The sequence below is a fragment of the Prionailurus bengalensis genome, chromosome A1 (genome assembly GCF_016509475.1).
Source record: "Prionailurus bengalensis isolate Pbe53 chromosome A1, Fcat_Pben_1.1_paternal_pri, whole genome shotgun sequence".
Classification (NCBI taxonomy): Eukaryota; Metazoa; Chordata; class Mammalia; order Carnivora; family Felidae; genus Prionailurus; species Prionailurus bengalensis.
This window is the reverse complement of record NC_057343.1, coordinates 106,917,549-107,061,727: the sequence shown is the minus strand read 5'-3', so window position 1 is coordinate 107,061,727 and position 144,179 is coordinate 106,917,549. Positions and strand designations below refer to the sequence as shown.

The 144,179-nt window shown below is 38.9% G+C and overlaps 1 protein-coding gene, 1 long non-coding RNA gene and 1 other non-coding gene across 3 annotated transcripts; 1 reads left to right on the top strand and 2 right to left on the bottom strand.

Annotated features, from left to right (window-relative positions):
• Positions 1–33,808: 33,808 nt before the first annotated feature.
• On the bottom strand, positions 33,809–114,676 carry SLC27A6 (solute carrier family 27 member 6). The gene is made up of 10 exons (XM_043586901.1): positions 113,653–114,676; positions 94,876–95,079; positions 74,059–74,217; positions 72,611–72,735; positions 53,211–53,405; positions 44,818–44,908; positions 41,314–41,512; positions 39,660–39,757; positions 38,366–38,496; positions 33,809–34,393 (listed from the first exon to the last, which is right to left on the bottom strand). Exons 1-10 carry the CDS (start codon positions 114,131–114,133, stop codon positions 34,217–34,219), a joined length of 1,860 nt encoding a protein of 619 aa, XP_043442836.1. The 5' UTR covers positions 114,134–114,676; the 3' UTR covers positions 33,809–34,216.
• A 110-nt stretch (positions 114,677–114,786) lies between these two features.
• LOC122472504 lies at positions 114,787–115,855 on the top strand. The gene is made up of 2 exons (XR_006294459.1): positions 114,787–115,143; positions 115,530–115,855. It is a non-coding gene; the product is annotated as an uncharacterized LOC122472504 (long non-coding RNA).
• A 20,947-nt stretch (positions 115,856–136,802) lies between these two features.
• On the bottom strand, positions 136,803–136,937 carry LOC122496250. The gene has a single exon (XR_006300738.1). It is a non-coding gene; the product is annotated as a U4 spliceosomal RNA (small nuclear RNA).
• Positions 136,938–144,179: the final 7,242 nt, after the last annotated feature.

Below are 144,179 nucleotides of genomic sequence, written 5' to 3'. Positions count from 1 at the left end.
TCTGTGTTGGTGGAAATATTCTATATTTCGCTTGTATAATTAGGATCTGCATGCCCATTTTACCATATGTAAACTTTTACCTTATAATAATTTAAAATAAAAAGTACAACCCAATGTCTTATTTCTCTGATCCTAATTTCTGCCATTCACTCTCATTCCAGCCCCCTGACCCATTGTCATTCCACATCCTTTGTGCTTGCCATTCTTTCTGCCTGAGAACTCTTCTTCTCCCAGCTAGCCACATTCTATCTGGGTTTTAAATGAATCTCTATGCGTTCCTGCTGCCTCACTGAATTTAGGTCTATGTTTAAATATGTACCTCAAATCAAGGAGGTCCGCCCTTTCTTTCTGACATAAGATAGATCACTTACTGTGATTACAGTAAATAAGTAAGCACCCATTTCCTGCTTCACTTCTCTTATTCTTAGCACTTATCCCCAGTTGTATGTATTTTGAGAGCGGAAACTTGTTTCTATTGTTCCGTGCTGTATGGCAAGCCCTAGAACACCGCCTGTCACACAGTAGGCTCTCCAAGTATGATGAAGGGTTGTTACAATGCATGTATCTTTAAGCTCACTGTACTGAGAAATCAGAGGGGTGCTCAATCAAAGATATTAGTATTTGGGTGAATGCTTTGTCTACATTGTAAATTAATCCTGGAACAGCTATTAGTAGAGGATCACTGGATTTCTTAGAAGGCTCCAAACAAGATTATCTGACCCCACTGGTATTTTCTGAAAACCTTGTGATAAAGAAAGCAAAGAATGTCAAGGATCAGACAGCTTTTACACCCTTCTCCACGGAAGATTCTGACAATTTTCTGCAACGGAAAGGACAAGTGTCAAGATATCATTTCATATATAGAGGCAATGTGGTACAATCAAATGACGTGAAGAGCTACCAGGTAAATTTAAAAACCAGAGGAGAGTGGGGCGCCTGGGTGGCGCAGTCGGTTAAGCGTCCGACTTCAGCCAGGTCACGATCTCGCGGTCCGCGAGTTCGAGCCCCGCGTCGGGCTCTGGGCTGATGGCTCAGAGCCTGGAGCCTGTTTCTGATTCTGTGTCTCCCTCTCTCTCTGCCCCTCGCCCGTTCATGCTCTGTCTCTCTCTGTCCCAAAAATAAATAAACGTTGAAAAAAAAAAAAAAATTTAAAAAAAAAAAAAAATAAAAACCAGAGGAGAAACCTTAAGATCATCCACTAGAGATATCTAGCAGAAAATTATGGCCAGGATTTATTATTTCATTATAACATCATCAAAGATCTTAAGTTGATTGCTGGCACATCCAGCTATGACTATCTCTCATAATGTTATTCAAACTCATATTAATACAAAATTGAATTGCTTGCATTTTCCATCCAGTCAATCAATGAATATTATATACTTAGGATTCTGTAGTGAACAAGAAAGATAATATTCTACAGAGCTCCTTGCTGTTATGGAGCTGACAGTCTACTGGGGTAGGTAGACTATAAACACATAAACAAACAAATGAACGAAATAACCCTAGTTAGCAAAAACAAAGAAACTGCATTGAATGCAATAAAACCTGGTCCTTATCCCTTATATTCCCCTAGAACTGCCCTTGTCAAAATCACCAAGATACTTTCTGTCCCTTGGCAGTGGTAGGATGCAGGGTAATTGAAATAAATAGTCTGTGATCTGCTTTTTTAGAAGGCAACATTTAAGCTGTTTTCTGAGTGGTAGGAAAAAGTTTTCCAGAGGGAAGAACAAGTACAAGGGCTCTTAACGTGTGACAAGCCTGCTATGTTTGAGGAACGGTGTGGTTGGAACACAGTGAACCTTATGAGATAAGGTATATGATGAATGGCTATAACCACATAAGGAATATGGATGTTTAAAAAAATTTTTATGTCTATTTATTTATTTTGACAGACAGCAAACACGAGCTGGGGAGGGGCAGAGAGAGAGAAGCAGAGAGAGAATCTGAAGGAGGGTCCATGCACTGTCAGCGTGGAGCCCAACGTGGGGCTCGATTTCACAAATCACAAGATCATGACCTGAGCTGAAATCAAGAGTCTTCAGCTTACCTGACTGAGCCACTCAAGCACCCCAAGAATTTGGTTTCATTTGAGTAAAATGTTTTAATCAGGGAAATGACATGAAATGATTTATGATTTAAAACAAAAACAAAACAAAATACCTCATTTTAGTAGTATGTGGGAACTTGAATGTGAGTGTCAAAAGTAGAAGCAAGGAGCCCTGTTTGGTTGGCAACTACAGTCATCCAGGCAAGAGGTGAGGGCTGATTGTTCTAGACCAGGTATTCTCAGCCAGGGGCGCTTCTTCCCTGGGGGCATATTGGGCAATGTCTGGAGACATAAACAGATAGGATGGCCAACTTTGTCAAAGACTGCTGAGACATTAAACATGCTGAGAATGAGCAGAAAAAATAAGGGGACATAAAGTCTCTTGGTGATTTTGACAAAGGCAGTTCCAGTGGAACATAGGGGATAAGACCTGGTTTTACTGAGTTCAAAGAGAAAATTGGTAATGAGAAATGAGTGGACCAATTCATTAGATTGAGAGGTTCACGAGTTTAGAAGAATTTCTTCAAAGACAGGAAATGCCAGGAACATTAGATTAGCATTATACAGTGGTGAGAATTAATCAGGAGAAAGGGGGACATTAATAATACAGTAGAAGAGAGGATAACTGAAGGAGCACAATCCTTGAAAAGGAAAGAATCCAGAGCACAGAAAGGGGGGGGGGGCGGTGTTCATGCTTCTTATAGGAACAGAGGTCCTTGTTCTATTGAGAATGAAAGGCAGAGAAATTGGGTAAACATCCAGGTAGAGTAATAACTTTGGAATAAGAAAATAAGTGAGTCTATTTTCTTTTTCATTATATATAATTTTACTTACTATTTATTCATCAATATCTATTATCCTTATTTCTTGGTATAATTTAGATGTATATTATTACATTAAAGGCAGTCATAATTTTGGCCTGGTATTCCTAACTCTGTCTTTTCTTAGTCTCTTTTCAAAGAACATACTTTGGGAGTCACATATCTATTTTAAAACATTCATTGCCCCATGAACATCTTTGAAGGATAGAAAGGTGTTTATAATTCATTCTCTTTTGTATTTCAGAACTACCATGTATCTCATAAGGAAGCCTCTGTCTCATGTGGAATCTGGTTCATTTCTCAACAAAGGGACTCCTGGACTGGAAAGGAAAAAGCCAAATTGTAAACTTGTTCTGCTCAAACTGTTCTTGTCAAGATCATCAATGATCTCCTTCTTGCCAGTCTTGTGACTATGTCTATGGCTGAGGACCATGTCTGCATTCTGAACTTACTACACTTTTCAAGCATATGCCACACAGCTCTCATCACTCTGCTTTTTGAAATCTTTTTAGGTTCTAACTGCCATTACTTTACATTCTCCTGCTTTTCCTTTTTACTCACTGCTTTCAGCAGGCTTTTTTGTTTTTTTTTAACTTGTGGTTCTCTCGTTATCTGACTTCTAAATGTCAGCACACAGCAGACATCAGTCTTGAGTCCTTTTCTTCTCTCTGCACACTTTCCTTAATTGATATGATCTGGTCCCTAATTGCCATCTCTGTGTTACAACAAAGTTTTATCTACGGTGTTGACTCCTCCCTGAAGTTCACACTCCTATGTCACACTGCCTCCTTGACCCCTCCACCTCATGTCTCCAGCTCTTCTCACACTGTGATCAAAATGGAACTCTTCATTCCCATCCTCTATACATCTTTCTTCAAAGGCCTCCCTCATCTTAGAAAGTGCAGTCATGTCCCAGTGATCAAGCTAGAAACCTGTGAGTCCTTCTGGACTTATCCCCTCCAGCACCAACTTTTGCCAGCAAAGCCCATTGCTTCTACCAACCAATTTTGCACAAGCTGCCACCACCCTAGTGGAAGCACATCAGCTCTCTCCTGGATGGTTGCCAGGGGTTTCTCTGGTTAAGCTCTTGCCCCTTAGGCCATGCTTCACGCTGCAGAGTGAACTGTTAACAAAGTAAATGAGAACATCTCACTTCTCTGCTCACAACCCCTCATTAGCGTCCAACTAGATTCAAAATGAAAGGAAATCCATTTCCTTTGCCTGGTCTGCTAGGCCTTACAGAGTCCGATGTATCCCATACATCTACTTCTCTGCTCTCAGCTCCTGTCTTCCTTTCCTTAAACTCCATGGCTCCAGCCACATCAAACTTTCTAGAATTTTGTGGCTTCAAAGCCTTGCACTTATTCTGCCTGTAAGATTGTTTCGCAAGATTTTCCCATGCTGGGCTCCTTCTTCTCATCCTTCAAATCAGCCTACAGTAGATTACCTCAATCCTATCCCTTCACTCTTATCATGTTATTGTCTTTATTTTTTCCTCGGCACTTGCTATTCCATATTCTTTTACATAAGGTTATGTATTGAAGTGTAGACACTGTATGAAAGCACAAGCCCCACCCCTTTCTTTTTTTTTTTTTTTAATTTTTTTTTTTCAACGTTTATTTATTTTTGGTACAGAAAGAGACAGAGCATGAACGAGGGAGGGGCAGAGAGAGAGGGAGACACAGAATCGGAAACAGGCTCCAGGCTCTGAGCCATCAGCCCAGAGCCTGACGCGGGGCTCGAACTCACGGACCGTGAGATCGTGACCTGGCTGAAGTCGGACGCTTAACCGACTGCGCCACCCAGGCGCCCCAGCCCCACCCCTTTCTTACATCAAAGCATTCCTAGAGGCACCTGGGTGACTCAGTTAAGCGTCTGACTCTTGATTTTGGCTCAGTTGGTCATTTCATGGTTATGAGTTAGAGCCCCGCATTCGGCTCTCTGGACTGACAGCACTGAACTTGCTTGGGATTCTCTGTCTTCCCCGCTCTCTGCCCCTCCCCAGCTTGTTCTCTCTCTCTCTCAAAAATAAATAAGTAAACATTTAAAAAAAAGAAAAGTATTCCTAGGAGCACAGTGCCTGTTGAATAATACAAACTCAACGAATACATGAACAAATCAATGAATACATAAATGTAATTGATTTACCTTTTTCCTTATTCTTTTTATTCTCTGGTTGAGTAATTTGAAGTTATATCCTACCCTCTCCCTGAAGATGTTCCAGTGAATTTATGATTTACGTCTTTGTGTGCTCCAAGGTCCTTAAACCTAAATTATTGACAGCCTGCATTTATTTGTCAAGATTCTATCAATTACAAATACGGTTATTTTCTCTTATCTGTGGTTTCATTTTCTGCCGTTTCAGTTACCAGCAATCAAGCACCTTCCAGAAGCAAATGACTCTTCTTCTCATGTATCCTCAGAAGGTTAATAGCTAATTATTCACCTTACTTCAACTTAGCAGGTAGACACTTTATCATCTCACATCATAAGAAGAAGTCTGACTGCAGTACAATATGATATTTTGAGAGAGAGGGAGAGAGACCACATTTACATAACTTCTCTCATATTGTTACAATTGTTCTATTTGATTATTAGTTATTGCTAATCTCTGTGTCACACCTGTGCCTAATTTAGAAGTTAAACTTCCTCATAGGTATGTACGTATAGGAGTAAAACATAGTATATATTGGGTCGGTAATGCCCATGGTTTCAAGCACCAATGGGGGTCTTAGAATGCATTTGTCGCAGATAAAGAGGGACTACTGTCCTTTTATTTTCAAGAAACAGAATGTCTGACAAACTGTTACATGTCGAATGTAACTAGAAGTCCCAAAGAAGGTGGTGGCGGCAGCTCAGTGAGGTCATCATTTAAAGCAGATCTCTCTCTAATTCTCTTACTCTTCCTTTCATGGTCTCATGACTGGGGCTGCATACAGTTCCAAGCATCGCACAACTATATTCAGTGGCTCAAAGCAAGGGCACCACAAGGGCACTCTCCTTCCCTTGCAATTATTAAAGAAAAAAAATGTTTTCCAGAACCCCTGAGCAAACTTCTCCTGACATATCATTGGTCAGAAGCGGGTCACATGCCCACCCTTGGACTTGAAGTAGGTATTGTGCTCTTAAGGAAGAAGGAGGGAATGGCTTCTAGTGGATGAAAAGAACAAGGGGTGTGAACTATTATGAGATTAGCCAAATTCAGCCTTTCATCTCTGGCCTTGCTTCATGAAGGCAGCAGGTTGCAATTGGCTCAGTTTACACTTTATTACACAGCTCACAATCTTGGGATGCTTTTCAACACAAGCATTGCCGTGGAAGCAGACAAGGAGCTTCAGGCTTTTTCCACTTGGGTGATGCATGTCTGGCTTTTCTACATGGCCTCTGTGGCCACTTTATATTGTCGATTCTATCACCTCCATTAAAATTTAAAATCTGGCTGGGCGCCTGGGTGGCTTAGTCGGTTAAGCATCTGACTGTTGAATTTGGCTCAGGTCATGATCTCACGGGTTTGTGGGTTCGAGGCCGGCGTCAGGCTCCATGCTGACAGTGCAGGACCTGCTTAGGGTTCTCCCTCTCTCCCTCTGGGATTTCTGCTGTCAGGGCAGAGCCCCCGCTTTGGATCCTTTGTGCCCCCCCCACCCCCTTCACTCCCCCTCTCTCTTTACTGCTCACCTGCTCGCACCCTCTCTCTCTCTCTCTCAAAAATAAATAAATGTTAAAAATAATTTTAATCTGGCTATGATGAAGTTAAGTGATTTCTCATAACCTCTTTTCTGGAGCTAAAACTTGGCAAAAATAGGATTTCTATAATTATTATTTTGCTTTAATGTCAGAATCTACTTTCACTGGCAGGATTTTTCCCCACTTTAAGTTTATTGAAAAGTTGGACTATTCTCCTATTGCTTTTCTTTTCAGGAATAACCTCTCCAGTCCTAATAGGCTACCCCCAGACATTGTGCCACCAGACTTTCATGCTTTAGAGAGTAAGGCAAAGAATATTTGGGGCTAACCTGAAAAACATGGTGGGATCTTTGGCGTACAATTTTTTGTACTTTTTCTCAGACGCACCTAAATCAATTGTCTATGTAAACGTCCATTGTTCCTGAGTGAATCTGTGCCTTGGTCTTATCTTTTCCGGTTACCATTTATTGAATATGTACTGCTCACGAGGTCTAAGACTAAGCATTTTACATGTGGTTCTTTAATTTGCACAATAATCCAATGAGAAAATGCGTCTTCACTGTCCACCCTCCTCCCCGCTTCTCAGTTTACAAAGGAGACTAAGGGCCAGAGAGGTGGAGCTGCTGCTTGGGATCCGTAACTTGTAACTACAGAGTAGGGACCCAGTAGGAGGTCAGTTTATCGGACTCCAAAGGTTCTCAGTCACTTTAGTGGACCACCTGCTCTTGCATGAGTTTCTTATTCTTTGGGAGGCAAAGTTTTAGCTCTAGATACTGCTCAGGGCCACTGTTTTAAGGCCTTAACAACTGTGTCACATCCCCTTCGACGTGATTTTACTGCATGAACCATGAGTAAGACATTAACTTAAGTAAGCAGAAGGAGAAGGCTGTGGAATGTGGCCATTGCTTCCCTCTAAGGCTCTCAAGTCCTTCTCCCTTGTTGCTTCTGATTAAAATGTTTTCTGGTGGAAGGTGGGATGCCACATAGCAGGTTCTTTTTACTTGCCTCTTCAGAATAAGCTTCTGTCTGGAAATCCCTTCAGTAGTCAAGTAAACACAAACACACTCCTTGAAAATATATAGTTACTAGTCTTTGAGCTGTCTAATCCTCAGTACTTCAGCATGTGCAGTTCTGGCTATTTTCTTGGAATGCTAATAGCAAACGTTTTATAATGCTTAGCATGTTAGAAGCACAAGTCTCAGTATTTGTATTAGTTTCCTGTGGCTGCTGTAACAAATGACCACAAACGAGGTTACTTAAAACAACACGAGTTTAGGGGCGCCTGGGTGGCTCGCTTGGTTAATTGTCCAACTCTTGGTTTCGGCTCAGGTCATGATCTCACAGTTCATGAGTTTGTGCGCAGCCTGCTTGGGATTCTGTCTTTCTCTCTCTACCCCGCCCCTGCTCGCTCTCTCTGTCTCTCTCTCAAAAATAAACTCAAAAAAATAAAAAATAAAAACAAAAACACAATGTATTTTCTCACAATTCAAGAGGCCAGAAATCTGAGGTCAGTATCAGTATCACTGGGCTGAAATTAAGATGTCAACAGGACCATGCTGCCTCTGGAGACAATAGAGAAGAGTGTGTTCCTTGCTTCTTCCAGCTTTTGGTGGCTGTTGGCATTCCTTGGCTTATGGTCACATCACTTCAATCCCTGCCTGCATCAACTTAGCAACTTCTTGTGGTCAGATTTCCCTCTGCCTTCTTCTTATATGGACACATGTAATTTCATTTAGGGTACCTCTGGATAATCTCCCCATCTCTACATCTTCCTTGACTTAATGACATTTGCAAAGACCGCCTTTAGCATAGAAGGAAACACAGATGGGTTCCAGGAATTAGGACCAGATAACTTTGGGAGCCGTGATTCAGTCTACTACAAATTTTATACATGTAAGTCACCTAATCAGCATAGACATTGAGGGAAGTATTATGATTATCCCCATTTCCTGGTGAAAGTGAAGCACAGAGAGGTCATTCAGCTTACCCAAGATCAAACAGCCATTAAGGGGCAGTGTGTGGACTTGAACACAGGTTTGTGACCTGAAAAAACTAGCTGCCATCGTAATTCCATGAAAAGAATAATTCCTATAGAAGAACCCCCCTGGGCTGAGTGTGCCAAGATTGAAGTCAAATGTACAGAGGTTTCTCCTTTAAAGGCAGTACTCCTGGGTTATGGAATTTCCTCACTTTCTCCTCTTTGGCAGGACTCCTTGCTCCACTGTGTACCTTATCATCTTATACATACACAATCACTCTAAGTGCAGGGCTTTTAGAGTAATGTGAGAAAAGTGTGCTGTATAAACTGTAGGCAGGGGAGGTATCTACTAAATGAATGGACTTTTAACCGATCCATCAAAGGAACACCATGTTTGAGTTGGCAGTAAGCGATAAGCAAGCTTGATACTCCTCTTATTTTTTGAATTTTTAAGACAGATCCTTCTAGAACAGCTTGCTAGACTCCTATATCCCCTAAATCCCAGCTTAGTTAAAGATCTTCTATAACCCCTGTATTTCAGGAAAGGCTTTTCTAGACTGAAAATCCTTTGGCATCAAACTTATGTAATTCCAGCAGACAATTCTGTAACCTGTGGACTACAGAGCACTGAAGGCTCTGTCCTTGGAAATCTCAGACCTATCCATCTCTGCCTCTGGCTCAGGTCAGGCTGTTTTAATCAAGCAGCCCACTTCCGTATATGTTCTGGAGTCTCGTCCAGAAAGCTCTGTATTTACATCCTTTCCCAAGTCTCTATTCTTTGGAGTACCCTTTCAACCAGTTAACTTTTTATTTTTCTTTTCCATACAGAGTTTCACCAAAACACAATTTTTCATATCACTAGACTCTTAAGTTCAGGTCACTTGGCCTGAAGTTTAATTCCTTTCATGTGAATCTCATTCTCCTCTGACCAAACTAGCACAACAGCTCACATGCCCTTCAGTTTATGGCCTTAAGCTATCCTGTCAGTGCTGGGACACCACAGGTATGACTATTCTACAAAATACTGGAAAGATGTATTCAACGCCTAACACCATATCAAATAATAAAAATGTTTTTAAAAAATATTGTATGTTGGGAGGTGAAGTAAGATAGTCCCTTATACATTTCTGGTGAGCAGGTAAATTAACATAATCGTTTTAAAATGCAACTTGCCATCATCTATCAAGAACCTTGAAAATATTATCTTTGATCGATGAATTCTACTGTGTAAGTCGGTATAGGTTGAGGTGCTATATGTGAGAGATTCAAGCATGTAAACTGGTTTAAAGACAATAGACGCTTATTTTTCACTCACGTGATAGCTCCAGTTGAGTGACTTTCTTCAATACGGTGATTCGGAGATCAAGGTCCTTCCTTCCAAGGCATCGCCATACCCTAGTTCTTCATCATCTGCATCTGACAGACCGAAGAGAAGGGAGAACATGGTATTCACTTCAAGTTTTAATGCAGAAGTGACAGCTATCACTTCCCCTCACATCCCCTGGTGAAAACCCACAAGACAACCCACTGCAGGAGAGACAACAACACAGTCTAGACTGCATGCTCAGAAACAAAAGGAATTAATATTCTGTGGCTTAGCTAACAGTCTTGGCCACATCAAGCTTTCCTAAGAAGCAAGCCTGAGTATCATACCAGAAGCATAGTATAGTGGGAAGATTGCCCTAACACTGAGCATATACAAGCATCATGGACAGATAGGTGAGCTTAAGTTTGAATGCTGGCTCTGGCCTTCATAAACTGGGGCCCTCATGTAACTTAAAACTTGTTTATTTTACACTTTGGAGTATTCATTTTCATGGGGATTTGGTAAAGATTAAATGGGATACTGTATTCAAAGCACTTACAAAAGTACTTGTTACGCCGTAATCATTTAACAAATGGTGACTATTATTATAACTGCTATTTTAAAGTTATATATGAACATATCTGACAGAGATTCTTGTTGAATGAAAATAATCTAACTGTATCAGTAAGTTAATCAGGGCACATACATTGAAGCAGGAGATATGTGTAAGGAATATGAATTTAATTAGGTTAAACTACTCAGCTATATTAAAATCCAAAATGCAATAAAATTTTAACCCATGTTATCTATCATTTTTCATGTTTTGTTTTGACTTTTTATTTTTTTGAATTTTTAGTGACTTTTACTGTTTTTTTTCTTGCTTTTGCTGCTTCTTATGTTAAAACTTAAAGTAATAAAATACTATAGATGTATTTGAAATCCCTTTAAATTTCTCCTGATACCCCTCTCTCCCTCTAAGAGAAAATTTTTTCTTGAGTTGATGTATGTCCTTCTTGATCAAATTTAACTCTGACCATGCATATATGTTCACATAAAAATATATGATAATTTGGAATGTTTAATATTACATAAATGTAATATTAAATTTGATTTATAAATTTATAATATATAAACAATAAATAAATTAATTATATTTGATTTATTTTTTCATACAATATTATGTGTCCAATATATTTCCACATTTAGTCTATAGATCTAGTTCACTTAAAATTCTAGCCTTTCATTGGATGCGCATAATACAATCCATTCATTCATTCACGGTAGATAAAGATTTCCAATTTTGTGCTATTCCTAAAAATATTGCAATGAACATTCTTTTTTTTTTTTAATTTTTTTTTCAACATTTTTATTTATTTTTGGGACAGAGAGAGACAGAGCATGAACGGTGGAGGGGCAGAGAGAGAGGGAGACACAGAATCGGAAACAGGCTCCAGGCTCTGAGCCATCAGCCCAGAGCCTGATGCGGGGCTCGAACTCCCGGACCGCGAGATCGTGACCTGGCTGAAGTCGGACGCCTAACCGACTTTGCCACCCAGGCGCCCCGCAATGAACATTCTTATATATGCTTCCTGTGAATGTGTCACAGATTTCAACTTATAATTTAGTTTTTTGCTATTTGTGATAATCTTTTACTTATTCATTTGTATGGATCTCTCTCTATATATATATTTATATATACATATATATATATTCTCAAAACTACACACATTTTACTGTATAAGTACCCCAAATGCCATTGCCTAATTGTGTGTCTTGATATATTGCTTGACAAACTTAAAACTCAAACTAGGATTTGGTAACTCTGGTGAGAAGTTGTATTTATTTTCAAATTGTTTTTATTGTGAATAATATATGTGCTTCACTAAAGAGATTTCTGGGGACAAATGTATATTCCACACAGATCAAAGATAGACAAGCCGTTGAACCTCTTGCAGTTCACCTTCCCTGTAGCTAAAGACAACAGAATCTAAAAATGTTGCCAACTGTCAAGGATTTTCATACTGCTCATCCAGGCTGAGATATCTGCTAATTTAGATAATGGCTACAGCCCATCAGCTAATAGTATTTACAACAAAAACATATGGCCAGTACTTGGAAGGCCAGTTATTAGCTAATGTGAGTCATTTCCCGATGAATTAGAGATAATTTATATTGTCAGTATGAATTCTTTTTGAGTAGTATGGCATTTACCAGGGTTGACCATAAGAATAGACATTGGTGGCTACTTATGTGTTAACCCTTGAAGGACTCTGAAAAAGACTACCCGCCCATCACAGATTAGGGATACAGACTGAAAAAAAAAGCACTAAAGCTTGAAAAAAAAGCACTAAAGCTTGAGGGAGGAGGCAGCAGTGGGGGAGGGGAGGGGACGGGGTGGGGGGGCAGTGGAGACATAAGAAAAAGAAACAATCAGAAAAGAGTAGGAGGATAGAGACTGAGCAAGTCTGTGTTAGAATCAGTGCTATATCATGCTGCAGTAACAAATTGTTCCTAATAACAATGGCTTAACCCATTAAAATTTTTTTTCTGCTTACATACATACTCCTTAAGAAGTAGAAGTTTCTATGATCATCAGAATTTCCTCCACAACATTGATATACAGCAAAATTGATCTTCTGATCATACCTGTGTGTCTATAGCAGATCCCATGGCTACCTATAACTTCCACAGGAGCTCATATACCTTCCATGGTAGCCTGGAAGTAAATGAACTGGAAACATTTGGTAAACAGCATAGTGACTACCAAAGATCACCATTTTGGTTATCAACTGTTGGTTCAGTTGGTTCACTCTCTATTGCCAAAAAGAGAATACATCTACCCCTACTCCTAGAAAGACAACCCCGAATCCCACCCAACAGAGCATGATATTGCCAAACCCCAAGTTCAGCTGCTTGTCACTTGAAAGACCAATACTCAAGAGACAGTTTTGATTGGAAAGGAATTTGAGGTTTATTCAAGAAGCCAGCCACCTGAGGAGAAGGTAGACTCTCATCCAAGAGCCAACTCTGAGGTTTCTGTCTGGTCCAGGGGTTTTGAAAAGGGCTTAGGGTAGTTAATCAGGAAAGGGAGTGCAGTGGTCTGCAACATTTCTTGATTGCATGCCAACTCGATGGTGCCAGCTAACAACGTTATCTCAGTGCCCCCGGGGGTTGTACAAGCAGGTTCTGTTCTTGTTCCATCATGTGCAGGAATATTCTGTTCATTCTGCAAAGGAGGGCAAGGTTTATAGACACACAAAGGGAAGTTAGTAAAATCATCTCTGTGACCTGAAAAAAGAAAAACATTTTGTTAAAAAAAAATGCTAGGTTAATCAAAAAGCTGAGGTGGCTTCAAGCAGACTTGCTGGCCTCTGTGGCCTGGGAAAGTTTTGGTCCTACACTCCTCAAGGCAAGTGGCCTGCTTGCTGTGGATCAAGGGACTTGTGTCAGAAAGTAAAGAGTGTGTTAGCTTGAGGCAAGTTAACTCTTAGACTAGTTACAGTGCTATTACAATGGCATTATGCTCATTATTTTAGAATTTCGCATTATATTCTTTCATATCTACCTCAAGTTTGGATGCAGCTACTGTTGAAATGGAGAACTATCAACTAAAAAGACAAGTTAACACCTTCCAACACACACACACACACACACACACACACACACACACACACTCACACACCCCATACATTAGTGTAACAGAAACAGGTAATCACGCTAAGGCTGGAAGCATTACAAGTCCAGTACAAAAAGTAGAGAACTGCTGAATACCACTAGTTTAGTGTGGTTTCTGTGAATCTTACCAATGAGCAGGATCAGGAGGCTGTCTGGCATCTTTCATCCAAAGCAAGGTTTACGGCGGTACCTGGAAAAGACAGAGACAACGAGCTTCCACTAGTCAGTACTTTGCCAAATTAATGTAATGAAATAAAATTTTCTGTAGCATGTCCAAAGATGGGTAGGCACCAGGATAGGACACAGTTTACTTTTCTCCCAGGCTTGTTTGTCAGCTTCTAGATGCGCAAAATTAAACTCCCTGGTGGGCTGACTAAATTTAAACCCCAGGACTCCTCTGGCAAATGCATTTCGCTTTTATTTCCACCTCACTTTCTTCCCGCCTATGCAGTCTGCAGCCCTTGAGCTCATTTAGACTGGAGTCTAATATCCCTGCTTCTGGCATCTGGTTTGTTTGGTCCCAACTGAGTCTTTCCCTTCAGAAGATAGATCTATAAAAAGAAAACGGATATTTTTAATAAGTGTGGAAAACTTTCTGGTTACAAATGTTTTCATGATGAGACCACTGGCTGAAAAATAAAATTTGAAATGAGACAGCCTGGGGGTATTTTTTAATGTGTAGATAACACTTCAAGAAGGATAACACCCTGGGGTAATAACCTGGGAGGAAGTACAGAATGCTAAACAGCAAAGGGAATAAGCAATTGAAAAAAAAAAAAAAAGCCTGGGGAACTCTTAAACAGAAGTCAGGCAAGGAAGCTGACCCTTCCTGTCAAACAATGAACTGAATGCTAGAAGCATGGGTATCATCTGGGAGGTGGTGAAAAGGGCATAATCTTAGGTCCTGAACCTTACAGTGTCAGAGTCTGCATCTTCACTATATCATTTGTTGATTCAAATGCGCGCTAATGTTGGCACTCAGCAAGATTTTAATTGTTAAAAGTTGTTGTAAAATAGTAAGGTATCATTGCTCCTGTATTCTTGCATTCAGAAATCAGAACCTAACACAGTTACCAAACCTAGCACAACCTAACTAGCTGGTTATCAGTAACCGTTTATTATTAAAATTAAACCACCACTTTTGTACTGAAGCCATTTCTTTTGCTGTATAGACTATCACTGCTGAGATAAAGTTTATGGCAAAGCAATAAATGTAAAATTTGAAAAAACAGCTTGAAAGGGAGGAATGCCTTATCATTTATGTATTTACATATTCCTGTGCCTGCACACATGCAAAAGTCATGTATGGAAATGTATAAAATGTGATATGAATTAAAAATGTAGGGGCGCCTGGGTGGCGCAGTCGGTTGAGCGTCCGACTTTGGCTCAGGTCACGATCTCGCGGTCTGTGAGTTCGAGCCCCGCGTCGGGCTCTGGGCTGATGGCTCAGAGCCTGGAACCAGTTTCCGATTCTGTGTCTCCCTCTCTCTCTGCACCTCGCCCGTTCATGCTCTGTCTCTCTCTGTCCCAAATAAACAAACGTTGAAAAAAAAATTTTTTTTTTTTTAAATTTTTTTTTCAACGTTTATTTATTTTTGGGACAGAGGAAAAAAAAATTTTTTTAAAAAATGTAATGTTTGTCATGTGTCTTTATATAATAAAGGATACCTAGATACAGAGAACTTAAATGTATCCAGTGTCATGAAACTTTTTTTTAATCTTTTTTTAAATGTTTATTTATTTACTTTTAAGAGATAGAGCACACATGGGGGAAAGGACAGAGAGAGAGAGAGAGAGAGAGAGAGAGAGAGAGAGAGAGAGACAGAGAGAGAGAGAGAGAGAGACAGAATCTGAAGCAGGCTGCAGGCTCCAGGCTCTGAACTGTCAGCGCAGAGCCCATTGCAAGTCTCGAACTCACAAACTGCAAAATCATGACCTGAGTTGAAGGATGACGCTTAACTGACTAAGCCACACAGGTGTCCTCAATGTCATCCAACTTTAAAGTGGCAGAATATGGAATAGAATCTAGTTCTCCTGACCATAATATTACATTGTATCTAATAACTTTGATGCTTAAACAATTTATTAACTACAGTAGTATCTCAAATTATAGCTTGAATGTTATGGACATTATGTTCATGTTTTTCTGGAATTTTAAATAAATGAAATGCTCATCTTGGAGGTAAAAATACTTCTCATTATTTATAATCAGATTTTTAAAAAAATTTTTAAATCTTTTTATTTATTTTTGAGAGACAGTGTATTAGCAGGGGAGGGGCAGAGAGAGAGGGAGACACAGTATCCAAAGCAGGCTCTAGGCTCCGAGCTGTCAGCACAGAGACTGACGCGGGGCTCGAACCCACAAACCACGAGATCATGACCCTAGCCGAAGTCAGATGCTCAACTGACTGAGCCACCCAGGCTCCCCTATAATCAGATTTTTAATGTTTATGCTATTGTATTATTATGGACTTTTCTACTTTCTAAATAAGATAGGGTAAATTTAATTTAAACCTTAAGGTTTTAACTCAGAAATTTTATTTTCACTAAAGGGTATCACAAAATTTTAAATATGAAAGTGTTTCTAACACTTGATTCATTTTAATCTGTTCAATTTTTATAATGTAAACCATAAAATATATGAATAATAAAGACTATTGGGTATTTTCTGTGTGTCATGCACTTAGACCAATAAAACTTCTTTGTCTTCAAAATACTGATATATATTAGTTTCAATTTTTATTATATATAAACAATACCTTATTTATATCTATACTTTATTTTTTTTAATTTTTTTTAACCTTTATTTATTTTTGAGACAGAGAGAGACACAGCATGAACAGGGGAGGGTCAGAGAGAGGGAGACACAGAATCTGAAACAGGCTCCAGGCTCTGAGCTGTCAGCACAGAGCCCAACGCCGGGCTTGAACTCACGGACCGTGAGATGATGACCTGAGCCGAAATCGGATGCTTAACCGACTGAGCCACCCAGGCGCCCCTATATCTATACTTTAAAAATAAGGAATGTAGAAAATCAAAACACTTGTGTTACAATAAAACAATCCAAAATTGCATGCACACCATGATTGTAATATAAAAATATTCATACGTATAAAGAATGAAATGCAAAAGTAAGTTTATTTGCTAATACAGACTTATAGATTTGTGCTCCTCTAGACATTTACATAATATTATATATTATTTTCAATAAAAATTGAGTGCTCTGTGTGTGTTTTCAAATGAGAAAACAAGTGTTTCCTCCTACTGTGCTTAAATTTTTATCTTCTTAGTGATCAACTTAGGGAAACAGAACTTAATTTCAATTGAATTAGAGACATTAGTCTTATTCATATGTTTTGGTTCTGTTTAAATTTTTACAGATCACAAGTTCATATTCTCTTATCTTCTAAAAATGTCATAGTTTTCTTACTTTCACATTTAAATTTGCGATTAATTTGTAATTGATTTTTGTTTGCGGCAGGATGTTGAAACAAGTTTCATTACTTTTCCATGTGGATATCCAATTTTCACAACATGGTATTTTGAAATCAGTGTCATTACCCCACCGATCTCCAGTACTGTTTTTCCACAAGTCAAGTGTTCATATGCACAAGGGCATGTTTCAGGCTTCCCTGTTCTGTTCCTTTTTTAATTTTTCTACCTTTGTGATACCATGATAATACCTTAATTATTTTAGATATATAGTAAATCTGTCATTACACATTTTATTTACTTCATAGAAGAATATTCAGATTAACATCTTTTTTATCGTTGTAATATGTATTTGAGAGAGAGAGAGAGAGAGAGAGAGAGTGTGTGTGTGTGTGTGTGTGTGTGTGTGTGTCTGTGCACGAGTCAGGGTGAAGGACAGAGAGAGAGAAAATCCCAACCACAACCCTGAGATCATGACCTGAGTCGAAATTAAGAGTAGGTTGCTCGGGGTGCCTGGACAGCTCACTTAATCTTCTCACTTAGGCTCAGGTCATGATCTCGCGGTTTGGGAATTCAAGTCCTGCATCGTGCTCTGTGCTGACAGCTTAGAACCTGGAGCCTGCTTCAGATTCTGTCTCCCTTTCTCTCTGCCCCTCCCCTGCTCATTCTCTCTCTCTCTCTCTCTCTCTCTCTCTCTCTCTCTCTCTCTCTCAAAAATAAACATTAAAAAAAAAGAGTGGGTTGCTCAACTGACTGAGCCCATAGAAAGTCTAACATATATGTAACTAAAGTCTCAGGAGAGAAAAAGAGAGACAAAGAATGAGACAGAAGGAATATGTGAAGTGATAACAATTAAGAATTTCCTGAAACTGATTAAAGACTTCAATTCATAGATTCAAGAACACTAAATTCTGATCAAAATAAAATCTTACAGGCAAATAAGTGGGAAAATGGTTAAAGAGGACACAAAAATAGAAAAAGGAACAAGAAAGAAATCACATAAAAAGCATGTAGATACATTATAGGTTTTAGCTCAAACACTATGGATGTTAGCTACAAATCAAATACCCATTCTATTGCATGTAACTGTAGTAAGTGCTAGGATTGGGCTATTTCAGAACCTCTCAGATGCCTTAAAGCTATTGTGCAGTCTCTGCAGACTCTGCAGGAGTCGATCGATTCCCAGTGTATCCTAACTCCTACAATATAATCTTTTGAGCCATAATGTAAAGCATTGTAGGTTTAGAAGGGTCCCCACCATAGGTGGGTTCTGGAGTGCCTTTGTCCCAGATTCCCAAAATTCTTTCGTTAGTGTGGCTGAGCTTCCCCGACACCACTTACTGGTCAACCAAAGAACCCTGGGCCAAAGCATCCCCAAAGGGACTCAGCATTTCTCTGCTTTTCTTTCAAGACTCAGTTATTTGCATTTCTGTTTTCTCATCCAGTGACGTACTACTTTTTAGGATCCAAATCACTTTAAGGACATTTTTTTGCAACCTAGTTTCTGCAGGTTTTCTCGTTCTCATTGGGAAATTACCTAGTTTGGCATTACCAGTGAAGATAATTCCTCCCTTATTATTATTTTTTTTCCACAGGCATAGGGGCTACCATTTCACCTTTCTAATCTAGTTCAAATGGCCTCTTCATTTCTTAAATTTATGAAAAATAAGCATTTTAATATCAAATAGCATAGAATCTCATTAAAAGAGAATCTCTGAGTTCAGTCATTAATACTATATTTAATACTTATAAGTCAAGGATTTAACAGGTTTATTGTGTGCATTGCCCTAGTATTCAATTCCATCAAGATTCAAATGGGCTGAAGCTTTATGTACACACATTTAACATCAACTTTATTTAGCTTAGCTAATTCTAAAGAAAAACATAGTAATAATAGATATAATATTAGAGATATGGGGCAAATGGTCTCCAAATATTTATAATCTGGAAGACACTAAAGAGATGGGGAAACCAGGAACTAGAAGCAAGGATAGAAATAAAGATGAATATGTGCAGAAGACAAATTCCATTTTTTCTGTTTTTCTAGGCTCTATTACAGCTCTCTGGAGCTGCTCGTTCACCTAGTATGTAAATAATGTGGAATTGGGGGTTCGTGTGAGTATTTCTCCCATCTCATTTTCCTAGCTTTATGCTTGCTTATTCTCGATAATGAAAACAATGCCAGATGGTATGGCCAGTTAACAGGCTCTAAGAGACAGCTACCAGAACTTAAATGGGAGTTAGTCTCAAATAACTCAATTCAGTTGCTTTCCTTACTGTGAACTGGAAATGTGCAATCAGTTGGCCAGGGATAGACTGACTTACTTTATGTTAATACTTCAAGCTTTGTTTAATGCAGTTCTGTTCAGAAACTGCTTGTGGAGTAGAAAAGATTTCTTGGTAAAGACAAAGTCTGTGATGACTGTTGACTAGTGACTATGAATTACCAAGGTTGAAAAGGGTATGGGGGAAGGGTGGCTAACACGGGGATATATTTAAGAGATGTATTTTAAAATCTTATCATGGGAGAAGCAAAGGAGTAATTTCTGCCTCTAATCAGACAAAAGTTTCTGACCTGATGAATTGGGTGAAAGGATAATGGTGCAATTTACTGTGATTAGAAATACAATCGATTGAAATCGTAAGATGCATCAAATTTAAGAAATTGGATTACAAAGAGGTGCAAGGGGCTATGAGAGGAAATGGAAGAGAATCCAGAGAAAGTTATATCCTACAAGTCAGGAGATTTGAGAGTTTTGCAAAGAAATAAGCACCCAAAGATATCAAATGAAGCCCGGGAGTCTAAATAGAAAATAGTGAGAAGCCATTGGATTTAACAATATGTTGACTACTAAGGAATTTTAGAAAGCAATTTTGACATCATTATGGCATCAAAAATGAGATTTCAGTGAGTGAACATGCAAAGGAAGGTAAGGAAGTAGAAATAACAAGGCCTAGTAGACGTTCAAAAACCTAGGCCACAGTGACATGGAATGGTAGCTATAAAGGAATCAAGGTTGAGGGAAGGTGTCCCCCTGCCCCGGCCCCAGAAGGAGTAAACTGAGAGATCAGAAAGACCCAGGGGACTGGTAGGATAAATAGAGGGGAAAAAGTACACAACTGATAGAGAAAATACCAAATGAGAAAGAGTGGTTTTCGTTTTTTAATTTTTAGCTGTTCATTTATTTATTTTTGAGAGAAAGAAAGAGAGAACAAGCAGGGAGGGGCAGAGAGAGTGAGACAAAGAATCTGAGGCAGGTTCCAGGCTTTCAGCGCAGAGCCTGATGCAAGACTTAAACACGTGAACCCAAGCAACCGAAGCAAAAGTCAGAAGCTTAACCGACTGAGCTACTCAGGCACCCCTGACAAAGGAGGGTCTTGACGGAAAGTAATGGTAAGTGGTTGGTCATAAAACAGAAGGACATTTTTAGCTTAAACGATGAAAGATACATTGATTAAGCTTTACTCTGAAAACTTAGTTGAAGTTGGTGTTTAATACAAGGGATATAATTAAGAGAAATATGACAATTTGTAATAGTCATCCACATAATAGAGACTCTAAGTAAGATGAATGATACTGTGAACCAATCCAACAAGAATATTCTAATTAAAAAATCTTGCATTCAAGACTGAGCTTGAATGACAATTATGGGATGGAAGGGAGTTGCTGATGTCGTGTAACGGCTATGTTCTCATCAGGAAGGCTGCCCTTAGACTTCAAGGACGTCAATTCCATCAACCAAAGAAAAGGCCAGCAGTCATGATGGGGTAAATACCTGAGATGGCAGAAGTCAAAGAGGAGGACGTGCCTAAAAATATGTAGAAAATAAGAGCTGAGGAAAGAGTTTTTGAAGCATTCACCACAATTCACTGCACCTGGTAATCTTCTATTTATATTGGCCCCTGGGATTTCGATAGAGCTCATACATCCCTGTTTGTCTCGTTTACATCTGTTGTCACAGCATCCTTTCCTATTTAACATTTGTCATGTGGTGAGCCTAGATTTAGGCACACCTGGTTGAGCATTAGAACTAAGAAAGGTCATGCAGAAGTTAAGTGAATATGTCAAGTTAAGAGGGGTAAGAAAATTTTAAATTAGATCGCCATGTCCACTGGTGTTTGCCTGAAGCCACTCCCAGCCAAAGCATTTTGCTTTAAAGTAATTTGACCTTGATATGCTTGATTTTATAAGCTTTCCTGTTCAAACTGCAGGAGATTAGCTAAGGCTGAACTACTGACCTGATGATAAAGATCTAATCACAAGAAAAATGCCCCAGAGGCTCATAAACTGAATCCACTGAATCCAATGCTTTTAAAATTAAGAGCCAGCTACCTAAAAAGAAGTAATTTGTAGCCACAAGCAAAGGACTGTATTAGCATTTTTTTTTTGAGGAGACAAAAGGGGGAAAAATCAAATTAATATCTCCTTTTCCTATTAATTTGCTTTGCCTTTCTTCTTTTCCCTCCCCATTCTGGAAAAGCAGCTTATAATTTGAATATTGTTTCTTGAATACAAAATCAATACAAAAGCCTCTATAGACAGATAAGGGATTTTATACTTCAGTGCAGGATTTTCCAACGTTGGCATTAAAGATGCTTAGGAGGCTCGTTAAAACACAGGTTGCTGGGTCCTGCCCCCAGAGTTTGTTTCAGTAAGTCTGCCACTGAGCTGGAGAGTGGAGTAAAACTCAGGGATTTCTAATGATGCTGCTGATGCTGTCCCAACCCACACCTGAGAGTCCCTGCCTTACTACAGGTAGCAACTCAAAATACTCTCTTCCTTGTGTGGTACTCGAGAAACCCTGACTCATTCTTGCCCCATCACACTGCTGCCCAGACGCGGTGAAAATTCAGGCCTGCACTGAAATCCCACATCACTCATGATTAGTCACATGCTTCAGGAGACTCTGACCCTCAACGGCTCATGTGAGAATTAAGTGAGAACATATAAAGTTAAATGGCTACCAAAGTAAAAGGCCTGATGAGAAATCCAAAAGTCCACTGGTTACCGACACAAAGCCTACGGGAGCCAGAGGGATTACCTTAAATGAGCTCATTCCCCCATTTGTTAAGTGTGCTCAACATGGACGCCTGATCAGGGCAGAAATCATCCATCTGCAGTCACTAATCAGTTTCTTTCATATTTTGATATGATTGCAATGTTAGGGAAATTTTACAGATTTCTTTTCAGATTAGTTTTTTTTTAAGTAGGTTCTACACTTTTTTTTTTTAATACAGCAATTTTACAGATTACTTTTTTTTCATTGGAGCCCAACACAGGGCTTGAACTCATGAACCTTAACCAACTGAGCCACCCAGGTGCCCGTCATTTTACAGATTACTTCATAAAAGGAGACAAACAGTAAGCCGTTGTTCTAATGTAGTGCTTCTTAAAGTTTTTTAGGTCCTGAACTTTGAGAAACTGAGGAAAGCTGTGCACATTTTCCCCAAGTAAATACACACGGTTTGTTGGGGGAACAGTTCAAGACCTCCTGAGAGATCTGTATTCTCCAAATTCAGAACCTCTTGTTCTAAGCGCTTCAGGTTGATCCCCTGCTAGTAAATGAGCTTTCCACAAACCTAGGATCTGAAAGTCTCCCTTCTGGGAGGATTTCAGAATCAGGAAGGGCTAGGTTCCCCGCCTTAACCTGACAGAGTCTGTGTCTTTAACTTAATCTTCTTTTGTCCTAGAATTGTATTCATTTTAGCTGTTGTGAAAAATTACCACAAACTTTGCAGCTTTAGAACAAACTTATTACCTTAAAGCTCTGGAGGTCCGAAGTCCTAAAATCAGAGTGTCAGCGAGGCTCTAACAGAGAATCTGTTTTCTTGCTTTTGTTTTCTTGCCTTTGTGAGCTACAAGAGGCCTACTTGCATTTATTGGCTGGTGGTACCCGCCTCTGTCTTCAAAGCCAAGGGCCTAGCTTTCTTAAATCTCTTTTTCACCTTCGTATCTCTGGCCTTCATTCCAAGGTCTCTCTGGCTTTCCTCTTTCCCTTTGTGAGGCTTCTGTGATTACACTGGACCCACCTGAAAAATCTCGGATACTCTTCACATGTCAGTATCTTTAACTTAATGATTTCTGTAAAGGCCCTTTTGTATGTAAGGAAACACATTCCCAGGTTCTGGGAATGAGAACAAGGATCATGGGGTATGTGTGTGGGAGACATTATTCTGTCCACTAAAGCATTCATTTTATTATCATCCCTCTAACATACACTAGCTCTTGGTTGATTATCATTATTTACAATATCAGTCAAATACAATTAATAACTGCGGATTTCAGTTAAACATTTTAAACTTACTAGTAGTAAGGAAGGACACTGAGAGCTGCTCTGTGAAGTGTAAAAAACTTCTAAACTTAGATATTTATACACATAAATTAACGTTTTTAGTTCTCAAATCTAAAACTTGCACATTGTGGACACATGGTCAAAAGAGCCTATATTTTCAGAGCAACTGAAAAAAATAAATAGAAAAAAACCAAACTAGTTTATCTTAAAAGCACACGATGTAATCCATTGAAAATTCTTGCGCTCAAATATAGAAAAACACTACGAAATGCAGGAAGAAAGACATGATTTCACAGAAAGATTGTCAAAAATAAAATGTTATTTTTTTAATTGACTCCATGTTCAATACGATTTTTAAGATAACATGATTTTAAGCTGAATTATTAGTAGTATAATATTTAGAAAAGGAGATAACATTCATTCAAAAAAGATTATTTTCATTTTTAAAAAAATTTTTAATGTTTATTTTTAAGAGAGAGAGACAGACAGACAGACTGCAAGTGGGGGAGGGGCAGAGAGCATGGGAGACACAGAATCTGAAGCAGGTTCCAGGCTCAGAGCTGTCAACACAGAGCCGGACGTGGGGCTCAAACTCACAAACCATGTGATCATGACCTGAGCTGAAGTCAGACGCTTAGCCGACTGAGCCATCCAGGCACCCCTAAAAAGATTGTTTTTAAAGCATGTATCCACCAGACACTATGCTAGATAATGAGGATACTCTCTACTTTGTACTGTTACTATGTCCTCATTTTTAAAAATTTTAGATTCATAAAACCTGAGTAAAAAAAATCACAATTACAGGAAAAGGCCTAAGCTTTAAATTCAATAAAATCTTGGTACAATGAATTTTTTTTTCTGAATTATTGTATCTGACCATGCAGTTTTATTAGCAAAAATGCATTTAAAACTTTTTTTCTATTATTGGTTGCATCACGCAAGGTTTTAAACCATCTGCTTTTCAAAATGCTCAATTTAACATCACCATCTGCTGAAGGGGATTAAGAGCACAGCTACCTTGATGAGCCCTGAGTAACGTACAGAATTAGTGAATCACTATATCATACACCTGGAACTGACTTAACACTGTTTTAACTGTAGTGGACTTTTAAAAAATTTTTATTTTTATTTTTTTTTTTTTTTTTTTTTTTAAATTTTTTTTTTCAACGTTTATTTATCTTTGGGACAGAGAGAGACAGAGCATGAACGGGGGAGGGGCAGAGAGAGAGAGGGAGACACAGAATCGGAAACAGGCTCCAGGCTCTGAGCCATCAGCTCAGAGCCCGACGCGGGGCTCGAACTCACGGACCGCGAGATCGTGACCTGGCTGAAATCGGACGCTTAACCGACTGCGCCACCCAGGCGCCCCTAAAAAATTTTTAAAAGGAAGAAAATTCTGACACATGCCACAACACAGATGAACCTTGAAGACATTTTGCTAAGTGAAACAAACCCTCTGCAACATTTGAAAACTTTTTTTTTTTCATTTTGCCCATATGTCTCATGAACATCTCTCATTACACACTACCGTATAACCAATTACAGAATTTACCTGCAATCATTACTTTTAGCTAAACTTTTAATAGGTTGAGATTTTAAGCTGCAAGAGTAGTAAAGATGGCATTATAAAAATCTTTTAAACCAATAATTATTTACAGGATATTCCAAATTGTCTCAACCTTTTCCACAGACTCATCATTGGATTTGGGATGGACACATATTTTTAAAATCCTGAGTTGATGCATACATAGGCAGATGCATAAGAGTTGTATGACAAGAAGTAATTAATTCCTCTTCTTCAATGAAGAAAACATGGAAAAAAAATAGAAAAACATGAGCGGTGACTGGTAAGTTTATCAGGCTGCAGACTCAGGTGCACAGGAAGGGAACCCAGGCCTTGGTCGCTTTGATCACTTGACGCTGGCATGAGCTGACCTGTCCATCATCCCACTTCCCCCATCTGGTCTGCACATCAGGCCAGAGGCAGGCACATCAGTGGCAGCTGAGCTTCCTCCCCAGCTATGAAGCTTTTTGTTCCAACTCTTTCATTATGACAATGACCCTCTAAAAGCCTTGGAACAATACTTGGCTGGGGTCCTGAACCATGCTGGCACAATTAGAATTCTCTCAGACTATCTCAGACCGCTTTTGCTTAGACACGCCACAGACAGTTCCTACCACACCACGCCATATTGGATAAAGGGGTCCTTGACGTCTTGCTGCCTCCCAGGGCTTTACTTGAACTGGGGTTCAGACTTGCCCCCTCCAACCACTGCTCTAATTAGGGTTTCTACTGTTCTGTTCTTTCCTGGTATTTGGCCTCAAACATCAGCTGTTGTGATTCCCTGGGAATCACAACAATATTGAACCCTTTGGTATCTCCTACCGCTCCCCCCTCCCCAACTTCTAGTCTGGTAAACTGGAATATTATCTCCAGAGACGGGAAACAGTAGCCCTGACTGACTTTGCAGCTAGCCCTTGTGAAACTCAAAAGTTATGTATTGACTTCTTTGTTCTGTGTTCTGCTGTGTTCTTTGTTCTGTGTTCAGGCCAAATCTGAGGTAATGGCTGCCTATTGCCCTAGCTGGTGAGGAGAGAAGGGGAAGGGAGGAAAAGCTGGTTCCTGGGATAACTAGGAGGTGGATACATATTCAGAGTCTTAGTCTCAAACTTAAAAACACAAGAAAAAGGACATTCTTGAAATGACAGGAGTTGTGAATGAAAATAGCTCCATCTGAAAGGGCATAGGATTGAGGCTAGCATAGGAACTTACCTATTCAGGTGAGAGGGAGAAAAGTGTTGGTTAGTAAACCAGCTTTTCAAGGTTTGTATAGTTTGATTTGTTGTAATTTTTTCTGATAAAAGTTAAATTTTAGATTTTTAAAATGCTATGAGGAATGACAATGGGATGGGCAGAAAGGAATTCACTCCCATTTTTACAAGTTCTCTTCTGGTCACATGGTGGTAGCAAAATTTTTACCTCAGGAGGGGTGCCTGGCTGGGTCAGTCAGTGGAGCATGTGACTCTTGATCTTGGGGTTATAATTTCAGACCCGAGTTGGGTGTAGAGATTACAAAAAAAAAACCTGGGGCTCCTAGGTGGCTCAGTCAGCTAAGCGTCCGACTTTGACTGAGGTCATAATCTTGCAGTTTGTGGGTTCAAGCCCCACATCAGGCTCTGTGCCACAGCTCAGATCCTGGAGCCTGTTTCGGATTCTGTGTCTCCCTCTCTCTCTGCCCCTACCCCACTTGTGCTCTGTCTCTCAAAAATGAATAAATGTAAAAAAAATTTTTAAATAAAAAACTAATCTTAATTTTTTTTTATTTCTGAAAACAATGAAAAAAAAATAGGGAGAATTTGTCCTCATCATCTTCTCCCCTTCTTGTTGAAGACTTTCAATCCTAAACCTCAGACACTGCCAAATATTTGAGAAGTTGTCTTTCTGTTTTTCTTAAATTTATATATATTTCATTGTTACTGAAGTAATGCTTGTGTTTTGCTAGACAATTGTATTTTTCAATGCACAATATAAATTTTATTCTATACAATAACAAGGAAAGAATCCAAGCACCAGCCCCAAAGGGCCTTATAATCTCCTGTCTAAGAAAATAATCCACTTAGTTCCATGGAGAATAAGATGCCATGATTCCATAAGGGGAATGATATGAAATTGATAACCTGAGCATAGGTCCCCCAGGGACACAGAATGACCCCAACCTATCCTGGGCACTCAGGAAGTATGCTGTCAGCTACTGATACCAGGAGAGCAGCAACCCATACAGAGATATCCTTACTCATGCAATCTATTCTGGCATTTGAAGGCTTATTTAATCCATCTCTTAAAGAATTGTTTACAGAAGGTAATGCATGACAATGTTTATTCTTATAAATTATTTCTTCACGATAACAGCCACATCCAATTTCATTGTCCTTTTCCCCTTCCGGTTATGGCTTAGTACTACTGCTAATAACGTCAGACTTTGTGCTTGACTTAACATTTGAACCTGATTTAGCAGCTTTTCTCAAAGTCCCTGATGTGTTTCCTAGTAGATACTGAGCACATCAGGATACTTTCAATGACAGGTAATAGGAACCCGAGTCAAACTAAAGGGACTTCATTGCTTCCCATAACTAAAGGTCTAGATGAAGAACAAATTACTTAAGAGGTCCAATTTGGGATTTTGCTCCATTTCTCTGCAGTGCTCAACTCCACGCTTCTGTATGTGGTTTTTTTTTTTTCTTAGCTCAATCGCACATCCTTGTTTGTTTTTTTTTAATTTTATTTTTGAGAGAAAGAGAGAGATAGTGCAAGCACGGGTAGGGGCAGAGAGAGAGAGAGGGAGACACAGCCTGGGAACAGGGTCCACCCAGGCTCTGAGCTGTGAGCAAAGAGCCCGAGGCCCGGCTAGAACTCAGGAGCCATGAGGTCATGACGTAGCCAAAGTCCGACACTTAACCAAGTGAGCCACCCAGGCATCCTGTCAATTGCCACATTAATTGTAACACAGCTGCCTTCAACAGTTAGGGCCACTCGCTTCCTCATTCACCTCTGGCTAGAGAGTGTGGCTTTCCATTGTTCTCTGTTAAAAGTAAGGAAGGACTTTCACGGAAACCCTCAGGAAACTTACCATGGTGCCTCATTAATGAGAATGTGAAACTCATTTCTATTCTTAACAAGCCCACTTAACAAGGGAATATCAAGAGCAACTTGTTCTACCCCATAAACTGAGGTCAATTACACAAACCTTATAATTGATAGGAGAAAATCATCATCATCATCACTACTTCAGATAGGTTAAGGAAAGTAAACGTACTGGCCTTCATTTATGGACTTCTTTTTCCTATTAGAGACTCCCATCCCTGCATCTTGCCAGTAATACTTTGGTGATCTATTCCCTCAGCATTGAGCTTCACATAGTCTTTTTCAGAATTTGTATGCCTAACTCCTTCATTTCCACGCTCCTCCTGCAAGCCTTCTCAATCAAGCACACTACCTCTTCCTTGGTTCTGCTAAATAAAGGTGAATGAATATTCTGTATGGTGTTCATTCCTGTTTTAACTTGCTGATTGATTGACACTTAGATAGCTTTGTGATGAACAATATGAGGGAATATTATTTGTTACTTATGATCATTGTTGCCATGTCTGGATTATTAAGGTTTGGGAATCCACCTCTTCAGGAACGTAACCCTCTACTAAAATCTTGTTTCCATGGGAAAATGACTGCATTTTTATTATTTCTATTGCCATTAAATCCATTTATTATTTGAATTAGTAGATGGCTCTAAACTTAGATGCTGGTTTTTCCAAATTAATGTGTTCATTCATTTATTCAGTAAGAATGATATTGCATGATCTGAATCCTGTCCATACGAAATAGCCATCTATGTTTTTGCAAAACGAAAATTACGCACAGTTGTGTATATTCAGTAGGTAGACGCAACAAGCATTTTTTTTTATTACTGAGTGTACCCAGAACCTTCACATTTGTTGTCCATTTCATCTTCACAACATTTTTGTAAGATTTATACTTAGAGTTATGGATTTATAACTCCTATTTTACAGGTGAGGCAAATAAGGGTTAGAGAAGTGACTTCTCAAAGGTAACCCAACTAGGTAAGCACTGAGGCTGTGAGAGAAGAGAACACAGTAAACCTGACTATAATTACACTTTACTCCTGAGTTTGTTTTTTATTTTTTTAATGTTTATTTATTTATTTTGTTTGAGGGAGAGAGAGCTTGAGTAGGAGAGAGGCAGAGGGAGAAGGAGACAGAGAATCCCAAGCAGGCTCTGTGCTACCAGCCAGAGGCTTGAACCCACAAACCATGAGCAAAACCAAGAGTTGAACGTTTAACCAACTGAGCCACCAAGGCGCCCCCTACTACTGAGTTTAAATAGAAAGTCATAATGCTGGACACTGGACAGCACAATGTCAAGGTGGCAATGCATTTCCAAGAGTCACATATTAAAAGAATATTTTGGTATGCATTAAACTTCTACATCTGCAGTGTGGGCCAGTAGATATACACCACTGGGAAATTTTTTAAGAAATAAAAATCACTACAGATTAATAATAAGAAAGATCATCATTTGCTATTCCATAGAGTTTTTAGAACTTGTTAATCTGATATCTCTCTTATACAAAGACAATAATTTTCTTAAAATTGCCCAATATTTTACATTCCGAACCTAGACACAAGCCTATACATCTCTGGGTCTTTACTGACCTTAAAAGTTTTGAGGAGTGCTAGTCAGGTATTTTGCAAAGTGTTCTCATTTGGCATTTTTCGGATGCTTTTTCTCACGATAAGACTGGGGTTATCTGTGGGTTACTGCCCACAGTCTTTTTTTAGTCCAGTGTGAATGACTAAAGGCTAAGAAAAACATATGAGAAAACTGTATTATTGCTTTGTTCTTTTTATATATGAAACTTCTCCCATTTCCCAGAAAAAAATTAATTCCTTTTACTACAAAACCCCATTTGATCTAAATGGCTTTTCATGTTTTCATAGCAGATGCATTGTGATAGCTTCAGATAATGTTTTCTTCTTGGGTTTAAATAGAGTATGAAGGTAATTAAATAGCAAAATCAGATATTTTGATGCAGATCAAAAACAATTGGCTATTTATAGACTTCCTTTTTATTTTTATGTATTTTTATTTTTTACATTTTTTAAAAGCTTATTTATTTTGAGAGATGGAGACAGTGTGAGCAGGGGAGGGGCAGAGAGGGAGAGAGAGAATCCAAGCAGGCTCTGCACTGTCAGCACAGAGCTTGATGCAGGGGTCAAATCCATGAACTGTGAGATCATGATCCAAGCTGAAATCAAGAGTCGGACACTTAACTGAGCACCCAGGAGCCCCTAAATTTCCTTTTTTTTAAAAATTTTTTTTAACGTTTATTTATTTTTGAGACAGAGAGAGACAGAGCATGAACAGGGGAGGGGCAGAGAGAGAGGGAGACACAGAATCTGAAACAGGCTCCAGGCTCTGAGCTGTCAGCACAGAGCCTGATGTGGGGCTCGAACTCACGGACCGTGAGATCGTGACCTGGGCTGAAGTCGGACGCATAACCAACCAAGCCACCCAGGCGCCCCTAGATTTCCTTTTTAAACATAATAGTTTGTCTTGCTTGTCAATCACCAAAATATTTGACTACCATAGTTTGTGCAGATTTGACCATTCTCTTTGATATGAACCAATGAGGTCATATTTTTGCCTTCTTGGTTTTCTTGGCAACATTAAGAAAGAATTACCTTTTTGTTTGTTAAATTCAGTCTGACAGAAATTTATTCATTATGGTATTGCCTTTCTGGCATAAGCTTTCACATATTATCTTCAATATTTTTAGCTCATTTTCATGAGAATATAATATCTGGTCTCAATACTGCAATTCTTAGTATATGGAGAATTTGCTTTAATTTTCCTTTATGTCATTGACAATTTACAAAACATATGCCTGTAGAAAATGGCATTTTTTGGCTCAGATGTTCACTTATAAAAGATAGTACATTCAAGAAATAGAACAAAGAAGAGCCATAGTAAAAAAAAAAAACAATAAATAAATAAATAGCAACGACTTACCTAATTCCATTCCCAAATCTGGCATCACGATGTCAGCATAAATCTGTCATTGGCCCACCCATTACTGGTATGGGTCTCTTCTTCCCATCCATCAGGCACATGGAAGCCAAAGTAATCCCTTGGCTGCTCTTTCTATTCCAGCCCTAATTCATAAACAGGTAGAAAGAGGCAAAATATCTGCCAATTCTAAGAGAAGTTCCTCATGAATCATACTAGAAGACCCTCAGAAGCACAATTAATGGACAATTCTCTGAGTATTTATCTGGAGAGTTCCTTTATTGCAATTCTCTTCCATATCAAGAATTAAAAGTTAAGATACTTAATATCAGTTTGAACCAGAATTAATCTAATTTACATTTTGGAAAGCAAGATGGCAGCACTTAATTTCAGGTAACTTTGGCTTCTCTTCCACCTATCATTTCCCTCACCTTTGGGTCTATGTCCTGAAAAGTATGCTGTGGACACTTGGAGAAGAGGGGGTGTATTGGGTTACATGCCATACAGTGGTCTCTGAAAAAACCATTGTTTTATTTGGCTCCCAAAGATCCATGCTGTTAGTCACTAAGATGCCCCTTATTTTCAGCCCCCAACCCTCTAGAAGCCCAATGTCCTTCTCACGAATCTCCTGCTAAAATGGAAGTCATGGGAACCATTCTATTTCTGAAATAGCCTCATCTCTGTGTCTCTAACATCAGAGGCTTTCCACTCCAGGAGGAAGTCTCTTTTCTATATTCTCTTAAGGACTTTTTTTTTTTTTAATTATAATCAGAAACCTCCTTTCCCCCTGCTTCTATCCTAGCAAAGTTGGATCTTGGTAGGAGTTCCATTTCTCATATATATATATATATATATATATATATATATATATATATATATTGCAATTGTTCTTAACAATACATGTGGCCAACTTCCTTCCCCAAGTTTCTAGATGTTTTGTCTTACTTCCCAACTCTTTAAAAACGTAAATCCTTAGTGTCTTTTGTTTGAAAGGCATTTTGGATCTCATGCAGTCTTATCTTCTTTCTTTTATGTCATGAATTATTTTATGCGCTGATGGAAATTTTTTATAATCAAGAGAAAAGCAGAGAAACTCACTATCTCAATTTGCTACAATTACACAGAGGGCCCATCTTGGTCTTTATATGTATTTTCAATGTGGCTGGAGTTTCTTTTGCCTTTGAAGCAGTTTTCAACTGCTTAATTGTGAGGCTTTGTTTCCCCCATCCTGCTGTTGTTTCTTTGATAATCTGATCCCAGGTATTTTCCATTTTCCAGTAATTTCTGACAACATTTTATCTACAGAAGACAGACTCTCTTGTCCGCCCCCCCCCATCTTTTAGTGGATTATTGTCTTCATAATATTCTGTCTTTTACTGTAATGGATTTGACACGAAAGGTGTGGGTAAGGGAGTGAGATGTGTATGCTAAATTCACCATCATGATCTAATCTCCAAAGATTTTAAAGAGGAATTAGTAGAAAAGTGTTCAGATTTATTGCAGTAAAGAGCACCCATAAATTAAAAATATGTACATAAAGGCAAAGCAGTTTTTTAATGGGAAAGGTAAAGAACACCAATCACCAGCATAAAAATTAAATGCTAATTTATTCATTCACTTAATACTTTTTTAACAAACAACATTTATCCATTCTCAGATAGTGGGAGAATACACTTATTTAATTCATTCTACTTATCATTTAAAAACTTTTTTTCTCTGGGCGCCTGGGTGGCACAGTGGGTTAAGCGTCGGACTTCAGCCAGGTCACCATCTCGCGGTCCGTGAGTTCGAGCCCCGCGTCGGGCTCTGGGCTGATGGCTCAGAGCCTGGAGCCTGTTTCCAATTCTGTGTCTCCCTCTCTCTCTGCCCTTCCCCCGTTCATGCTCTGTCTCTCTCTGTCCCAAAAATAAATAAACGTTGAAAAAAAAAATTTTAAAAACTTTTTTTCTTTTAAAATTTTTTATTTTTGCAAAATTGATTATATTTTCTTTTTTGTTTTCCTTATCCTAAAGTTTGGCCTCTTATTTCTATGTTACTTATGGTTAACCTTTACATTAAAACATATTTCAACCTTATAACCTTTGTTTTTCCAACAATGACAAAAAGGAACTACAAGATCTGCAAATTCTCTTCCAACCAAAATAAGCGTTTTAGCATGGGAGGCAACCTGAGGCAAAGCCAACTTTCCTTCTGGTTGCACAGGGAGCCGGGTTTACGGGCAAAGGAGCTTCCTGCCGAGCTCCGCTCCACTTCTCAGTCCAGCTCCACACTCCCCCCTGTGGGAGAAAGCTCACTTTGCCGAGAGCTGTTCATGTGGTTCTAGCTTGAAGCAAACCTTGGAGCTTGGCACTTCCAGACTGAAAGAAGTGCAAGGGTGCTTATTACCCTGTCCTTGCGATAGTGTTCTCAGTTAACAACTCACAAGTCTGCTCACACTCAAAGCCTTTTCCTGCCTCCGATCTTGGGAATACCTGCATTCTTGTTCTAGTCCATTCTTTCTCTGTATCATTAGTGGTTTCTAGAGCTCTGCTGGATTTTATAATGAATTTGATCCCATTTATGCATCTTTCAAAAGTTCCTAAATGTTTCGAGCTTACCAGTTTTTCTTGTTTTGCTCTCTCACATGTCTATGTTTCTTCTATCATCTGAATGTGAATTCAAGAGAAGGGGGATAGAAGTGCATATATTTTGGCCAGTCAGCTTCCTCTACTGGAAGTTTTTAATTAAAAACATCAGAAAAGGGGCGCCTGGGGAGCGCAGTCGGTTAAGCGTCCGACTTCAGCCAGGTCACGATCTCGCGGTCCGTGGGTTCGAGCCCCACGTCGGGCTCTGGGCTGATGGCTCAGAGCCTGGATCCTGTTTCCGATTCTGTGTCTCCCTCTCTCTCTGCCCCTACCCCGTTCATGCTCTGTCTCTCTCTGTCTCAAAAATAAATAAATGTTAAAAAAAAAAAAACATCAGAAAAAAAAACCACCTCAAAACACATATTAATGAAGGTGATTTTATTGAGTTTTAGGACAGGGCAGATAAAAATCAAATATTGGAGTAAAAATAAACCCATTTTTCAAAACTAGAAACTAAATATTTAAAAGTACATTTTTACTAAGTGTCTAAATTGTTACCCACTTATGTATCATTTAGAATCTTTACAACTAAAGCAAATATTAGTTATACACTAAACCCCAAAATAGGTAAAACAAATAATCAACTAGAGTTTGTTTTGAATTAAAACAAATTAAAGTTCTTACTAAAAGAAAAGCTGTTGCATATTAAAGAAAATACAGCATATGTTGATTAATGTCCATTCCCTTCCTCCTTTAATGTTAAAGAATCACACTCTCCTCTCCTCTCACCTGTCCTAAGAAAACATATGAAAATCCAATACGTAAAAAATCTTAAAGTTTGACCTCCCCTAACATGATCTGATCATAAAGTTCTTTGGTCAAGGGAACATAAGACTTTTTCAAGTTATCCATGAAATAAAGTGGGTCAGAAATTTTCAGTGGACTAAACCCTTCTTCCACCAAGTGAAACTTCTGTAGTTTGAATGTCCCTGTTGTTTCCATCTTCTCCTGTAAAATAATTGCCAGAATTAGTGGAATCATTTAATATTGTCTAAAATATATAAACAAAATATTCAATAATGAGACTATAACATTTAATTATAACACTTTCATAACCATTGACCATCTCTCTATTTACTACTAATAACTCAACATTAGAAATTTTAAAATGCCCTCTAAAACACTGAAATCTTTAGCTCAATTTACTGCTGAGCTTTATTCAACCTGTAAGAATTACGAAAATTGTCGGGTCACCTGGGTGGATCAGTCGGTTGAGTGTCCGAATTTGGCTCAGGTCATGATTCGTGGCTCGTGAGTTCAAGCCCCACAGTGGCTCACTGCTGTCAGTCTGTCAGCAAAGCCCACTTCAGATCCTCTGTCCCCCTTTCTCTGCCCCCCTCACTTGCAGTCTCCCCAAAATAAATAAATATAAAAAAAAGAATTATGAAAATTGTCAAAAACTAATTACGCTTGATTATAAACCCTCTAAAACACACAGGCTTATCACTTTAATTCACTGTCAGTACATTATGTACAGAGAAAGCTATTAGACACCAAGAAGATAGAAGTTATAAAAGAGAACATTCTATTTCATAAGGCAGAATTCGATAAAAACCAGAAGGGGTAAAGGATGATCTAATACTTGGGTTGCCAAACTCTGCACTAAGGTGCTTTGCAGTATCCCTGGTGACCTTCCAGAGTGTCCAAGGGATATTTTAAATTTTCTAGGTAAACCCTGTGACATCTCAGTCACCACTTGCAAACTACTAGCTCAAGGTAGTTCACAGTTCCTATAGTAGTTTTTGATATATTCTTTCCAATGGTGTCATGTCTTTATGAAACAGGGTTTTCAGTGGTTGGCATGATAAAAGGGAAGTACAGCCGAAAATCAATGTCGGACAAAGAATTAGGCTGGTTCTGTTCAGTCTGATCTAATCCCAGGGTTTGAGGAGTTGTATAATGCCCAATTTACATCTCTTTGGTACATCTGGTTATTAAAAAAACAAAGCATTTTTTCTTTCATGTTGTATGCATTACTTTTTCAAACAGCAACTAATGTGTTAGATTTATGAATTTGTTTTGACCCAAATACTGAATAAATCAAAGTTTAGGTATTTGCTTGACTGCAGAATACCAGGAAATATTTACTGAGACACTATAGATGCCATGAATCTACAAAATTTCAGAAGCTCTGCTTTAAGGGATTTAAAGGAGATAAAATGGGGGCAGCTGGGCCGCTCAGTCAGTTAAGTATCTGACTTTGGCTTAGGTCACAATCTCACAGTTCGTGAGTTTGGGTCCTGAGTCGGGCTCTGTGCTGACAGCTCAGAGCCTGAAGCCTGCTTCAGATTCTGTGTCTCCCTCTCTGTCTGCCCCTCCCCCAATCCAGCTCTGTCTCTCTCTCTCTCTCTCTCTCTTTCTCAAAAATAAATAAACATTAAAAAAACACAACAAAAAAAGGAGATAAAATGTAACTCTTTGTGGTTGTTTCAGGCATGGAGAAGGAGCTTGTTTTAAATCAGATGACCATGTAGAGGTCCTTATAAAGGTTCTATGAGTAATATGGCCATTTTTATTCAACCTTCTGAACTAATTCAAGAGTCAAGCTCTCTGTGAATCTCCTTCCCTGATCTCATCCTCACTGTCCCCACCCTTTCCCAATACTGTCATCACAGAATTAGATCTATGTAGAAACACATACTCTTTTTCTCATTTTTAGAAAATTAGAAGCTCACTGTACTTACACTATTGATGTTCAACCTTAAAAGAAAAAAGGTTTTATAATGTGCCAGGTATATTTCCCCCGATTAGGTAATTTTTCATTAGGTAATGAAAAATTATTAGGCAATGGTTTAATAAGATCTCATCTAATTATAATATTTTAATTAACATTACTCTTATTCTAACTTATAAAGAATATCACAAATTTTTATTGCTATAAACAATACTTTGAAGAACATCTTTATATATAACATTTGTTCATCTTTGATTATTTCCTAAGGATATATTTCAGAAAATGAAATTACTGAGTCAAAACATGTAAATTCTAAGAGTCTGATTATATATTTACCAAATTGTTTTCTAGATAGATTATAACACCTTGTGTTTCTACAAGCAGAATGAAAGGACCATTTAATTTCATTGTACCCATACTGAGCAATACCATATAAAAATTTTTTTTTGTAAATTTATTGGCCAAAAAAGTCATTTTTTAATTTGTGCTAAACGGACTTCGATTTTATTTTGATAATATAGTTGCTTTATTCATTTTGTCAGAGGTGACCTATGCTTTTTGCTCTGCTTCTATCACATCATTTATGAGAATTCATTTGTTAAATAAATATTTCGACTGCCAACTATCATGCATTGTAATAAATGCTGTAATACAAATACTGTAATAAATACAAATACTGTAATAAATATAATAGTCACGGCTCTAGTTCTTTGAGGTGTTCAATGACACTAGAATATTTTCTAAGTTTGTCCAAGACTGATTTAGACTTCTAGAGTAGTTCAAAGCTAAAATATTTCTTCTGCTTCATGAAAGTGAATTGTAAGGTGCCCTAGGGGAAAAATGTTTAAGATATTATTTAATCTATCAACTGTGTACTCCATTATAGTACACTATTTCTAGGGTGGTATGGGGAGGGCCAAGAGGAAGTAGGATATGCTTATAAAAGGGAAAGAATTCTTGTGGTATCAGGAATGCTCATATCTTGACGGCAGTCAATGATGAATGAAGCAACATGGGTGATAAAAGTGTATAGGCCTTAAAACACACACACACACACACACACACACACACACACACACACGTGCGAATATAAGTAAAGCAGGAAATTTAATAAGATGGATAGATTGTATCACTGTCTATGTCCAGGTTATAATAGTTTTCAAAAAATGTCACCACTGGAGGAAATCAAGTAATGAGCACACACAGGACCTTTCTGTATTATTTCTCACAACAGCATGTAAGAATGTTATACATTGTAGATCATTCTACAATGATCTCACTAAAAATTCCAGTTGAGAATGTGTTCCTTCTGCTTTACATCCACTTACCTTTAGTATTTCAGAGCATTTTAATGAAAATAATCTGAGGCAGTGTATACAAACAGAAAAATAGAAAATTATGTAAATATGTATTTATGACAGTTAAGACGATGTGTCCCACTGGCCAAGTAATGACAGGCCACAAAGATGCTCAACAAATGCTTTAAAGATGAATATGAGGCCATCAATTGCTCCCCTAGGAATGTAACAGTGATACGACAAATGTATCCAGAAAAGCTCTATGTGATTGGATGTTAAGAGGTGATAAGTATTAGCTTTGGGTTCACAATACTAAATACATGAATGGCTGAATAAATGGGCAAGCAAACTGATACAGTAGCTAAGTACATTTTCTTTTTACTGTTTTTTATTCTAATAACCTAACAAGAGAATGCCCAGCTCTCAAAACAAATACATTCAGCAATCCCTAAGGTATAAAGTCCCAGAGGGAGGGTAGACAGAAGGAGATAAAAATTAAAAGCAGAAGTGCTTAAAGCCATTTGCTTTTAGGCTCTGCACACATCCTGCAGACACCTTGAGGTCAGCTTGCTGGAACATAATTTTAGGCACAGAGCACCAAATGTCTTCACAAGGCTTGGGTGAGATGTAGTTTTGGCTTGAAACCATCTCTGAGGTCTTGAGTGAAGAGGCACAAAACGATCCCATAATGAGGACAAAGACAAAGACATCCTAGCATTTCATCATACTCCCTTCTATAATTAGGCTTCGAACATGGCATAAATTAGCATCCTAATGATTTTCAGTGTTCTTGAGATTTTCTAATAGAAATAAAGTGCTCACAATATCTAAAAGATAAAATATTATTTTGTAAGTAGACCATCTCTTGGATTTCTGGTCTTGTAGTTCAGTTGAGTCTTTACCCAAGTACAATTACCTGAATTCTTAAAGGTCAAGCAGTAAGATTACCTGAATTCTTAAAAATCTTGGGCAGGCATAAGCTGGCAGAAAAGATACAACTTGTTCATAAACTTTCTCCAAGTCTAACGACTTATTTGGTTTTAAAGTAATAGAAGCCATTCCTGCTTTTCCTTCATAATCTGAAAAAAAAAGTTGGAAATAGCATTAATTTTACAGGTACTAGGTGATTTTTAAAACGGTCCTGTTAATTATATACTAATTGTTACAAATAGAGACATTAATCGTGTCACAGCAATAACAATGCAACAGTAGCATAAATGAGTGGGTCCTTCCTGGAGCATATGATTTGCTCCCCAGAAATAAGTTATAAACAGGGAACGGTAGACTCTATTCTTAATCATCCACACCACAAAAATGAAATAGATGGGGTGGAAAACACCATAAATAACCCCTAGTTTACATCCTACAACCATTAATGTAAAATATTAAGAGGAGACATTTATTTACTGGTGAATATATTCCAGAAATATATCCATGTTAAGAGTCAACGCAAAAAATAAATAAATAAAAGACAACATTGTTTTCAAATTTAAAAACTAGACTGCCATTTCCATAACTAATTCCACAGATCACTTACTGCTGATCATGCCACCTATGGATTTTTCCAGGGAATCAGAATCTCCTATAGCTTTCCTCCAGCACCCAATGTCTGTTAGAGTAAATATCCCCTCTCCTGCCCCCCATTTAATACTCCCACCTCATGTGTCCTGGGCACCTACAAACATTAGTTGGAAAACATTGTTGTTTATCAAAACAGCACAGAAGAGCAAAGGGGCATAGCTATCCTCTAATTCCAAGTTGGTAACTTTTCTTTGCCATTTTCGCCATCATGAGAAATCCTCTTCTGCATACTTTCAAAGATAAATGAGGCCAAACAGACTTTAAAAGTATTTTTGAAGAAGACTCAACTTAGCTACAAGTCAGTGTCATAAAACATTTAAACTAGAACATGTCCACGTTTAGTAGCATGTATAAACTCTAGTCATAAAGAGAACAATAATAAACTATGGAAGAGCTGTAACTATTTTCGAGCAGTGAGTCACTGACCAGAGTTTCCAAGCTTTACCTAAAAATACACACATACATTAAAATTAAGTTGGTACCTGATGGGACCATGAAATTTGTTATCCTGGTCTAGAGTCACTTTCCAAGACAAGACTAAGCTACTTATTTTAATTGATAAAAAAAATGAAATGTGGCATTAGTAAGATCATTGCAGAAGTGAAGAAATGTGGCACATTCTATTCGGAGAATTCTTCCCAAACCTGAATTATATTCATACCTGGCACCACCACCCCATACACGTTTGTTTCCTGTATGAAATCCAACATTCCAATAACATCAGCAACCTCTGTGGTTGCAACATTTTCTCCTTTCCACCTAAATGAAAGAAAGAAGTTCTGATTAATACACCTATATTTGAAGAAGTAGGTACCCAGTTTTAGTTTTAGTGTCTTGTACGTGGCTCCGTGCCAGTACCTAGTAACTGAACACAACGGCAGATTTCAGAACGAACGGAAGGCATTTGTAAGGGAGCACACTGTTGACAAGTCAACAAAACCAGAATCAGTGTTTTAGTGAAAATTACTTTATCTGTGTTTCATTGGTATAAACTGGTTACTGTAAAGTGTTTTTTGGTAATATGTCATAAAAGGAAAAGAATGATAAATCCCTCTTTATTTATGAGATGTATTAACAGTTCAGTACGAAACGTTCCCTGTCTCCAATGACAGAGATAGAAAAAAATGAAAGGAAAGCTATAGTGGTCTCTCCACGTACCGACCCCCTTCAACTTCTAGAGATTAACCCCTTTGGTTCCCTGAATGCCAATGAATATTCTATTTCAGTTAAAATAATTTTATGTATGGTGAGCACATAACATGGTACCAGAAGGTGAGGAAGTAAGAAGTATGACTCATTTATTCATTCAAACATGTTTTTGAATGTCTCCTGTATGTTCTTCACTGTTCTATAGTCATAGACCATGACTAATAATTTCATAAGCCCAAATTAATCTTAAGGAATTAAGAAAGAAGTGTAAAAAAGATAAATTTGGCCCTTTCACTGTTTTTATCATTAGGTCAAGAATTAGACCATATTTGACCAGATTGGCTTCTGTTTCAACCCTGCCATTTAAACACCCAGAGTGGATGAGGTCAAATATAATAAAAATAAGTTCAGAGGAGATACACACACACACACACACACACACACACACACACACATATAATATTTTATATATATTATATAAACATATATTTTATATATCTTATATATTTATATATTTACATTTATATTTTATTTATATTTATTTATTTTAAATATATAAATAAATTATATAGATATATACATTTATTTATAAATATAATATATATTTGTTTATTTATATATTAAATATTTATATCTTATATATTTTTTATATTATATATTATATTATATATATATATAAATGTCTAAATATGTCTAAAATGTCTAACGTTTATTTATTTTTGAGAGAAACAGAGATAGAACATGAGTGGGTTAGGGGCAGAAAGAGAGGAAGACAAAGAACCTGCAGCAGGCTCCAGGCTCCGAGCTGTCAGCACAGAGCCGGACGTGACAGCTCGACAAGCTGTGAGATCATGAAGTGAGCTGAAGTCGGACTGAGCCACCCAGGCACCCCTGTCTATTTTATATTCCAATGAAAGGAGCTCACTGATTTTGACCACACTGATTCATTAAAGTAATGATAAAAATTGACATCAAGATTTAACTTACGTTTCAATCTAACAACAGATGGTCCATGAATTTTTAAATGAGGAGACATTATTGAGATAAAAAGCGCTCTGTCTGCCCTGAAGGTAAAGACCAGGGCATCTAGAATGTTTCCATAGAGCCTTGCTTAGAGCACAGTTCACAGTCACAGAACCAGCAGTACAACCGATGTTATTTCATACCTGAAAGTGTCTCCAATACGGTCCCAAAAATAAAGGAAATTCTCCTGATCTTGGACCATTAAATCTCCTGTGTTAAAGTAAACATCTCCCTTCTTAAAAACATCACAAAGCAGTTTCTTTTCTGTGTGCTTCTTATTCCCAGCATAACCAAAAAAGGGATTATTCTCAGTCACTCGAGAAATGAGAAGTCCAGGTTCTCCTGGGAGAGAAAAGCATTTTTCAGTGATTGGATTAAAACGATTATTATACATATCATGCACATACTTAAATGGTATCTGACCAACACAACCAGGGTTGCCGATCTTCCTCTGAACTTATTTTTATTATGTTTGACCTCAGGCACTCTGGGTGTCTGCATCCAGCATATCCTTTCACAGACTGCCACAGACACAAATTACTTTGGAAAAACTAACAAAAAAGGAAAGCGAATGTCAACAAAACCATATTAAATTTATTTTACATCCTGCATGGATGACCAAAGGCTACTTTTCTTTTATGTTTAAACTAGATTTTAACACTAAGAATAATGACAACCCTATAAATAACCACAATAATAATGTTAATAAGATTATGACTGTAGCGATGTTTATTGAGCATTTACTATGTAGCAAGCCCCATGAGCCCCTTGCAAATGCTAGCTTGTTTATTCCTCACAGAAATCCTTTGAAATTGATCATTAAAATTCCTATTTCACAGGGAAGAAATGGCCCAGAAGGGTGAAGTAAATTACCAAAGACCAACAGATGAACAGGAATGGACCCAGAACTCAAATGTAAGTCTAGGATTCTGCAGCAAGGTTTCTGTTCACTACTATCTCTGGTCTAGAAGTTATTAGAAGTTTAAGAAAATGTTTTATTCTTATGGGATGTTGTCTGGAAATCTTCGATGGGCAAGAGACAAGGCATAAAAGTTATTAGTATTACTTAGAAACATTATTTGAAAAAATTTTTCGATCAGATTTACTCAAATTGATCAGGATTTTGCCCAGCAAGCTGCGTGGTAAAAAACTACTTCTATGAGAATGATAGAAGACAAAGGGAAGCAGCAATCACTGCCTGAAAAAAATTTTTTTTAAATGTCTATTTAGTTTTTCAGAGAAAGAGCGGGGAAGGGGCAGAGAGAGGGAGACAGGATCCAAAGCGGGCTCTGTGCCGAGAGCAGAGAGCCCGATGCAGGGCTCAAACTCACGAACCGTGAGATCATGAGTTGAGATGTGAGAGCATGACCTGAGACATGAGATCATGACCTGAGCCGAAGTCAGACGCTTAACAGACTGAGCCACCTAGCTAGGCACCCCTGTCCCAGAACATTCTAAGGCCATTGTTGACTTCCTGTGAAGAGAGGCAACATCCACATGATTGATTAGATGGGGTTAATTCCAGCACATTGTAGAGTGATTTATATCATTTTAACATTCTCTATTCAACTCTCATTGCTTCCACTCATTCTGGACATCCTGGCTTCCAAAGATATACACCAGTGGCAAAGCCATGCCTGCTCTACTACAGAAAAGGCTCCTGGTTGTCACTGTCATCACTGACACCTCCATCATCATCATCGTCATCATCATCATGGCCATTGCTACACTTTCTGAGCATTTTCTGGGTACCAGTCGTTATTCTGAGCACTTTATTTTATGTATCCCATTTGAGTCTCATCACAAACCTATAACACAAGCCCTCATATTATCTCCATTTTAGAGGTGAAGAAACCGAGAAAGAGAAAGTAACTTGCCCAGTGTCACATATTTGCCAAATGTTGGAGATGGTTTTTTTAACCAGGTCCATCTGACTTCTAAGCCTGTCTTCCATCACATATTCCTTCAGTCTACATATCCTCTATTTCAGAAATTTCCAAGCTTCTCTTACTTCCCTTAGAATTTATGTTCTTCTTTTTTTCTTCGAGACACAGGCTTATAGTTTCTTCCCTGACAATTAATTATTACAAATGCTTAAAAAGATCATAGTGTTTCTTCTATCTGTTCTAGGCAAATGTATGCAAGGCAAAATACCATTAATAGAAAAAAATACTGAGTAATTCATAATGAGAATTGCAAAACACTAAAGCAGATGTTTGGGGACAATCTGCTTTTTAAAAAACCCTGAGTTTACATAAGCAGTTCTGGGATTCAAGTTCCAATGTCAGATATGATTGTAATTGTAATAAGTAAAATACACCAGGAGTGCTTGGCTGGCTTGGTCGGTAGAGCGTGTGACTCATAATCTTGAGGTTGTGAGTTGGAGTCCCATGTTGGGTATAGAGATTACTTAAACAAATAAAATTGTAAAATAAATAAATAAAATAAAACAAAACACACTAGTTAAGTGTGTGTATAGCTTAGAAATGGCTTTTTTCTTGGACACAACTTATAGAGTTGCATTAGGGAAAGATATTTTATAGATGCCCTTAGGCTTGAAATTTAGAGGAGAAGGAAATTTGTGTTTTAATAGATAATGCTTATATTCTTCCTAAGCTTTCAGCTACCAGAACAAACCAGCCGACCAGGCTTGCAACCTTTATCTCCACATTTGAAGTAACAATTTAAATGAAATCATCTCTGAAATGTAGTCCAAGCATATTCTGAGGCGGCAAAAAGTAATTTTGGCCTGATTTATTCAGACTGAATGTCTAAACAATTCCAAATGCACATATCTACATTTAAATTCCTAGACTGATTATATGCAGCAGCAAGTTAATTGGGGCACTTGCTTTTATTAACATGTCTAACCAAAAATCATCATAAAGTCCTCCTTGGGGGAGGAGGGAAGCGAGAGGGAGAAGAGAAGTGGGGAGGTAGCAAGCCACATGCCAGGCTCTCAGTAGTGTTCTACATCTATCATCTCATGTAATTGTGAACAATAACCTCATAAATAAATGTTGTCACCTCTACTCTACATATGAAGAAAATAATCTCAGCCTGAGTGGCCTGCCCAGAGTTGGACAGTTTCTAAGCGTGAGAGCCCACATTTAAATCGAAGTCTGCCTGACTTTCCATGATACCTAGAATGATAACTAGGGCATTGTTTTTCATATTATGTCTTAGTCATATGAGACATTAGTGCCACTATTACAGCTAGACGTGGTGGACTGAGAAAAATATAAGCCCAGGAGTGCCTGCATGGCTCAGTTGGTTAAGCATCCAACTCTTGATTTCAGCTTAGGTCATGATCTCACAGTAGTAAGACTGAGCCCTTCATCAGGCTCCACTCTCTCTCCTTCTCTCTCTGCCACTCCTCTGCTTGCTCTCTCTCTTTCTCTCAAAATAAACATTTTTAAAAAAAGGAAATATGAGCGCAAGAGTAATGTGTTCTAAATTTCAATATCTTACTGAGTGACCCATCTGGGATCCCTAACATCTAATAATTAAACTCTTCTCCCTGCACTGAAATTCCAAACAAGTCTCATCACATATTAGTAAAAGCCATTCATTCTAAATTCAGTAGTAATCAAACAGAAATTCAGAAACATTGCCTGAGGGGACGTGGTCAAACACAAGAATCTTACCTTTTTTCACAGGAATACACCAGCCCTGTTCATTTCTAATGGGTTCATCTTTCTGAACATCATACTTTATCAAGTCAAAAGTGAATAAAAGCTGCCAAAACAAAATTAAACACACAATAAAGACAAAAACAACAACAAAATATTCATTTGTGCAGTGACATCTACCGGTTATGGACTTTTTGTTCTGTCAGTTGAAATAAAGAATGAGAATGTAGATTTATTACTATAAGTCAACTTTACTGAAAAAAAATTAACTATGTATTTGAAACTCAAAACTGAAGGCAATAGTAAATAGCACTTATATACTGGTATTTACTTCAATTTCATTTTATGTTGCACATTATCTTAGGAAAATTTAATTTTATTCTTTATTCCTCAATTACATATTCTACTAACCCCAGGTAAGAGGAACACTTCTTGCCTTCTCCTTTAGAAATCATTCAGAAACAGCCTTTGAAATAAAAGTTTTAATAGAACTAAAATGTCAACTATGTGAATGCAAGGATTTTGTTGTCTACTTTAAATTTACAATCCCTTGAAAAAGGAGGGATCAGATGCCTAAAAAATACTTATTTGACACGGACTTTGAACTTTTTCCCTAGGCCTTTCACCTTAATGTCCCTAAACTAACTCGGTACCTCTGTGCACTCATGTGCTATGAGATGGTAAATTGGTAGAACACACTCACCAGATTGGGAAGCAAGCTAATTGGACATCTCTCCTTGTCCCCAAATATTTCCAGCTACCCTGCTCTTGTAATGTCCATGTTACCATGCCACGCGGATTCACAATCCACTAACGTGTGACCCTGGGAGAAAACTGCAGAGTGGTTCAATCCAACTCATTTATTTTATATATAAGGAAACTGAGGTTTTCCTGATCCATTAAACAATCTTATTAAGGAGAACTAGAAAATGGTAAGCTAAGATGGAGATAATAAAAGGAGGTAAGAAAAAATAATAAGGAAGGACACAGAGAAGACAGACCAAGAGGAGGAGAAACAAAATGAACAAATATAGAACAAGTAAGTGGGAAAAGATGAATAAAATTAGTGAGGTAAATGTATTATTTACAAAAAAATTTTTTTAATGTTTATTTACTTTTCAGAGAGAGAGAATACACACACACAAGCAGGGAAGGGACAGAGAGAGACACACACAGAAGCCGAAGCAGGCTCCAGCTCTGAGCTGTCAGCACAGAGGCTGACACAGGGCTCAAACTCATAAACCATGAGATCATGACCAGAGCCGAAGTTGAACGCTTAACAGACTGAGGCACCCAGACACCCCGAGATAAATGTATTATTTATCATTGAAGACTAGACACAAACATTTGTTTTTGTTTTTTAAGTTTATTCATTTATTTTGAGAGAGTGAGAAATAAAGCACACGAGCTGGGGAGAGGCAGAGAGAGAGGGAGAGAGAGAGAATCCCAAGCAGGCTCTGTGCTGCCAGCATAGAACCTGATGTAGGGCTCGAACTCATGACACCATGAGGTCATGATCTAAGCCAAAGTCATGAGCTGGAAGCTTAACTGACTGAGCCACCCAGGCACCCCTATTTTTAATGTCAGTAAAATCCACATGTAATTAGAATCACAATTCATTACTTGTGATGAATATAACTGACACCAACTCATGTTGTGCCTTTGAGTAGGCCATTGAGTGCCTACTGCATGTCAGACACTGCTACAAGCTTAAGAACAGCATTTAATTTAATGGGATAATTTAATTAATATTATCCCATTTTAAGATGTGGGTCAATGAGAGAGGAGGCAAAACAAAATATATTGTAATTCTAGACATAAAGATTCTTTATTAAAAGGTAAGCTTGCATCTTGTTGGTCTTCGTCTGTAATTGGGATAACAGCTTTCTGGCCACTTGCCTAATGACTGGTAAAAGGAGAGATTCCAGAAGTTCTGGAACTGCATTTATCATTTTGATCAAACAGGAACAGTGCCCTTGTTCATTACCAATCTCCTTTAACATGTTTTATAGTTTGAAAACGTTGCTCAGGAGCTGATGATATCAGCATTAGTGTTGTTTCTTTCAGATTAATTGGTCAACCGCATTCATGGATGCGATTCATTCTACACCAAACCACTGTGCCTGTTGTCACATATAGGGGACTTGCAGGTCACAAATTGGGTAATTTTATCATACGAATGAAATTTAAATATATCGCAGCATCTTGAAATGGTCTGGGTCTGAGTATTAAGTTTCAGCTAGAGGGATTTCTATTTTTTTCTTGCCTTTGAGATTCCACACGATTACAAAAATGGCTGTGTTATAATAACACAAATAAAAGTAAATAAATCCCCACCTTTTAAAAAAATTTTTTAAGTTTATTTTATTATTCACTCAGAGAGAGAGAGAGAGAGAGAAAGAACAGCGGGGGAGGAGCAGAAAGAGAGGGAGAGAGAATCCCAAGCAGGCTCTGCACTGTCAGCGCAAAGCCCAATGTGGGGCTGGAACTCACGAACTGCAAGATCATGACCCGAGCTGAAGGCAGGCGCTTAACTGACTGAGCCACCCAGGCACCCCACATCCCCACTTTAATATCCCCTGATTGTATATGCGCACACACAGGTATAGGTATGTGTGTCAAGAGCAGAGCTGCATGGGATCACATTCATAACAGACTAGGTAAACGGATCCCCAGCACTCTGAAGCACACACCTGGGGGCTGTACACAGTGCCTCAGAGTTCCCATACATGTTCACATGCTTTTGTCTATTCACATCTGTACATTTAGAAGCTGGAAAGCAAATACAAAACTCACTGCCTCTGTTAATCGGTTATGTTTATCTTGTTTGTTTTCTGCCTTCCCCAATAGAATATAACCTGCACATCAACAGGAATCTATGTCCACTGTGTTCATTGGGTTCACAGGGTGAGGCATACTGAAAAATTTTAATAGACTGTATAAAGGAGTTCATTTGATGAGCATCATTACAAATGTGTTTAAATTGATAGAGAGAAAGGTAGGAAACTGATTAATAAAATATACTCTCTGACAAATGAAACCATACCATTTTAGGAAGTGAAACCAATTTAAATTTCCTTGAGTTTAACCAATGAAAATGGAGCTCAAGTTAAATTACAGTGTTTCTTTAATGTAAAAGATATCAGTCCCTGTGAGGTAAAGAATTTAACCTTAACCGCAGAAGTTAACCAGAGGTCTGGCTTTCACTCTCAGCTTCTGGCAGATAATCTCTATGCCCCTCCAATGCCATGGCCAACAGTATGTTTGTTAGCCTCAGGCTGTTCGGCATGTGGATAGTGACAATACGAGTTAGATTTAGTGTCTGAACCACACTGATAATGTGATGTAGGGACGGGGCCTTGGGTCCCCTAGCTTGACCTCTTGAGGGATTGGAGATGGAGGTTAGCCCCAGAAGCAGCCAACTACATGTAAATGTGGACGTCAAGGCTGGTGAGTTTCCCTAGCTGGCAATACTCCATGTACATTGTCACCTGTCAATTCCAGGAGAGTAATGCCATCCTGTCTCCACAGGAAAGGAGTAGAAGCCTTGCATTTGGTGCCCTGCTGATTCTGCCCCATTGCTTCCTCCTCCGTCTGATTTTAATCTGTATCCTTTAGATCCTTTAGATGTAATAAATGGTAATTATTATGCATAACAGCTTTCTGTGAGTTTTGTGAGTACTTAGTGAATTATTGAACCCAAAGGGGGCTTTAGGGACTTCATAACTACAAGTGCTGTCAGAGGTAAGGGAGGGCTTGTATGGATTATTGCCTAACTTCATAGTTAGCTGAATTTCCTAGTCCATAAAAAACACCTACTTTTAGGGCACCTAGGCGGCTCAGTTGGTTAAGCAACTGACTCTTGGTTTTGGCTCAGGTCATGATTTCATAGTTTGTGGGATCAAGCCTCGCACTGGGCTCTGGGCTATCAGCACGGAGCCTGCTTGGGAGTCTCTCTCTCTGCCCCTCCCCACCCCCCTCTCTCTCTCTCTCTCTCTCTCTCTCCCTCCCTCTCCCTCTCCCTCTCCAAATAAATAAACTTAAAAAAATGCCTACTTTTAAGATAATAAAAAAGTTTAAAGACATGTGAAGGAGCCTTTTATTTACACTGTATTTATGGACTTACTATGTAAGATGAAAGAATTAGCACTTGTGTTTCGGCCTCTGCTCCCGCCCAATTCCCATCATTGTTAGTGCTATAATTATTTTTATATTTTCAGAATTTATACTTCCATCCATCTATAAACATAATTTGGAGCTGTTCAATCTTCTATATTTAAATGGATTCAATCAATCCTGTTAACTGAAGGTGATTCCTTCATTTCTAAGTTCTGTTTTATCTTCAGGATGACTGGACATTTTCACTAAGTGAGTTTGCGAAAGTATCGAATTCCTGTAAATACATGGGTGTTATAGTCTCTGATTTCTTAACTTTTTGAGAACACCTCTTTAGACTCAAAGAACAATGGGGTCAGAAGTAAAATTCTTCGGTGAATACATTACTTTGTTTTTTTGTTTCTTTCTGGCATTGAGTGTTTTGTCCTCATTTTGAGAGAAGCCTGAGCTGTTTCGCATCTTCAACCTACAGTTTGTACAACCTTTGTTTTCTCTGCCTCAGCATCTCCTTAGAGATCTTTAATTTGTGTTCAGTAATTTCAACAGCATATATTTTTCTGATGATCATCCTGCGTTAAGTTATTTGTTCCTGGAACACAATGTGCTCTTTTGCTAAAGATTCAAGTCTTTAAGGAAGTTTTCCTCTATTAGGTTTCAAATAAGAGTCTTCTCTTTACTTTTCTTTTTCTGCAGGGACACCAATTAGCACATGTCAGATAACTGTCTATGTTTCCAAAATCTTTCTAATTTATTTTGTATTCCTATTTGCTTATTCTTTTTATTGTGTTTGTGTGATGCCTTAATCCCATCTATCTTGCTCCCTAACAATGTTACAGCCTATAAAGTGGTGTTCATTTGTGCAATACTTTCATCTTCCCTTTTATTTTTTTTTTCTTTGAGCTGACTCTATCTACTTTCCAACTCCTTTTGTTGATTGACATTTTCCTGGAACCTTCCTCTCTTTTTTTTTTTTTTATTTTTTTTTTCAACGTTTATTTATTTTTGGGACAGAGAGAGACAGAGCATGAACGGGGGAGGGGCAGAGAGAGAGGGAGACACAGAATCGGAAACAGGCTCCAGGCTCTGAGCCATCAGCCCAGAGCCTGACGCGGGGCTCGAACTCCCGGACCGCGAGATCGTGACCTGGCTGAAGTCAGACGCTTAACCGACTGCGCCACCCAGGTGCCCCAACTTTCCTCTCTTTTGGGCTCTTATTTTTATTTATTTATTTTTTAATTTTTTTTAATGTTTATTTATTTTTGAAGGAGACAGAGAGCATGAGCAGGGGAGGGGCAGAGAGAGAGAGAGAGAGAGAGAGAGAGAGAGAGAGAGAGAGGGGAGGGGGGACACAGCATCCAAAGCAGTCTCCAGACCCTGAGTCTCCAGACCTTCAGCACAGAGTCCAATGCAGGGCTCAAACTCACGAGCCCTGAAACCATGACCCGAGCCGAAGTCAGACGCCCAACAGACTGAGCCACCCAGGCACCCCTGAGCTCTTATTTTTAAAGAGAGTATCATTGCAATTTTTGAAATTAAGGGGAATTAAGGGAAACATTCCCTGGTCATTTCGGAGGGCTTATTATTTTCTGTGCATCCATATTATTTTTTCAGCTACCTTTTATTAAGATTTATCTTTTTTTTTTCAAGTTTTATTTTCTCTAAGGATTTTGTGTTTGTTCCTTCCCAATTATGTTATCCGTGGGTGTAGGGATAAGGAAAAGCCAGTCTGTTGCTGTTATCAAATGCAGGTTCGTCCATCAAAGGCACTGTCACAAAATATAGTGTTTGCTCTGAGGGCACAAATGGCACACAGAGCCCTTCAGCTGTGTGTGTTTAAATGGTAAATGTGACACACAAGAAGGACACTTGGGTCACAGGAGCTCTGTGTTGATGCCTCTTCTTTTTCCTTCTCTGTTTATATCCCATCTTTGGAGGCTGATTTGTTTCTGAGACAGTAAGTGGAGAGGAGGCCTCCATGAAGTTTAAATTTGTGAGAGACAGACTTATCAAATCTCCCCACACGATCATGAAGCAATTATTGGTCCAAATTTTTCAGCTTCCCTGCTCTGTAACAAACTCATATGCAAATGAAGTGAGAAAAGATAAGGTAGAATTCATTTGATATGAGGTACCATGTTTTTCATTTCCAAACTGAAAACATAACTGAGCCTAAGTTTAAAATCAGAAGTTTTCCAAATCAGTTGGAGACAATCATGCCTTCTTGCTTTATTGACAGTATTGCAGTCTGACAGGGAATTTAAGACATTATAAAATTATAATGAAGTCAAGCCAGTAATGTAAAATACAAATCTTCTTCATTGTGCTCTTGTTGGATGATTACTTTGCAATGACTCAGCTTCACTAAAGAGCTTTAACATGAATACCAAATTTTTAATGGAACCATTGCAATGAGTTGAGAAAATTAACTGGAAGGAGTTGTAAACCTCAGTAGTGTCAGCACTTATTTTCCCCAAATTACTTTTCAGAATGTACATGCATGTCTGTGATGTCAAGAAGACCCTCCAAATCCCAAAGAGCACATCATAAAAATTGTTTGTATCTTCTCAAGGTTACAAACATCAGAGCAATTTCTATCAGCTTTGAATCTATTTCTCTGCTTTTTAAAAATTATATGCTTATCTCTTTTGATGCTCCTCACTGTTTATTTTATATTTCTTTAATTTATGTTCTTGACTACTTCCTTCTTTTTATTTTCTTTAGGTTTATTTCAGTTGCTTTTTATGTATTTAAAAAACACTTTTTAAGTGTTTATTTATTTTTGAGAGAGAGAAAGACTGTGAACAGGGGAGAGGCAGAGAGAGAGGGACACACAGAATCCGAAGTAGGCTCTGAGCTATCAGCACAGAACTTATAAGCCATGAGATCATGACCTGAGCTGAAGTCAGATGCTTAACTGAGCCGCCCAGGTGCCCCCTCAGTTGCATTTTAATTAACTCCCAGAAATGGATATTTAGCTCACAAATTTTCAACCATTCTTATGTGAGTCCAAAAATTATGAAATATAATGCTTTCATCTTGATTCAGCTCAAATTACTTTTTAACTTCAATTATTTTTTTTGTTGACTCACTGGAAACTTAGTGATGTTTTATTTCCAAATATACGGGAGATGAACTAGCTGTCATTTAAAACATTTATTTCTACTTGAATTAAAATGCTGTTGGAAACATCATCTATATTCAACCCTCTGAGATTTGCTGGAATTCCCTAAGTGGCCCAGTAATCTTTGTGAATGTTTCATAAGGGCTTGAAAAGAATGGATGTTCTGCAGTTTTTTTCAAATTATTTATATTTATTATTATTACTATTATTATTATTATTATTATTATTATTATTATTATTTGGTAGGCTCCACAACCTGTATGAAGCCCCATGCAGAGCCCCACATGGGGCTTGAACTTATGACCCTGAGATCAAGGCTTAAGCTGAGACCAAGAGCTGGACACTCAATGGACTGGGCCACCCAGGTGCCCCTATTCTGCAGTTTTTAGAGGCAGTGTCCTATATATATTCATTAACTCAAGTAGTTTCTTTGTTGCATTATTCTGTATCATTGCAGATTTTCTTTGGCTTCTTCTATCAAACATTGAAACAGCTATAACATAATATCCTACTATGATTCCAGCCTTATTTTAGTTCCTCTTGAGGTTACATACATTTTGCTTTATAAATTTAGAGACTATTTTCTTTGCTTTCACTTTTATTCCTTAAAAAATATCGATGACTATAAACTCTATTTGACAATTACTTTCACCAAACCAGCTGAAGACATCTGTTCAATCTTTTGTCTTCCACAGTTGTTACTGAGAAATCAGCAGGAAGTTTTTTACTCCTAGGTAAGTGATTTGGGGCAGCTTTTACGATTTTTAGTAGTATCTTGATTCATTAGAAGCCTGTACATAACTTTTGAGTGATATAAAAATGAAGGGTAAGCAGAAACCCTGCATTGAAAATACTCAGGCAAAATGAAAAGAGTCAAATTAACATGTATTAGAAACTTTGCTTGCTGTTTATACATTACATCATTAAATTTGAAAACAGAACAAAAGACTTAGGTATCATTATCCCTACATTACAGAGGAAAACATGTGAGATGGTTAAGATTTTCATAATCTATGTTCACTTAGAGGCCATGACTTTATAGACGTTCTCAACTTCAAAAAAAAGTAAAAAGAAAGGTGATAATATTTACCATAATTCACAAACAAGAAGTCTAGAAGAGAGGTAAGCAGATCCCAATATATTTCTTTTGTAAAGAAAATACCATACTTACTTTGTGAAGGAAATTTGTTCTCCCAACGGATCCAATTTTCCCATTATGATTCATTAAACAAATGTTTCCTTCAGTAGCTCCATAAAGCTCACACATCTTAATATTTCCAAATCTGTCTAAAAATTCCCTCCATACATCACTCCGTAGGCCGTTTCCAACTGCCAAACGCACTTGATGATCCTTTTCTCCTTCTCTCTGTTAGAGGAAAAGATTTGACTTGTAATTGATTCATTCTAGTTCTCAGCTCTTTCTCTCATTATTATGACTTAAATGGAAATATCCAGAAGTTGGGTGCACATATGCAATAATGGAAGGGAAGTTAAAAACAAATCATGCTTAACTCTGTTGCAGAACCACATCCAATAGCTAAGGAAACTAACACTGGCCTAGAGTAATATAGCTTTTATTATCTGGTAAAAGCTCTTCCCACATTCCAGATTATGAAAGCCTTATTTTGGTAGAGATTAGGTAAGGAAGAAAGCTTATTTCAGGAAACAAGCAATAGTTTAAAAGAATTATAAAATGTACCTGAGTTTATCCTCTCAGCTCTATTACTTACTATCTGTATAACTTGGAACAAAAGGTTGAATACCACTATCATACTATAATTCTCATTTTATTCACTTGCTGAGAACTGAGAACATCTATCTCACCTATGTACTGCAGTAGTCATGTAAACCCACCACATATCAGGTGGGAAACAATAAACTGAGGTCATCTAATCACTATAATATATGACAGTGCAAATATTATGCAACTACTTGTAAATATTATTTTTGAATGCATAATATTCTCATATTTTACTTCTAATTTGTATTTTAGAATTGAAAGAGAAAACAGAACTATATTTTCTTCTACATTCAATACAACATAACACATTAAGTAACATGAATTATACACTGACCAAAAATGGGAACCTCATACCTGTTAGAATGGCAATTTTTTAAAAAGATAAGAAATAACAGGTATTAGTGAGGGTGTAGACAAAAGGAAACATTTGTGTACTGTGGGTGGGAATGTGCATTGATACAGCCACTATGGAAAATGGAATGGAGATTTCTCCAAAAATTAAAAATAAAACTCCCATAGGATCCCATACAATTCCACATCTGTGTATTTATCTGAAGGAAATAAAAATGCTAACTGAAAAAGATATGCACCCCCATGTTCACTGCAGCATTACTTACAGTACCCAAGACACAAAAAGAACCTAAGGGCCTACTGACAGATGTTATCAGTCAATAAATAGTGGTACACACACACACAGGATTACTATTCAGCCAAGAAAAGGGAAATATTGCCATTTGCAACAACATAGATGGACTCAAGGGTGTTATGCTTAGTGGAATAAGAAGGAGAAAGACAAAGACCATGTGATCTCACTTATATGAGAAACCTAAAAACAAAAGCAAAACCCAAAAAATCCCCAAACCCAAAGCTCACAGATATAGAGAACAGAAATGGGGAATGGGGAAGGGTGAAATGGGTGAAGGGGATCAAAAGGTACAAATTTCCAAATATGAAATAGTCATGGGGGTGTAATGTTCAGCATGGTGAATGGAGTTAATAATGCTGGGTTGAATATTTCAAAGTTGCCAAGAGAGTAAATCTGTTTCCATCACAAGAAAAATAAATGTGTAACTATCTGTGATGTCGGATATTAACCAGACTTATTTTGGTGATCATTTTGCAATATACACAAATACTAAATCATTGTGTTGTACACCTAAAACTTACATAACGTTAAATGTCAATTATACCTTACCAAAAAATTAGAGTCAGACTATACTATCAATGTAGTTATGGTAAATCCATGATTCCCACTGAGCTACCTCCATCCTCACCAAAATACAAACTTAACAAGAAATAATAATACATTAACAACAGTAATAAAACAGAGAAATCAATGTCCCTGACACTTAGAATTAAAAATGATCGATTGATCACATTCTTTATCTCAGTTCCTTCTCAGTCTTAAAGGAAAGATTTAACCGATCAATTCTCAAGAACAAAGAGAATGTGAGTGAAAGGTCATTTTGGAAACCGCAAAGTAAATAGGTAACAGCCATGGGACTAAGCAGAGTGGGGAAGGCTGACATCAAAGTCCATAGGTGGGGCACAACAAATGCCCTAAGGTGTTACGGAAGCATTCTTCAAAAAGAATGAAGAAGGTAGAAGCCTGGGTGGAAAACAAGCAGCCATACCCACAGATAATGTCGGCACGGGTGATATACATCTGGGCACCTGCCCTTGCTACACATTAGGCAAATACTGGAGATTTCCCCTCTGGAGAAGTCCATCCAGACAGACACCAGTCTGGGTTGAGGAATCTACTGAAAATAGTAGTGTTAAATAAAAGGTGAGATCATTAAACTCAGAGCAAAACTAATCTATAGTGATAGAAATCAGAATATTGTAGGCATTTGGTGGGACAATGACTGATCCTTAAGGACATTCAGGGGGAAGGTCTTCAGGAAAAAAAATAAAATTGCTTAAAAATACTTGAAGTGTTAAATCATAATGAGAAATTTCAGCTTCAATGGAGAGTTTGAGATGAATTAGTATTGCAATACTAATTCATTTAGATCCTAACTCATTAGCCATTTAGAAAGCTCAATGCCTTTTTAAAAAGGCTATTATTAGAAATAAGATGTTGCTGCATCCCAATGTTTACAGCAGCACTATCAACAGTAGCCAAAGTATGGAAAGAGTCTGAATGTCCATCGATGGATGAATGGATAAAGAAGTTATGGTATATATATATACATATATATATATATGTATATATATATATGGAGTATGACTCAGCAATCAAAAAGAATGAAATCTTGCCATTTGCAACTATGTGGATGGAACTGGAGGGTTTTATGCTAAGTGAAATTAGTCAGTCAGAGAAAGACAAATATCATATGACTTCACTCATATGAGGACTTTAAGATACAAAACAGATGAACATAAGGGAAGGGAAGCAAAAATAGTATAAAAACAGGGAGGGGGACAAAACATAAGAGACTCTTAAAAATGGAAACCAAACACAGGGTTGCTGGAAGGGTTGTGGGAGGGGGGATGGGCTAAATGGGTAAGGGGCACCAAGGAATCTACTCCTGAAATCACTGTTGCACTATATGCTAACTAACTTGGATGTATATTAAAAAAAAAAAAAAAAAGAGCAGACTCTGGTAATTCATCACTTACATACAATATCCAGTGCTCATCAATTTTACCTAATTTTAATGAATTGAGATTTAAATTTAAAAATCGATTCTTGGTTTGAGTCATTAGAAAAATTTTAACTGTATTTGGAACAACTTGGTCATTCGAATCTATTTGCTTTAACTATAAATTTTGTGACCTCTACATACACACCAGATTCAGGCTTAGTTAAAAAAAAAGGGGGGGTTATAAAATATCTCAATTTTTTAAATATCTGTTATATGTTGCAATGATATTATCTTGGATATAGTGGATTAAATAAAACCTATTTTTAAAATTAAAAAAAATGGATATGTGTCATCATTGTACATGGCACGGGTGAGGGGTGTGGAAATTAGGGAGTAAATCTTTTCTCCTGGGTTGTGAAGACTTCCTAGGGGAAAATGGGCAGGACAATTTACTCATATGTTAATTTTTAAAATTAATACATTTCAATTTTTATATTAGATATTTTCTGTTCATCCGTTGAATTTGCTTTATGACCTGACACTAATTTATGATTAAGTCTAAAGAGTCTACTCCAGACCTGGCATGCAGAAAACTCTCAATAAATATTGTTGACCAATTAAAAAAAAAAAGAAATAAAATGTTGCAAAAGTCAAATTGTAATTAATTATATTTTAAACACATTCTGTGCCTCAGCTATGAATAAAATTTACATATTATAATTTCTTTATAATAAAAAACTGATCAACATATTTTAAAATGATCACAATCATATTGGTACCAAAGAGGGAGAAGAAATGTATGTATATATGTGAGTAGGAAGTCAGGTAGATGACAATTAAAAATCAAGGGGTGCCTGGGTGGCTCAGTTGGTTAATTGTCTGACTCTTGATATTAGCCTGTGGGACTGAGCCCTGCATAGGGCTCTGTGCTGACCCTGGAGCCTGCTTGGCATTCTCTCACTCTCCCTCTCTCCCTGCCCCTCCCCATTCCCCACACCCCCCTTTCAAAATAAACTTTAAAAAAAAGGAAGGAAAAACCTGAAAAGTCAATAGTCATATACATATTTTATTGAGAAATATGTAACTATATAACAACCCAAAATATCTTAAGATAATTAAGAATGTTTACCTGTAGAGATCAGGTATTGATAGCAGGGGGTTACTATTTATCTTGAGAGCAGATTGATTTTTTAAAACTACAGAAGTCCTTATTTGATAAAGTAAAAATTAAAGAAACTAAATAAGAGGCAAACAAGAGTGTGGGTACATCAAAAGTAAGACTCCAACTTACTGATTTCCTTCGTCCCACATCAATAGGGTTTAAGGTAAACATTCTCCAGACAGAAAAAAACTCACTCAGACGAGAACAGCTCCTTCTTAGACAGAGGATTCTTTTCTACCACTAAATATAACCTTGAGCAGTTCTGTACTGGCTCCCAGCTCCCATGGGCATGTTGGATATTGCCTACCTGGCATGGAACTAGTTCTTAGATTTTCCACTGCCATTTTTCTAGACAAAACAGTAGTGCTGCAAATCTTAAGAGTTATTCTGCTTGAACAGAGAACAGTCTTTTATATGGTACAACTCTTGGAAGCTTTTCAGGTCAGAGATGAGTTTGAGCAAGTATCATTATTTCTAAAATGTGTTGGCACACTCTAGAAAACAATAAGTAGGTGGTTTACAAACCAAATTTCATAGACTTTAACCTGTGTGGGCCACAGCTATAGAAGTTTACTAAATAAGGACATTCATTCAAAATAATTCAATTGGTAGAAAAATCAAGTTATCAACATTAGGATAAGGCTTTTGTCTGAAAAGATCAAATGCCCTTATCTAACTCTCAAGGGATCTTTATTCTATCTACTTCAAGCAGAGCCTGATGTAATGGCGACATTAACCTGGCATCCACTGGCATGATGAACTGGGAGGTTGGTAGGGGTCAGGAAATGGAAAAAGGGGGTCAACAGAAAGGGAAATGTGAGAAAGAAAACATAATAAGGATTGGCAAAGGGAGCTTTAAAAAAGTGACCCTGGAATGTATGGAAATTGGAAGGTGGGTCTAAGAGTTGCTAATTATATTTGGTTTTGTATGTGTACATTTTATAATTGCTCAGAAACTAGCCAGTACATCATCTAAAACACAACCAAAATTTCTCAACTCCCGCCTACAATTAAAAAAAAAAAATCCCCTTCTCTGTCCATAAATTCCTTCAAAACTTCTTTTTTTTATTAATTTTTTCTAATGTTTATTTAATTTTGAGAGAGAGAGAGAGAATGCAAGCAGGGGAGGGGCAGAGAGAGAGGGAGACACAGAATCCGAAGCAGACTCCAGGCTCTGAGCTGTCAGCACAGACACCGATGTGGGGCTTGAACCAACAAACAGTGAAATCATGACCTGAGCAGAAGTCAGGTTCTTAACTGGCTGAGCCACCCAGGCACCCCCCTTCAAACCTTGTTAGAACAAATTCCTATTTCTTCTAATTCTCACTGAGGCAGGAGGTTACTACCTAAATATCTCTAGATATCTGAGCTGCATCGGGAATGGAATGAGGAAAGCATGCATAAATATAAGTATAATTAGATGAATGAAGGAATACATAACACATATATACATGTGCAAGAGAAAGACACAGACTGGCAGAGAGAACAAGTAATGAGAGAGACAAAGTGATGGAGAGAGAGAGAATACATAAGGGACAAACAGAGATCCATGGAAAGCAGGAAAGACACAGAGTAAAAATGAAAGAAAGTGAGAGAGACCTACACAGAAGAAAGCAAGAGTGACACACAGAGCAAGGGACAGAGGACAGGGGGAGGAAAGGGTGGGGAGAGAAAGAAAGACAGAGAGAAAGGATAGAGTATAAATAAAAGAAAGGGACAAAGAGTGAAATAGAGATACAGAGAAACAAAAACACAGTCGGGGCACAAAGACAACAGTGCTTGCACACAAAGGGATGCGATCTCTCTCTCTCTCTCTCTCTCTCTCTCGCGCACACACACACACACACACACACAAACACTCACACACACATAGGCAGAAAGGTAGGAAGAAAAAGATAAACTAGATACAGAGAAACATATTCAAAGAGAGAGAGAAAGATGCACTCACAGAGACACAAAAATAGAGACACATGGTTGCCCAGAGAGACACAGGTACTGAGACATGCAGGAAGGGATACAAGCAAATAGAGAAACAAACAAGGAAAAACAAGTAAGGTAGAGACAGACAGAGAAAGAGGGCAAATACAGAAATCCAGAGGATGATGTTGGACAAAAAACAAAAGACATGTTTGCAGCCAAATCAGCAGAAGCAGAAAGATCGAGAATATGTTTGAGTCCCTGTGTCCAGGTTATTGTATTACCTCATTTTAATCACCATGATAACCCTATAAAATAAGATGTGTTATCCCCATTTTGCACACTAGGATAATGAAGTTCAGGTCCAAGGTCATAGACATGAAATAAACAAGAGACAGAATTTGAACTCATGAAAATGAAAGCCCTGTGTAGGCAGGGCTGTTGCCTTTTCTCTCCTCTGCTGTGCTCCATTGACTAGGCCAGTGCCTGGTATATAAGAGATGTTTAAAACATATCTGTGGAAGGAAGAAAGAAAGAGAGAGAAAGCAAGTCAAAAAAAAGGAAGACAGGGAGGGAAGGAAGGAAAAAACAGAAGAGAAAAAAACAGCTCGAGTCCCCCAACCCTGTACCCCGCAAAGCCCATGTTCTATTTTTCCCAACCTTTCCCCAGGATTTTAGTAATAGGAAGCAATCAAAACATGGGTTTCTAATTCAGTAGTTAGTGCCTAAATATTTATAGACTTGCACACATGTAGAGTAAGCCATTTTAGAACACACACAAAATATTCATTTTATCTCCAGCCATTTAAAATCCCATTTGAATTTTTTTTGAGAGAGAGAGAGTAAGAAAGAGAGTGTGCGAGTTGGAGAGGGGCAGAGAGAGAAGGAGAGAGAGAATCCCAAGCAGGCTCTGCTCTGTCAGTGCAAAGTCGGATGCGGGGCTCGATCCCACAACCCTGGGATCATGACCTGAGCCGACCTCAAGAGTCAGACACTCAACCCACTTGAAATTTAAAAGTGAATCTGTTGGATGAATCAGACCTTTTAGGACAGAAATCCCAAGGTCTTGGATTTCAGGAGAGCACTTTATTCATTTGCCTTTCAGTACCATGTATCCATTCCAATTTGGACGTACAATGCCCAACAGATGTGACCATACAGGACTCACATCAACTGGAACCAAGGCTCTTGTTTCTTCAAAGTGTTCTTGGGAAGCTGTTTTTCCAGCAGGGTCTATTGGTTGAGCTGCTACAGGGCAGTCAGTGGTTGAACTACAGCAACCTCCTACTGAGTCATTTATTTATTTATTCAACTGCTGAAGTGGGCAGGCCTCTAACAATACCCTCCTAGAAACAAAGCCTTCTTCTTCCAGAACATGTGCTTAATCCTCCTCAGAAAATCTAAAACACACCCAAGCAAAAGAGCCTCTTTATGTGCCTATGAAAAATGAAACTCTGGAGGTTCTGCTTAAACACAGGTAATTTGGCATCAGCTATGATTTCTCGGGAAACAAAGAGCATCTGTTGATAGATGGAGACACAGAAAAGAAATAGAAATTGACAGTGAAAACAAAGGGGCAAATCCTTTCCGCCGTCAGTCCCGGATAACTAGCTGCTTAGTGCGTAAAAAAAAGTATGGTCTAATTCCTAAAGGATCATCTAAAATTTATAACAACACATGTTAGGGATTATGATTCTTCCATCTTGATTCTCTTCAACTTCAGACCTTTTTCCCAAAGCCCACTGATAATTATGCATGCATAATTGCATGTGTGACATCAACACACTCCATATAATAAGAATGAACTACATTCCAACAGTTTGCTTCCTTCACAGCCACTCCAATATTATACCTTGAAAAAATAAAGGCAGTGAGCCACATGGGTATTACAGAATGGGTACAAGAGTAACACTAAATGCAAACAGGCTGTCAGAGAATCCTGGGGCAAAGAATCCAGGCAAAAAAAACCCAAAAAAAACCCAAAAAAACCCTGCAGCCTCTCTTTTACCGAAGGGGGAAAGGAATGGTGGAGGACAGAGTGGAGGCCTCTGTCGAGAAGGGACCAGAGAGTACTTGAAAGGAGAGACTTGTACTGCTAACTGGGTGCGGGCTCCAGCACCCCATAAGTCTTTGCTTCCCCAGCGTGGGTTTGGGCAGGCCATAGTTTCCGAGATGCCAGGCCACAGCTCCACAAACCATTTGAAGGCATAAATGTAGCTTGAAAAGACCTCTGTGATTTCAAGTGTTAAAGCAGAAATTTCTGCAGCCACATCGTGGGTTTATTTCACACTTATCTTTTAGATACAATATTAAGAGGGACTGCCATTTACAATCTGCTTCTGAACAGATGTTTTCTAACCTGACAGCACTCGTTGGGGGGGGGCATGGAACTCAGAGCAGGGGGAGAGTCCTGCTTTAGACCGGAGACATTTCAAAGTTGCCTTGTTTGAGAAAGACTGGTTCCAAGAGTCTCTGCAAGACTTGCCTTGAACCTGAATTTTATTTCATCTAAGTACAAAAAGGGCTGTGTAAACATAGAGGGCAGGGTAGTCTTCTCTGGAAACCCAGAAAAAGGGTCACCTGAGCCACAACTACTGTGATTTATTAATGAAATGTTCTGAAAAGTGCAGGGGCCCATTACCAAGATAATTTCTGCTCTGAGCTGGATGCAGCAATGGTCTGACTTGCTCCAGGCAATGATGCAAACCTTTGATTTATCCAAACTCCCTCTGAGTTCTGTCCTCAGGAACTTGACTTTCTGATTTTTATAAAAAAATCTTTAACCTTTTATTTTATTTATTTATTTTGAGAGACAGAGCTGAGCAGGGGACAGGCAGAGAGAGACAAAGACACAGAATCCAAAGCAGGCTCCAGGCTCGGAGATGTTAGCACAGAGCCAGACGCGGGGCTCAAACCCACGAACTGTGAGATCGTGACCTGAGCCAAAGTCAGATGCTTAACCAACTGAGCCACCCAGGTGCCCCTTGACTTTCTGATTTTAACTGAGCTTACCATGCAGGGCTGGGACTAGTGAAAGATCGTGCTGGTCATGAGTACATGAGTATCCCAGTAATAAGGCTTCTTACATTGGTTACTTTATTTAAAAAATAATAATAATTCAACAGGGGAACCTGGGTGACTTAGTGGGTTAAGTGTCAGACATCAGCTGAGGTCATGATCTCACAGTTCAGGAGTCTGAGCCCTGGATCAGGCTCTGTGCTGACAGCTCAGAGCCTGGAGCCTGCTTCAGATCCTGTGCCCCTCTCTTTCTCTGTCCCTCACCCATGTGCACTGTGTCTTTCTCTCTCAAAAATAAACATTAAAAACAATTTAAAAATAACTCAACAAATTTTTACTGAGCACCTACTATACATCAGGTACCATTGTGAGTATGGAGGATATAATTATAGATGAAAAAATAAAGTCCCTGCTTTCCTGGAACCTATATAATAGGAGAAGGGAGGGATTAAGAGAGAATAAAGAACAAGTACATAGAAAATCTATAACAGGATAATAAGTTCCATGAAGAAAAATAAAGCAGTAAACAAAGACTATGGGATAAACATTGTAACGGAGTCTGACTCCATTCTTGGTGTATGACTACTGATAGCCTTCAAGCCCCAACACTCCCTTCTTCCCCCGCCTCACATCTGGGCAAGCAGGAGAGAAAGCCCAGCTTTCCTTCCCTTGGCAGCAACAGGAAGTTCAAAGCACACAAGCAGCCCCACCTGCACAAGACCACTCACCCTAGTGCCTCCTCCTCATCACAATAAAAGCTGAGCCCATCCCTTTCTTCTGCTTTCTGAAGCCATTTTTAAAACATGTTTATTTATGGTGAGACAGACAGAGAGGGTGAGTGAGGGAGGGGCAGAGAGAAAGGATCCAAAGTAGGCTCTGCACTGTCAGTACAGAGCCCCACGCGGGGCTCGAGATCATGACCTGAGCAGAAATCAATAGTTGGATGCTTCACTGACTGAGCCACCCAGGTACCCCTGAAGCCATTTTTGGATTCGCTTGGGACCCTGCCCTGCTCTCCCCAGAAAGCCCCATTATGTCAGTAATAAACCTGTTCACATTCTCTTGGTGCATGTATGGTATCATAATGTGGCCACCACACTACACATCAGTAGGACCTGTGGTCAGAGAAGCTCTCTCTGGTGAGGGGGATTGGGATGGGCTAGGCAGTGAGTCATGCAAATATTGAAGGAACATTCAAGGGGAGGGAACTGAGAGCCCCCTTTCACTGAAGGGAAAGCAAGGAGGGCAGCAAATGTGGTGGAGTGAACATGGAGAGAGAGCGGTGTGGCAGGGAATCGGGGGATGAGGGGACATCCCAGTAGTGGAAGCAGACCACATAGAGCTGTGTGGTCTGTGATAAGGGAACTGAGATTTTCTTCCAAGTGAACCATCAGAGGGATTTCCATAGCGGAGTAACACAACCTGACCTATATTTTAACAGAACCATTCCAACTGCTATGCAAGAACAGAATTTAAGGGGACAAGAGTGAAGTGAAGAAGAAGCCAGTGGTAAAATATCAGAAGGAACCAGAGCTGGCTCAGATGAGAGCAGCAGGGAGGTGTTAAACTGAGGTTTGGTTCTGGATGTATTTGAACGTCAAATCTGTAGGGTTTACTCAAGGATTAGATGGGGTGTGAGGGAAAGAGAACTCCAAGGGAGATCCCAGGGTGTGTGTGGCTGAGGACTTGGAAGAACGGAGTTGTCGTTAACTCGGAGAGTCAGGTTGGGGCAAGGAGAGTATGCCAGAGGAAGTGGTGAAAAGTTGGGCTTTGGCCACTTTTGAGATCAGGTGTCAGGAAGATTAAGGAAGACCCAGCAATGGAGACCATGTAAAGCTCTCAACTGGCATTCTTGAGCTTGGTCGATATGAGTCTAATCTAAACACATACAATGATAAAGGGCAATCTGAACCTATCACGCTGGAGACTAGCTCTTCAATTTAGGCATATTCCCTAAGGTAACAAAAACTATCTCCGGAAGCCTCTTCCAGGGAGTCCCTGGCCATTGTGATCAATCTGTTTCCATTTGAATTCCTGCACTTAAGTCATTAACCCTTACATCAACTCTGGACATAACTGCTATTACACTCATTTTATAGATGAAAAAACTGGGGTGTTGGCTATTCAGAAAAGCAAGATAATTTGCTCAAGATCACAGAGCTTTTGAGACATGGAAGTTAGGCTTGAATTTCAAACTCCCTGATGCCAAAGGGCAAACAAATTAAATTACTTGCCTGATGTCACATGGTGAATTAATGGAAAGGTTGGAATTAGCCCCCTGACATGTTTACTCTAAATTTATTGTTATTTTTTTTCCATTGGGAATAAAATGATCATTTGGAAAATTCTAGTCATTTATCACTTGCTGAAGATTCTTGTACTTGCTCATTGCAGGGTAAAGATTGGCCATTTCTCACTTTGATTTTGTACATCCATAGCAAGGAATTCAGGAACATACTATTAAAGGAAGAAGCAACGTGAAAAATTGCAAACAAATGATAAAATAATCTTAGATATAATTTTAATATTTTAAATCGATTTGGACTGTAGGAAAACCTCACTCACATACCATACATACAGGAAAAATAGTATATAATCCAAGAGGAAACAGGCATCATATTTTCAGGATTTCTAATTTTATATTTTTGTTTTCAGTGTTTTTAGTTGTGAAAACACAATATTATAAAATTACTAATATGTTAATATTTTAAAGTTGTAGTTTAAAATTACGCCGTATTGAAACTGGCTTTTATAATTACAGTGTGATTTTTACTGGTCATAGACCAATTATTTTCAACACTCACAAAAATTACTCTCATTTTACAATGACATATGCAGAAAACATTACCACATTCTGTTTAAAAATAAAATCCTTCCATTTGTATTGGGCTTCCCAGTTTAGATTTTTTTCACATATATCTCATAACTGGATTATGTGAGGGACAAGTGAGGACAAGTAAGTACTGTCACCTATTTTAGATAAAGATGGCAAGTATGGCTCAAAGAGAAGTGACCAGCAGAAAGTCATACGACAAGAATTTGAAACTGAGGGGCACTGGGGTGGCTCAGTCTGTTAAGTGTCTGACTTTAGCTCAGGTCATGATCTCATAGTTCATGAGTTTCAGCCCCACTTTGGCCTCTGTGCAGTCAGCTCAGAGCCCGGAGCCTGCTTCAGATTCTGTGTCTCCCTCTCTCTCTGCTCCTCCCCCATTCACGCTCTGTCCCTCTCTCTTTCTCTCAAAAATAAATAAACATTAAAAAAATTTTTTTAAAGTGGGCACCTGCGTGGCTCTACAGTAGGTTAAGAGTCCGACTTCAGCTCAGGTCATGATCTCATGGTTCATGGGTTCAAGCCCCATGTCAGGCTCTGTGCTGACAGCTCAGAGCCTGGAGCCTGCTTCAGATTCTGTGTCTCCCTCTCTTTTTCTCTCTGTGCCCCTCCCCTGCTCATGCCCATGTGCATGCTCTCTCTCTCTCTCTCAAAAATAAACAAACATTAAAAAAAAATTTTTTTTAAAGAGTTTGAAATTGAACCTGTGTCTTTTGATTCCATAGTTAATGAACTATCTGATGACTTTGTGCCTAAAGTAAATTTCTTGGGAAATTTAATAAATAAGGGATATGTGTACTCTTAACGGAAATCATAGCATGAATGGTAAAAGCAGATAGACAGAAAAAAATATGTGTATTTTATATGTATCACTACTAATGAAATATGAATCATTAAATTTTAAATAAGCAATTAAAAGCTTTTAATAATTTACACAGTCTAAAACATTCTCAAAATATTCATTAATTCCCTGCTAATTCTACTAGCATTTAGGGTGCTTGTAGTTATTTCTTATCCTAGTCCTTCTGAGGACTATATTTGTATATTTGTAGTTTCTAAGCAGAAAAGAAGGTTCTGGGAACCTGCCAACTTTTCTAAATGCTTTCATAGCTAGTATGAGAATACTAAACACACCTTTGATTTACTTAAGGAAAAGTGAGTTTTAAAAGAGAGATGATTTACTCAACCATATAATAATATGTTTCAAATATCTGGGAGAAACAAATAACAAAAAATGTATAAATATCTTAAAATGCCTAGGTCTTGGAGATAAAATCAATTGTTTTGAGTGTTCCAGAGAAGAAAATGGTGATGAAACTAAGGACATCTTAATAACAATTATAGTTCACATTAATTTAAAAATGTCATTCTTTAGAGGTTATTAAGTGTGATGAGAAATGTTTCCAGACCTTCACGCTTTGATAAACTACATCTTTTACAAGAGGTGGAATAAGGAAAACATGATGATAAAACATCTGAGGTTATGTAGAAACTAAGAACATGAAAACATGATGAAAGAACAAATGTTCTTAATATACCCATTAAGGTGCATTTATTCACCTACATCAACTCAGCATCATTTAGTATCTTCCAGTGGAATCATATCCTTTGACACTACTATATCTTCTTCATTCCCACCCCTTACCTAAATACAACAAGGAAAAAGCTTGTCTGGTCTGGTCTTAAAGCTTGGAAGAAATGATGGGCGTTCTTCAGGGAAAAGAGGGTGGGTAGTTTTTCAAATTGAAGTCTTAAAAAAATCTCACAGTGCCAATACTTGATCACTGTTACTCAACATTTTCGTTTTGTTACACTCAAAAAAGCCCAGCAATCGCTTAAAGGTTCCCCACAGGATTGTCCAAACACTGCTAGTGAAAAAACTCAGTAAAATTTATATGCCTTTGATGAGCAATAATTAATAAATATTTATCAGTTATCCAGGTCCTGCAAAATGTCTCTCTTTTCATAATGGGAATCGAGTGTAACCCATTTTGTCAAAGTTTTAATGCGCTTTAACCCAAGTATCTAGAATCCTAAAGATGCTTTCTAGCTGCCAGTGAATTTCTTGGCTTTTAAGAAAACAGAAGGAAGAGGGGCGCCTGGGTGGCTCAGTCGGTTGAGCGTCTGACTTCGGCTCAGGTCATGATCTCACGGTCTGTGAGTTCAAGCCCTGTGTCAGGTTCTATGCTGACAGCTCAGAGCCTGGAGCCTGCTTCGGATTCTGTGTCTCCCTCTCTCTCTGCCCCTCCCCCACTCATACTCTGTCTCTCTCTCTCTGTCAAAAATAAATAAACACTAAAAAAAAGAAAAGAAAAGAAAACAGAAGGAAGAAAAGGGATGTAACTTATGATGTATACACTAGAATACATATACCAAAATACATATACTAGAAAGTATAGGTAGGCTATGCCTTCAGAATGTGAAAACATTGGTGTTTTACATGGAGACAAACTACATTGCCCAAATGATAAACCATAAGAACTTAAAAAAAAGAAGCATTTCATATGTGCACCATAACATAGGTCTTTGTTTTGCTGATTATATCCTGCCCCCTGTATGCTTTGGGCTCCAGATTCCCACGTCCAATTGTATATTCCACTTCTTTACCTTGATGCCTCATGAACAGATCAAAATTAACAGATACAAAAGGAATTTCATTTTAATTTCTCAAATCTTGATTTTCCTCATCTCTGCAAATGGCTCCCAATTTACCTATTTCCACCAGAAACCTGAAACTCATCATTGATTTTTTTACTTCACTCCCTACCCCTGAATTAACAAATCTTATTATCATTCCCTCAAATAGGTCCCAAATCAGTATAGTTTTTTCAGTTAGCCTTTGTGTTTTTCCAAATGCTCTGATGGGAATGACATGCAAATTTCTCCTTCACGTAGACTGAGCCCTTCAAGATCTGGTCTGTCAGTGGCCTGGCCAAAACTTCCTTCTCTTTAAATACTCAGACTGTGTCCTTTATTTTATTTTGCTTTGTTGTGACTGCAACCCCCCAGCTTTTCCATGGCTGGATCCCACTTGCCATCCCAATTCCTCAGCTCATAGGTCACCATTTCAGGGAAGCCTTCCCAGACCCCTCAACCTAATTAGCAAAGTCTCACCCTCACTACCCATCATCCTCCACCGCCTCACCCTCTTTTTCTTCATCACACTTGTCATTGTCTGTAATGAATTTCCTTCATTTGTTGGCTGGTTTATTTTCTCTCTCCCCAAGCTAGAGTGTGAGATCCATGAGAAAAGGAGTCCTGTTTGTCTTGGGTGCCCCCGTATATGGAAACCTGCAATATTACCTGAATGAATGAGTGAGTGACAGATATGATCCTATCCCTAGAGAAGGCTGCCTGCTGTCTTAGGCAGAATTTATTTAAATAAGATGAAATGCAGCAGGAATTCCCCCAAACGATCAGTGATATGCAGCACTCCCCCGTGTTCCTCACCAAGCAATATTAAATGCAGCATTACTGGTACGAAACCAAAGAAGTAGGTCCAGTCAGAAGTTGTATGATGGCACTTTGGTAACGCAGAAAACGTGGAGGATGGATGTGAGGAAGAGCTGCTTTCCTACTCTCCAAGGAAAAGAATAATTACTCCATCCCTCTGAGTAAGAAGGGCCAGAACCTTGGCTGTTTTAAAAGGGCAGTGCTGCTGCCAGAAGTTTGAGGCATATCCAATGTGTATGCCACAGGAACTTTTGTAATTGGACTTTTGAAATGGAGAAAAAAGACAGGGTTTAGGGGGTGGATAAATGCTTCCATCCAGGGAAAGCCAAGTCCAGGGTATTTTTATGCAACTAAATAAAACCACATACAGCTTTGGGCAAAGCTGTATTTATTTTCCTCTCCCCTCCTCCATTTGCCTTCAGGTAATTGCTTTAAGATTATTTCACACATACTAACTTTTCCCCCAAAGAACTTTAGTTAAGAATTAAAATATATAGGAATTCTGCTTTTAAACACTCGACTCAGGTGGTGAATTCCACCTGCAGGTAAATCTCCTTTGGAATATATCACTTACCCTTGGATGGACAACAAATCCGGATGTATTTGTAGAATAGGTGATTTTGCTTTCTTTTCTTTAAGGATTTATTTTAACCAAGTGTCTAGGAGGCTTCAAACCACGGTTTATGAGACATACACTTTTAACTCCCTGAGGGTATGGACCCTATCATCTGTTCACTGTCTGGCTGTACCAGAACTCAATGCTATGCTCACAGAAGACATGGCCCCTTCTCTGCAGAAGCAATTCACTGAAAAGAATAAATACTGGACAGGGGGGGGGGGGGGGGGGGGGGGGGGGGAAAGACCTCCTTGAAAGTGTAAGATGTCATAACAGAATGACTTTCTTCTTTTCCTGATCTTTAATGCCAAGAACTGTTTGTTCTCCTTCTGTGTGAAATCAGCAAAAGTGATTAGGTAATACAATGCATCTCTGCTTAAGAAAATTATTAAGTTTCTGTCTCTCTCTCTCAAAAATAAAATAAACATGAAAAAAGTTATTAAGTTTTCCTTTGGGCAAAGCTATTTTTATTTCTTTCTCTTCTCCACTTCCTTCAGGTGAATGCTTAGAGAATATTTCACAAACACTATCTTTTCTTCGAAGGACTTGAGTTAAGAATTAAAATATTTAACTAACTAAAAGAAATCGAGTGCTCTACTTTCAATTCTCGGTTCTCTCAAATTCTCTGCAGCTATAGCATTTTCTCAAAATTAGTGCATTAGAAATTCAGAGAGGTGAAAATGATATTTCATTTTATAAAAAAAAATCAAAGGAAAACACTCTGAAAAAAGATTTTTAGTGAACATGACAAACTATTAATACCTTTATTATAGGAAATGATAGCTCAAACAGGTAAGAGAAAATATTATGTGCTAAAGACATAAATGAGTAAAAGGCTCAGAAGAGACATTTTCAGGTGAAAAAAGATAGAAAATTATTCCACCTTGCCAGTAATCTTAACAGAAAATTTAAAAACATGTTTGTTTCTAGTCTATAAAATTATAAATAAAATTATAGTTTTCCCATTAAAAAAACAAGACATTCTTTGTGCGAACAAAATATTATTAAGAAGGCCAACCAAATTGAGTTTCATCCATCATATCTGAAAGGGTGGATCTTGAAGATTGGTCTATTTTCCCTGTTCACCTCCTTCAGGGACTTTTGAGGAACCTTGAAGGAGGTGCTGGTTCCCCATGAAGCATAATTAGAAAACCATATTTTTAATATCACACAGTACTGATAAGAGACCGTACAGAGGCGCCTGGGTGGCGCAGTCGGTTGAGCATCCGACTTCAGCCAGGTCACGATCTCGCGGTCCGTGAGTTCGAGCCCCGCGTCAGGCTCTGGGCTGATGGCTCAGAGCCTGGAGCCTGTTTCCGATTCTGTGTCTCCCTCTCTCTCTGCCCCTCCCCCGTTCATGCTCTGTCTCTCTCTGTCCCAAAAATAAATAAACGTTGAAAAAAAAAATTTAAAAAGATCGTACAATATGCATCCTCCCACAAGGGTCGATGAGACTCTAAATCACGTTAACCATTTCAAACAGCAATTTGGAAATATGCCATAAAAATCACCAAAATATCCACGTCCTTTATCAGCCTTCACTTCTGAGCCCCTATACTGGCGATCTTGCATAAAGATACTAATGGCAGCATCATTTAATACAGTAAAATGTTAGAAAAAATTGCATGTGTTCAACCATTCAGTACATACTTAATGAGAAAAAAAGTCTTGCAAAAAGCTAATGTTGTTACTGAAGGATAAGGAGGAAAAGGAATGGATAGGGGCACAGTTTAGAAAGTTCATGAAGAAGTACCTAATCTATCCTTTCTTGAAGGTGGCTCCTATTTTACTGAAGGGCATTAATTCCCTAAATTATCTTAGTCCAGATACCACATTACCAAAGAACACAATGAAAACTAGAAGAGAAAATATGTCAGGCTGTGGCATTATACTTAATTGTTCTACCAGGTCTTTTCAGAAGACCACAACACCGACATTGGCAAAGCCTCCCAAAGAGAACAAAGGTCAGAAAAGTCTAGAACATGTCTCTGAGACTCTCTGTCTTAGCGATAGATCGAGGGAATCTGTAGCTAACTGAAGCACTCCTGACCAAGGAAAGAACAAGGACGGCTTCTGGCCACAACAGGGGTGGGGGGGTTGTGGGTCGGGAACTAGACGGGAGGTCTCTACATGGTAAACTATGAGCTTAAAGTGAATGAGAGCATTTTATAAATAAGGTTATCCAGTTTCACATTCTTTTTGTGTTTTTCTGCCCTGTGTAATCCCATATCTTCAACAAAGTCTTATTTAAATGCTTCCAGCCTAGTCTCAGCTGTGCTGTGGGTAAAGGAAGGATTACATGTCCATATTTTAGCCAGCCAGAGAAGACATCTGGCCCACCATCCATGCCGTAAGCTGGCATGATGATGGCAAAGGTGATGAGAAATGAACAAAGAAGTTTAGCAAGGGTCAAGGGCAGGGCATCAATTCTGCTGCCCGTCCTACACAGGGGGCATTGTCTATCACCATTATTCATGGGGCTGGTGGAGATTTGATTACAGAAGCCCACTTCTTTATAGCCTCAAGAATGTTTAGAAAACCAGACAGTTAAAAAATAAGCACCTTGAAATATAAATGAGATCAGGAAAAGGAAAAAAACCTCTGAGGCAAAAAAGCAAACAAACTAATAAAGACAAACTTCAGGCTCTTGCAACTCTCTCTGCTTGTCTATTTTCAGAAAGGGGCAATTTGTCAATTGTCTGTGGAAATGATTGGTTTAGGTGGGCAGACACACATACATCAAAGCAAAATTTCTTTTTAAGTTGAAATCAAAACCAAACAGAAAGATATACTAATATAATCACATATTCAAAAGAAAAGAAATAGAAAACAAGTCTAATCCATGTCATTAGTTTTGTTTTGTTTTTTCAAAGAACAGCATTTTAAAAGATTCTCTAATTCAACCTTGTAATAACTGCTTTCTGTGTGCATCATCTGATGTCATAATCAGATGTGTGCTGTGTTTACAGAAATTTTAATCAGTCTAAACACCAAGTGGACTGGATTGTGGGTCGGTCCTATCCTGCCAGCATAGAGAGCACATTAGTACAATCCTGCCTAGCTCTCCTTTTATTTTTTTCTGACTTGTTTTACATTCATTTCATCTTGGGGTATTGCAAACATCTGTCAGTCAGTCAAACTATGCTCTGGAAGAAGTAGAATATACACGAACAAAAATTAATTTTCTCCCCATGCTTTTTCTTTCTGAAATTACTTTTCCTTTCTGGTAATGATTATTCTTACCTTAGGTTGTTTGCAAAGATAGTGACAGAGTTCTCCAATATACTGAAACACAGTCACATTGTACTTTCTACAGTCATTCCAAAACTGACTTGCTGAGAATTTCTTCTTTAATACACAAGTAGCTCCTATGAGAAAAGGCAAACAAAACAAAACAAAACACAACAAAACACAATAACAACAAAAAAACAGGCACTAGGGGAGATATTTGAGGGCAGAATGAACAGAAAACTAAAATGATGTTGCCCTGTCTGGTGTACTTGTATTCAATTTCAAGACTTTTATAATCTATCAGTGGCCGTTTATATCAAGCTCATTTGAAAACATTAATATTACAGTCTAATAAACTTTTTAAAAATTCATGTTACAATTCTGTATTTTGACTACAAATATATTCTTTTTGGGATGAAAGAAGCAATCAAAATGCTTAGGGAGTTGCAAGCGTTAGAGGATGACTACCGATAAGGGTTAGTCTTCTCCACAGGGATCAACAATATTCATTTACTTTTGACCTTGAATATGTACATCTTATTTACTTTTAAAACCTTAAAGGAGCCTTAGTATTTCCAAGGTTGAGAGTTAGTAAGGTAGAATTGGTAACACAGTACCAAAAACAAGTTCACTGATGGCTGCAGAATTTAACTGTAACGACCTGATTTTCACAACAATGTAAATCATATGACTTTTTTCCAAGAAAAATGCTAATGTCTTGACCCTCATCTTTATTTATTTTGGACACTGATCATAGTCTAAATATGCTCCTCCATAAAATTACTTTATTGTAGTTCAGACATATACACTGTGACATATAAACACACACATAACTATAGTTAAGTACTATTTCAGGTCCAGACACATAATCTGAGCATGTTTATGAATGAAATCTACTGAGTCACAAATTCTACCAACTGAGTTACTGGATGCCCGGGTACCTTGTCTTCAAAGACAGGCTCAACAATTCCTTCTATACACTTACCTTTGCACTGCGCATTTGCCACTCTTCCCTTCAAGGGGTAGGGTCTATTTCCCCACCTCTCAAATCTTGAATCTGGACTGGCTTTGATCATCAAAATACAGGTGAAATTATCTAAGTGATTTCTGAGGGTAAGCCTTTAAAGCAATGCAGCTTCCACATTCACCCTCGTGGAAGGCTCCTAGTACCATCTAAGGAGGCCAGGGTAGATCATCCAAGGATGAGTGACCGAATGGAGAAGGAAGCCCACTCAACAGTCAGCTCCAACCACAAGGCCAAATTTCCAAGGCACTGGTCTTTCCAGTTTCAGGAATAGAATGCTATGCCATGAAATTATGTCCTTTTAATAAACGTACTGTTGTAATTATATAATAAGCACACAATCACTCTGAATTCTACTGATAGAGTTTCAAACTTTAACACGAGTTACAATTAATAGGCATTTTGAAAACTTACCAGACATAAAATAAAAACTTACCTAACTCAATACATCCACCAATTCCCAGAAGAGCTCCTGAACTATGATACAGGGGAAGGGTTATATAAATGATGTCATTAGCAGTACAACCAAAAGCCCACAAGCCAGCAGAGCCCTTTAAAGTCTGCATCTGAGTGATCACAGCTGCTTTTGGTAGCCCTGGAAGACAAGAAAAGAAATATATGTAACAGAAAGTTTATGCTGGTATCAACTACAGTGGCAACTGAGACAAAATACATCAAAATATTACATGTGCTTTATAGGGACCATGCAAATGTGAACTGCCACTGTACTTAGTTCCTAGAATCTTGGATCTACCCAGAAGAATCAAAACTCAAATTATATAGAGTTTGGGATGCCATAAACTTCACAGAGCCACAGCTGCTACAAGAATGACAAAAATGTCCCAAATCCGGAAATGTACACCCAAAATGAGGCAAATCACAACATAAATCTAAATTATACTTAAAATAGAAATTTTCTAGTGAGCAATTCTAATTCCAAGATTCTGTCTCAAGAACCAGTTTTATCATGTTTCATATGTCCTGAATTAAGATCATTATAGAATATCAGATTCAGTAATACATAATGTTGAAACAGTTCTAAACATTCATGAGCCAAACATCGATCACTTTCTTTTTCCCTTCCAGTCTTCTTCTATGTACAATGGGTTTCTTAAAAACATTTGTAGTTGTGATTAATATATAAAACGTTTTGCTTACTTTTTTTTTATTTTCCATATCGTTATAGTCTTTTGGATTACAATGCCAGCATAATAAATTCATCCAGTTAGTACACAATGTAATATGAAATTGGTTTATTTGAGATTGAATATCAGCAATTTCATGTTTCAACATACAATTCCTTAGCATGGGACACAACTTGTTTTCACAATGATAAGTACCCTCTCTTAAATTCATTTGTTAGATTAAATGCTACTTTAGTCCTATTTTGTGTCACTTCAAAGAGTTCTAATATTTTTGGAATGTCTTCACTCAGAGGGTCCCAGCCCAAACCTACCTCACCAATAAAGTTACTTCACTTCACAAAACGCAACGGTGACAAGGAATATCATTTGTTGTTCCAGAGATGCAAGTGGAAACCAACGTCAGAAAAGCCACAGGAATAAGCAAATAACAGGATTAAAAGTGAAGAGCAGCAGATAGTAGAGCCAGAAGTATAGCCTTTTTCTCTACCCCACATACTGATACAGTCCTACTCACTATCTGTCAAAGGCAGGTCACTAATGTCAGTGGCTCTACAAACTTACTGCTGCACCTAGGTGGACTTGATTTCCCACTTCTAGAAATGGAGTCCTAAATTTCACAATGTGTTTCCCAAACGGACGTACTTCCTTATTATTTTCAGCTTGCCTTGAAGTCTTATAGTAAAATATGCCCCTGCAGTGATGTCAGCTGCGAGGCTGTGTGAGTGAGTCCTTGTTTCTCTTCCCTCTGATATACAACTAAGGGGACATGTATAACTACCTCCCTCCGAAAGTGCTGCGGCATAGCTCACGAAGACAGCCCAGAGATCCATCCACTGGTGGATACGATCATGGCTGAACTGGACCCCAGAGGCAATGACAGAGAGAGGGAAGTGGCACAGGAGCCGTGGAGGTAGAGAATGAGGTAGCTGGCCCAAGAGCAGGCCAGCATGACCCTTGTGGCAGAGGAGATCCAAGGTGAAGGTGAGTGAGTGGTGAATTGGCCTGGCCACATGTGCTGCCGCTGGAAGGACCAGTTGCTCTCTCTCAGGAGTGACCACAGTGACTGAGGGGAGGGAAAGGAAAGTCAAAGAGGCAGACAAAGAGAAGTGAAGCAAAGTGACTCCTACTGGTTACCCCAGGACTCAAGAGGACCACCCATAGATCTCTATGACACCCTTTCTCCCAACACTTGATGATTCCCTCTACAAGGGCAGAGGCACACCCAAAGCCCCAAGCGCTAAGTAGACCCCCAGGCCCCCACCACTCTGCCTTTTTTAAGTGCTGCCAGCTCCAGAAAGAGAAACCAAGAACTGGTGCTATAGCGCCACCTTCTGGAAAACAAAAGGAAGGCTCCTAACTACCTTTGTTTTCAACTGTTTGTATCAAAGAAAACAAAACCTTGCCTGGGAGACCTGGCTGGCTCAGTAGATGGAGCGTGAGACCCTTGATCTCTGGTATGTGGCTTGGAGCCCCACATTGGTGTAAAGCGTTACTTAAAATATTTACCAAAAACCCCACCTTGCCTACGTAAGAAAAGTGTTTGCCACTTTAAATACGGTGCCAGAGGCACTTTTCATCAAACATCGTGAAAAATCAGGGTAATACAGCATAACAAAAAGAAAATGACAATATTTCATGAACAGAACCTCAAAATATGGAATAATGGAATCTAACTGGTATGGAATTTAAAATATCTATCATGAAGAAATTCAATGACCTACAAGAAAACTCAGAAAGACACTATGATGATCTCAGGGATAAAATTAATGAATAGGAGTACTTTACCAGTTCTGGAGCTGAAGAATTCAATATATGAGATGAAAGATGCATTAGAATTCACTGGAAATAGACCAGATCATATGGAAGAGAAAATTAACTAGATGGAAGATAAAAGTATAGAGATGATTCAGGTGTAAGAGTAGATAAAAAGTAGGATTTTTAAAAAGTGAAGAAAACCTATGAGAACTATCTGATTCCATTAGAAAAGCCAACACAAGAATAATGGGTACCCCAGAAGGAGATGAGAGGGAGAAGGGGGCAGAATGAATATTTAAAGAAATAATAGCTGAGAACTTACCATACCTGGGGAAGGAACTGGGTATATACAAGTCCATGAAACTAATAGAATACCTTAGTATTTCAATGCAAAAGATCTTTTCCAAGACACATTGTATTAAACTGTCAAAAGCCAAAGATAATGAAAGAATGATAAAGGTAGCCAGGGGGAAAAGAAGACAACAGTCTACAAAGGTACCCCCATTACGCTATCATCAGATTTCTCAGCAAAAATTCTACAGGCCAGGAGAGAATGGAATGAAATATTCAAATATTGGAAGATATTGGAAGATAAAAACGGCCAGCCAACAATAATACATCTGGCAAAGTTCTTTCAGAAATGAAGCAGAAATAAAGGCTTTCCCAAACAAACAAAACTGAGGGAGTTCACCACCACACGAAATATTGAAAGGAGCTCTCTGAGCTGAAACAAAAAGACAAAAATACACAAAACTCTGATTAAGTCGCTAAGTAGTCAGAACTAGAATATATAACTCTTTGTTAAAATAGTATAATAAACTCCTAGTTATAACATAAAGGATAAAGGAAAATAGCATTAAAATTAGCTCCTGGGGCGCCTGGGTGGCTCGGTCGGTTAAGCATCCGACTTCAGCTCAGGTCATAATCTCGCAGTTGGTGGGTTTGAGTCCTGCATCCGGCTCTGTGCTGATGGCTCAGAGCCTGGAGCCTGATTCCGATTCTGTGTCTCCCTCTCTCTCTGCTCGTACTGTGCTCATTCTTTCTCTCTCTCAAAAATAAACATTAAAAAAATAATAATAACTAGCTGCTACAACTTGGTAATAAAATCACAGCATAAAAAGAGATAACTTATGACATCAAAAATATAAAAGGGCAAGAATAAAAAGACAGAAACTTTATAGGTGAATGAAGATAAATCGCTATCAGCAGAATAAGAACTATTTTATCTAAGATATTTTATGTAAATGCTTAGTAACCACAAAGCAAAAATCTAGAGCAGAGACATTAAGCATAAAAAGGGGGGAGACTGAGCAAACCAGCATGGAAAACCACCAACTTCCAAAGGAAGACATAAAGGGAAGGGAAATGAAACAATGGAAACACAAAATACCCAGAAGGCAAAAGATAAAATGACTGTAGTAAATCTTTGCATATCAGTAATCACCCTGAATGTAAACAGATTGTACTGTAAGTCAAAAGGCACAGCGTGGCTGCATAGGTTAAAACAAACAAGACTCAACTATATGCTGCCTATAGGAGACTATTTCAGCTCTAAAGACACACATAGGTTCATAATCAAAGGATGAAAGATGATATTCCAAGCAAATGGAAATGAAAGGGTGGCAGGCATAGCCATATTTTATAACAAAACAGATTTCAAGCCAAATGAGTAATAAGAGAGAAAAGGTCATTATATAGTAAGGGGTCAATACAGCAAGAAGATACGATGATTGTCATTACATGTTCTCCACACCTGAGCATCAAAATGTATTAAGCAACTAATAACAGATCTTAAGGGAGAAATAGACAATATAATAATTGTAGGGGACTTCACATTTGATCTTAACCAAAAGACCAAGAAGCAATTGTAGGACTTCAATACCCCACTATCAACAATAGGTAGATCATTCAGTAAGAAAATCAACAGGGAAACACTGGAATTGAACCACATTTTAGAACAAATGGGCCTAATAGATATAAACAGAACATTCCATCCAGCAGCAGCAAAATACATATTCTTCTCAAATGCAATGCAAAAGTCTCCAGGGTAGATCACAAAACAGATCTTAGCAAATTTAAGAAGAATGAAATCATACCAATTATCTTCTCTGACCAGAATGGTATGAAACTGAAAATCTGCAACAAGGGAAAATGAAATCTACAAGTGGTGGAGGCTAAACAACACACTTCTAAACATCCATTGAGTCAAAGAAGAAATCAAAAGGGAAATAAAAAATGTATCTCAAAACCAAAGAAAAGAAAACACAACATAACAAATATTGTGGGATGCAGCAATAGCAGTCCTTAGAAGAAAGTTTATAGCTATAAATACCTACATTAAGTAATTAGAAAGGTCTCAAGTAACCTAACTTTATACCTCAAGGAGCTAGTAAAAGGAAAAATTAAGCCCAAAGTTAGCAGAAGGAAGGAAATAATGAGGATCAGAGAAATACAAACCAAAATAAAAAATAAAAAAAAAATCGACAAAAGTAAAAGCTGGTTCTTTAAAAAGTTCAACAAAATTGGTAGACTAGAGAAGAGAGAAGAATCAAATAAATAAAATTAGAAACAAAAGAGAAGACATTACAACTGACACTATAGAAATAAAAAGGATCATGATAGACTAATATGAACAATTATATGCCAACAAATTACATAACATAGAAGCAATGGATACATTGCTAGAAGCACACAACGTACCAAGACTCAATCAGGAAGAAATAGGAAATCATAACAGATCAATAATGAGTAAAAAGACTGAGTATAAAAAAACCAAAAACTCCCCAAAGTGAAATCTCCAGGACCAGCTCCTTCACTGGAGACTTCTACCAAACATTTGAAGAAAATACTGACAAGGAAGCAACACTTCCAAATGCACTGTACAAGATCAGCATTACTTTGATACCAAAACCAGATAAAAATACAAGAAAAAAAAATAGTAACCAATATCCCTGATTAAAACAGATGCAACAATTCTCAATATTAGCAAACCAAATTCTAGAACACATTAAAAGCATGATACACCATGACCAAGTGGGATTTATCCCTGGGATCCAAGGATGGTTCAACATATGCAAATCAATAAATATAACACACCACATCAATCAGATGAAACCTAGAAATCACATGATCATTTCAAGAGACCTAGAAGAAAAGCATTTGATAATAAACATCCTCTTTTAATAAAAACCTTTAACAGACTGTGTATTGAAGGAATACACCTCAACATAATAAAGGCCATATGTGACAGTCTGACAGTTCAACAGAGAGAAATTGAAAACACTCCTAATAAGATCAAGGACAAGGCAAAGGATGCCTACTATTATAATTCCTATTTAATATATTACTGGAAATCCTAGCAAGAGCAATTAGGCAAGGTAAAGAAATAAATGTTCTCCAAATAGGAAAGAAAGAAGTAAAACTGTGATTATTTGCTGATGATATTATCCTATATATAGAGAAAATCCCAAAGAATTAGGCAAAAGACTATTGGAATTGATCAACAGTTTCAGTAAGGGTCAAGACACAAAATCAACATACAGAAATCAATTGTGTTCCTTTACACTAATGATGACTCATCTGAAAAAGAAAGAAAACCATCCCATTCACAATAGCATCAAAAACAATAAAATGCATAAGAATAAATATACTCAAGGAAATAAAATATCTGTACAATGAAAACTATAAAACTTTGCTAAAAGAAATTAAAGAAGACACAAATAGAAAGATATCCGATGTTCATGGATCAGAAGAATTAATATTGTAAGAATTGCCAAACTATTTAAAGCCATCTACAGATTCAAAGCAATCACCATCAAAGTACCAAAGGCATTCTTCACAGAAATATAGGAAACAATCTGAAAATTTGTGTGGAACCACAGAAGACCCCAAATAGCCCACGTAATACTGAGAAAAAAAGAACAAAGACAGAGGTATCATGCTTCCGAATTTCAAACTATACTACAAAGCCACAGTAATAAACACAGTAGGCACTGGCACAAAAATAGGCATATCTACTAATGGAACAGAATGGAGAGCCCAGAATTAACCCCTGCCATATATGGTCAACTAATATTTGACCAGGAAGCCAAGAATACCTAGTGGGTAAAAGGTAGTCTCCTCAACAAATGATGCTGGGAATACTAGAAAAATATATGTAGAACAATGAGGGGCACCGAGGTGGCTCAGTCAGTTAAGTGTCAGCCTCTTGATTTCAGTTCAGTTCATGATCTCGCAGTTCATGAGATGGAGCGCCCACATCAGGCTTAGAATGTTCTCTCTCCCCTCCCTGTCCGTCCACATACTTGCTCTCTCTCTCTCTCAAAATAAATAAATAAACTTAAAAAGGTGTTAAAAACATATAGAACAATGAAATTGGACCTCTATCTCACACCATAAAAAAAATGAACTCACCATGTATCAAAGACTTAAACATAAGACCTAATACAATAAAACTCCTAAAAGAAAATATATAGAAGAAGCTTGTTGATATTGCTCTTGGCATTAATTTTTTTTAACATGATACCAAAAGCATAAACAATAAAAGAAAATTCAACAAATGGGATTACATCAAACTCAAAAGCTTCTTTACAGAAAAAACAAATAAACAAACAAACAAAAAACAAAAACCCAGCCAAATAAAAAGACAACCTACAGAATGGGAGAAAATTTCTGCAAACCATATATCAGATAAGGAGTTAATATTCAAAATATGTAAAGAAGTAAATCAACTCAATAACAGAAAAAAATACAATTAGACTTTCGGCAAGATGGCGGCTTAGGAGGACGCTGGGCTCACCGCACGTCCTGCTGATCACTTGGATTCCATCTACACCTGCCTAAATAACCCAGAAAACAACAGAGGATTAGCAGAACGGAGTCGCCGGAGCCAAACGCAGACGAGAGGCCTGCGGAAGAGGGTAGGAAGGGCGGCGAGGCGGTGCGCGCTCCAAGGACTGGCGGGAGGGAGCCGGGGCGGAGGGGCGGCTCGCCGGCCAAGCAGAGCCCCCGAGTCTGGCTTGCAAAAGCGGAGGGGCCTGACGGACTGTGTTCCCACAACAAGCGCGACTTAGCATCTGGGAGGTCATAAGTTAACAGCTCTGCTCGGAAAGCGGGAAGGCTGGAGGACAAAGGGAGGGAGAGCTGCTGAGCCCCCTGACAACAGAGCTCAGTTTGGTGGGGAACAAAGGCGCTCGCCAGCGCCATCTCCCCCGCCCATCCCCCAGCCAAAATCCCAAAGAGAACCAGTTCCTGCCAGGGAACTTGCTCGCTCCGCGCAAACACCCAACTCTGCGCTTCTGCGGAGCCAAACCGCCAAACCTCTGGCAGCGGATCTGACTCCCTCCCGCTGCCACAGGGCCCCTCCTGAAGTGGATCACCTAAGGAGAAGCGATCTAAGCCTGCCCCTCCTGCCCCCGTGCACCTTGCCTACCCACCCCAGCTAATACGCCAGATCCCTAGCATCACAAGCCTGGCAGGGTGCAAGTAGCCCAGACGAGCCACACCACCCCACAGTGAATCCCGCCCCTAGGAGAGGGGAAGAGAAGGCACACACCAGTCGGACTGTGGCCCCAGCGGTGGGCTGGGGGCAGACATCAGGTCTGACTGCGGCCCCGCCCACCAACTCCAGTTATACACCACAGCACAGGGGAAGTGCCCTGCAGGTCCTCACCACGCCAGGGACTATCCAAAATGACCAAGCGGAAGAATTCCCCTCAGAAGAATCTCCAGGAAATAACAACAGCTAATGAGCTGATCAAAAAGGACTTAAATAACATAACAGAAAGTGAATTTAGAATAATAGTCATAAAATTAATCGCTGGGCTTGAAAACAGTATACAGGACAGCAGAGAATCTCTTGCTACAGAGATCAAGGGACTAAGGAACAGTCACGAGGAGCTGAAAAACGCTTTAAACGAAATGCATAACAAAATGGAAACCACCACAGCTCGGCTTGAAGAGGCAGAGGAGAGAATAGGTGAACTAGAAGATAAAGTTATGGAAAAAGAGGAAGCTGAGAAAAAGAGAGATAAAAAAATCCAGGAGTATGAGGGGAAAATTAGAGAACTAAGTGATGCACTAAAGAGAAATAATATACGCATAATTGGTATCCCAGAGGAGGAAGAGAGAGGGAAAGGGGCTGAAGGGGTACTTGAAGAAATCATAGCTGAGAACTTCCCTGAACTGGGGAAGGAAAAAGGCATTGAAATCCAAGAGGCACAGAGAACTCCCTTCAGACGTAACTTGAATCGATCTTCTGCACGACATATCATAGTGAAACTGGCAAAATACAAGGATAAAGAGAAAATTCTGAAAGCAGCAAGGGGTAAACGTGCCCTCACATATAAAGGGAGACCTATAAGACTCGTGACTGATCTCTCTTTTGAAACTTGGCAGGCCAGAAAGAATTGGCACGAGATTTTCAGGGTGCTAGACAGAAAAAATATGCAGCCGAGAATCCTTTATCCAGCAAGTCTGTCATTTAGAATAGAAGGAGAGATAAAGGTCTTCCCAAACAAACAAAAACTGAAGGAATTTGTCACCACTAAACCAGCCCTACAAGAGATCCTAAGGGGGACCCTGTGAGACAAAGTCCCAGAGACATCACTACAAGCATAAAACATACAGACATCACAATGACTCTAAACCCGTATCTTTCTATAATAACACTGAATGTAAATGGATTAAATGCGCCAACCAAAAGACATAGGGTATCAGAATGGATAAAAAAACAAGACCCATCTATTTTCTGTCTACAAGAGACTCATTTTAGACCTGAGGACACCTTTAGATTGAGAGTGAGGGGATGGAGAACTATTTATCATGCTACTGGAAGCCAAAAGAAAGCTGGAGTAGCCATACTTATATCAGACAAACTAGACTTTAAATTAAAGGCTGTAACAAGAGATGAAGAAGGACATTATATAATAGTTACAGGGTCTATCCATCAGGAAGAGCTAACAATTATAAATGTCTATGCGCCGAACACCGGAGCCCCCAAATATATAAAATAATTACTCATAAACATAAGCAACCTTATTGATAAGAATGTGGTAATTGCAGGGGACTTTAACACCCCACTTACAGAAATGGATAGATCATCTAGACACACGGTCAATAAAGAAACAAGGGCCCTGAATGACACATTGGATCAGATGGACTTGACAGATCTATTTAGAACTCTGCATCCCAAAGCAACAGAATATACTTTCTTCTCGAGTGCACATGGAACATTCTCCAAGATAGATCATATACTGGGTCACAAAACAGCCCTTCATAAGTTTACAAGAATTGAAATTATACCATGCTTACTTTCAGACCACAATGCTATGAAGCTTGAAATCAACCACAGAAAAAAGTCTGGAAAACCTCCAAAAGCATGGAGGTTAAAGAACACCCTACTAACGAATGAGTGGGTCAACCAGGCAATTAGAGAAGAAATTAAAAAATATATGGAAACAAACGAAAACGAAAATACAACAATCCAAACGCTTTGGGACGCAGCAAAGGCAGTCCTGAGAGGAAAATACATTGCAATCCAGGCCTATCTCAAGAAACAAGAAAAATCCCAAATACAAACTCTAACAGCACACCTAAAGGAACTAGAAGCAGAACAGCAAAGGCAGCCTAAACCTAGCAGAAGAAGAGAAATAATAAAGATCAGAGCAGAAATAAACAATATAGAATCTAAAAAAACTGTAGAGCAGATCAACGAAACCAAGAGTTGGTTTTTTGAAAAAATAAACAAAATTGACAAACCTCTAGCCAGGCTTCTCAAAAAGAAAAGGGAGATGACCCAAATAGATAAAATCATGAATGAAAATGGAATTATTACAACCAATCCCTCAGAGATACAAACAATTATCAGGGAATACTATGAAAACTTATATGCCAACAAATTGGACAACCTGGAAGAAATGGACAAATTCCTGAACACCCACACGCTTCCAAAACTCAATCAGGAGGAAATAGAAAGCTTGAACAGACCCATAACCAGCGAAGAAATTGAATCGGTTATCAAAAATCTCCCAACAAATAAGAGTCCAGGACCAGATGGCTTCCCAGGGGAGTTCTACCAGACGTTTAAAGCAGAGATAATACCTATCCTTCTCAAGCTATTCCAAGAAATAGAAAGGGAAGGAAAACTTCCAGACTCATTCTATGAAGCCAGTATTACTTTGATTCCTAAACCAGACAGAGACCCAGTAAAAAAAGAGAACTACAGGCCAATATCCCTGATGAATATGGATGCAAAAATTCTCAATAAGATACTAGCAAATCGAATTCAACGGCATATAAAAACAATTATTCACCATGATCAAGTGGGATTCATTCCTGGGATGCAGGGCTGGTTCAACATTCGCAAATCAATCAACGTGATACATCACATTAACAAAAAAAAAGAGAAGAACCATATGATCCTGTCAATCGATGCAGAAAAGGCCTTCGACAAAATCCAGCACCCTTTCTTAATAAAAACCCTTGAGAAAGTCGGGATAGAAGGAACATACTTAAAGATCATAAAAGCCATTTATGAAAAGCCCACAGCTAACATCATCCTCAACGGGGAAAAACTGAGAGCTTTTTCCCTGAGATCAGGAACACGACAAGGATGCCCACTCTCACCGCTGCTGTTTAACATAGTGCTGGAAGTTCTAGCATCAGCAATCAGACAACAAAAGGAAATCAAAGGCATCCAAATTGGCAAAGATGAAGTCAAGCTTTCGCTTTTTGCAGATGACATGATATTATACATGGAAAATCCGATAGACTCCACCAAAAGTCTGCTAGAACTGATACAGGAATTCAGCAAAGTTGCAGGATACAAAATCAATGTACAGAAATCAGTTGCATTCTTATACACTAACAATGAAGCAACAGAAAGACAAATAAAGAAACTGATCCCATTCACAATTGCACCAAGAAGCATAAAATACCTAGGAATAAATCTAACCAAAGATGTAAAGGATCTGTATGCTGAAAATTATAGAAAGCTTATGAAGGAAATTGAAGAAGATTTAAAGAAATGGAAAGACATTCCCTGCTCATGGATTGGAAAAATAAATATTGTCAAAATGTCAATACTACCCAAAGCTATCTACACATTCAATGCAATCCCAATCAAAATTGCACCAGCATTCTTCTCGAAACTAGAACAAGCAATCCTAAAATTCATATGGAACCACAAAAGGCCCCGAATAGCCAAAGGAATTTTGAAGAAGAAGACCAAAGCAGGAGGCATCACAATCCCAGACTTTAGCCTCTACTACAAAGCTGTCATCATCAAGACAGCATGGTATTGGCACCAAAACAGACACATAGACCAATGGAATAGAATAGAAACCCCAGAACTAGACCCACAAACGTATGGCCAACTCATCTTTGACAAAGCAGGAAAGAACATCCAATGGAAAAAAGACAGCCTCTTTAACAAATGGTGCTGGGAGAACTGGACAGCAACATGCAGAAGGTTGAAACTAGACCACTTTCTCACACCATTCACAAAAATAAACTCAAAATGGATAAAGGACCTAAATGTGAGACAGGACACCATCAAAACCTTAGAGGAGAAAGCAGGAAAAGACCTCTCTGACCTCAGCCGTAGCAATCTCTTACTCGACACATCCCCAAAGGCAAGGGAATTAAAAGCAAAAGTGAATTACTGGGACCTTATGAAGATCAAAAGCTTCTGCACAGCAAAGGAAACAACCAACAAAACTAAAAGGCAACCAACGGAATGGGAAAAGATATTCGCAAATGACATATCGGACAAAGGGCTAGTCTCCAAAATCTATAAAGAGCTCACCAAACTCCACACCCGAAAAACAAATAACCCAGTGAAGAAATGGGCAGAAAACATGAATAGACACTTCTCTAAAGAAGACATCCGGATGGCCAACAGGCACATGAAAAGATGTTCAGCGTCGCTCCTTATCAGGGAAATACAAATCAAAACCACACTCAGGTATCACCTCACGCCAGTCAGAGTGGCCAAAATGAACAAATCAGGAGACTATAGATGCTGGAGAGGATGTGGAGAAACGGGAACCCTCTTGCACTGTTGGTGGGAATGCAAATTGGTGCAGCCGCTCTGGAAAGCAGTGTGGAGGTTCCTCAGAAAATTAAAAATAGACCTACCCTATGACCCAGCAATAGCACTGCTAGGAATTTATCCAAGGGATACAGGAGTACTGATGCATAGGGCCACTTGTACCCCAATGTTCATAGCAGCACTCTCAACAATAGCCAAATTATGGAAAGAGCCTAAATGTCCATCAACTGATGAATGGATAAAGAAACTGTGGTTTATATACACAATGGAATATTACGTGGCAATGAGAAAAAATGAAATATGGCCTTTTGTAGCAACGTGGATGGAACTGGAGAGTGTGATGCTAAGTGAAATAAGCCATACAGAGAAAGACAGATACCATATGGTTTCACTCTTATGTGGATCCTGAGAAACTTACCAGGAACCCATGGGGGAGGGGAAGGAAAAAAAAAAAAAGAGGTTAGAGTGGGAGACAGGCAAAGCATAAGAGACTGTTAAAAACTGAGAACTGAGGGTTGATGGAGGGTGGGAGGGAGGGGAGGGTGGGTGATGGGTACTGAGGAGGGCACCTTTTGGGATGAGCACTGGGTGTTGTATGGAAACCAAGTTGTCAATAAATTTCATAAAAAAAAAAAAAGAAAAAAGAAAAAAATACAATTAAAAACTGGGAAGAAAAGCTAATAGACAGTTCTCCAAAATGTACATCAAAATGGTCAGATACCTGAAAAGATATGCAACATCACTAATCACCAGGGAAATGCAAATCAAAACCACAGTGAGATATCACCTCACACGTGTTAGAATGGCTACAGCCAAGAAGACAAGAGACAACAGATTCTGGCAAAGAGGCAGTCAAAAGGGAATATTTATACATTGCTTGTGGAGTGTAAGTTGGACTCAACACTATAAAAAACAATATGGAGGTTCTTCAAAAAATTAAAGAACAGATTTACCATACAGTCCAATTCTACTTCTGGATATATACCCAAAGGAAATCAAAATGTGATTTCAATCAGATAATCTGCTCTCCCATGTTTATCACAGCATTATTCATAATAGTCAAGATAGGGAAACAACCCAAATGCCCATCAATGGATAAAAAAAGATGTGGTCCATATACACAGTGGGATATTATTCAGTCATTAAAAACAAAGCTATTCTCCCATTTGAGACAACATGGATAGACTGGGAGCACATTATGCTACGTGAGATAAGTCAGAAAGAGAAAGACAAGTGCTGTATGATGTCACTTATATATGGGATCTAAAAATGTTAAGCCTACAAAAACCAGAGAGTAAAATGTTGCCAAAGGATGGGTGTGTGTGTGTGTGTGGGGGGGAATAAAAGTGATGGTGTTTAAAGGTACAAACTTTTAAGGAATAGTCAATAAGCTGTAGAAATCTAAGGTATAATACAAGGAATATAACAGTAAAATTGTACTATAATTATGTGATATGCTAAATGTCACTATATAGAGATATTATATAAATGTTTCAAAGTAACACATTATATACTTTAAATTTACAATGCTACACATAGAATTTATTCAATAAAAATAAGTTATAAAATAAAATACACTCCCATGTCTGATGTTCGAATTTTATAGCCAAAATCTCCTACTGCCCACTACATGCTTCTCTAGGTATTCTCTGGCCCCATGTAATGCCCTATGGCTGGTACTTTCTCCTGGACCTCCTACTACTGATCATTTTTACCTGTTTTGGCTCAACCTCTTTGAAATGATACTTGATCTTCCAACTGAGATTTGACTCATGGTGGTATTTCTATCTATCTCCCAACATATATCTCACTGAGACAACAAGCACTACCTATTGCATACAAACTAAACTCCAGTTTGCTCTGGTAGGCCTTCTCTGATTTCATCGTATATTCAATGCTTTGTATAGTAACCAAAATTACTTACACGTTGCACAGTCAACTGGGGTACCATCTTACTAATAGTAGGACATCATTCTTTCCTCTGATTCAACACATTCACTGATAAAAAGCCAACATTTTCGTGGGGTTTTTGGTCACAGCAGCACATAGAGCTATGAACCAGAGGCTTCAATGACTCCTAGACATTTTACCCAGGTGAACCTCAAGTCCACCCTGTTGCCTCACCTGCTTTGACATTTTCTGACAAGCTTTGTGCTCCATGTCTACTAAAATGGAAGATAATTGATCTCATATGCAAAGCTGGCATTGTCGTGCATTTTACCCTAACTCAAATTTACTAATTTTTTTTAAAAAGAAATCTCTCTGGCTCTTCCTGAGAATTTGGCATCTCACACCATAGAAGTTTGTTGTCCTCCTCATGCATGGGGAATCTCTCCAGATTTTCTTGTTAAACCCATTGGGTGAGACTAGCTCCATCTTTGGCTTTTGGTAATTCAACGCCTTTCTCTTCTTCATCCAGAGGATCAAGCATTTATGTGTTTTCTGCTTCCAAGAAGTTCCCACCCATGGTCCTTCAGTCACTATATTCCCTACTTCCCACACTGTTCCTGATTTCATGGCAACCCAGCTTTAAAAGTAGCTTTTTACTTGGGGTTGTGACCAAAAATAAGGATGCTTTATCTAGGTGTTTCCTGTGAGCTTATGTACCTCCTTCAAAGCACACTAGTAAACTAATTAGCCATGTTTCCCTTCCTAATCTGGTTAGCTTTAAGTGATAATGACCTTGTTAATGTATTATAAGCCATCCAAAGTATTCAGTTAGATTTTTTGATAAGAGACAACAATTATGAACTTGTCCGGGAAATGAAAGTGATCAAAACTTGATGGAGGTTAAAGTTGGAAAGAAGGAAAAAAGAAATAGGAGAATAAAGTTTGTTAAAACAGCATTTTAAAGTCCTGCCTTTAAAGAGTTAGAAAGCACATTAACATATTAAAGCCCCCGTGGAGCCCAATGGTGCAGAAACTTTGGTATTTTTGTTATGGTGTTTCTCAAACTTATGTGGTCATAAAGTCCCTTTTCGATTTTTATTTCATTTTTTTAAAGTTGTGAAGGGATATGCTGTACAACAGACATGGAGAAAAGATACCTAATATGGTCTCCAAAGTCCTCTGCTCTCCTAACCTTCTATGAATCCCTAGCATTGGAACTCCTCACATGTCCAGGAGGAGGTCCAGGCATAAAGGTGGGAGGGAAGCTGTGTCCAGTGAGTTGAGGATTAGGAGGATAAAGAAGGGAGAGATGATCCAATTCAGAGGTAGGAATACATAATTTAAGGAATTCTGGGATCGTTTTGGAAAAATGAAAAAATCCATAAGGTCAAGGAAAAGGAGAGACAAAGGACAGAGAGATTGAGATGGTGCTACCCACTGGCTTCCAGGCATAGTGTGGCAGGCAGTGACCTCGTTTTCTTCTTCCCCCTCCTTCTTAGGAACGGTCAAACCAATGGCTCCTCTGTCCAGGCTTAAACAGCTTTCCTAGAGATTCCTGAAGCTACCTAACCAAGCCCAGTGAACAATAAGAGAACTAGATGTTGGCAGATAGAACACATACACTCAAGGCAAAAAGAATGGAATTACAGATGAAAACAACCAAATTTTGGAAAAGCAGAAGGACAGCTGTGTACACAGCAGACCCAAAAAGCTGACATAGGAGATAAACCTTGAGGAAAGCTGATCTGCCCCCAAAGAATCCCAGAAAGGCTCAGAAATTTGATTAGCAGGCACCCTATTGAAATGGAAGATAAATATGGAACTATAAACAAGGAGCTTTATAGAAGTTCTATTTAAGAAACCATGATGTCAATGTTATAGAAAAGGGGATCTATATAATTCTCAACCTTTGTTCATTAAAATATCACATTATCACTTATGTCAAAGAAACATGAATGCCATCAAAACTGAACTCAATCTTTTTCTGACTTGGAGACAGACTGTGTCTGCTCAGATCCAGGAATATATTATTTTGGTGACCTTGGGCAAACAGAACTTGGCAGTGGTAAGAATGGATAGGAAATGTTTAATACCAGCTGACAGGCTTCCTTATAACCTGCCAAAAGGGCTTATGAGAAGATTCTCTCTCCATCATTCACTTTTTCAAAGCCCACTTTCTTTTTTTTTTTTAATATGAAATTTATTGTCAGATTGGTTTCCATACAACACCCAGTGGTCATCCCAACAGATGCCCTCCTCAATACCCATCACCCACCCTCCCCTCCCTCCCACCCCTCATCAACCTTCAGTTTGTTCTCAGTTTTTAAGAGTCTCTTATGCTTTGGCTCCCTCCCTCTCTAACCTTTTTTTCCTTCCCCTCTGCCACGGTCTTCTGTTAAGTTTCTCAGGATCCACATAAGAGTGAAAACATATGGTACCTGTCTTTCTTTGTAGGACTTATTTCACTTAGCGTAACACTCTCCAGTTCCATCCACGTTGCTACAAAAGGCTCTATTTCATTCTTTCTCATTGCCATGTAGTATTCCATTGTGTATATAAACCACAATTTCTTTATCCATTCATCAGTTGATGGACATTTAGGCTCTTTCCATAATTTGTCAAAGCCCACTTTCTATATCACTTCCTAACTTGCATCAACACCTTCTTCATTATCAACATCCTAAGACTTTATTGTGTGAGAATCAAGTGACTTTTATGACATCAAATGGCATACTAATATAAATGATCATATTTATTACCGTTACAGTCACTTAATTCAGCACAAGATTTTGAGTTGCAAAAGCAACGTTTTGTGTTAGAGAGAGATGGCTTTTATAAAAAATATTAATTAAATCTTCAAGGAGGCTCCATATGGTTTTGTCAGACTCTTCGATAGCATTATATTATTAAATCGTGATATCTGTGACCAGTTCTGTACATTGCTCTGCTCTGTTCTTTATAAGAGGACCCCACATTGCTTAGACTTTAAGTTAAAAGGGGATGACATTTGTAGAACACTCCCTGTGTAAGATCATTCACAAACCAATTTTAGAAGAATGTCAATAAATGCTTCTTGATATTTGTTTTACAATTCAAAAATAATACAAAATTATAGCCCCAGATTGCTTTCACTATTCTGGTAGAAATTACGAGATTTACCCTCCGGAAAAGAGAAGCCTCCGGAAACCACGGGAAGAAGAAATACTGAGCAAATAAGGGGAATAAAAAAAGAAAGTCTGCCTTTGCCTTCAGCTCCCTTTCACATTTGACTCGTTTCACCCTTTGAGAATCCTGTCTGAGGAATCTGAATCGTCCACAAGTAACAAACTGAAAGACACTGACAGTCATGAATTCCCTGACAAAATGTCCTTTATGATGAAACCAAACAGTCCATAAATTCCACTCAGGCACACAGAGCCTCTAGTCAGGATTTGTTTTGGGGGGTTTTATGTGTGTTTCTTTGTACGCATTTTCAATATGAAGTGAATATTTAAGGAAATCCTCTAGGACAAAGGACAGAGACCAAAACAAACCAAAAGATAAAAGGATGTTGGCAAAAATAGAGACAAGGTAGAGAGGAGAAATTTTCAAAAAAATTATTGCTAATATTCTGAGAGATACGAGATAATAAATAATAACACAAAAATAACATGGTGGAAAAAAGAGGCATTTTCAGAGAATAGAGGTTTGGAAGATAAATCTCTCAAAAAGTAGATGAAAAGTAAGAGAAGGAAAATGGGATAAAAAGATTAGAAAATTAATAACTCAGTCCAGGAGGACCAATCTTTAAGAAGTTACAGTTTCAAAGACAAAAGAATAAATAAACAAATATAATAGAAGGAGTGCGTGGGCAGAAAGAATAGCAATAAAAAAGGAAAGAGAAGGGGACAGAGAACTTTTTTCTCTTTAATTTCCAAGTACCTAGACTTGTAAGACATGAGTTTCCAGACAGAAAAGGCCTATAAATTTCCCAGCAAAATGGATAAGTAAGACCAGGCCCAGTATAAGTCATCACCTCATTCGGGACCACTGAAGATTCACAGGAGATAATAAAAATCCCCCCCCCCCCAAAGAGAAAAACAACACCAGCTTGGATGTAAAGGCAAAGAAATCAGAAAAGAAATGATGTCTCACTATGTGTCCTGGAAGTCAGAACATGGAGCCATGTCCTCAAACCCTGGCATAGAAATTTTCTTCTAACCTAGAATACTACGTGGCTAAGTAGAAGGGTAGAAAATAAGATATTGCTGGATGTGAGGACTTAACCATTCATCTCCTAAATACTCCTTAGCAGATAGCTACTGGAAGCGGGGCAGTGAACTGAGGAAACTAATTTAGGATCTAGGAACTGGGGGATCAGAAAAAAAAAACCTGAAGGAATTCCCAGGACAATGGTGACAAATAAACCCAGGATGGTCAGAGAGCAAGGGGTTGAGACTGAAATCATAGGGAGGCTCCAGGCAAAAGGTGGCCAAGAACACATGCTTGACAACATACAGACTATGTTTTCAATATCAAAGGTGAGCTCTCTTTTTGACAAAGGGGTGAATATGAGTGATAGGTGTATAGATAACTAAGTAAGCAAGCAAACAAAACAATAATGTTTAAGTCCAGGTTGGGGGGAAATCTTACACAAAAGGAGATAATAGTGTTTACTAAGTTATGATACTGATACCAATCTAGTCAAAATTAATGATGACACATTAGCAGGATGTTGGGGAAAGAAAGTGTCTGCACCAGAGAGAAAGAAATAAATGGAGAGAAAGAGTGGCTGGTGATGGAAGGCAAATCCTCATTTCCATCATGCGAAATCAGTAGATACTTTTCAGTAAGAATCTACTGAATATCCAGTAAGATACCTGTTTTGTTTAGAGAAATGGAGGTGATTCCTAAAAAGAAAGATCTAAAAATACTGAATGCGTTTGGTTTGGGGAAGGAGAAATTGAGGTGGCAGGGGGTGGGGGGGGGGGGGTGGGCATGCAGGGTACTTTTCTCTAAAATTTCTTAAGCTATTAGAATTTTTCATCTCTGTGCTATAACTTTAACACAAATAAGTATCAAATAAAATAAAAATTAGTAGTACTTTTGCTTTCAGCCTGTTGTACAAATGCATTAAACAATCTGGTTTCAATCTTGAAAAACAAAAATTGTTACTAGTGGCTTTGGCATGTTCTCTTTGGGCTGGGGGAGTGGTGAAGATTGTTTGGAAGACCAGTCACTTTCTGTTTTTAGCAAGAAAACAGCCATACAGATAGATTGGTTAAGTACCTTCTGTTGGAAGTTTTTAAAACATATCATTTCTGAAATTTTATTGTCTCTTGTAAAGTCCAAAGTCAGACTAAATGTATGCCGACAATTTGATATGCATTAGCATTTTCCAGTTCATTTATCAAAGCTGTTCTAAATGAAGTTAAAAGCACAGCCTACTTTCCAGTGTAAAAGAGATCATTAGCCTCCAAAGAGTAAATTTAAAAAAGACAGAGAGAGAGAGAGACAGGCACACGCATACACAGAAGAGGAAAGAAAAAGAAAAATGTAAGAAAACTATTTATGCAATAATAGTTTGCTTATATTACTGCCTGTGCCCAGGAAATGAGGAACAGAGTACTTTTAATGTACTTAATTCAAACACGCAATCATCTTCACACTGCAAAAGTGTATTTAGCTTACCATAAAGACCATTCAACTTTTCCTTAGAATCAACTGAGTTTAATATTTTGTTGAATTCTTAGGCAGTTTATTCTTTTTATTTTGGTGTGTTGTTATTTTTACCAAAAAAAAAAAAGTGTGAATGTTTAGTTACTTGATCCTATTTTCTATCTTCTCCAAAACATGCAGGGCTTCCAAGACTTCCTATTTGTCACGTGTTCCGATCACCCTAAGGAAAAACTGGGAGAGCCTGCTATAGGTGCTTAAATTACAGCTATAGCTGGATTGTGTTTAGGATTTAACATGGTACACGAAAATAGAGAAGACCTTTAAAATAGACTAACGGATTTTTGAATCCAGTAAGATAATTAGAAACTACTTCAGCTAATTTCTTCATTTTATGCATCAGGAATCTTAAGGAACAGAGAAGCTACCAGGTATCTTGCCAAAGAGGCTGGCCAAATTTCACACTCCAAGCAACTGGTTTGGGTCAAACTGTTCAGACATTCCAGAGCCCTTCATCGAATCAAGTTTGAAGAAAATCTTTCTAAATGAGAGAGTGGCCAAGTGAACAGGGTAATTTGCCACGTTGTGGTTAGAGCAATTAACTTTTTCATCCAGGTTTGAGGGTTCTAAGATCTAAGAGCCTCAGGACTTCTTGGATGCATGCTTTTTCAGATGTTTGCTGAGTACCCATGGTGACTACGGTTGCTTTGCAAATATGTTGCTTTCTTTTTAATTCTCAAGATGAAAGGGATCATACCTGTTGTTCCAGAGGTAAAGATATAAACGTGAGTAGACCTAAGGCTTGAGGCAACATGGTGGCTGCGTGCCACAGGCTTGTCAGATGCCGTCCTCAGTTTTTCTTTCAGTGAAATCACGCCTCGTGGAACAGAATCACTCATTGACCAAACACTGATACCTTCTGGGATTCTCGGCAGGATTTCTTCTATAGTTCCAAGCAAATCTAAAAACCAAAGGTTTAGGAATAGATAAATAAACCATAAATCTCAAGTGATTAACCTGTGTTTTCTTTTCTCTGTTGAAACAGGGATAAAATGTAAATAGAACACGGACTTCCTTTTCATTAGGATAACTATATGATTCTGATTCAACCGGACCAATTGAAAGGGAAATCTGGTTATCACTTGACTTAATAAATTCAAATAGGCTGATTCAAATTGAACTTCACAGACACGATTATTCAGATTATGGTTTTTTCCAATATTTAAGTGGAACTCTTTTTATATCCTGCTTTAAATCTACACTCAGGATACTAAACATTTTCCGTGAAATACATCTTAGTGGCTCATTATACCCAAAAAAAACCATCTGTCTGTCACTGTTTAATTCTACTATTCTGCAATACATCCAGGAGACTCCCCTGACTCTTCTGGTATCATAAGATCATTATGGTTTAGAGACACTTTCGGAGTCAAAAGTTAAGGAAATTAGAGATGTCCTTTTCTCTGGATCAGGATAATGGAAAGTCGGCTTGGGGTCGCCTGGGTGGCTTAGTTCAGCATCCGACTTCGGCTCAGGTCGTGACCTCATGGTTCACGAGTTCAAGCGCTGCATCATGTTCACTGCTGTCAGCCTGTCAGTGCTGAGTCTACTCTGGATCCTCTGTCCCCCTTTCTCTCTACCCCTCTCTTGTTTGCACTCTCCCTCTCAAAAAAATAAACTTTTTTTTTTCTAAAGTGAAAGTCTTTGAAAGCAAAAGGAGGAAATGAGTGTCTTCCAGAAAAGGTAGTAAGATCCTCAGTTCCCAGCAAGGTGCAACAATGGCAAGTAGGAGCAGGTTGATGACCCCAGCACCCTCCATCAGCAGCAATGGAATCCAAGGCTCAGCTAGAACCAAGGTCAGGTGAAAAGGGAGGCAGGGGAGTAGAAAGAAAATCCTGAAACACTGGTGTCTTCAAGCCTGAAGATCTTGAGAGTCTCATAAGACAAAGAATCTGGGTTGCAATAAAGGTTTCAGAAAGGAGAAAGGGACACCTCTCTCAAGAAGCATCTTCCATACAGATCACAACAAAGCACCTGGAGAGGAGAGGCTATGTTACATTAATTTGGGAGACTGAACTAAATCTTCTTAATTTGGTCATTAATGTAGAAGAAAATGTAATCTGCTCATGGGGAGAGGTGGGTAGAGAAAAGCAAGACAGAAGGTGGGCATGAGTCCCTGAGGAGGAAATACTTATTAAGGTACCCAGCACACTGTTGGATATAAAACAAGGGTTGGGGGGAGGCATCTTGTTCCTGGAGAGTCTTTGCATAAGCCAGTGAAGAGGCCTTCTTTTTTTTTCCAGGGAAGAGACACAGTTATTTACGTATTTTAAACCCTTTTAAAATTTGACACTTCCCTACTTTAATATAGATCTCTAACAGTGAAGTTTGACTTTTACATTCCACAAAGGTGCTCCGATTTTAGTTTGGTATTCCTATAAAGTGTCCTAATTGTCGAAGATATAAGTGATTTCTGAGGGCTACATTATTTATCTTAAAATCTACATTATTGTATTGGAGATATAAAACACTAATACCCCACTACCCTGTAGAGTTAATGTGAGAAATGCCAAAGATTACCAACAACCACCAGAAGCTAGGAAGAGTCAAGGGAAGATTTTTTGCTTAGATCCGTTAGAGGGAACATGGCCCTGCAGACACTTTTATTTTGGACTTCTAGCACCAGAGATGTGAGGGAATAAATTCCTATTGTTTTAAGCAACCTGGTTTGTGATATATTACTTCAGCAGCCCCAGGAAATTAATACACCAAGGTCACAAGCTAGTGAACAGAACTGTTATTCTTTTTTTAAATAATTAATTAATTTTTAAATTTACATCCAAGTTAGTTAGCATATGGTGCAACGATGATTTCAGGAGTACATTCCTTAATGCCACTTACCCATTTAGCCCACCCCCCTCCCACAACGCCTCCAGCAACCTTCTGTTTGTTCTCCATATTTAAGAGTCTCTTCTGTTTTGTCCTCCTCCCTGTTTTTATATCATTTTTACTTCCCTTCCTTTATGTTCATCTGTTTCATACCTTAAATTCCTCATATGAGTGAAGTCATATGATATTTTCTTTCTCTGAGTGACTAATTTTCCTTAGCACAATATCCTCTAGTTCCATCCACGTAGTTGCAAATGGCAAGATGTCATTCTTTTTGATTGCCGACTAATACTCCAATGTGTGTGTGTGTGTGTGTGTGTGTATACCACAAATTCTTTATCCATTCATCCGTCCATGGACATTTGGGCTCTTTTTATACTTTAGCTATTATCGATAGCGCCACTATAAACATTGCAGTGCATGTGCCCCTTTGAAACAGCATGCCCGTATCCCTTGGATAAATACCTAGTAGTGCAATTGCTGGGTCATAAAGTAGTTCTATTTTTAATTTTTTGAGGAACCTCCATACTGTTTTCCAGAGAGGCTGCACCAGTTTGCATTCCCACCAACAGTGCAAAAGAGATCTCTTTCTCATCATCCTCATCAATATCTGTGTTTGCCTGAGTTGTTAATGTGAGCCATTCTGACAGGTATGAGGTGGTATCTCATTGTGGTTTTGATTTGTATTTCCCTGATGATGAGTGATGTGGAGCATTTTTTCAAATGTCTGTTAGCCATCTGGATGTCTTCTTTGGAGAAGTGTCTATTCATGTCTTTTTGCTCATTTCTTCACTGAATTATTTGCTTTTTGGGTGTTGAGTTTGCTAAGTTCTTTATAGATTTTGGATACTAACCCTTTACCTAATACATCATTTGCAAATCTCTTCTCCCATTCAGTTGGTGGCCTTTTAGTTTTTCTGATTGTTTCCTTTGCTGTGCAGAATCGTTTTATCTTGATGAGGTCCCAACAGTTCATTTTTGCTTTTGTTTCCCTTGTCTCTGGAGATGTCTTGAGTAAGAAGTTGCTGCAGCCAGGCTCAAAGAGGTTTTTGCCTGCTTTCTCCTCTGTGATTTTGATGGCTTTCTGTCCTTCATTTAGGGCTTTCTGTCTTACATTTAGGTCCATCCATTTTGATTTACTTTTGTGTATGGTGTAAGAAAGGTTCATTTTTCTGCATATGTCCAGTTTTCCCAGCACCATTTGCTGAAGACACTGTCTTTATTCCATTGAATATTCTTTCCTGCTTTGTCAGAGATTAGTTGGCCATATGTTTGTGGGTCCATTTCTGGGTTTCTTATTCTGTTCCATTGATCGGAGCACCTGTTTTTGTGCCAGTACCATACTGTCTTGGTGATTACAGCTTTGTAACATATCTTCAAGTCCGGAATTGTGATGTCCCCAGCATCAGTTTTCTTTTTCAAGATTGCTTTGGCTATTCAGAGTCTTTTTCAGTTTCATACAAATTTTAGGGTTGTTTGTTCTAGCTCTGTGAAGAATGCTGGTGTTATTTTGATGGGGATTGCACTGAATATGTAGATTGCTTTGGGTAGTATCGACATTTTAACAAAGTTTGTTCTTCCAATCCAGGAGCATGGAATGTTTTTCCATTTCTTTGGGTCTTCAATTTCTTTCATAAGCTTTCTATAGGTTTCAGTGTATAGATTTTTGAACTCTTTGGTTGTGTTTATTCCTAGGTATTTTATGTTTTTTGGTGCAATTGTAAATGGGATCGATTCCTTAATTTCTCTTTCTTTTGATTCATTATTGGTGTATAAGAGTGCAACCGATTTCTGCGCATTCATTTTATACCCTGTGACTTTGCTGAATTCATGGATCAGTTCTAGCCGTTTTTGGTGGAATCTTTTGGGTGTTTCATATAGAGTATCATGTCATCTGTGATGAGTGAAAGTTTGACCTCCTCCTGGCTGATTTGGATGCCTTTTATTCCTTTGTGTTGTCTGATTGCTGAGGCTAACACTTCCAATACCATGTTGAGTAACAGTGGTGAGAGGGGACATCCCTGTAGGGTTCCTGACCTTAGGGAGAAAGCTCTCAGCTTTTTCCCAGTGAGGATGATATTATTGGTTGGTCTTTCATATACAGCTTTTATGATCTTGATGTATGATCCTTCCATCCATGTTTTCTTGAGGGTTTTTATCAAGAAAGGATACTATATTTTGTCAAATGCTTTCTCTGCATCTACTGAGAGGATCATGTGGTTCTTATGCTTTCTTCTCTTGATGTGATATATCACACTGATTGTTTTGCGGATATTGAACCAGTGCCCTTCATCCCAGATATAAATCCCACTTGGTCGGGGTGAATAATTCTTTTAATGTATTGTTGGATCCAGTTGGCTAGTATCTTGTTGAGGATTTCTGCATCCATGTTCATCAGGGAAACTGGTCTGTAATTCTCCTTTTTAGTGGGGTCTGGTTTTGGAATCAAGGTAACGCTGGCTTCATAGAATGAGTTTGGAAGTTTTCCTTACATTTCTATTTTTTGGAACAGCTTCAATAGAATAGGTGTTAACTCTTCTTTATATGTTTTGTAGAATTCCCCTGGAAAGCCATCCAGCCCTGGACTCTTGTTTTTGGGGAGATTTTTGACTACTAATTAGATTTCTTTGCTGATTATGGGTCTGTTCAAATTTTCTATTTCTTCCTGTTCCAATTTTGGTGGTTTATATGTTTCTAGGAATTTTCCCATTTCTTCCAGATTGCCCTATTGTTTGTATTTCTGCCATGTTGGTTGTGACCTCTCCTCTTTCATTCTTGCTTTTATTGATTTGGGTCCTTTCCTTTTTCTTTTGGATCAAACTGGCTAGGGGTTTAACAATTTTATTAATTCTTTCAAAGAATCAACTCCTGCTTTCATTGATCTGTTCTACTGGTTTTTGGGTTTTGATAACATTGATTTCTGCTCTACTCTTTAGTATTTTCTGTCTTCTGCTGGTTTGGGATTTTATTTGCTCTTCTTTTTCCAGCTCTTTAAGGTGTAATGTTAGGTTGTGTATCTGAGACCTTTCTTCTTTCTTTAGGAAGGCCTGGATTGCTGTATACTTCCCTCTTATGACTGCCTTTGCTGCATCCCAGAGGTTTGGGCTGTGGTGTTATCATTTTCATTGGCTTCCATGTACTTTTTCATTTCCTCTTTAACTTCTTGGTTAGCCCATTCATTCTTTAGTAGGATGTTCTTTAGTCCCCAAGTATTTGTTACCTTTCCAAATTTTTTTCTTGTGGTTGATTTCGAGTTTCATAACATTGTGGTCTGAAAATATGCACAGTATGATCTCAATCCTTTTGTATTTGTTGAGGGCTGATATGTGTCCCAGTATTTGATCTATTTTGGAGAACATACCATGCACACTGGAGAAGACTGTATATTCTGCTGCTTTAGGATGGCATGTTCTGAATATATCTGTTAAGTCCATCTGGTCCAGTGTGTCATTCAAAGCCATTGTTTCCTTGTTGATTTTCTGTTTAGATGATCTCTCCTTTGTTGCTAGTGGGGTGTTGAATTCCTGTACTATTATGGTATTATTATCAATGAGTTTCTTTATGATTGTGATTAACTGATTTATATATTTGGGTGCTATCATGTTTGGAGAATAAATGTTCACCACTGTTAGATCTTCTTGGTGGATAGACCCCTTAATTATGATAGAATGCCCTTCTTCATCTCTTGTTACAGTCTTTATTTTAAAATCTAGATTGTCTAAGTTTGGCTATTCTGGCTTTCTTTTGGCGACAATTAGCATGATAGATGGTTCTCCACCCCCTTACTTTCAATATGAAGGTGCCTTTAGGTCTAAAATGGGTCTCTTGTAAAAAGCATAATGATGGATCTTGTTTTCTTATCTGTTACCCTATGTCTTTTGATTGGAGCGTTTAGTCCATTGACCTTTAGAGTGGGTACTGAAGATATGAATTTATTGCCATTATGTTGCCTTTAGAATTGGAGTTACTGGTGGTGTTCTCTGGTCCTTTCTAGCCTTTGTTGCTTTTGGTCTTGTTTTGTTCTTTTTTCTTTTTTGTTTTCTCCGCTCAAAGAGTCCCCCTTAAAATTTCTTGGAGGGCTGGTTTTGTAGTCATGAACTCCTTTAATTTTTGTTTGTCTGGGAAGCTTTTTATCTCTCCTTATATTTTGAATGGCAGCCTTGCTGTATAAAGAATTCTTGGCTGCATATTTTTCTGATTCAGTTCATTGAATATATCCTGCCACTCCTTTCTGGCCTGCAAAGTTTCTGTGGATTGGTCCGCTTCAAAGTCTTATGGACTTTTTTTTCCCTTGCTGCTTTCAAGATTCTTTCCTTGTCCGAGTGTTTTGTGAATTTGACTATAATATGCCTGTTGATGGTCAGTTTTTGTTGAATCTAATGGGTGTTCTCTGTGCTTCCTGGATTTTGATGTCTGTGTCTTCCCTCAGGTTAGGAAAGTTTTCTGCTATGATTTGCTCACATAAATGTTCTACCCCTTTTTCTCTCTCTTCATCTTCTGGGACCCCTATGATTCTGATGTTATTCCTTTTTAATGAGTGACTCAGTTCTTCAATTCTTTTATCATGCTCTTTTGCCTTAGTCTCCATCTTTTTTTCTGCTTCATTATTCTCAATAAGTTTGTCCTCTATATCACTGATTTGATGCTCTGCTTTCTCCATCCTTGCCACTTGTGGCATCCATTAGAGATTGCTGCTCAGTTACAGAATTTTTTATTTCATCCTGACTAGCTTTTACTTCTTTTATCTCCGCAGAAAGGGATTCTAATCTATTTTCAACCCCAGCGAGTATTCTTATTATCATGATTCTAAATTCTGGTTCAGACATCTTGCTTGTATCTGTGTTAAGTCCCTGGCTTTCATTTCTTCCTGTTCTTTCTTTTTGGGTTTAATTCCTTCATTTCATCATTTTGAAGGAAGAAAATAAGTTAATAAAGTAAAAGAAAAATTAAAAAATTAAAAACAACATGGGAGTGCAAGCTGGTGCAGTCACTGTGGAAAACAGTATGGAGCTTACTCAAAAAACTAAAAATAGAACTACCCTATGACCCAGAAATTGCACTACTAGGTATTTATCCAAGGGATACAGGTGTGCTGTTTCGAAGGGACACATGCACTCCAATGTTTATAGCAGCATTATCAACAATAGCCAAAGTATGGAAAGAGCCCAAATGTCCATCGATGGATGAATGGATAAAGAAGTTATAGTATATATATATATATATATATATATATATATACACACACATACACACACACACACACACACACACACACACATATACATGCAATGGAGTATTTCTCGGCAATCAAAAAGGATGAAATCTTGCCATTTACAACTATGTGGATGGAGGAACTGGAGGGTATTATGCTAAGTGAAATTTGTCAGTCAGAGAAAGACAAATATCATATGACTTCACTCATATGAGGACTTTAAGAGACAAAAGAGATGAACGTAAGGGAAGTAAAAATAATATAAAAACAGGGAGGAGGACAAAACATAAGAAACTCATAAATATGGAGAACAGAGGGCTACAGGATGGAGTGTAGGAGGGAGAGTGGGCTAAATGGGTAAGGGGCATTAAGGAATCTACTCCTGAAATCAGTGTTGCACTATATGCTAACTAATTTGGATGTAAATTTAAAAAGATAAATAAATAAAATTAAAAATTAAAAAAAATTGAAAAAAATAAATAAATGCCTATAAAAAAATTTAAACCAACATAAAAAAATCAAATAAGGGTTGCTAGATCCTAGGTGTGTTTTGGTCTGGTTGTTGAAAGAAGGTTGACAGATTAGAGAAAAAAGGAAAAGATAAGAAAAGAAAAAAAAGGAAAATGTTTTTAAATTAGAAAAAATAAATACAATAAAGTAGAATAAAATGAAATGATCAAAGTCTAAAGAGAATTTTTAAAAATTTACAAAAAAGTAAAAAATACAGTAGAAAAAATTAAAGAAAATCTTTTTAATAAAAATGGAAAATAAAAATAAAAATTTTCCCTTTCTGCATTCAAGAATAAGAAAAGGAAAAAAACTGGATAGATGGATCAGGGAACAGAATGAAATACGACTGAAATTACATCTGGTCTCCCCTAGAAGTCAAACTATGAAGCACCTTATAGTCTGTAAACTAAGCAGGCAGAGAGACTTGTGGTGTTCCTCAAAAGCATGGTTAGCCCATTTGGGAGGGGCTTAGTGTCATGGTTCCATTCTCCACTAGATGGCACTGCTTAGCTTATCGGGGTGGATTGTTGTGGTGCTTGTAGGCATGTATGCACATGCACAGGTGAAAATGGCATACCCAGCTACCCAGTCTCTAGTTTTAGAACTCTGTGCTCTCTCCTACTGGCAATCTACACCCCTCCTTGTCTCTGGCTTCTGTCCACTCCCCACTTCTCCACTTTCTGTGACCAAGCCATCAGGTTGACAGGTGGTACTTCCTTTCTGAGTTTTATCTCAGATGGGGCTGTGTTTCCCACACCCCTCACTTCTGAGGGACTGTGGCTTTGACCCACTCAGACCCTCTGGGGAGGGTCTCACTGAGCAATGGCTGGGTGCTGGCCCGCCCCCAGGAACATCAGCAGGACCATGCTGCTGCCGATGACCAGAGACTGCTGCTCGGTGCCAAGCTGTCCCCAAAAAGTTTGTGTGACTGTGTAGCAGCAGCACGTCAAGGATTATGGTTAAATCATAACACACATCTGGCACCAGTCTTCACCCTTAATGTCCTTGTTTCAACACCAGTGAATGTTGTGTTCTCTGGGTTCTCCTTTGCCTGTGGAGAGGCCACACAGCCTCTACCAAATATCCTTGCAGCAAAGGAACCGCCACTCCCCATGTGACCTGAGGGCCTCCTGGACCTTGCTGTCTGCTCCTGGGGATTTGCCTTTCCCACCAGAGCACTGCCAGGCATTGATCTGCGGAGTTTTCAGACTCTGCACATCCCTGTTTATAGAGTCTTAATGGAGTTTAAACCCTCTCCTTTCTCCTTTTTCCCTTTTTTGTTCAGTCCCTTGTGGCTGTTGGCACTCTTCCACTTTCTCTCCAGCTACTTTGGGAGGGGGGTGCTCTTCCCATATTCTCCCTGCCATCTTCGTCCTCTCTCTGTAAGCAAAACAGCTCCCTGCCCTCTGTGGTTTCTCTCTCCCCCAGTTCACCTCTCTGCACTGTGTACCTACTGAGTTCTATGGTTCAGGTGGTGCAGATTATTGTGTTAAGCCTCAAATCAGTTTTCTAGGTGTGCAGGATGGTTTAGTGTTGATCTGGCTGTATTTCATGGATGAGACACAAAAAAAACCTTCCATGCTGTTCCACCATCTTGGCCCCTCCTCCAGAATTGTTATTCTAACCTGTGTTTGATGATCTCTAACGTGTATACAATACCTCATAAAAAAATCAATTATAAAAAATAATATTAGGGGCACTGTGTGGCTCAGTAGGTTGAACGTCCAACACTTGACTACAGCTCAGATCATGATCTCACAGTTTATGAGACTGGGCCCCACTTTGGGCTTTGCACTGAGCATGGAACCTGCTTGGGATTCACACTCTCTTGCTCTCTCTGCCCCTCTCACCCCAAAATAAGTAAACATTAAAAAAACATATTAAATATTAAATATACCCTGGTCAGAATGTTCAAGTACATATAGATATGAACATTTCCAATCAATTATATTTTTTTCTAAATTTTTAACAAAATTTTAAAAATAATTACAAGATATATTTGAAGCTGAACTCAGTGTGCTGCATTAAACACCTTTTTTGAAATGTGAATCCGAATCCGATTACCTCAAAAAGCCATCTGTCAGCCACTACTTAATTCTACTATAATTCAATACATTTGGGAAAAAACTCATGATTTAGTTCCTCAAAATCTATCATTCAGATTGATCACAAAGAAACAGCAAGAGACATATGTCAAATGGGACCAGGTTGTTCACAAGTAAAACCTGCAATAATACTAGGGAAACACAGAAAATCATAAGGAGTTCATATGTAGGACGTAGGGAGGAAAACTGGGACTTGAGCTTTTCTGAATTAATTTCTATTCCTATAGCAAATCCAAAGAAAATAAACTGTAAGAGTCCAGAGTTCCACTGAGCATATACAGCATGCTGCAGGTTGCTTTGGTAAGAAGAAGTGAAAAATCACAAGGAATGCTGGCTGGGGGGGAAGAACAAGCCACAAATAAATGAAAAAAAATAGGACAAACAAATCATCTAGACTTTCTATTTTCTTTTATTTTAATGACTCTTTCTCACATTTTGAACATATAAGTACATGTCTCTTAAGTGACTCATTTCATTATCTTAATTTCAAATCGCTCACAGGGAATTGTAAATTAACAGCATAAACTTTTAGATGTTCATAATGGTAGGTATGTCTAAATAGGAAAAATAAGTACAAATAAAGTTACAGGATGATGAATTCTGGCCTGAAATCTTTGTTGGAATTGTAGAGGCTAAAGAAATACTCAGGGGCATCTGACTGGCTCAGCTGGCTAAATGATCGACTCTTGATTTCAGCTCAGGTCATGATCTCACGGTTCATGGGTTCCAGCCCAGACTCAGGCTTCATGCTGCCAGTGCAGAGCCTGCTTAGGGTTCTCTCTCTTCTTCTTTCTCTGCCCCTCCCCTGCTCGCTCTCTCTCTCTCTCTCAAAATAAATAAGTAGACTTTAAATACATATATATGTATTTTAATATAGATTAATATTTACTAATATTAATATATATACTTATTTAATATATATTTTAAAAATATATGTATATAAATATATATTATAAAATATATATATAATAAAAAACACTCAATGTTGTCAAAGAGTCATGATTTTTACAAGAAAAAGGAAGTGAGTAGATTCCTAAGAACTAGAGGAAATACAATTTCATTTCCTTCATATGTTAACATTAAACTGACTTGCTGAAACATTTAGAATTCCACAGAACTTTCTTCAGTAGTATTACTGAAGAGTAGTATTTCTTCAGTAGTAGTAGGAAATGTGGGTGAGGATAGTGAAAACTGAAATAAAAATTTAAAAAGTCTTGCAGAAGATAAAATATTATTTTACTTATCATGGCCAATTTATGTTAACAAAATGAAAAGTTTCAGTGTAATTTTGAAAGTAAATTCTAAACATTAAGTCCTGACAGAAAAGAACATTTGTTCAAATGCCTCAAGGAAATTTGCCTGTGTTTTTCATGAAGATTCACTCTTTTTTATTTATTTATTTATTTATTTATTTATTTATTTATTTATTTATTTATTTATTTATTTTTGGGACAGAGAGAGACAGAGCATGAATGGGGGAGGGGCAGAGAGAGAGGGAGACACAGAATCGGAAACAGGCTCCAGGCTCTGAGCCATCAGCCCAGAGCCCGACGCGGGGCTCGAACTCACGGACCGCGAGATCGTGACCTGGCTGAAGTCGGACGCTTAACCGACTGCGCCACCCAGGCGCCCCAAGATTCACTCTTTAGTGAGGTGTGCTACCACTGAAACCCAGAGAACTGTAAACATCTCAAGGTAATGATGTGGACCCTAATCCATACTTGAGCGGACTGTGCCTGGCACACACACGGGAGTTGCTGGACAGAGATGTGCTTACGGAACTGAGCTCTGCCCATGGGATCCACTGTGGATGCAGGTTTTGACGGAAAACTACCATAAGAAAGTGAGACAGCTGAATATTCTGTGACCTTTAATTAAGTCAACATTATAGGACAAGGCTGAAATGGAGAAGACTTTCAAAGCAATAGGTTCTTTTAAGAAACACTTATTATTGGAGCACATGGGTGGCTCGGTTGGTTAAGCATCTGACTCTTGACTCTTTCAGCTCAGGTCATGATCTCATGATTCATGAGTTCAAATCCTGGTTGTGATTTCACAGTTCAAGCCCCCGTCATGATCTCACGGCTCGTGAGTTTAAGCCCCATGTCAGGACCTGAGCTGACAGCTTGGAGCCTGCTTGGGATTTTCTCTCTCTCCCTGTCTCTCTGCCTTTCCCCTGCTTGTATGCATGCATTCTCTCTCTCTTTCTCTCTCTCTCTCTCTCTCTCTCTCAAAAGAAAAAAATAAACTTAAAAAAACACACATTATGTCTCAAGCATGCAAGGCATTTCATTAGGTGGTGGTGCAAGCATAAAAACAGGTAAGTTGTGATCTCTGCTTATGATCATGTAGCACTTTTTGTACCAATGAAGTTGTTTCTCCGCCAAGTCTCTTATTCCTATTTCTGATAGTACAAATGCAATTAGTAAAACTTAATATATCACTCTCCTATGCCATTAACATGAATTAGGTTATTAAAAGGCTTGCAAAGGAAGAGCTTGTGGCTCTTAATATACTTGAATTCTTAGGTAAGAAGAAAACTTACATGAAATTCAACTACAAACGCTTAGATTGAGCTTTTCACACTCCAAAGCAATAATCACACAGAATCCAAAGTGGAATTATAGACCTCACTTCATGCTTTAACTACCATCCTACTACTTAGGGCAGCTTTTCAGCAGCTTAGAACAGGTTTTTCATAGAAAACATGGGCAGACTCTGGTTTCTAAGAAAGTTGATATTTAGTTGATATCCTAATGAATATTAGTTTATTGATTATCATAATAACCCTAGGAAGGGCACAGAAGCACAAGACTTTCAATTGTGATAACATATTCTTCCCTGAAACGATTTTATTAGCTGCCTTGAATATATGCACATGAGTTTGTAAGGGGGTTTATGTGTTTTCACCCTTGGCCATCCCCACCCATTTTGAGGAAGAGACATCATATTCCTTATGGGTAAAATTGTGCAAAAAAAGAAAGTAGAACACTTCATTTGACTTTGTTTCTAGCACATCTCCTATTGCCAATGAAAAATTATTACTCAAATGGGACCACAACGCCACAGTATATTTGGCTTACTATTTTTCAATGACAAAGTAGTATAAACCAGTAAATGCATAGAAAAGCTCTCTAGACACAGACTAAACAGTAAGTGGAGGATAAAGTGGTAAAAGGCAATTACAAGGTGGTATTTCTACAAGTTTCGGACCCCATCAGAGTTCTTTTCCACATTCCTCTTTGGTTATAATTGAGGTATCCTCTTTTTCTCGGCCACAGAAGAGCTAACCCATTTGGCTGCTAATTTGTGCCTGACACTCTTCCAGCCCCAGCTGCTGATGACGGGGAAGTGGACATGTTTGCAATGCTACTGGGGAGGACACAACAGATGCTTAAAACCAGTTCACATGGGCCGTGTGCCATGTGCCTGGAACTCCCTCCTGTTAGCCCTCTCCCCAACAACGACAGAGACTCCTACTTCGTATACATGTCTCTGCTCCTCTGCAATTAAAAATAATTATAGCAACCATTTAATGGATAGATACTATGGTCCAGTGACTCTGTTGCATTCTTTATATTTAATTCACACAAGACCCAGTGATACTCATTGATCATCTGCTATGTGTCAGCAGTCAGTTAATGGCAGAGCTAGGATCCAAGCCCAAGTTTTCCTGGCTCCAAGATGTATACTTCTCCCATTTCACCCTGCCACTTCTCTAAGCAGTCACGATGTCCTTTTAAGTAGTTTTTGCTCCTGCCAGTATTCAAACATCATCCCCTTACAGTAAACACGTGTTCAGCAGACAGTGTTTAAAATAAGAACCCCATTGAGTGTCCCCATGATTAGAAAAGAAAGAAAACTACAAATGTATCAGTACTTAGAACACTGTCTTTTTTAGTTAATGAATCATGAAGCCACTGAACCTTCCTATTGAAGTGAGCAATTTTCTTTTGGAATGGAGGTAATCTTTGATGGAGCTGAGTCTAAAATGGAAATGAAAAATGCAAAACAGGCAGTCATTTTACTAAACATTAGCAAAAATATTAAAATGCCCCCCAAATTAAAACCAATATATGTGAAGATAATTATGGCACATGGATTAAATGATAAAAGTGTACATGAGCCATGTATCTTATCTGAATATGCATTCCTTTCTATACAACTTAAAAGGACTTTGTTTTTCTCCTAACTCTTCCCCTTGGTCTTTAAAAAGCAGTTATCTTTATGGTTGATAGTCATTGGGAGAATTACAAAGGCTTGATGACTGGAACAGTCTGAATGAGATGGTTCATGAAAACTAATGAGGCAAACCTGCATGTTACTTTAAGTTTATAGTAACATGTTCCTGTTCTTGGGAACAGGAACACAAAACCCTTCCAAACATGTTGAAACACAAAATACTATTGAATCTAAAGTAAGAGTTCAGGGTGATATTAATATGTATTTTTTAGCTATCCACTGATAATAATTTGTGTATATTCAGAAGGCAGAGAGTACAAAACACACACATGCAAGTAAATCTGAAAACTTGGGGATGCCTAGTGCGTCTAAAAGACTTCGTACTTTTGGGAAGTCATGATCCTAACACTTAGCAACATTAATATAAAATAAAACAACAAAGAAATTCCACGGATATATCTACTGTCAAAATCAGTTACCAGATGAACAGCAGAGGGACAGTTTATTAGCAAAACTATGCAAGTAAATAAAAAGGTATTGAGTGTATATATGTACTTTGGAGTTTTTCATTAGTTCATTCATTCATTCATTCATTCATCCATCTAGACAATAAATATTTGTTGAGCATCTCCTTTGTGCTAAGTTCAGGGAATTTAGTGGTGAACCAAACCAACTTCCTCGGCTCAAAGAGCTTACATCCCCATTCGGTCTAGTCCCCAGAGAGACACAAATAGCAACTAGAACTTTACCACTCCATTGGGCAGCTGTGAATAGCCAGAGTATATGGAAGGCAGGACGGTTTAGTGGAAAAGGTACTGAAAGAAAGTAAGTGGATAGATGAAAGGTGAGAGAGAAGGAAGGGAAAGGGGGAAGGGTGGGGTGGGGGGGGGAATGGAGAACAGAAAAGATAGGAAAAGATGGAGATGGGGGAATGAACAGGACCACGAGGACAAGGACAAAGGTGTACCCGCAGGCTTTTGCATCAGAAAATGCAGGCTCTAGTCATATGCTTCTTCTACATATGTGAGCTTCAGGGAACAGCTTGCCCTCTCTAACCTATGCTTTCCTGATCTTTAGAACAAGGCTACTATGGCTGTGGTGAGAATCACATAAGATATACATATAAAAACAATTTGTAATTTATTAAGTACTTTAGAAAAGGAAGAGATTATTTATTAGTAGTAGTAGTAGTAGTAGTAAATAGGTCAAAGAATATAATTACACAGACTTTTTAAAGTGATATACAAGCATCCCAACATTTTCCTATTTATTCTAAGCAAAGAGAAAAGCATATAGACATAGACAATCATCTTGGCAGCAGCCACTATTACTAATATCAAAGTTGAGATATTGTGAGGAAAGGACTAGGTTTAATCTAAGCCTATTTTTCAGCAAGCACTGACATTTTCCAGGGAAATCTGAAATGCCATTTGACACTTCTTCAAAACTACAGAGTACACACAGGAAACTTCCTAGTAAGTATTTTTGAAACTTTATACTGTGAGAGAATGAAATACAAGTTTTAAAACCATTTAAATTGTTTCTAGTTATCTGTGTATGAACTACCTGGTATTTTAATATTGGCAACTTTTATTTTACTATTTTTATATAACTGGAATGCGTATTTTTTCCTAGTAGTATCACCAGGGGACTGACAGCCTCAGAAACAATTAGGCTCTACAGTCCAGCACTGTCTTATATAGGAGACCAGGTTGGGAATGTCTGCTCTTAAACCTGAGTTGTGTCAACCTGGACACCCTCAATCAATTTCTTCCCTTCGATTTCCAATATATAACTCTGTACCTGCCTCTCGGAGTCACTGGGAATATCTTTTACATAGTCAGCCTTGAGTAAAAGGCAACTGTTAACATTTTTGTTAATGCCACTAACAATTTGCCTGGTAGATTAGTTGCTATCTTCTCCCTTTGACTTGTTCAGGGACACAGAATTGTCAGACATTACCTGGCCTACCTGTAAAACCTGTTTGAAATCGATTCTAGATAACTTCTGGAAAATAAAATGTTGTTAAAACATACCAAAGTAAGGTGTTTGGGGTCCTATGCCAAACCGCGTACTAGCCTTTCTTATAGCTAACACCAGATTAGATGGTAGCAGCCAAATCCAAACAAGTTTCCTTATTAAAGGCCTCAGATGACTTAATAATGATAATAATAGTAACAACTATTTCAATTCACTAAGGCTTCAGTTGGTACATACCAGGCATTCAGCTAGCCACTTTACATAAGGTCTATCATTTAATCTCAGATTTACACTGTGAAATAGACGGTATTGTCACCATTTGCAAGTAAGTAAAACTAGAGGGAGCACAGCAGATCATCTTATCCTTAATGTCTGGCTTATCTCCATCTCAACCATCTGATTGTTCTTTCCACCTCAATACAGTTTCCCTGGGGATATAATGGTTTAATGGTACATCTCCATCAGAAACATTCCATGAGATTCTAAGAGCTCTAACATTAGGCTCTAAAAACCATATGTATATGTTTAACTCAAGATGCCAAGAATACAGAATTTCTTGTATTTCAGGCTAAGAGCTTCAAATATAGAAAGGTGCTTGTGATATAAGCCACATCTTAACAACAACAAAAATCTAGTAACTAAATGAAACGGAATTGTCCCATAGCCGAAAAACTTATGTACTTTATATATTTTAAAGATATGCTGAAAAGAACTGTTAAAAAGATTTAAGGTTGATTTCTCCACCTATCTACTCCTAAGCAAATTGACTGCTGTCGGCTTAAAACTCCAGCATCTCAAATAGGCTTTTATATACCAAAACTTACTGTTGGTGTTAAAAAAAAGGAAACAATGCAATTAAGTTACTGGTAAGGAAAGCAAAACTCTGGCACAAGTAACACTGCAAAATTAATTGGTCCTAATTAGGCAGTCACTCAGCAAAGAGCAAAGTTGGAATGTCTATGTTGAAAGGTAACAAGCCCTATACATTTTGAGAGGAATCCCTCAGGAGACTGGCTGTAGGATGTTTCTCAGGTTGGCTTTAAAAATATGGCTACAGAACCCTTTTCAGGGACACTCTGGCCCTCTTCGTTTGCTCTTGTCAAAGCAATTTATGGCTTTATCAAATTTCAGCACAATTTAATTTTGATTTGTTCTAGAAACTGTGACCTAAATTGGATTTAGTGATCTAATTGGATTGAGCAATAATAGGGGCAATGGAATAAAATGTTAAAATATATGCAAAGAAGAACTATGATATTTTTTTTTCTGCTTCATTCACATTCATTCACACTTGCCCCATTCACCATGATATCAAAATTCTGTATGACTTATTTATCCTGCTTATGATCAGAGTTCAGAGAAAGTTCATCATGCTAGTTAAACTTGAACAACTGAACAACAAATGAACAAAAAATACACAGGAGAGACTATGCAGCTTCTCCACTCCTTTAGATTAAACAAGACAAAATCAATGCTTGAGAGTAAACATTTTGCTACTTTATCAGGTCCTAAGTTGAGCTGGAAGGACAATGGGAGCAAGGAGAAATCAAAGTCTTGAGTAACCTTTGTACTATATATCGCCTAACCCATTATTGTGTGATGTGCAATAATGATACAAGAAAGGTTACTAGTGAAGTTCTACACCTTCAAGATCACTTACATATCAATGTAGATAATTTTTCCAGACTGCTCTGTGAATCTAAAAACTCTGCACGAGTTGTCAGTATGCATCTATTCATCTAAAATACTTAAATACTTTAGCTAAGGTCCTGGCCATGGAGCCTCTTCATCCTCTACCTTCCTGGCTTCATGCAAGAAGAATATACATAAACCCATTACATTATACCAAGTAAGTATCACTTGTCATACTTCAATTCCACTTGGTGGTGCAACTCAACTTCCCAGGTTCTTTGTTAATGAGGTATTCAACCAAAAACTTTTCTTTGCAGTTCTGTGTCAGTATGTGTATCCAAAGCCTAACCCAAGGGAGGAGGGAGAGAAGACTAGAACATAATGGAAGCGAAGAAAAACAAATGCAGAGATGGGGGGAGAGCAAGAAGCCTAGACTCCTCCAAGAGCCCGCCCACTGGCTGGGAGATGGGAGCCTAACCTTGCTATGCAAGTCCCAGCTTGCAGGGATGGCAAAATAAGAGCAGACATGAAGATAAGAATTCATGCAACTCAGATTAATTTGCTCTTCAAATGTAGTCAACCCTCATATTGTTACTGTTAGAGGCAGGTAGGTATTCCACAATGAAATGAAAGTAACTTTCCTACTCATCAAATAATTTTGTCAGATCTGACAAAACTAGACCTTGCTGAATTCTATCTCTCTGTGTTCTTGCATTCATGGAAGATACCAATAACTGTAAAACTGCCCCTCTTTCAAAATAGTAAGAAGCAGAGATTTCAGAAAAGTTTTCTGAACCTTTCCTGTTGGTTACTAATCTACAAAAGGGTAAGTGATTGAAATAGAACAGGGGATATTAAACCAGCAGTCACAGAACTGTATAACTATTTTGTAGCCATACTATGCACACTTCATCACACACCCGAAGTATTAGTTGTGAAGTGTTGTAACCAACAGGGGCCAGGGAGCGATGACAGGCAGGGTTGCCTTTTGCCCATGGAGACCTCACCCGGACGGGCTTTTTACCTGCACCCACCACGAGGGCCCTGGGCTCACAGCTGCGGATGCAATGCAGAAGGGAGTTGGAGACAATGTTGGAATTGAGGAAGGCCACCACGCAGCCCAGCTTGGCCAGGCCGAACCACACATGGACGAAGTCAGGCTCGTTGCTCATCAGCAGAGCCACGGTGTCCCCCCTTTTCAGCGTGGAATGGTTCAGGAACACATGAGCCACTCTGCTACTCCTTTTGTCCACATCCTGGTAAGTGTAGATGTCTCCCTCATAGATGATGAAAGGTTTCTGGGGCTGCTTCTTGGCAAGACTCAGGAATTTATCCAGGACAGTGAACAGCTCCCCTTTCAGCACGTACATCTCCAGCCGAATTCCATAGCGTACCACCTTCAGCAGGTACCAGAAGTCATCCCAGAAATAAGGGAACACCAGTTTCTGCACGAAATGCAGGAAGCCTATTCCAGCCGCTAGTCCTGTTAACCATGGCAGGAGCATGGGGGCAACCGGAACAGAGAGCAGCTTGTGATCCCAGCCCTTCTTTTCAAATGCAGCTTTCCGCAGAGACCAAGGCTACTCAGAGCTGAGGGCTGGCACCTGCAGCTTGAGTCAGCCTTTCTGGGAGGAAGAGGGTGATCTTGAGAAACAGAACCAGAAGTGTGCACGGAAGAAATCGCCCCGAGGGATGCCGGGGATAAGGCTTAGGTCATCACCTATCAGGGGCCTCGCAATCTAGGAGTCCAATTCGCAAGCCCCGACGGCTGTCCGCGCCCTGCGGGGTTCTCTGGCCGTCTCAGCCTTCTCGCTGCAGGCTGGCTCAACCCCCGACGGCTTTGCGGCCCTGAGCCAACCCCACCACCCTCAGGAGAACTATGTCCAAGAGCAGACGTTCTTCTGCTGGGTGTGGGCTTTCGGGCGGCTGCAACTTGGACGCTGAATTCGAGCCTGGAGAAGCTGGAGTTGGCGAGGGCTGACAAGCGCAGCCGCTGCGGGTCTTAACCCGCCAGAAACCTCGCAGGGTCTCAGGGCCACGCCTCTGCCGGGGATGCCCCCAAGTCAGGTGGGATCCAGGCCCGAGCCCCGCCCCTGCTCCGCCCCGCGCCCCCGCCCCGCGCCCAGGAGCTCCCCCCTCCCCTCCGGGGGTACGGACACACTGGGTCCCCGCGAACTGTTCCGGGTGGCCACCATCTCCCCTCCTGGTGCTCTTGGGCTCGTGTATCTCTGCTCGGAACCGCGGCCGTGTCGTCCGCCTGCAGCCCGTCTCCAGGCTCCCGGCCAACCCCTGCTCGGGGCGCCGCCGCTGGGACGGCTCGGGTTCCGTCGCCGCCTCCTCTCTGGGCGCGCGTCCCGCCGCCCCTGCGAGTGTGCCGCTCGACCCGGGCCCGGGCCTCTGGCCGGGAAAGGACGGTCCCCGAATGCAGGGAAAGCCGGGGATCCTGGAAGTCGTGGCTAGAGTCAAGGGCAACCAGGCTGCTGGAATTGGGTCGAGAGAGTTCATTCACTAAACAGTAAGACCTAAAATCGCTGGAGAGGCGATTGGAAGAATTAAAAAAAAAAAAAAAAAAAAAAAAAGTCCCGACAGAAAGAGCGAAAACGACAAAAAAAAAAAAAAAAATTATGAATTGGTCAGATCAAGGAATATTTGAACTCTTTCTTCAGAAAACACAAAATTGGGTTGTTCTACAAAAAGTACTTTTGAAAACTTAAAGTTCGGTATTGACATGTATGTTGAAATTCTATCCTTAGAGTGCCTAGTCATTGCTCTTTACAAAATGTTCCAAAATTACTGATTGATGTGGAAACTTAAGTCCATATCTACATCCATATTTCTTTTTAGGTGAAAAATACTATTCTCTGTCCTTAACAATAACTGTTTTTTAAATCCCCCATTTAGATCGGGAACTTGAACTAAGAATTCCCAAAATGGGAGAGGAGATGGTGAAGAAACAAGTAATTGCAAAGAATTATAAAATTTTCTGCAATGATGAAATTTTAACTGAAGGTAAAAAACTGAGGGGCATTTAGTTACACTTTTTTTTTTTTTCTTGCAGACACCATCATCCCAGGCCCCTGCTTTTAAGGAGTGTGAATAAATGGTTAATTGTACATAATGAAACCATTAAGCATTGCCTCACATTTCCCTCTTTCTTCTCTTATGTTCTGCAGCTGGGTTCTAGCTAACCTCAGATTTCCTAATAAAGAAAAACCTGGTAACTCCAAGGCCGACTCTGGTTTATCAATCTGAAAATGATTACTTTGAAATCACAGCGAAGAGCCCAGGAGAAAGACAGGCTCTTTGATCTTTTTTGCGCAGATGAAGAAAATGCTTTCTCAGTTTATTCAGAAGGGATGGTCTTTTCAATTCAAAAACATCTTTTCAGTTAAAAAAAAAAAAGTGTTAGTATCAAGCAGTTTACAACTTGAAAAGTCAGTTTATGACTTGAAAAGCACCTTTGAAATTGGATCCTTTTCTCTCCTAGCTGTAATCTGATTCAGTCACCTGGAAAAACAACTTTCAAAGCAGATCCAGGAAGACTATGGAGAAAGCAGACCACGCAGACCATGAGCAGTGGGTTTCAGCTTTTGGATTTCCACTACAAGTAAAATCTGTCCTCCTCTAGTGGGAACAGAACAACTAAGGAGACACAGGTTTGCCATCCTTTAATTTGTTAAAGTAAAAACATTAAGCACACGTTAAAACAATTACCTGCAACTGTCACCATTGTTTTATAAAGGGAAGGATTTATTTTAACATTAAAAGCCAAGAAAGGAATACTATTATAATAAAGGACAGTCTTTTAAAATAAATAAAATTAACTTCATGAAAAACTCATTGGGTTACACTTATTTTTCTCATCATTTTTTTGAATGTTCACTTATTTTGAGAGAGAGTGAGCGAATGGGGGAGGGACAGAGAGAGAGGGAGACAGAGAATCCCTAGCTGTCTCCTCAGGGTCAGCACAGAGTGCGACCCAGAGATCATGACCTGAGCTGAAATCAAGAGTTGGATGCTTAACCGATTGAGCCACCCAGGTGCCCCTTTGTTTTGTTTTGTTTTTAAAGTAGGCTCCACACCCAGCCTGGGGCTTGACCTCAAGACCTGAGATCAAGACCTGAGCTGAGATCAAGAGTCAGACACTTACTTAATCAACTGAACTACCCAGGTGCCCCTCACATCATGTTTAACATCACCCCAAGGCATGGAGATAGATTTTTATCAACTACAGATATAAGTGAGTCACGAAAATATTTGGCACCATGAATATGAGACACTTTGATTTATTAGGAGAGCTACAAGCTACGTTGCCAAAATTTATATGGGCCAAGAACAATTCCTCACCTGAAATCTCACCATAAAAGAGTCAATGAAAATATTGGGACAGCTAAGCAGTATTGTATGTACTCTTAAATCAGCCCATGTGTCTGTTCCTGTTTTGTTTTTTTTTTCCCATAAATTTGGTATTCACTTTCAGAAAGAACCAAAGACAGCTCAGTAAAATATATATAATTATTTATTACAGTTGCTAATTATTGCAAAATGGGGGTAAGACACTAAGAATAACTGCAAGTGAGTAAATTTATTGTTAAATTAAAATAAAAACAAACACATGGGAAGAGTCTAGACGTTGCTGTTACTATTACTTTTGATTAGGGACAATGCAGTATTTCTCAGGTTCCCTTTTATGGAATATAGAAATTTAATTGCTTTTAATGTTGTCTGAAAATAAATATTGTGACTAAATGCAAGTCAATGCAAATAAATCCCCTTCCTTTATTTTCAGTGTATATATGATCTCCTCTCCCCCATTCCCATTTCTGGTTTGACTTTCCCCTCTAACCTGCTCCCAGTCCCCTCTGTTGCAGATTGTTTAGGCAGCAGATAGAAGTAAAACTGAACAAAAAGCATCATATAGTAGACACAGCGTCATCTTATGCCCATAGGATTTTACCACTGTAACTTAAGAATTCTGACTTTGTGTAGACAAATTACTTGTGTCTGTAAGTATTCTGACAAAATTCTACAGCAGTCATATTTTGGATTATAGGAGGTTTGGGGAAGGCAGAGGTTTAGAAAGTCAAAAATCCGCAAAAGGTGTTTGCAATGGGCCAGGAAGCTGAGTTCCTTGACTGTAGCAGAGCTTGAGGAGGTGGGTGGGAGTGGGGTGGAATGTGTGAGGGAGACGGATTGGTAAAACGAGGTAGGGAAGGGTGAATGTAAGACTTCCACTTAACACTTCCATACAGGAAGGGGGTCTCGCTCAGGTTTTAATCACTGTCTTCGTCTCTCATCATAGCTTGATTTTAATGGGAAGCCTCACTCTTCCTACCGTCAGTTGCTTTGTTTGTGTTAATGAGCCATCATTGCCCACAAGATTATTCCCCACAAGAACTCATGAAGCCAATTCAACATTAAAGATGAGAAGTGGGTTAGAAGGTTGGGTGGTATTAACATTACCATATGTCTTAGACACATCAAACACTTCTTGAAATATAAAATTTTTACAGCACCAAATAAGTGATCCCATAATAACAGTCTGGGCAGCAATTCTCAAGCAAATTAAATGTTTAACTATCATTTTTGCCACAGACTACAAACCATGCCTAGAAACTTCTGCCAATCACCATCCTGCCAAGAAGATATTTTACACATGTATTTTATTCATGCACTTTAGAAACAGTTTTCTTATATCTAAGTATGTCTGTTTATGGCAACTTTCCCTTCCTCAGTGTTGGTGAAATATACCATTTGGGAAAGACATTTATGCAAAGTTTTGTATGTTTATTCTGAATCTTCAGGGTAGCTTCATTTCTATTTAATAAGCCACCTACATGGAGGCAGGTCATTTGGTCATTAGTGACATAAATCAAAGAAATTCTTTGGCAACTTTTATTAGGAATTAACAATGTTCCAAATATCACAGTGAGTTCTTCCATGGGCCCCACTTTTGCAAATCCCATAGGGTCTAAGATTTAGTCTCAAAGCTCTGGGAGGGGACAGTGGGAATTCTAAGATTCAGCATGAATATTTCATTTCTTGGCACATCCTGGAAATTTACAACACTTAAAATTAAATATTTTTCCAATGGCTTAATTATAATAATTATTTCTCCCTGGGTAGACAGGTTGTCCAGTGCTGGTGGGCAGGTGCTCTAGGCCTGGCACTACTCTGCCAACTTCAACTCATGCCTTCTATTTAGGGGGGTCAAGGCAGCTGCTCCAGCTCTTGCCTGCTCCCAGTCTCCAAGAGGGGGAAGGGATAGGGACTGAAGGAGTCACCTCATTTAGTGTCTTGTTGTTTTATTTTATTTTTTAGCTTTTTATCAAATAAAATTTGCAAACACGCATAAAAGTAGAAATAATATAATAATAATATCCCCTACCATGTAGTCATCACCTAGAGTTCGTGATGGTTAACATTCTGGCCAGTTTGTTTAAACTATTTTTTTCTGAAGCATTTTAATCGCAGACAACATAGTATTTGTATCCTAAATATCTAGGGACATCTCTGAAAGAAGGACATTTCCCTACCTCATCACCATATCATGATCACATGTGATAAGATTAACAATAATTCTTTAATACCATCTCATACTTAGTCCATATTTAATTGCTTCCAAAATGTCTTTGGGAATTGGTTGGTCTAAAACCAGAATCAATTCAAGCTCTGAGGTCTAAATTCTCTTTTAATCTAGAAGAGTCCTTATCACAACCACTTTATCTTTTCCCCAGAAGTTTCCTTTTTAAAGACAATAGACCAGTGGTTGTGGAGAGTGTCCCACCTTCTGCTTTGATCTGATTGTTCCCCCATGTCCCCTTTAAAATGTTCCTCTGTCCCCCATATTTCAAGTAAACTGAGAATTAGACCTATAGACTTAGACTCCGGTCAAGCACTTTTGGCAAGAATACTTCATAGGAGAATCTATGTATTTTATGCTGTATTACATCAAGATAAACATGATATCTAGTTGCTGTGAATCAGACTGCTCATCACTGTTGATGATGAAATGTACCTTACTGTATACACTGATGTCCACCTTGCTTTTTCCACCTAATGTACTCTGGTGACCCCAATCTATCATTATGCAGACATTCTCCTCACTTCCTTTTATGGTTGTATATACTCCATCATGTGATGATATCATAACGTATTCAACTTGCTCTCCACTGATGGGCTTGTTTTTAATCTTTTGCCATTATGAATAGTGTTATAAGTAATGAATCTATGCACATGGTATATATTTTTCCCAATGTAATTTTGGGATAGCTTCCTAAAAATGGGATTTATTTCTGAGTCCAAGAAAAAACATATGTATTATTTTTCTGGATACTGTCATTTTGCCCTCCACTGGTTCAGGTTTCACAGAGAAGGAAAAGCACATCCAGAGAAGCTGCCTAGGCGTAGCCTCGCAGGGCATTCATCATCTGAAATAATTTGTAAAATTAACTTATGACTCTTCTGGAAACAGAATTTACTTCACTTTTATTTTTTTGTTTCTAAATATACTTAGATTTTGAGCTTGTCATTCCTAAACAAAGTAGCATTCAGAAATTTATGATAAAAGGAATAAGATATTAAAATCTTCACATATTTCTGTGATAACCCTGACATGATTTTTTTAATCAATTGGATCAAAAATTGAAACTATTTGCCCTTTAAAAACTTTAAGTATTTTCCTTCTCATTCTTGATTACATGAATAGTTGTGAAGATACCTTATCTATCAGATTCTGGAAGTTAACATTGGCATTTAGTTTATGAGGAAGAATCATTCTTTCCAACACGTTAATACTTTATTGGAGGGGCTCCAGATTGACTCAGACGGTTAAGTGTCCGACTTCAGCTCAGGTCATGACCTCACAGTTAGTGAGTTCGAGTCCCATGTCGAGCCTGGAGCCTGCTTTGGATTCTCTGTCTCCCTCTTTCTCTCTCTGCCCCTCCTACACTGGTGCTCGCTCTCTCTCTCTCTCTCTCTCTCCCCCTCTCTCCCTCTTTCTCTCTCTCAAAAAGAAATAAACAAACATTAAAAATTAAAAATTAAAAAGTTGAGAAAAATACTTCATTGGATGAACTAGATGATGCCCTCAAAGGTCCTGCCCCTTCACACCTCAGACCTACAACAAGTTCAGGCAACTCAGCCTTAATATTATTCAAGCCTGAAACCACAGGTGACACCTTTTAATCATATATTCATATGATTCAAAATTCCTATTGCACAATAATTCATGTGAACACTATCTGTGCCCTACATCTCTATCTCATTATCACGATGCAGATAAAGAAGAGTTCTAAGAAAAAAAAAATTTCTAAGAACTGTTTTTTTAATAAAAATTCATGAGATCAAACACAGTAAATATCACTTTTCCAGATGTTTTGAACATTAAAGTTGATATTTTTCAACGTTTATTTATTTTTGGGACAGAGAGAGACAGAGCATGAACGGGGGAGGGGCAGAGAGAGAGGGAGACACAGAATCGGAAACAGGCTCCAGGCTCTGAGCCATCAGCCCAGAGCCTGACGCGGGGCTCAAACTCACAGACCGCGAGATCGTGACCTGGCTGAAGTCGGACGCTTAACCGACTGCGCCACCCAGGCGCCCCTAAAGTTGATATTTTGATACTAAAACAATATTCATTAATTGTATCTATATGGTCACTACCTATACTAAATTAGCCAACATTTAAATGAAATTATTTGTTACATCTTTCGGGGTTTTTTGTTATTGTTAATTTATTATTATTTCCTGTTTATTTCACTAGTTTGCAAGTGCTTATTGCTACAAGAACATATTTCTGTTTACTTGGCTTAGCAGCAGGCAAGGAATCATCACATTCACACACTGAATTAGTCCAGTATGGGTTTGGTAGACTGGTGACACTTGGGTTGGAAGTTAAAATTTCCAACATATATGTACTTACTGGATTTACACACAGAGTACTTTGTCTGAAATATCTTGTGTAATGAGGTTGAGATGTCAAAACATTAATATCCTAAAAAGAAAGGCAGCAATGGAATTGAGTGAGTGTTTGCTCCAACAAACCTGTATCTTTGGACTTGGGTACTCCTTATTCCAATCCTGTTTACTAGAAACTACAGAAGTTGAGGCACCACCTTGATGACTCAAACTAGAGAATTTAAACTGGCCATCTAACCAGTATAGCCCTTGATTTCCTTGACTGGGAAGAATTAAATAGGATCTAACAGTTTGCTGACAGCAAGCAAACAATCGAGAAGGAAGGAAGGAAGGAAGGAAAGAAAGAAAGAAAGAAAGAAAGAAAGAAAGAAAGAAAGAAAGAAGGAGGGAGGTAAGAAGGATGGAAGGAAGGAAGGACGGGAGGGAGGGAGGGAGGAAGGGAAAGAAGGAAGGAAGAAGGGAAGGAAGGGAAGAAGGATGGAAGGAAGGAAGGAAGGAAGGAAGGGAAGGAGGAAGGGAGGGAAAGAAGGAAGGAAGAAGGGAAGGAGGGGAAGGGCTAAGGAAAGGTTGAATCAGATATTTATATTGCAGTGACTGTTCATGGGTGGTAGATGTATTGTAGTTTCATCTATAGCATGAGTATACTCATGTATACCCTGGACTGGCCCTCTGGAATGTGAAAAGCTATCCCAGAGAAGGACCATAATAGTTTACTTTTATTCCTCAGGCCTGCACCTTCCCTTCCCTTTCATTGCCTATGACTGCCTTCCCTATTCTCCACACACAATCTACAACCCACACCCTGAGTTTTTCATAGTAAGAAGAGAAATAACAAGGAAGCTAATTGAGAAAGGAAAGTGGAAAACCTCCAAGGTGGGTCCTCCCCATATGTACTGTCTCACCAGCAAGACACACTGTCAGTCTCCCAATGAAGCTTTCACCTGTCAGAGTTCCCCATCCTTCTCTTCACTGGACTTCTAATGCAGATTTTGCAAGGAACTGCCAAGATAGTCATCTTTTGCATAAAGCAGAGTGAAAATCCCTAATGTTTAACTAAACCTTAGGGAAACTGATTGCAACTGATAGCAAATGAGAGAAACCAACTAAAGCCATGCAGATTTAAACAGAAAAGGAAGGAGGGAGTTTGGGAAGATGGCGGCGCAGGAGGACGCTAGGCTCACCCCATCCTGCTGATCACTTATTTTCCACCCACACGTGCCTAAATAACCCAGAAAACCTCCAGAAGACTAGCAGAATGGATTCTCTGGAGCCAAGCGCAGAGAGAGGCCCACGGAAGAGGGTAGGAAGGGCGGCAAGGCGGTGCATGCTCCACGGACTGGCGGGAAGGAGCCCGGGCGGAGGGGCAGCCCGCCGGCAAAGCAAAGCCCCCGAGTCTGGCTTGCAAAAGCGGAGGGGTCGGATGGAGTGTGTTCTGACAGCAAGTGGGACTTGACATCTGGAAGGTTATAAGTTAACAGCTCTACTCGGAGAGCGGGAGGGCTGGAGGACAACGGGAGGGAGAGTTGGAGAGTTTTTGAGCCCCGGACAACAGAGCTCACCTTGGTGGGGAACAAAGGCGCTCGCCAGCATCATCTCCCTTGCCCATCCCCCAGCCAAAATCCCAAAGGGAACCAGTTCCTGTCAGGGAACTTGCTTGCAGCCTGCAAACACCCATCGCTGTGTTTCTGCAAATCCATCCCTCCAGCGGTGGGTCTGACTCCCTCCTGGTGCCTCAGAGCCCCTCCCGAAGTGGATCACCGAAGGAAAAGCGAGTTAAGCCTGCCCCTCCTGCCCCTGTGCACCTTGCCGATCCACCCCAGCTAATATGCCAGATCCCCAGCACCACAAGCCTGGCAGGGTGCAAGTAGCCCAGACGGGTCATGCCACCCCACAGTGAATCCCACCCCTAGGAGAGGGGAAGAGAAGGCACACACCAGTCTGATTCTGGTCCCAGCGGTGGGCTGGGGGCTGATGTCAGGTCTGACTGCAACTCTGCCCACCAACACAAGTTATTCAAGACAGCACAGGGGAAGTGCCCCGCAGTCCCGCACCACTCCAGGGACTATCCAAAATGATGAAATGGAAGAATTCCCCTCAGAAAAATGTCCAGAAAATAACAACAGCTAACGAACTGATCAAAAATGATTTAAACAATATAACAGAAAGTGAATTTAGAATAATAGTCATAAAAATAATCGTTGGGCTTGAAAACAGTATAGAGGACAGCAGAGAATCTCTTGCTACAGAGATCAAGGGACTAAGCAACAGCCAGGAGGAGCTAAAAAATGCTATTAATGAGCTGCAAAATAAAATGGAGATGACCACAGCTCGGCTTGAAAAGGCAGAGGAGAGAATAGGTGAACTAGAAGATAAAGTTATGGAAAAAGAAGAAACTGAGAAAGAGAGAGATAAAAAAATCCAGGAGTATGAGGGGAGAATGAGAGAATAAGTGATGCACTAAAGAGAAATAATCTACGCATAATTGGTATTCCAGAGGAGGAAGAGAGAGGGAAAGGTGCTAAAGGTGTACTTGAAGAAATAATAGCTGAGAACTTCCCTGATCTGGGGAAGGAAAAAGGAACTGAAATCCAAGAGGCACAGAGAACTCCCTTCAGATGTAACTTGAATCGATCTTCTGCATGACATATCATAGTGAAACTGGCAAAATACAAGGATAAAAAGAGAATTCTGAAAGCAGCTAGGGATAAACGTGCTCTAACATATAAAGGGAGACCGATAAGACTCGTGACGGATCTCTCTACTGAAACTTGGCAGGCCAGAAAGGAATGGCAGGAAATCTTCAATGTGATGAACAGAAAAAATATGCAGCCGAGAATCCTTTATCCAGCAAGTCTGTCATTTAGAATAGAAGGAGAGATAAAGGTCTTCCCAAACAAACAAAAACTAAAGGAATTCATCAGCACTAAACCAGCCCTACAAGATATCCTAAGGGGGATCCTGTGAGACAAAGTACCAGAGACATCGCTACAAGCATGAAACCTATGCACATCACAATGACTCTAAACCCATATCTTTCTATAATAACACTGAACGTAAATGGACTCAATGTGCCAACCAAAAGACATAGGGTAACAGAATGGATAAAAAAACAAGACCCATCTATTTGCTGTCTACAAGAGACTAATTTTAGACCTGAGGGCACCTTCAGATTGAAAGTGAGGGGATGGAGAACTATTTATCATGCTACTGGAAGTCGAAAGAAAGCTGGAGTAGCCATACTTATATCAGACAAACTAGACTTTAAATTCATGCTGTAACAAGAGATGAAGAAGGGCATTATATAATAATTACATGGTCTATCCATCAGGAAGAGCTAACAATTATAAATGTCTATGTGCCGAATATGGGAGCCCCCAAATATATAAAACAATTACTCACAAACATAAGCAACCTTATTGATAAGAATGTGGTAATTGCAGGGGACTTTAATACCCCACTTACAGAAATGGATAGATCATCTAGACACATGGTCAATAAAGAAACAAGGGCCCTGAATGATACATTGGATCAGATGGACTTGACAGATACATTTAGAACTCTGCATCCCAAAACAACAGAATACACTTTCTTCTCGAGTGCACATGGAACATTCTCCAAGATAGATCCCATACTGGGTCACAAAACAGCCCTCAACCAGAATTGAGATCATACCGTGCATACTTTCAGACCACAATGCTATGAAGCTTGAAATCAACCACAGGAAAAAGTCTGGAAAACCTCCAAAAGCGTGGAGGTTAAAGAACACCCTACTAAAGAATGAATGGGTCGACCAGGCAATTAGAGAAGAAATTAAATAATATATGGAAACAAATGAAACTGAAACTACAACAATCCAAACGCTTTGGGATGCAGCAAAGGCAGTCCTGAGAGGAAAATACATTGCAATCCAGGCCTATCTCAAGAAACAAGAAAAATCCCAAATACAAAATCTAACAGCACACCTAAAGGAAATAGAAGCAGAACAACAAAGATACCCTAAACCCAGTAGAAGAAGAAAAATAATAAAGATCAGAGCAGAAATAAACAATATAGAATCTAAAAAAACTGTAGAGCAGATCAATGAAACCAAGAGTTGGTTTTTTGAAAAAATAAACACGATTGATAAACCTCTAGCCAGGCTTCTCAAAAAGAAAAGGGAGATGACCCAAATAGATAAAATCATGAATGAAAATGGAACTATTACAACCAATCCCTCAGAAATACAAGCAATTATCATGGAATACTATGAAAAATTATATGCCAACAAACTGGACAACCTGGAAGAAATGGACAAATTCCTAAACACCCACACACTTCCAAAACTCAATCAGGAGGAAATAGAAAGCTTGAACAGACCCATAACCAGCAAAGAAATTCAATCAGTTATCAAGAATCTACCAACAAATAAGAGTCCAGGACCACATGGCTTCCCAGGGGAGTTCTACTAGACGTTTAAAGCAGAGATAATACCTATCCTTCTCAAGCTATTCCAAAAAATATAAAGCAAAGGAAAACTTCCAGACTCATTCTATGAAGCCAGTATTACTTTGATTCCTAAACCAGACAGAGACCCACTAAAAAAAGAACTACAGGCCAATATCCCTGATGAATATGGATGCAAAAATTCTCAATAAGATACTAGCAAATCGAATTCAATAGCATATAAAAAGAATTATTCACCATGATCAAGTGGGATTCATTCCTGGGATGCAGGGCTGGTTCAACATTCACAAATCAATCAACATGATACATAAAAGAAAAGATAAGAATCATATGATCCTGTCAATTGATGCAGAAAAAGCATTTGACAAAATCCAGCACCCTTTCTTAATAAAAACCCTTGAGAAAGTCGGGATAGAAGGAACATACTTAAAGATCATAAAGGCCATTTATGAAAAGCCCACAGCTAACATCATCCTTAATGGGGAAAATCTGAGACCTTTTTCCCTGAGATCAGGAACATGCAGGGATGTCTACTCTCACCGCTGTTGTTTAACATAGTGTTGGAAGTTCTAGCATCAGCAATCAGACAACAAAAGGAAATCAAAGGCATCAAAATTGGCAAAGATGAAGTCAAGCTTTCACTTTTTGCAGATGACCTGATACTATACATGGAAAATCTGATAGACTCCACCAAAAGTCTGCTAGAACTGATACATGAATTTAGCAAAGTTGCAGGATACAAAATCAATGTACAAAAATCAGTTACATTCTTATACACTAATAATGAAGCAACAGAAAGACAAATAAAGAAACTGATCCCATTCACAATTGCACCAAGAAGCATAAAATACCTAGGAATAAACCTAACCAAAGATGTAAAAGATCTGTATGCTGAAAACTATAGAAAGCTTATGAAGGAAATTGAAGAAGATATAAAGAAATGGAAAAACATTCCGTGTTCATTGGTTGTAAGAATAAATATTGTCAAAATGTTAATACTACCCAAAGCTATTTACACATTCAATGCAATCCCAATCAAAATTGCACCAGCATTCTTCTCGAAGCTAGAACAAGCAATCCTAAAATTCATATGGAACCACAAAAGGCCCCGAATAGCCAAAGTAATTTTGAAGAAGAAGACCAAAGCAGGAGGCATCACAATCCCAGACTTTAGCCTCTACTACAAAGCTGTAATCATCAAGACAGCATGGTATTGGCACAAAAACAGACACATAGGCCAATGGAATAGAATAGAAACCCCAGAACTAGACCCACAAAAGTATGGCCAACTAATCTTTGACAAAGCAGGAAAGAATATCCAATGGAAAAAAGACAGTCTCTTTAACAAATGGTGCTGGGAGAACTGGACAGCAACACGCAGAAGGTTGAAACTAGACCACTTTCTCACACCATTCACAAAAATCAACTCAAAATGGATAAAGGACCTGAATGTGAGACAGGAAACCATCAAAACCCCAGAGGAGAAAGCAGGAAAAGACCTCTCTGACCTCAGCCACAGCAATTTCTTACTTGACACATCCCCAAAGGCAAGAGAATTACAAGCAAAAATGAACTATTGGGACCTCATGAAGATAAAAAACTTCTGCACAGCAAAGGAAACAGTCAACAAAACTAAAAGGCAAGCAATGGAATGGGGAAAGATATTTGCAAATGACATATCAGATAAAGGGCTAGTATCCAAAATCTATAAAGAGCTCACCAAACTCCACACCCGAAAAACAAATAACCCAGTGAAGAAATGGGCAGAAGACATGAATAGACACTTCTCTAAAGAAGATATCTGGATGGCCAACAGGCACATGAAAAGACGTTCAGAGTTGCTCCTCATCAGGGAAATACAAATCAAAACCACACTCAGATATCATCTCACACCAGTCAGAGTGGCCAAAATGAACAAATCAGGAGACTATAGATGCTGGAGAGGATGTGGAGAAATGGGAACCCTCTTGCACTGTCGGTGGGAATGCAAACTGGTGCAGCCGCTCTGGAAAACAGTGTGGAGGTTCCTCAAAACATTAGAAATAGACCTACCCTATGACCCAGCAGTAGCACTGCTAGGAATTTACCCAAGGGATAAAGGAGTACTGATGCATAGGGGCACTTGTACCCCAATGTTTATAGCAGCACTCTCAACAATAGCCAAATTATGGAAAGAGCTTAAATGTCCATCAACTGATGAATGGAAAAAGAAATGGTGGTTTATATACACAATGGAATATTACGTGGCAATGAGAAAGAATGAAATATGGCCCTTTGTAGCAACATGGATGGAAGCGGAGAGTGTTATGCTAAGTGAAATGCTAAGTGTTATGCCATACAGAGAAAGACAGATACCATATGTTTTCACTCTTAGGTGGATCCTGAGAAACTTAACAGGAACCCATGGGGGAGGGGAAGGAAAAAAAAAAAAGAGGTTAGAATGGGAGAGAGCCAAAGCATAAGAGACTCTAAAAAACTGAGAACAAACTGAGGGCTGATGGGGGGTGGGAGGGAGGGGAGGGTGGGTGATGGGTATTGAAGACGGCATCTTTTGGGATGAGCACTGGGTGTTGTATGGAAACCAATCTGACAATAAATTTCATATAGTAAATAAATAAACAAACAAACAAACAAACAAACAAACAAACAGAAAAGGAATTGCCAGAAAGTCTAGAGAACTGGACAAAGCCAAGGCAAGAGCCAAAGGAGTTTAGACACGATGAGTACAGCTAAAACCACACCTTGACCAAGCACCATGTGGAGGTAGGCACTGCTCTCTTTCCAACTGTATGTGAGGTATAGTACCAGACACCCAGTTCCACGTGGCACCAGACACATGTGGTACACTGATGCACCAGCCAAAGGCCTTGTAAGCTGCCAGATGAATTCTTGCTCTAGACCAAGGGCTTGTAGGGTTGTACCCATCCCTCACTTCTAGGGCCTGGAGAAAGAACAGTGTTTGGACAATGGAGACTTCGTAGTAGGAGATGGGTCCTGCCTCCCCAAGCATCATGAGGCAGAGAATTCCCCAAAAGTAAGAAAGAGCTTCAATAACTAAGCAGGCAGAAGTAAAGTGAAAGGCCCAGTAGAGGGACACTTTAGATGACCTGAGTTTTGTGAATTTCCCTATTTGTTAGTTTCAAGCTAATGTTTTTAGATTTATTATTAAAATGTTGGGGCACCTGGGTGGCTCAGTCGGTTAAACGTCCGACTCTTAATTTCGGCTCACGTCATGATTTCCCAGGTTCGTAGGTTAGAGCCCTGTGTTGGGCAGGCTCTGTGCTGACAGTGCAGAGCCTGCTTGGGATTCTCCCTCTCTCCATCTCTCTTCCTCTCACAAGTGTATGTGCATGCGCGCGCGCGCGCGCGCGCGCGCGCACACACACTCTCTCTCTCTCTCTCTCTCTCAAAAATAAATAAATATAACCATTAAAAAAAGACGTTATAAAATGTTTTTAAAATCTTCAAATAAGGGTTCTTCATACAGTGAGATGTGACCTCTAAATCTGTCATTAAATCAATTTAGTGAGCTGATTTTTTTCAATATGCTAGAAGGAAATATAAATGATCAACGTGCCTATCGCCCAGTGTAATGAGTTTTCTTCCCTAAAACAGTTTCAGTTATGTAAATATATAGGTACATATTTATTTAATTACAATGTAAAATGCTGTGGGTCATAGTAAATAAAAGCTTGAAAACCATTGCTCCAAAGGACTATACACTTGGATTCAGGCATTTGGAGACTAGAGAATAACTTCAGTTTTTCACGATTGTGACCTGGGAGTGGAGACAGACCGGGGGCAGAAGGGACAGATCAGGGCAGCAGAACTGAAAACATGTGGGTCACCGTCAGGGCTCTGTAAGTAATGTAATTTGGAGATGATGCAGAACAAAGGACCTGAGAACTGTCGTTGCCCTCTTCCAACTGTCCTTTACCCAAGCCCCAGATGGCTGCAACTCTTCATCCGGGTCTCAATAGTCATTCCCAGTGATTGGGGAGGCAGTGTTGGAAAGGGTTACAGCAGTGGGACATGGTTTTTGTCATCTGAAATTAGAATACGTTATGAATTTCCCCTGGGAGAGCTTAGAGCACAATGCTAGTGTCACGTTATGCTATAATGCTGCTCTAATGAAGCACATTATGAGTCAGGTAGGCTACACGTATTTATTATTTCTCTAATAAATATCTGCAATTTCCAAAGAACGGACAGACTTCCTAATGATTTGGCAATTTCCTCCATACTTCCAAGTGGAAGTGGAGGTTGATGAAAAGTCATGTGCACAAAAGAGGGAGTATCTCTCAGTATAAACACACGGACAGGCAGTAGAGACGTGTCAGGACCGCTTTGTCATTTGTCATTTGCACAAATTGTTATCTAGTAACACTAGACACCTTTAATGCCGTTGTACTCTGACATTACTCATTTTTAGGTCTCCCCCAAACGGAGTTACCATTAACCTGAACACATTCAGAGATAGTCTGTTCTTCCTTTTTGTAGGGGGTATAATCTCATGATATTATCACGTTGATCTTCTTGTGGTCCATGCCAGAACATCTTTTCTTGGGATTGGAGCACGCACTGAACTGCATGGTTCGTCTGCTGAATAAACACTGTTCTATACCTCAGAACTACATAGTGTGGTGCGGTTCACAGGACACGGAACTACAAAGAGAATCATCCCTGATATGCAAACACATTTTCTCTCACAGATCACTAGACTGTAAACTTCCAGAGAGTAAGGAATGTGATGTATTTAACTCTGAGTTCCCGGGTTGAGTATAGAGCTTGATATTCAACGAACACTCGACATATCATTCTGGAATGTGATAGCCACATTTCTCTCTGACATTTATTATTACAGGCTTTACTGATCAATCTTTACAAAAAACGTTAGGAAATAGGTTTTATCACCTTTTACACTATGCAAATGAGAAAGCTGGGGAAGGTTAAATAATTGCTCCTGTCATACAGCTCATGGGAGGTCAAGCTGGGATTTTAACCATGTAGTCTGACTCAACAGTCTGCAACCTTAATCACTGAGCAAAACTGCCTCTCTTGAAGTTGAAGTATTGTTGGAAGGCAAGAGGACCACAAGAAATACTACCAGAGGCTTTAAGAAATTATCAAAATGAGAATAGAGGTAAAATTATACAATCTCCCAATAGAGTGTTACTTTCTTTGCTAAAACAACTTTCCTCTCTGCTTCCCTTTAATGAAACTGTCTACAGCTTATAGTGTTATGATCTTTAGAGACCAGAATATACCTTAACAGTAGGGGTTACATAAATATAAAGTTGATTTTATTCTTATGTAAAACAAATCTGAAGGTAGGAAGTCCGTCTTATTTTTTAATGTTTATTTATTTTTGAGAGATGGTGAAGGGAGGTGCACAGAGAGAGAAGGGGACACTGGACCCAAAGTGCACTCTGCACTGACACCAGAGAACCCACATGGGGTTCAAGCTCACAAACTGTGAGATCATGACCTGAGCTGAAGTTGGATGCCTAACTGACTGAGCCACCCAGGTGGCCTGGTAAGAAGTCCACCCCATGTTTTCATCAGAAACCCCAACTCCTGTTGTTCTCTTCTACCAGGTTAGCATAAGGTTGCTACATTCAGGACACATCGAGACCTAAAACGGTCTGTGTAACTTCAGCCATTATATCTGAGGGGTGGGCCAGAAGACAAAAAGGCAGAACAATAAAAAGAAACTCCTTCCTGCAAGTCAGCTACTCTTTAAACATCCTTCACAGAAATCATACATCACACTTCTGTGGACATCTCACCAGCCAGTGCTTGGTCACATGACTGCACCTCACTTTAAGGGAGGCTGGGAAATGTGGTCTTTCCATGCATCAACAGGCTCAGCTAAAATTCAGGATACTGAACTAAGAAGGAAGGGGGATTGTGGATATGTAGGTAGACAACTAATAGTTTCTGCCACAGAATCCCTAAATGACATGCCAGCTATCTCATGAAATCTTTCCTTTAATTTCTTTTTATTTATTTTTGAGGGGGGGAGAGAGACAGAGAGAGAGAGAGAGAGAGAGAAAGAGAGAGAGAGAGAGAGAGATTGAGAATGAGCAGAGGAGGGGCAGAGAGAGAGAGAGGGGGGAGACATAGAATCTGAAGCAGGCTCCAGGCTCTGAGCTGTCAGCACAGAGCCTGAAGCGGGCTCCAACTCACAAACCATGAGATCATGACCTGAGCTGAAGTCGGACACTGAACCGACTGAGCCACCCAGGCGCCCCAACTTTCCTTTAACTTGTAATCTGATGTGATGTGTCCTTACTTCAAATTCCATAGCATATCGTGTGTGCCTCCAATTATGGTTTTTATTATCTGATTTATACTGTGCTCTTGTTTTATCCTTACGATTTGATGGCCAGATCCTTGAAGTCAGACACTGCCTCGGTCCTTTATGCATTCCATGCAGCACCAAGATTACAGTCTTGAATAGAATGGAGGAGGTTCAGTGTGAATGCAAATGGCATCTTCTTTGTGCTGCAGGAAAACAAAAGAGTAGTCACACATGATGCTAGTGTTAATACACAACAGGTAGGTGATTTCCAATAAAGCAATAAGACTGTACATTTTTCAGCAAATAGAATTATTTGAGGATCTACTTTAACCTAACTATGGAGCTAAATAATAGAGATAATTTTACTGCATTGTGCAGACATGTTGGAACAACACAAAACATGAACGCTGAGCTTATAATCATTGTCATTATTCTTTCACATTATCATCCAATCATCATTGCCTTCGGGGAGCTGCCTTCTACACAAACAATGAGGTTCACTAGTATATAAATAAATATGTGCCATATGAGCAAATCCCTGGTATTATCTGAAATAGAACAATGACACTTTAAAAAGAGAAAATAGGGGCGCCTGGGTGGCTCAGTCAGTTGAGCATCTGGGTCTTGATTTAGGCTCAGGTCATAATCTCTTAGTTCATGGGATCGAGCCCCGTGCTGGGCTCTGAGCTGACAGTGCAGAGCTTGTTTCGGATTCTCTCTCTCCCACTCTTGCTCGCTGCCCCTCCCCCACTCACGTACTCACAATCTCTCTCTCTCCCTCAAATAAATAAATAATCATTAAAAATAAAATAAAATAAAATAAAAAGATAAAATACCATAAAAATGAAGAAGTTTTTCCTCAGAAAGTGATTTTAGAAAAGGTGAGAATAGTAGATCTCTCTTTTAAAAAAACTTTTTTTTTTTTGAGACATAATTGACATAAAACATTACATCAGTTTTAGGTGTACTACATGATGATTCAATATATGTATATGTATCAGAATAATCACCTCAATAAGTCTAGTTAACATTCATCACCACATAGAGTTATAAATTTTTTTCTTGTGCTGAGAACTTTTAAGATTTACCCTCTTAGCAACTTTACATATACAATATGGTATTATTACCTATGGTCATCATGTTGTACACAATGTACAATGTACATTACTTCATCATAAATTATTCTTTTTTAAACTGGAAGTTTATGCCTTTTGACCAAATTCGCCCATTTCACCTATCCTCTACATCCCAATATGTTCTCTGTACTTGTGAGCTCAGTTTTTGTTTTTCTTTTAGATTGCACATGTAAGACAGATCATACAGTATTTCTCTTTCTCTGACTTATTTCACTTAGCATAATGCCCACATATGTGTGGGTTTATTTCTGTACTGTCTTTTCTGTTCCATTGACCGATGCATCTGGTTTTTCTTTTTTTAAGTTTATTTATTTATTTTGAGAGAGAGAAAGCACAAGCAAAGGAGGGGGCAGAGAAAGTGGGACAGGATATCCCAAGCAGGCTCCAGGCTGTCAGCTGCAGAGCCCAGCATGGGGCTCGATCTCACAAACTGTGAGATCATGAGCTGAGGCAAGATCAAGAGTCACATGCTTAACTGACTGAGCCACCCAGGGGCCCGTTTTTTTGGGGGGGGGGGGGCGGGGTTTTTCGGTTGTTGTTTTTTTAAGCTTATTATTTATTTAAGCAATGTTTACACCCAATGTGGGGCTTGAACTCATGACCCCGAGATCAAGAGTCACATGCTGTTCTGATGGAGCCACCCACACCTACATAACTGTTTTTATGCAAATGCCATATTGGATAGCAGAGGAGTTAGAACTGTGGTATAACCTGTATGTACAACTTGTCAAGGACTTTGACGGTCAGTAACTATGTTGAGCGTGTATTCAACTAAGTTCAATATGTGTATCTTCTTTGAAGAACTATCTATTCGGATCTTTTGTCCTTTGGTTTTGTAGACACAAAAAGAATTATTTCAGCTTATTTATTGTTCCAGTTTTATTAGGGTACAATTGACAAAACCACATATATTTCAAGTGTACAACATGATGATTTGATACGTGTATACATTGTGAAATGATTACCACAATGAAGTTCATTTTATAATGGTATTTTTTAAACTAGGCTTTTATTAACCTTATTTTATGTTTCTCGGATTTTGTTTTGGCTTTTTTCCGTTTACACTTTAAGCATTTGAGTCATGTTGCTGTATTTTATACAAGCTAACTCAACTGATTTTGAGTCAAAGATGAGTATAAATAAAGAAATAACTAATCCAGGTATGCACTGACCTAGCTGTTTGCATAGAGCGGAGAACATTTGGACTTTCCTCGTGATAATGATGTCAAAAACCGACCTCTGTGCTCCGGAGTCCAAACACGTAAGGTGAAGACAGTTTGGGCATAAAGAGGAACAAGAGCTTCATTGCTTTGTGGGGCAAAGGAGACGGCAGCAGACTAAGGCCTTCAAAGCTACAAGCCCCTGCCAACCAAGGGGCCGTGGGGTTTTATACGGGATGGAGAATCTAGCCGGTTTCAGCAGGAATTGTGTTTGTGCAGCCAGCCTCCTTACTCTTGTTTTCAGAGTGGTACTGGGCTCCTGAAACAAAAGCCTCAGAAGGGAGGAGGGGAGGTGTGTGGCACAGAGGGAAAAAGTTACTTAGGTTAAAAATCAAGGGGCGCCTGGGTGGCTCAGTCGGTTAAGCATCCAACTTCAGTTGTGTTAAGCATCCAACTTCGAGGCTTGTGAGTTTGAGCCCCGCGTCAGGCTCTGTGCTGACAGCTCAGAGCCTGGAACCTGCTTCTGATTCTGTCTCCCTCTCTCTCTGCTCCTCCCTGTTCACACACACACACTCTCTCTCAAAAATGAATAAACATTAAAAAAAAAAAAAAGAGAGAGAGACTTGATTTTGGCTCAGGTCATGATTTCATGACCATGGAGCTGAGAGTGGAACCTACTTAATATTCTCAGCCCCACTCTCTATCTCTCTCCCCCTTCCCCCCCCCCTCATTCAAGCTCTTCTCCCCATTTGAGCTCTCTTGCTCTTTAAAATAAATAAATAAAAATGTTTCCAAAAATTGAGCCTCCTGGAAGCATTAATGCAGCCATTTTGATTTTTGTTCAACTTCATGCTTTTAAGTGGTTTCTATCACATCGCAAATTTTCTTTCCCTACCCACATTTAAGTCACATTTACATCTTCATGAAGACAGAGCAATTGTAAATATAATCTGCTCCAATGTGTGTATCTCATATATACTAAACTACCAACTGGCACATCTTAAAAACTTGTTTTTATTTTAATAGTTCACAGCAATAGGCTTAATATCTTTTATTGCTTATATCTGTTAGCCATTTGGTTATAGTAATTTCTAAAACTTTTATGACTTCAGAAATAAAGGTAATAAAATAAAAATAAACATTTGTCTGTGAGAGCAATTACAGTATAGAACGACTGGTATTTTTTAATCCTTCTACACAGTGTATATTAAACATCAATGAAGGAAATAGAATTCTTAGCACAAAAGGAGAATATTTCTCTACCTCAAGTACATATTTCACTTCAGTTTGATAATTCTTGATTTTTAGGAACTGAACAAATAACTTGAGACATTCTGTGTTAAACAAGGATAATTGTTAAGCATGAAATGTTTGCCTGAAGTGGTGATTTCTTTTCAAATCCACATGGAATTCACTGACACTATGTAATTAAATACCACACCTCCCATCTCTCTCTCTGCTTCTCATTTTATTCTAATTTAGGAACAACTTGCATGATTAAGAAGTTTCTTCCAGTAAGTTCTGGGATGACTACTAAAAACACAGTGACCATGTTCCTATAGAATGGGGAAGTTCTGCCATTAATTGTGTAACAAACCAAGGGTGAACTTGACAGGCAGGGGTCCTGAACTGGGAACAGGATACGGGGCAATGAACTCTGCTTTTCACAGACATTGGTTGTCAACCAGGGAGAATTTGCCCTGATTTTGCAATATGTTCATTGTTACAACTAAGGTTTCAGGTGGCCAGGAGGGGTGGAGGTGGGGGGCGGGGGATAGTGGAGGGGCAGATACACCACTAGCATCTAGTGGGCAAAGGTCAGGCATATTGCTAAACATGCTACAATGTGCAGGACACAAAGAATTATTGGGCTCAAAATGTCAATAGGGTCCCTCCCACTTGAGAAACTCTGATGCAGAGAAGAATGGCTCTATCCCATGTCCTGCCTCTTCAGCTTCTTACTTATCAGTTGAATGCCAGACAGCACACTAGGGCTTTGACACTGCATCAGTCTCTCTTCTGACCCTATATGTATTACCTTAGCTCACTCTTACATTATCTATGCAAGGAAGTATGATGACCACAATACACTTTTCACATGTGATTCAAATTCATTACGAACTCAAAGATGCATGATGTCTGAAATATTGCTCAACTAAAATCAAGCAGCCCTGGTCCTTGTTTTTATGGAACATCACCTAAATACTAATGGTAAATTTTTATCTTAAAATATAAGGGTAAGAGAAAATATACCATTCTTTTCTCCCTCCACTCATACATTTTCAATTAGCAATAATCGCACCTCAGATAAACCTCTTTGGCTACGATACTGCCACTGTGCAAAGCTTCACTTGTACATTTTCAACTAACTTGAATTTCAAGTGATTCCTTCTCTTCAATCCATCAACATTAGAGAGAAGATTGTTATTAAGCACTTTCAGTTAATCTAAAGATATTTCAGGAGACATCATTCTTATGATTGTCTTCTTTTGCAAAAATATGCAAAATTAATATGAATAACAGAAAAAATAAACTTATCAAAAAGAGCCTAGGGGGCACCTGGGTGGCTCAGTCGGTTGAGTGTCCAACTCTTGGTTTCTGCTCAGGTCATGAACTGATGGTTTGTGAGTTTGAGCCCTGTATCGGGCTCTGTGCTGGCAGCGGGGAGCTTCCTTGGGATCCTTTCTTACCGTCTCTCTCTGACCCTACCCTGCTCTCTTTCTCTCTCAAAATAAATAAATACACTTTTTTTTAAACGATGTGCTTCTTAAAAAAAAAAAGAGTGTAGAGAATTGAGTAATGCAGAATAAAACAGTTATCATGAAAACAATCAGACATCTTTACTTTTAATTATATTTTCAAGCCATCCTCACTATCACTAGGTCAAGAGCACCTTTCAATTTACTCCATCAAATAGTCTTAGTTTTGTGCTCGCTTCGGCAGCACATATACAAATAGTCTTAGTTTTGCTGTGGAGCAAACAGGAAGTTAGCCTAAGGTTTAGGAGAAACCTCCTATTTATATTTTATCACTGGTGAGGCAATTATAGTTTTTAAATAAAAAAATATGAACCTGTTCCCGGAAGCACAGATATTTCAAATTTATCTTATGAATGACATTTAGTGCTTTGTGATTGGTGTGTATATTTCTTCCAGGTGCTCATTTGTTCTGATTAGTGTTTATTTTTGTATACTCCAAGCACTTTTAATAATACATATGAGCAAATATGCAAAAATAATCTATTTTTTAATAATTTTTAATGTTTATTTACTTTTGAGAGAGAGAGAGAGAGAGAGAGACAGAGCGTGAGTGGAGGAGGGGAAAATCATCTATTTTGTATCGTAATCTGTAGTCTGGATCATGTTCAGTGGGATTTCCCACAAGAATTTTTTGTATGTGCAAACTATAAAGTGGACATTTTTGTTTAAAGAAACTCATATTTTCCTTTATACCATGAACCACAATCTAGTGAACTATGGGGAAACAACTAACCATCACATGCAGGGGAAGAGGTCAAAAGCAAGAGAAGGATAAGCAAAATATAAGAATATTTCTAGTAGTTTGTTAAAAGGAAAGCTCAAGCGGAAAACCACCCTGGAGAAAGAAAGCCTTGAGAAGGAAAGGTTCCTCCTCCAGGAACATGACAGGGATTCTGCTACACAACCATCATCGTAAAATTGTAAATTATTCTGAATAAACACTTTTACGAAATGGATACACTGATTATCACAACTACCACCCACGTAGCTTCATACACATCTACTTGCTAATTGTGAAAGAGTAAATTTGGTCAATTATCCACCAGGGGCCAGGGAGTGTTGAAGAATGGCGCCTCTTATTCTGAGGTCATTTGACCTCACCTCTAAGATCTTCATTTCAAAATCTGTGAGTAACTTTTGAGACGTACAAAGTGACAGTGTTCTGAGACAATCCTCAAATTGTTCCTCGTTGTCACCAAGGGGCAGAGTTCTCTAGAGGAGCGTAATGAATAAGAAACAAAGTATTTGGCTTCCAAAGATTGTTGTGCCATACAAAGGTCAAGTAAAAATTCATCTTGAGAAAGAAAGACTTGCATTTTCTGCACCAGAGTCATTGTATATCCAATTTTAAGACCCTGTTAGCCAGTAAAGAAAGTCAGCACCGTACTGAGTCATATATAATGTAATGATTGAAAGTATAGTTTACAGTTTCTATAAAGTACTCAACACAAGCTGTGCTTCCAGGATTTGGCCTCACTAGTGTTCCTCCTCTCTCTCTCTCTCTCTCTGTCTGTCTCCCTATTCTTTAATTATATCCCACATAAAAATGTTACATATAACACGTTCAGAATAAAAAAGAGATCATCAAGTATGCTGGCATTGGGAAATGGAACAAGGCCTAAGACTTGGAAGGAATTTCTTGAACGGTTTGGTCCAACTAAAAGGCTGGAGGATTACAGACCCACGGAGTGAAATATATTTATCTTCATCTACACAAATGCTACAGGAGCTATGGGACGTCACAGTGTCTTTTCTGAGATAAATGTCAGCATGCTTTTGTGGAGACAGCCTGCCTGGGCCCTTCCTGTGGAGAGCCACAAGGATGATTCAGGTTTCCTTCTGTGTTTGCCAAAATCACCATGATTTTCCCAAATGATATTTGTACTTCACTTACCTTAACATTCCTTCAACTGTCTTGATATTTAATATGAAAAAGAATGAACAATTTGGAGAGGATCACGGATGGTACGTCAAGGCCAGACGGGGTATAAAATGGCTTTCTTTCCAGTTCATCCTTTCTCTTGCTCTCAGAATGCTTGCAGCTCCATGCTAGATGACCTGTTGAAGCTACACTGCTTAGATTTCACATATTTTCTTTTTTTAAAAAATGTTTGGGATGCCTGGGTGGCTCAGTGGTTGAGCGTCCAACTTCAGCTCAGGTCATGATCTCTCAGTGTGTGAGTCTGAGCCCCACGTCGGGCTCTGTGCCCACAGCTCGGAGCCCGGAGCCTGCTTCAGATTCTGTGTCTCCTTCTCTCTCTTCCCCTCCCCCACTTGTGCTCTGTCTCTCTCTATCAAAAATAAATATAAAAAAATTTTTTTTAAATGTTTAATGTTTATTCATTTTGAGAGAGATAGAGTGAGAGCAGGGGAGGGGCAGAGAGAGAAGGAGACACAGAATCTGAAGCAGGCTCCAGGCTCTGAGCTGTCGGCACAGAGCCCGACGCGGGGCTCTAACCCACGAACCACGAGATCACGACCTGAGCGGAAGTTAGATGCTCAACGGGCAGAGCCACTCAGGCACCCCCAGATTTCACATACTTTCTTTTTTTTTTTTTCAACGTTTACTTATTTTTTGGGGGGACAGAGAGAGACAGAGCATGAACGGGGGAGGGGCAGAGAGAGAGGGAGACACAGAATCGGAAACAGTCTCCAGGCTCTGAGCCATCAGCCCAGAGCCTGACGCGGGGCTCGAACTCATCGACCGCGAGATCGTGACCTGGCTGAAGTCGGATGCTTAACCGACTGCGCCACCCAGGCGCCCAACACATACTTTCTAAAGGAGATGTTTCCATTAGAGTGAGTGTATCCTCAGGGGAGCATGTAGCTGCACTGAAGCTGTGTAATGTGTGAACCAACTGATTTTTTGTCTACCATGTGCAATTGAAACAAGAGGTATTTACTAACAATAAACACTGACAATGATTCTTTTGAGAATAATGAGAGGAATGCATTTCCAAACTGTCTGTACACAGGTGCCTATGTCACAAATGAGTAAGAAGGCAAATATCATTTTTCTTTCCTTTGAACGCTCGGAAGAGGTTGCCTTTTTGTATCCCAAGTGATTCCAAACTACGCCTTCCTAGGCTGTGATAGAAATGAAAAAGCCATTAAAAGCAAACTCCTAAATGGTGTATTTGTAAACGGGGATCAGAATTTGGGGGTCCTGCTTTTTGTGGCCCAAGAAGGGCTTCTGTACTCAGGAACCGAGTTGCGGGGTGCACTGGGGAAACATTTTCCGCAAAAGTACACAGGTGAGGCTCAGTCACTGAGGGAATGCTCTGAAATGAGCTTTAGAGGTAATGATGTCATGCTCCTTCTGAAAATTATATTCAACAGAGGCTAAAAGCCTAAAATTAAAATGTTCTTTTTTCTAGACCAGAAATCTGAGATCCCAGTGACATGGCTGTATCTTGGTTGGGATCATTGTAAAATTAGGTCCTTTCGTACTTTCCTTTCTTTTCCTTTGTGTTACGTTGCCATCAGGCACTGCTCACACTGTAACCGCACCGTAATGAATACTTTTCTCATATTGAGTTCGTGCGATCTCTTCACAGCTTGAATAAGATGTGTTTCAAAAGGAATGACTGGGAACAGCCAGCTCACTTAATGTGTTTTAAGATACAGTTTCCAAACTGGAATTCAAATATTTTAGGAACTCACTGGGCACTTTTTCAACGAAAGCTATCTTGTACGCTATTTCCTTCTCGGTTCCTAGGCACAACCTTTTCCATTAGTTGATAAACTACACCTTCTGTCTTCCTGCCCCTTGCTGATATTGTTATCTTTTTTTAACCCTTCGGCTTAAATCTTAGATATCTGGATTACAGCTTTACTGGGAATGTAGGTTTTCCTGCTGCTGTTGTTGTTTTCCAAGGACAGTAATGAGGACGTTTGCATTAACGCTTGAGCTAAATAAAAATCTCTTTGCGGTTCTATTTGCTCTCACTTTCTGGAATAAAATTTAAAATGCCAGTGTAGAGTATGTGACTATATACGTGTTAAATAAACTGGTTTGAAATAAAAGCTTCCAACTTTTTGACAGAAAGGAACTTATTTTCTGTGCACTATATATATTTAATGAGACGAAAAGGAGAATGCAGTTCAGCTATGGAAGCCATTGCCACGCTGGAGTTTTTTCAAGAGGCCCCTGTATATGAAGTGAGACTAACAGATATGATGGAGCTTTGGTTTTAGAATTCAGTTAATTTTTTAAACCTAAATATAGGGGCGCCTGGGTGGCTCAGTCAGTTAAACGTCTGACTTGGGCTCAGGTCATGATCTCACAGTTCATGGGTTTGAGCCCCGCGTCGGGCTCTGTGCTGACAGCTCTGAGCCTGGAGCCTGCTTCGGATTCTGTGTCTCCCTCTCTTTCTGCCCCTCCCCTGCTCACGCTGTCTCTCTCTCTATTTCTTTCTCAAAAAAAATGTTTTTTAACCTGAATATAAATTTATCAGAGGGGTTGAAATTCAAAGACCTCTAAAGAGGAAAGTAGTAGTGTGACTAAGAATTAGGATTTCTTCCAAAGTGGACTTAGAACTATTATTTCTTCTTTGCATTTGTAATTTCATGGAGTTATTCCATGTCACATTTCTGTACTTACTACTCTGACAGAAAATTTGGCAAAGGTGTGAGCATGTTTTTCTCAAAGCGTCAGTGCACTGGCTCAGTGAGTCTGGGCTAACTATGAGATTTAACGTAACACCCTAAGTGTTATGCCCTTAACACACCCTTTAACGCTAATTGTCTTGATTGGGTGTAGGGGGTTTTGTTTGTTTTTCAGTTTACCTGGTTGTAATGTAATAAATCATGAAATTTCGATTGCACGACATTTAAAGACGAATTCCATCCCACTGGTAATTTTAAGGTGAATTTGAAACCATGTTAATCATCAAGCAACAATGATAATGACAGTCTGTTGATCTTAGTGTCTAAAGAGCAGGTAGGAATGGTGATAGTCACTCTTATCCATCTCAAGAGCCAGAAGGGAAAAGAGTTTATGAGCATGCTGTGCGTTTCCTCCTACGACGAGTTGTGGTAAGAAAAGGGATACCGCTTCCAAAGAACTATACTTGTTTCTGCTAAATGGCTTGCTTCTGACTCCATTCCTCTGAATGCATCCCAGAAAAACTACAGAAACGGAAGTCGGCCTGGGAAGACTGAGGGCTGTCAAGAGCTGGTGTGAAGAATGAGTGAGGCCATGTTGGTATAGATGTAACAGTGGCTGGAGGCTGAAGAGAAGGGATAATTTGGAAGAAAGCTGTAAATTCCATTCTTACTTTTCACCACACTGCCTACGGAAAATCATTGCTTATCCTATGACTGAAGAAATTCTCAGCCATTGCTAGGCTGTTGGGATTGGTGGTGTGTACCAGGCCATGCCCCACCCCCGCCCCCCAAATTCTCTCAGGTATTTTTGAAGAGACACGCACAAGGATTTCACTACAGCCTCCTGTGAGCGCAGCGAATGCGGCCAGTCTGACCAGGAAACAGTTCCGCGTACTTTGGAAAAATAGCTTTCTCAAACAGGTTAAATTATCCAAAGAAATAAGGTAAATCAGAGTTGGCAATATAAATTACTAATACCAGCAATTTCAATCTTCTCGTTTTCCCCATATTCTCATATCCATCAGTCCACAGAAGCATGACTGTCAGTCTTTCCTCATGCATAGCAACGGTTTATAAAGTTATCTATGTGTCATGCAATCCAATACCGTCATCCTTGAGCCTGTTTGGTTCCACAACTGAACTGGGTAAGTCAGGAGTTTTATAAGGCAAGCACAGAAATCAGGATGTTTTGACATCATAATTAATCTGTTGTTTTCTAAAGACTGATAATTTAGTCCCAACTGTCTTCAGAGAGAGATTCTCCATCATTCCTTCACTTCATAATGGCATCCAGGCTCCACACCTGCTTAACCTATGTTAGGTAACTCATTTCTCTAGCTTTGGGTTTGGTAAAGATTATAAAAGAGGGCTGAAAAACCAAACAAACAAACAAATAAAAAAACTTTGCTACATTAGAAAAGCAATACTGAGGCGTGTCTGGGTGGCTCATTCAGTTAAGTGTCCAACTTTCGCTTAGGTCATGATCCCACGGATCGTGGGTTCAAGCCCCACGTCGGGCTCTGTGCTGACAGCTCGGAGCCTGGAGCCTGCTTCAGATTCTGTGTTTCCCTCTCTCTCTGCCCCTCCCTCACTCATGCTCTGTCTCTGTCTCTCTCTTTCAAAAATAAACATTAAAAAAAATTTTTTTTTAATTTTTTTTCAACGTTTTTATTTATTTTTGGGACAGAGAGAGACAGAGCATGAACGGGAGAGGAGCAGAGAGAGAGGGAGACACAGAATCGGAAACAGGCTCCAGGCTCTGAGCCATCAGGCCAGAGCCTGACGCGGGACTCAAACTCCCGGACCGCGAGATCGTGACCTGGCTGAAGTTGGACACTTAACTGACTGCGCCACCCAGGCGCCCCTAAAAAAAATTTTTTTAAAGAAAAGCAATATTGAAAGAGATACTACATAATTTTAAATTTTCATTAACTGGAAATTTTAGGATCTCATGAAGGCAACACCAACGTTCAAGGTATTTTAAAGGAACTCTAAAAATAAAAGGATTTAATGCAGGTATCATCACTGGGTCATTCTATTATTTGGAAATCCAACTCTCCTTTAACAAAGGAAACCTACAAGAATATAATTTCTGACCAGGTTAGGTTATAATTGTTATCATGCTGTTTTTCAAAGCATATGGGAATAATTCTGAGGATCGGAAAACTCACTACGATTTTAAAGGTTTATGTGGCAGCTTTTCTAACCAGCGTTGCTGCATC

Coding starts and splice junctions, on each gene's coding strand:
- SLC27A6 (XM_043586901.1), bottom strand. CDS start 114,133: ATGCTCCTGCCATGGTTAACAGGACTAGCGGCTGGAATAGGCTTCCTG. Junction 39,758..41,313: donor CGTATTGGAGACACTTTCAG/GTATGAAATAAC, acceptor TCTTTCATTTAG/GTGGAAAGGAGAAAATGTTG. Junction 34,394..38,365: donor CAAGATTTTTAAGAATTCAG/GTAATCTTACTG, acceptor ATTATTTTACAG/GAGAAGATGGAAACAACAGG.